Source organism: Vulpes vulpes, chromosome 16, assembly GCF_048418805.1.
Source record: "Vulpes vulpes isolate BD-2025 chromosome 16, VulVul3, whole genome shotgun sequence".
In the NCBI taxonomy this organism is placed as follows: domain Eukaryota; kingdom Metazoa; phylum Chordata; class Mammalia; order Carnivora; family Canidae; genus Vulpes; species Vulpes vulpes.
This window is the reverse complement of record NC_132795.1, coordinates 1,980,912-2,124,438: the sequence shown is the minus strand read 5'-3', so window position 1 is coordinate 2,124,438 and position 143,527 is coordinate 1,980,912. Positions and strand designations below refer to the sequence as shown.

The 143,527-nt window shown below is 45.8% G+C and overlaps 1 protein-coding gene across 3 annotated transcripts; it reads left to right on the top strand.

Annotated features, from left to right (window-relative positions):
- The first annotated feature begins 47,573 nt into the window (after positions 1–47,573).
- ACSL3 (acyl-CoA synthetase long chain family member 3) lies at positions 47,574–114,201 on the top strand. 3 transcript variants are annotated; one of them, XM_072742448.1, is made up of 17 exons: positions 47,636–47,710; positions 48,364–48,418; positions 66,609–66,667; positions 85,224–85,641; positions 93,886–94,063; positions 95,256–95,365; positions 96,132–96,270; positions 98,677–98,827; positions 100,024–100,147; positions 100,380–100,451; positions 102,184–102,323; positions 103,654–103,826; positions 105,608–105,682; positions 106,718–106,909; positions 108,070–108,184; positions 109,645–109,802; positions 113,477–114,201. In XM_072742448.1, the coding sequence occupies exons 4-17, from the start codon at positions 85,264–85,266 to the stop codon at positions 113,632–113,634; spliced, it is 2,163 nt and encodes a 720-aa protein (XP_072598549.1). In that variant the 5' UTR covers positions 47,636–47,710; positions 48,364–48,418; positions 66,609–66,667; positions 85,224–85,263; the 3' UTR covers positions 113,635–114,201. The 3 variants fall into 3 exon arrangements, with proteins under 3 accessions (XP_072598548.1, XP_072598550.1, XP_072598549.1); XM_072742447.1 differs by lacking the exon at positions 48,364–48,418 and having other exon boundaries at positions 47,574–47,710; XM_072742449.1 differs by lacking the exons at positions 48,364–48,418; positions 66,609–66,667 and having other exon boundaries at positions 47,574–47,710.
- Positions 114,202–143,527: the final 29,326 nt, after the last annotated feature.

Genomic DNA, 143,527 nt, shown 5'->3' with positions numbered 1-143,527 from the left:
CAGGTCGTGACCTTGGGGTCCTGGGATCGAGTTACCTATTGGGCTCCCTGTAGGGACCCTGCTTCTCCCTCTGTCTGTGTCTCTTATGAACAAATAAATAAAATCTTAAAAAGAAAAAAAATATATCAGCCCCGGACTGTGAACTTTTATTGGAACACAAGACTCACCGGTCTCTAACCTTCCTGTGGTGTCAGCCTCTGAACCCCACTAATGCTTTCATCTGCTGCTTTGGCTCCTGCTACGGACGGAAGATTCATGTCCCCTCAAAACTTAGATGTTGAAAACTAATCTCCAATGTGATGGCATCTGGAAATGGGTGTTTAGAAGGTGATGAGGACATAAGGGTAGAGCCCTTGTGAATGGGATGACTGCCCTTGTAAAGAGACCTTAGAGCGTTTGCTGAACCCTTGAGCCATATGAGGATGCAAGCAGGAGACACAGCCAACTGCGAATCAGGAAGTGCCCCCCCACCCCGCCGCACTGAATCTTCTCTGATCTTGGACTTCCAGCCTCCAGGGCAGTGAGAAATAAATCTCTGATGTTTATAAGCCACCCAGTGTGTGGCATTCCGCTATGGCAGCCTGAACCGAGGGGGCCAGCCCTCGTCCCCACTCACTGAGCTTCAGCTTATCTTGCCTGAACCCGGCTCTGACCCTCTATGGTTCTTCTGTTGTTAGCGTCAGTGTCGCCAGGGATTGTGGCAGGTCCCCATCTCTGCCACCTTGTAGGTAAATTTTGTCTCTGCCGTGCGCCTCCTTCCTACCGCCCAGTGGATTTTGTCTTTGGCTTCTCTTCGCTCTGTCCCAGCCCATCACTGGGAGATCTGCTCAGTGACTTGTCTTCCCTGCTTCCCGCCACGATCAGCGCTGGTCAACGGGCATTTGGTATTATGAGGTAAGAAAATTCTGGTAATAGCAATTGCAAGATTGGCTGTTCTCATTCTGCAAGTCAGTTTGGGATTTTGTTTTGTTTTGTTTTTTTCTGGCGTTTGGAACCAAAAGCATCTTGACTGACAACACGTTGATTCCCACTCTGCCACCCATTAGGTGTGGAACGAACGCATGGCTTAATCCTTCTCGTCCTCAGTTTCTCACTCTGAAGAGTGAGGGAGTCGTATTCAGTTGTTTCCAAAGTCTTCCTCCATATCAGGGTTTTCCAAGCATATTTTTTTTATTGGAGTTAAGAGGAAGCCCGGCCTCTGGGTGGAGCAGCTGGTTATTAGTGTCTGCTCTTGGTTTTGGCTCAGGTTGTGATCTCACGGTCATAAGATCAAGCCCCACGTTGGGCTCCACGCTCAGCAAGGAGTCTACTTAAGACTTTCTCTCCCTCTGCCCCTCCCCACAGCGCACCTGTGCTCTCTCTCTAAAAAAAAAATAGAATCTTGGGGATCCCTGGGTGGCTCAGCAGTTTAGCGCCTGTCTTTGGCCCAGGGTGTGATCCTGGAGTCCTGGGATTGAGTCCCACATCGGGCTCCCTGCCTGGAGCCTGCTTCTCCCTCCTCCTGTGTCTCTGCCTCTCTCTCTCTCTCTGTCTATCATAAATAAATAAATCTTTAAAAAAATAAAATAAAAAATAAAAATAAATAGAATCTTAAAAAAAATAAAGAAGCAAAGCAACCAAAAAATTTTAAAGATGTTATTTATTATTTGAGTGAGAGAGAGAGAAAAAAAGAGAGAGCACGAGTGGGGCAGGGAGGGAGTGACAGAGGGAGAAGAAAAAGCAGCCCCGACGTGGGGCTCTCTTCCAGGACCCTGAGATCATGACTGGAGCTGAAGGCAGATGCTTCACTGACTGAGCCCCCCAAGTCCCCCAAAGCAACCAGAAGACTAAAAGTCCAGAATCAGAGACCATCAAAAAGATAAAAATCCATGAACGGGCAACGTTTTTTTGCAAATTATATATCTAATAAAGGGCTTATATATCTAGAACACATAAAGAGCTCTTACAACCCAATAATTAAAAGATAAACAGCCCAATTAAAAAAATTGTCAAAGGATCCGAAGAGACATTTCTCCAAACAAGACACACAAATGGTTAAGAAGCAGATGAAAAGATTCTCAACATTATCAGCCATCGAGGAAATTCAAATCAAAACCACAATGAGATACACCACACATCCATTAGGAGGCCAAGCATCAAAAAGGCAGATGCAAAGGACAGCAAGGACGTGGGGGGACTTGGAAGTCTCCTACACTGCTGATGGGAATGCAAAATAGTGCCGCTCTTACGAAAAATAGTCTGTCCAGGGGCACCCGGGGGGCTCAGCAGGTGAGCGTCTGCCTTTGGCTCAGGGCGTGATCCTGGAGTCCTGGGATCGAGTCCCACATCGGGCTCCCTGCATGGAGCCTGCTTCTCCCTCTGTCTGTGTCTCTGCCTCTCTCTGTGTATAAATAAATAAATAACATCTTAAAAAAAAAAAGGAAAAGAAAAGTCATCTGTCTGTTCTTCAGACAGAAAGCTTCAGAAAAGCTTCAGAAAAGCTCCAGAAGAGCTTCAACATAGACTTATCATATGACCCAGCGATTCCACTCCTAAGTATATATACTCAGGGGAAGTGAACACATGTGCCCCCACAGAAACTTGTACACAAAGGTTCATAACAGCTTGGGGGTGGAAATAATCCAAGTGGCCATCGACGGATGAACAAAGTGTAGCATGTCCATGTCATGGAATATTATTCAGCTATGAAAAGGAATGAAGTACTGACAACACGGAGGGATCTGGAAAACATTATGCTAAGTGAAGTAGCAGCCGAGGGCTTGGCTTGACTCAGGTACCTCAGCCCCCGATGTCACATCCTCCTGACACATGTCCTTATTCCGTGCCCACGGGTTTGCATCTTGGTTGTTTAGGATTGGCCTTCACAGCGCTGTCTCCCCTTCCATTCCTTGCTCAGATTACTTCCACAGTTTGCTCGTGTGGTGCCCTCCGTCAGCAGAGACAAGCTTTCCACGAGGAACCAAGATTTCCACCCCGTGGGCTCTGAGAGGACAGCTGGCCATCCTCGGGGCAGATGCTTCAAGGAGCCACCAATCAAGGCTCCATTTCCTGAACTTTCCTAGGAAGTTGAGCCCTGAGTAGCTGTTCTCGGTAATAATAATAACAATAATTCATAGCCCATAGGAATCTGGGCCATACAAGCATTATTCCATGGGGTCTTTACAATGTTGCTCTTGGTATATCGTGGTGCTTAGTCTACAGGTGAGACTGAAGGCCCAGGATGTTGGAGTACCTGCCCGAGATGAGCTGGGCGGAGCGCGGCAGGGCAGCGCCCCAGCACAGAATCCTGCTCCGACCAGGGACGTGCATGCAAACTTCGTAAACACATGCAAGGTGCGTGGTGGTTCAAATCGCGTGTGGGCATCACCTCGCAGCCTACACACCGTATGCCCTTGTTGGCTGAAAAATTCGTTAGCGTGGTTTGTTCCAGGTGACGCTCGTACGCTTAGGCTTCCATTTTCAAAGTCAATCTTACAGAATTCTGTTTTTATTCTCTCTCCTGCTCAGTAAAAAAATGAAAGCTGATCTTTTCCCAGGGGAAAAAAAAAAAAGTCACCTGAAATTCACTCTAGAAATATTTGCCTACGGTTGGTAGTTGAGGGTCTGTCGTTCTCTCGTTCTCTGCGGCCCCCACTTCTATTTTCTTGTGTTGAATTTCCCAGCAGAGACCAGGAGTTTCCTTCTGAATATTTCTGCCCAGGGACATGACTGGGACGGAAATGGGACGAGAGTGGCCGGTCCGTGGGTAGGCCCGCCCTGTCTCTTTGTTCGGGCCCAGGCCATCCCCCTCGTCATTGTAAGTAGGACAGTGGGTGCCTTCGCCTGTCGCCTCATTCATGCTGAATTGGGCAGAACAAAACCGCTGCCTTTGACGGGGACGCGGTGCCTGGACACTGTGTGCTCCCGACTGTGCACATTTCCATTTGTTGTGCGTGGAAGTTCCTGCCAAGTCTTTCACACTTGCGGCCAATTAAACACAAATTCCTAATGTTTGCGGCTTCCACTTGCAATAATCTGATTTATCACAGGCCTCTCCTGACAAGCATTAGAATCAAGTCCAAACTGTGTCTTGCCGTCTGACAAGGGGAATTCCTAAGCCCCTGCTCCTTCTCCACAGACCACGCTGCCCACCTCTCCCTTCTAGAAGGCTGGGCTGTGGCCTCGACCTGGGCTTTCTCTGCTCAGTTACAGTTTCTCCTCCTTTCCTCCATGCAGCTCGTCTGTCGAGGGTGGAGAATGTGTGGATTCAGCACGAGGTTCCCCTGGAGACACGTGATGTAAAAAAAGAATGACTATTTGGATGGAACGAGTTAAGCTGGTGAAGGTGGCTTGAGGATGCTTGAAGGGTTGGCGGAGAGGTGGAGACCCGTGGAGTCTGAGCAGGGGCAGGAAGGCCGGTCGTCCATGGGACAGCCAGCCAGCTGTGTTCCTCTTCTTTTAAAATATGTTGCTTTTCCAAAAAAGATCTCCTAATAAGGGGTAAGAATCCCAAATGTGAAAAATGTGAACCCATAGCAAAAAATGACCTTTCTTAAAATTTCCAAAATAAAGCTTTCCTTCCTCCTCCCCCCTCCTCTCTCTTCTTCTCCCCGTCCTCCTCTTCCTTTTCTTCCTCCTCCTCCCCTTCCCCCCCCTCCTCCTCTTTTTCTTCAATAAAATGTTATTTCTGGATATGGTCAACATTTGCGGTATAAAGATAAATACTATAAAATAGTATGCTAACAAGATGTTAACTAGATTTATCGTCATGATCGCTTTGCAATAAATCAAAATATCAGGTCATTATGTTATACGCATGACACTAATACAACGTTCTATGACAATTAGGCTTTAATATAAAAAAAAAACTCTCACTGAGATTAAAATGCTAAACTACTTCCCTTAAAGCAGAAAGTACAAAAATATCATTTTTTTTTAGAAGACTTCATTTATTCATTCATTAGAGACACACAGAGAGAGGCAGAGACCCAGAGGGAGAAGCTGGCTCCATGCGGTGAGCCCAACACAGGACTCGATCCCGGGTCTCCAGGACCACGCCCTGGGCTGAAGGCTGCGCTAAACCACCAAGCCACCCAGGGATCTCAAGAAATATCATTAAAAAATAATTTCACATTTGTCTTCAACTCCACCTCTGAAGAAAGTTAAGACGAGTGTCTTGTGGGTGCTTCCAGAGCTATCCTACATATGAACGTATTCTGACACGTTGGTTGGAGCCCCACAAAAATCAAACAAGATTTACAACCCAGGAAAAGGCCGTCCTCACCGTGCCCAAGGAGAAAGAAGTGGTGGTTACATAGGTTGTGGGAGATGGTGAGGCTCCTGCCTAGATTTCCTGATCCACCTAGAATTCTCTCCGGAAGGACAGTCCTTATGACCTGTAGATCAAAAGACACAGTCCATCTCTGCTGAGATAGGACACAATAAAATAAAATCTATTCAGAATATTTCCTGTCTTAAATTGTGGGAAACAGACCAGTTGTGGATTTTCCGAGCAGCTCGTACGTGGAGTTCATCTTCGGTCCACAAACCTACGTGGGTCAGTGAGTGTATGAGTCAGCGTCAGTCACCGTAACAAAATAGCACAGGCCCGGTGGCTTGAACATCGGACATTTATTTCCTACTTTTTCTTTAGGGAGTGTTAGGGTTGGTTTCCAGGGAGGCCTCTGTGTCCGGCTTGTAGATATCTGCCTTCTCCTTGTGGCCTTTCCCCAGTGTGCGGGCAGCAGAGAGATAGACGCACGCGCACTCTGACGTCTCTTCCTCTTCTTGTAAGGGCACGGTTCGGTTCGTATCAGGTTTGGGCCCTACCGTTAAGATCTCATTTAATCTTAATTACTTCTTTAAAGGCTCTGTCTCCAAATATAGTCACATTGGAGGTCAGGGCTTCAGCAGATGAGTTTGGGTCCACAACAGTTCGCAGTGGTGATAACTATTTTAATGAGATAACAGCAGCGACTATTTACTTAGGTACCTACTATGTGTTGGCCAATGTACAGCTTGCTCCATGCATATTATCTAGAGTTCTCAAAATAACTCCACCTAGTAGGTATTATTTGTTTTTTAAAGATTTTATTTATTTATTCATGAGAGACACAGACAGAGAAGCAGGTTCCCTGCAGGGAGCCTGATGCAGGACTCGATCCCAGGACCCTGGGCCCAAGGCAGATGCTCAATGGCTGAGCCACCCAGGCGCCCCCCAAGTAGGCATTATTGCTCCCAGTGTGAGCCTCAAAATACTTAATGACTGATACAGTTTGGGTGCTGACCAATCAGAATGAACACGGCCTGCAGACGGGGTGCCGGAGGACCGAGGAGGAGCCCCAGCTATTCCATTGAGCAGGTGAACAGGGGAAGACTTGGAGGGATTAGGCTAGTTGTCTAGACGCTCATGCAGCTGGCAAACGGGGGATCAGGGTGACTCAGCACTACGCTGGCTGTGGCCACTCCTGGGGAGCTCTCCACCGAGGGTGCCCGCATTTCTCCGTGTCCCTGAGCCTTCGAGGGTGCCCCATCATAACCCACCCACCTCCAGGCCTGCCGCGCACGGGGTCCCTGCGCCCCGCTGGCTGCTCTCAAGGCTGCCCCAGACCTTGGTGCAAGGGCCTCCCGCACCGGCCCTTCTGGCTCCCATCCCACAGTATTGCAGAGTTTCTGAATCCGGACCTTGCCCCAGGCCCCGAGCTGTCTTTCCCAAAGGATTTATCTGGATCTCTGGGGTCCTTTGCCGCCATCCACGAATTTGACCTGCCCTGGTTGTCTAGGTCAGGTGTGTGCTCCTTCCTCTATTTGATCTCATCTTGGGTCTTGGACTTGAGCCTGATTATCCATCATGAAGCACGAAATACCAAACAGTGTTTTCTAGGCTCCGCTTCTAGGCCCGGTCCATTCTTGGAATTACTTCCCACTGACCTCCTCCTCCCATTCCAAGCGCACCTCAGTCTCAGGGCGTCCCGCATTCTTTGGCCCCATACCCTGCTGCGCTCACTGGGACTAGAACCAATGTTTGTAGTATAAGCAGAACATTCGTTGCTCTGGGGAAAAATTTGAAGGATAATTAGTGCTCTGTTGACAAACGATAAGCTATTTTTTACGTGTCTTTTGTTTGATATGCACCAAATGTTGCATTTCCGTTTCTGGGTTGTGCTGAGTGTGCACATTTCAGGCCCTCCTTGACCTTGGCATGATGACGTGCGGATGATGACTGCAGCCCCCCCTCCGTGGCTCCAAGGTTTCCAGTCCGAGGGGAGGTCCTGACCGTAAATGAAATGACAGCGAGCACATCAGCTCTGCCCTTTAGAAAAACTGCCTAGGGACACAAAGGTGTCATAGTCACCTGCCAAAACACCCGGGCCGAGCTGTGGGTTCCAGGTCGGCCTGAGGGCTGCTCCGGGGAAGGACGGCTCTCCCACCCGGCGCTGCTCTCCTTGACACCCAGACAGTAAGAAGCATCCGGAAACGGCAGTGTGGGTCCTGAACCGGGTGCTCAGAAGTGGGTCCAGGCTGCCCAACGCCGGACCTGCAGTCCTTGGTCCCTCAGCAAATATTTACGGAGCACAACGTTGGCGATGGGCCTTCGCCTGGACGTGAGAGCCGGCATCGGGGGAACAGGCTTGGCTGCCGGCCGCAGGGACCCCCGGGAGGCAGCCTTCGGCCCCCACCCCTGAGTGTCATCCGGGACCAACAGGCAGTGGCATGAGCTGCCGGCCTGGAAACGTGCAGCCCTGATGCTGACGCGCCCGGGAATCAGACCCAGGGAGCCCCCGGAAACAGCGCAGGGGAACCTCAGCTGCCGGAGCCTGCTCTGCACGTGTCAGAGGCCTTGGTCTCTTCTGGCCGGGAAAATGTTGAGAAAAAGTTATTAAAACAGGAACCAGACCGACACACAGTCCTGTTCTTAACATTAAACCTAGGATCCGGGCGCCCTGGAGGCTCAGTGGTCGGGTGCCTGCCTTCGGCCCAGGCCGTGACCCCGGGGTCCTGGGATCGAGTCCTGCATCCCGCCTGCGTCTCCCTCTGCCTGGGTCTCTGCCTCTCTCCCTGTGTCTCTCAGGAATAAATAAATAAAATATTTAAAAATAAACTAAACCAAAATAAATAAATAAATAAACAAACCCAGGATCTGTGCTTCAGAGACCATTTTCGAGAAGGCTTGATCTCGCTGGGATGGATCCCTGGGACCACCGCTAAGATCTCTGAATGCTCAGCAAGTAAATGCAATGTTTGCTCAAGTTAGTGCTACCTCGGAGTATAAGATGCTCCTCTTTCCCCTACACTCCTTCTTCCCACAAGGTCATCTATTCCAAAGCTTATCTTCTTTGGTTCCAGGAGGCAAAGTTTCCCACTGAACTCTTGCAACCTTTTGAACTTACGGCCGTCTGCCTTCTGCGAAGAATTATCTGAATATTGCTTTTGAAAGGGATTATTTGAACATTCTAAAAGCTAGCTGTCTGGGGCCTTGTTAAAACACACACACACACACCTTTAAATTCTAGTTCTTCCATGAAATGACTGCCTATTTATCACTGTCATTTATTTACTTTAAAATAACTATAATTTCTTGAAGACAAGGAGGCTTATGTTAGAAACAGGATGATTAATGGCTTATTTTAGTTCTGCGGACTGAAACACTGTCAATTCCTGTTTCTGAGGGCCACACGGACAGAGGTGGGAGCCTTCCCTTTCTTTTGCATTCTGCCAATTTCGTAGCCCAGAGTCAAAGAATGGAGGTGGATTGATTTCTATCAGGTCCCATGAAAATCCCAGCCTGTCTACTGTCCAGCCAGTCGTTTTGAGTTCCTGCGCTGGGAGGTGGCTCAACATGTTGCCAGGGGATTTAGTGTTCCATCTGCCTCCCTTTACACCTGGCTCACAAGGAGCTGCGGTATCCACAGCGAGCCTGGAAGCGTAGGTTGGCCCAGGGCGCAGCTCACTGGACCAGAGTCCCCGTCACTGATGTAGCTGCTCCTCCCAGAACTGGTTTACCAGGCGCCCTGGGTGGCTCAGTGGTGGAGCATCTGCCTTCGTTCGGCTCAGGGCATGACCCAGGGGTCTAGGATCGAGTCCCACATCGGGCTCCCTGCAGAGCCCTTGCTTCTCCCTCTGCCTGTGTCTCTGCCTTTCTGTATCTCTCATGAATAAATAAATAAAATATTTTTTAACAATTGTGGAAAAAAAAAAGAACTGGTCTACCACTTGGTGGAAGAACATACTTCAGCAGGAAGGCACTTGGTTCTATAGCGGGAACCTCTCAGAGGCGCACAACTGTGTCCACTCTGAATCCTAAACCCAGGAGCCTCTGGTGTGCGGTGGGATTTGGATGTGGGGCAGTGTGGGCCCAGGGCCTCATGAAGCCTGCTGGCATTCCTTCTAGAGTCAAGGGCTCACAAAAGCCTCACGTTCAACTGTAGCAAGCACCGTAGAGGAAGCCCCGTTCCCATGTTCTAGAAATGAAAGCTATGCACACCCTTTTAAAGTTATTGGCAAATTGCTGTCCATAGAAAAATTATTTTCACCACATAATTCAAGGTTTCCCATTTCTAAACTCAGATCGTCGTCCTGCTGTGCATTCAAGTGATTTAAGGATCAATTTATTAAAATGTGACTTGATTTTATTGCCTGACAATGTGAATGTAGTTTTGGAAATCATATCACTGTATCAGATGATTGCATTCCTAATAGGGAGGACGTTTCTTACAGATCTTACAGGTTGTTACCCATGTGCACTTTTGTGATTACTTTCTCAGGGTCTTCCTTGTATTAACAAAGAGAAACTGGTTATTTTTATCACTTGAGAAAGGCTTAAGAAGTTTATTTAAGGGAGAATAAATATTTTCTCAAATATTTTTATCTTTAAGAGTACAATAAGCTGGTTATAAAGGATCTAACCTGGAAATTTGGCCTGGTACTATTCTCTTCGTCCTGAGAACGGTGTGTGTGTGTGCCCGTATTGGTGGGAGGGGGTGGGGGTGGAGGGTAGTTGTGACAGAGGTGTGCGGAGGAGGGCAAGTACCATTCAGTGCTCAGGCAGTCAACTCCAGTAGGATGAAATGTAAGTCTCTTTAGACTTACCTGCATGACTCTGACCCTTACCTCCCATAGTTGGCTGATCTTGCTTGACGTGTGGCTTTTATCTTTCTGAAAGGAGGCAAATCAAACGTAGACAAACATTTCTTGTACCCTTGCTATGTGAGGAATACAAGGCGCACTCTTTGCCCTCCTAAAGCTTCTGATTCAACTGGAGTGAAGTTAAACACCATTAAAGACAGTAATGAAGATATGGTCTGTAGCATGTTGGTGGGGGTTGGGGGGTGGGGGTGAGGTTTATCCAAAGATAACCTCAAGCCTGTCCCCTCCAAAACTCGTCCCAGGGCTTCCTACATGCCCTTGAATGAATTGGAATCAAATGGCTAGTCAGTTGCAATGGGCGAAGGGCCTCTTCTCAGCAGTGCAAAGCTCTTCCCATAGGCAGTGCTTGGGTTCCAGAAGCCTCTGAGGATTCTCTCACCTGACTCATCACCCTTGACTGCAAGGCTGGACTGGCCAACTCAGGGTTCATGTTCCAGCCAGTTGCAGAAAAAGGAGTTGGATCAGAAAGTCCACCGGGATGGCCTACTTCTAAGACAAGGGATGGGAGGAGTTTGGTTCCCCACTCTACCTCCAAGGCCAGGCATTGAGCAGGTGCTCAGCGGCCAACTGGGTGAGTGAATAATCGAATGGTACATTATGAACTGATAGATTCTTACTCTTTGTCAAACATAGTGTGGTATTGTTCTTTCTTAGGCCCAACATAAATGATTAGACACATATTCTCACTCCATTTAAATCACAGCCACTCAAAAACTAATTTCAACTTTATTTATTTATTTTTTATTTTTTTAAAAATTTCAACTTTAGTAAACATTTTCCCCTTAAGCCATAAAAAATTCTTCCTTTTAAAAATAGATTCTTCTAGGACCCTGGGAGGTTAATGTACCTAATGCACAATCACCAAGGAGATGAAACAAAGGTTATCTTTGGATAAATTCTATTTTCTTTTACCAAAGAAAACAATTAAGTGTTTCCAACGGAGGGCTTGTAGTCTGGAATACAAAGTACTAAGGTTTTAATGCAACTAGGAAATTTAAACCATTAAGAAACTTTGTGGCATTATGCAAATGTTGAGAAAAAAGTCCTGGGAAATGCTTTCAGATATTTTCACTTAATTATTTTTATTCTGAGAATTGGCCAACTGTCAGTTATCTTCTCTGCATATCGGAATGCAAATCAATTGATTTCTTGAAACTGCTCTTTAGAAATAATGACAAGAAGTCAGTCATCAGCATGTCATGCCTAGCTGTTTACTTCACTCATGCATGACTACCCATTTTGATGGAAAGATCTAGAAAGAGAAATTCAGTTTTGTATTAAGACCGTTTGTATTAGAAATCATGACTTTTTCTCAAGGCTGCCCTCTGATTTATGGATGTCTATATTCATCAGTCTACTTTTTAAAACTATTTCTAATCTGTTTTCTAAAATAAAATATGATTTAAGACTATAGAAAGAATTACATACTAACTGCCAAAATGCAAATAAGTGAAATAAAAGTCAAATGATCCTATCCCCAAAGGTAATCATTGTTAAGACTTTGATATGTATGTTCCTTCTAGTCTTTTTTCCAAACATAACAAAAATCATGATTTTTAAAAACAACAGAATGCTTTTTCATTTGATATTTTTCCATGTCGATTTTTTCTGGAATAAATGTATCACTCTAAATTATTCTGCAACACTCAGGTGAGATGATGGGCAATATTTGGAACTTCGGGGGGAACGTAGGCAGGAAAATGTTTTGGACACTGTAACATAAAAAACATAAAGGCAAAATTAATGCTAATTTTTCCCTAGTCTAAAAATGATGTGTTTTTCTCAGACTCTGTGGTATAGTTTGAATAAAACTGAATGAATAAATTAAACCTCACAACAGTGTCTTTGTCCTAGGGCTTCTTTTCTTTCCCCTAATAGAAGTCGGGTACAAGTGAGATTTTATATGAGGGTTGATTTTATATGCTTAGTTTTCTGGCATTATGATGTGTTTTTTAAAATATAAAAGGTGTTATTGGGGCACCTGGCCGGCTTAGTCAGTAGAACCTGTGACTCTTGATCTCAGGGTCATGAGTTCAACCATGTTGGGCATGGAGCCTACCTAAAAAAAAAAAAAGAGAGAGAGAGAGAGAGAGAAAGGAAACAAACAAAAGATGTGATCACTATTAAATTTTTTTTGCGTTTGTTTTTGTCTGATCCCAACCTAGCGGAGTAACTGAACAATTTACTCAGTGTAGCTAAAGAGAAACGACATGTTTTGGCACTTAAAGTCAGTGTTTTGGGGGATCCCTGGGTGGCGCAGTGGTTTGGCCCCTGCCTTTGGCCCGGGGCGCGATCCTGGAGACCCGGGATCGAATCCCACATCAGGCTCCCGGTGCATGGAGCCTGCTTCTCCCTCTGCCTATGTCTCAGCCTCTCTCTCTCTCTCTTTCTCTCTGTGTGACTATCATAAATAAATAAATTAATTAAAAAAAAATAAATAAAGTCAGTGTTTTTGAAAACAGAGAACCCAATGGAACACTTAGCGAGATATCCACCAAAAAATAAATCTCGGGTCATGGTTCCAGAATAACTAGGCCACCTCAACTATGGAAGTGCCCCCTTGCTGGCGTGTCTGAGGCGCTCCCATGCCTCTCACCAGCTAGTGGCTTGTAAGAGTACGCAGTGTCAGGTTCTCGTCACCTCCGTGGTGGTGATGGATTAGCATCAGTCGAAAGAGCTGAGATTGTTTTCATATTTTGAAATCCGTGAATTATAACTCTTTCGGAAGCATGGCAGGAAGCAGAATTCAGAGCTGTTGCTTCTTGGAGGCACTGTCTGCCAGGAGGGCTGTCCCCGCGTCATGGCCCTTGTCTTCTCTCCAGACCACATGAGCAGACACTTGGGTGACAATCTGTGGGGGCTGAGGACCCTCACCGGGCTCTGGTGAGGGGCTCCTTGCACACAGCCCAGGGACCACCGTGGATGCTGAGTGCGACCCTCTTTAGAGGTCCTGAATCCAGGTCATCAGTTAATTCACATCCAGCACATCGCTTATGTTTTTGGGCTGTGACATTCACCACCATCCCAGGGCAAAGCCCAGGGCAAAGTGATTTCCTAATAGAGTAAACAGGCACGCAATCGGGGCAGTTTGATGCAACAAGCTGTCTAGGAAGAATAACGTGTTATATATCTGCATAATTTAAAATACGGTCCCAAGATTATAATGTACTGGTGAATTGGGGCTCCTTGGCTGGCACAGTCGGTAGAGCAAGTGACGCTTGATCTCCGGGTTGTGAGTTCAAGCCCCATGTTGGGTACAGAACTTACATTAAAACAAACACAAAAAGTAAGGGGCTTCTGGGTGGCTCAGGCGGTTAAGCTGCTGCCTTTGGCTTGGGTCACGATCTCAGGGCCGTGGGACTGGGAGAGCCCCGCATTGGGCTCCCTGCTCAGAGGGGAGTCTGCTTCTCCCTTTCCCTGTGTCCCTCCCCCCAGCTCATGTGCTCTCTCTCTCTCCCTCAATAAATACAATCTTTTTAAACAAAGTAGAAAAAAAAAAAAGCAGTGAACGTGCATGTTGGCTAAACAAATTATATCAAGTTAATATCCTCAGCCAAGAAATTCAAAGAACAAACATAGGGACACGTTGGCTCTTCTAGATCCTCAGGACAGCCTCTCTCCACAGTGAGAACTTTTATTAATTTCATACAAAACCTCTCAGCATTTTTATATAGAAGACAAAAGGAGACATTTTTATTTTCCCCCTTTCCTACTCGAAATATTGTATACGTCGAGTGCTCTGCACTTTGCTCTTTTATTTAATACATCCTGAAAACCCTCCTCTATCAGTGTACAGAGGAAATCCTTGTTCTTGTCTTTAAATTCGCTTTTTTGAGATTTGATTCACGTTCCGTATGATTCATATATTTGAAGTGTACAACTCAACGGCTTTTAGTGTATTCACAGAGTTGTGCATCCATCACCACAACCAGTTTTATAACATTTTTATTGCCCACCCACCCCAAGAAATCTTATAGCTCTTAGCTGTCACCCGCCAAACTTCCCACCCCGGCCGTCACCCACGGCAGCCCCTCATCTACCCCCCGTGTGTCTCGATGTGCCTCTTCGAGGCATCTCCTCCACACGGACTCATAGGCTACCTGGTCCTTCGTGACGGGCTTCTTCCACGTAACCTAACATTTTCGAGGTTCACCCATGATGTCGCATTGCTCGTCTTTACAGCTGCACACTAGTCTCCCGTGTGGAGGTGCCACTCTTTGTCCTCCTATCAGAAGCAGGGGTTCCTCCCACTTGGCTTTTTCCAAGAAATGTCACAGCGAGGAAGCTTGTCATTTCCCAGGGGTGCTAGCACATCTGGAAAACGGCTTCCCAGAGGTGGGCATCCTGGAGCAGATGGTGAGCGGCCTGTGGCTTCGTCGGATGCGCGGCCTCTGTCGCAGCCCCCAGCAGGTGCGAGGAGCCCCGCCCGCGGAGCCCGCTGTCCACCTCGGCGTTCGGGCCAACTTGGTGGGTTTTTAAAAAACAGTTAACCTCTGTCTGGTTTCCCTTTGCAGATCCCTTAGCATGGTTAGGGGCACCGTCCACAGACACCGACGACTCTCGGGACTTCCTGGTTTGAACTAGTTCTCTTGGCTTCATCGGAGGGGTGGTTCGAGGGGCTCCCTACAAAGGTTTGATTTTCACGTCTTTTGCATTTTGCCGCAGGGATCTGCGTGTTAGTACTGAGGGTTATCACAAAGATAAATATCTTCACGTGTAAGTAATTATCTTTATGATGCGAGTATCAGGAGGACTATAATTTGTTTATTTCCAAATTAGTTTTTTTTTTTAAGATTAATTGAATAAGAAATCATCTTTCACTAGCCATGGTTATTTTGGCTGACAACATAACCGTCCTTATCATGAAACTGCAACTCACGTGAAATAAAAACAAAACATCTATTTACAACCGATTGAATTACTTCATTATATGTTAGATGCCCATCACCAGTCCCATTTGGAAAAATCTCTGAAAAAAATAGATGCTAGTCTTTCCTGGAGGGAATGAAAAGCTGTTTCTCTGATATTCTTCCCCTTTCATTAGACATTTTATAAAGTGAATTTCTCCATTTGAAATGAGGGTTTCTTTAAAGGAAAGCAAAACATAGATGTTTTAACTTATTTATGTGTGATGTACTGAAGTTCTGAGACTTGTGCATAAGATTTATGTATTTTTTCCTTTCTTAAAATTTAAAGTTAATTTAATTAACATATACTGTATTATTAGTTTCAGGGGTAGAATTTAGTGATTCATCAGTTGCATACAACACCCAGTGCTCATTCCTTCAAGTGCCCTCCTTAATGCCCATCACCCAGTGACCCCACCCCTCCACCCACCTCCCTGGCAGCAACCCTCAGAGTTTGTTTATTTCCTAGAGTTGGGAGTCTCCTATGGTTTGTCTCCCTCTCTGTTTTTGTCTTATTTTATTTTTCTTTCCCTTCCCCTATGTTCAACTGCTTGTTTGCTTATTTGTTTCCTAGAGTTGAGAGTTTCTTATGGTTTCTCTCCCTCTCTGTTTTTTTTTTTATTTTATTTTTCCTTCCCTTCCCCTATAGTTCACCTGTTTTGTTTCTTAAATCCCAGTTGTGAGTGAAATCATATGGTATTTGTCTTTCTCTGACTTAGTTCGCTTAGCCTAATACTCTCTAGTTCCATCTGCGATGTTGGCAATGGGTCATCTGTCCCTCAAAGGACAATGTTGGCCTGAGGTCTAATCTGCATCTCTGCTTAGGGACTCTTGTGTGGGTGACCCTAGGTCTCCTGAGAGGAGCAGTGATGAAAGTAGGATTGATGGCCAGGCCCTCAGTGCTCAGACATCAATGCTCTCAAAGCAAAATCAGAAGCAAGCCTGCCTTGTAAGTGGGCTGTCCTGGTGCTTCTGGAAGGCCGGACATGAGACAGGAGTGCTTCAGTTAACAGGGGTCAGAGTTTGGAACCATGATTAATTGCTAGCAGGCGCCAGAAGTCCTCTTGAGGGTGCTAAGAGTGGGATGGTAGCTCCCCAACACCCATGGCAGGAAGAACTATAAACCGAAGGTCAGACCCTCTTGCGTAAGGCTCAAGGGTAAGCTGGGATTCTCTGAGAGGCCACATCATTTACTATTAGGCAATAACAGCAGTAGCCGCAGTAATAATACAGCTGTTTCTACTTATTCATGGTCGATCTACAAACTACTATAAACTCCAAATTAGTAAATCCTGAACCATCGAGCCTACATACCTGGTTACATTCCTAGAGCTTCTGGTAACATTTTTATCAACCAACCAATACATCACTTGTACTGAACTGATTGATAGTCGGCAGCTCCATCCCTCATGGCTGAAGGAAGCACATCCAACGCAGGAGTCTCCTCTGTGTTGGGAACACTTGGGAGCTTCCTAGCACCACACTTGGTGGCCTTTTTAAGCAGCAAAAGTGGGACGCCTGGGTGGCTCAGCGGGTGGGCATCGGCCTTGGCTCAGGATGTGACCCCAGGCTCCTGGGATCGAGTCCTGCATCGGGCTCCCCGCAGGGAGCCTGCTTCTCCCTCTGCCCGTGTCTCAGCCTCTGTGTGTCTCTCATGAATAAATAAATAAAACCTTAAAGGAGAAGAAGAGCAAAATTAACTGTAAAATCACAAAACTTCAAATGACGTGGCACTAAATAGACCACGAAAAGGGCCCTTGTTTCCCACCCGGGAGCTGAAACGAGAAAGCGGAGTGTGGCCTGGTTTGAGCTCAGCTGAGCACGTGTGCACAGTGACTCGGTCTTTGCTGCCTGTCCAAGCTCGACCCGGGAAGTACTGATTTGGGGGTGAGAGTACATTTTAGCCAGTAGGCGAATCTACAAGTAGGGGACCTGTGAATAATGGGGAGTGAGTGTAATCCTAATCATTGAGGGGGGAGAAACAGTCCTGTCTCCTTTGAGGAAGGCGGTACAGGCCGCAGAAGCAAGGGAGCAGCTAAGGTGCCCTGTGAAGGGCAACAGCCTGAGGCCCTTGGGGGTCCCCTCGGGGCCAGCCTGGGGCCGCCGGCCAGGTCAGGGATTTCCCGGGCCTCAGTTTCCTTATCAGTGACACTGGCGATTCCTCACCTTGTAGGGCCCTTGGAGGGGATGTTTTGGAGTTAAACTGCGGGAAACCCTTACTTAAGTCAGAATCAACAAGAAAGGGGGAAAAACAGATCCGAGGGCCTCCAACGGCTAATTGTGTGTGAGAACAGTGAAGGCAAATCTTTATTTTCTTCTGTGCCCCTCTCTGAATTATTTTACCCTGATTTTTACCGCATCTGTGGGTTTCTGGCCCAACACGGGCAGAAAGGCAGGAAGCGCCCCGGGAACATCGCGGATCCATAGGAACCTGTTTTTGAAGAACCCGGTTGCAGGTAAGAAGGTGATGTTTGCGGTGAAATAAGTCAACCCACAGGATGGATCAGTGACGCCCCAGGGAAGCCCGGCCTGTCGCCCCCGGAGCCACCAGGCTGGGGCAGGTCACCTGCCCCCCTCCCCCACCCCCTGCCCTCCCCCTACCCCCTAGGACCCGGCAGGTGCTCCTTCAGGGCACCTTAGACGGGCCTCAAGGAACACAAACCAAAGGACACACAGACAAACAAAAAAAGAACACCTCGCAGAAATACTAAAAAATGGTTGCACGGCTATTACCTAATAAGAAGAAATATAATTACTGTTTCCCGAAGTGAACATCGTTTTAATGTTAATACTGTTTACATAACTAATGTACCGTGTTAGGCGGATTTAGAACATTAACTACGTGTGTCCTGCGCAGAAATCCCTACAGATTGCACATAAAAGTCTGTAGCTTCGCAATAATCCTTCAAAGGGCCACTGGAAAGGAACCAGAAATGCTGGCCCACTCGGTGAGACAGTAGAGGGCCGCAGGAGTGTGGGATAATTAATAGGCTGGACAGAATCCTATGTACCCCTACAAATTATTTAGAGCAATCTAGATGAGATCTGTTGCTACAACTCTCCACATGCGCTAGATTTTGGTTAAGCCATTCATATATTTTTTTAAAGATTGTATTAATTTATTCATGAGAGACACAGAGAGAGGCACCGAGACCCAGGCAGAGGGAGAAGCAGGCTCCCTGCAGGGGATGTGGGACTCGATCCAGGCACTCCAGGGTCACACCCTGAGCCGAAGGCAGACAAGTCAACTGCTGAGCCACCCTGGTGCCCCAAGCCATTCGTAATTTTATCATGGATTAATGATAAAGATGTTGCTTTTTCTATAATTCTCTTATATATATGTATGTGTATACACACATGTGTATACATGTATACGTATGCCATGATACATATGTATATGTATATATGTGTGTGTATATGTGTATATATATGTATATATGCCATGATTGTGCTGCTATTTGTGAATCACTAGAAAGCACTTAGATGAGGGAGGTGCTTAATCCCAATGTGAGAGAAGGAAATGTGGCTGTGGCACATGTTAGAACACTCTTGGAGGGAAACTGAGTCCAGAACACGACAAAATCGATGATGATAGCCCTGGGGGAGGCCGGTCGATCTTGACCTCCCTATGATTTCACAGAAAAAAAGCCCCATTTGAATATATCTCATATTACATAGGTCCAACACAGGCATCTGAGAAGAGTCTTGATTGTTAGACTCTTAGACTATTGAAATTCCACAATAAGGGGAAGAAAGAGAAAGAGATAAACACGTGAAAATAAAATCATGGGCCATCAGACAAAGTTTTGGTTTCAAGGGAACATTTGAATAAATATACAGGCAAAGTATCTTCGCTGACATGTATAAAACACACGCCATTTATTTATTTATTTATTTATTTATTTATTTATTTCAATTTTATTTATTTATTCATGAGAGAGACACAGAGACACAGGCAGAGGGAGAAGCAGCCGGATGCAGGACTCGATCCCAGGACCCCAGGGTCACACCCTGAGCCGAAGGCAGACGCTCAACCCCTGAGCCCCCCAGGTGCCCTGGCAAGTACTTTTCTTATAAGGTTGCTTAGTACCACACTTTCCAAACTGGGAGGTATATGCATGGGAGGCAGGGAGTACATTTAAATTAAAAATATGTTTTTTAGAAAAATATGGTAAAATCGAAAATATCAGAAAATAAGTATTGTTCTGCGAAACCTTTGTACATATGTGTGTGTACAGATGCGCCGGGTTGCACACGTTTCTTTCTGTGGGTTATGGTTCGATGTTAGCGAGTCGCCACTATGTCCTTGGGGAAGCCCCAGCATACGAAAGAGGTTTATATTATGCAATTATTCCCTTGTTCCCCAAAAGACCATCGGCACAACTCGACCACTGGTGCTGTCTTTTTTTTTTCCTTCTCTTCCTTCTTTTTTTTTTCCCTTCAGTTTTCGTAAGTGTCATTTGCTGATGAGTTAACAGACTTACACCTTCTTTTGTAAGAACATGGGTTTTGTTTCTTTTTTTGGAGATCTCATTTTTATTTATTATTTTATTGTTTTATTTTATTTTTTAAAAGAAAGCTACCAGTTTTATTATTTTATTTTAATTTTTATTTTTTAAAGATTTTATTTATTTATTCATGAGAGACACAGAGAGAGAGAGGCAGAGACACACAGAGAGAGAGGCAGAGACACAGGCAGAGGGAGGAGCAGGCTCCATGCAGGGAGCCTGATGTGGGTGGGACTCGATCCCAGGACTCCAGGACTCCAGGACTCTAGGACTCCAGGACCACGCCCTGGGCCGAAGGCAGGCACTAAACCCCTGAGCCATCCAGGGATCCCCAGAAAGTTACCTTTTTTAAATGAAGGATGTAAACGATGTAAGCAAAAGGTGAAAATGTATTATATCCTGGAAGGCTAACACCACATCGCACTGCAAGTTTATCGCAAATTGGATTTTCATTCCCTCATAGATGTACTTCACTTTCTAGTCCTGTTTATTCTTTTGCTAATACTTCTCTTTTACACTTAAAATTTCCAAGATATGTAGTTTTTCTTTTTCCCCCATGATATCCTCCCAACACTTTCTGAGAATGTTAATCTTTCTAAAATTTTTGCCTGCCGAATTAACAGTATCTCTTGAGGTCTTTATTCTATTTTTATCCAATTTGGTGTCTTTTTGTGGTAGTGTTTCTTCCCAACAAACTTGGTGATCCTTGGTTTCTGTTGATCTCTGTATTGGAATTTTCTGGCCACCTGGCAATCATATCTCATGTTCTGGGGAGACGTGAGAGTGGACAAGAGAAACCACATTGGCAAGAGGATCTACCTGTAGCTTCTCCTCCGAGTACAGACACTTCTAGGGCCCATGGGGATGTAGAAGTTCCCAGATCTTACCTTTCCCGCACTAGTGTCTGCACGCAGGGCTGTGTCCCTGGGCAAATCCCCCAGTTCTCCCAAATCACCACCGCTTCCTGTGGTCTTCCCATTTATCACCCTCTGTGTCTGCTACTCCTTAGATGCCTTGCCTCTGAGCTGGGTGCTCTTCTGGGATTGCTCCCAACAGGAAGCTTTGTTCTTTGTTGATTAACCCATAGTGCTGACCCTTAGGGCTTTCTGTCAGTAATTCTTCAACTTTTCTGGTTCCTTGAGGACACTCTTGTTTTCCAAGATGATGTTAATTTATTGCTGATATTGATCAGGCTTCAAGTTTGCTTTCAAAACACAAAGTATGACTTCAGGTATAGCACCTGATCCAGTCTTTTAACGTCCCTTTGATGTTTGAGATGAACTCCTCTCTTGAATCATTACCTCTCCTAAAGTGGGTAAGTAGTATCTCCATTATGGGAAATACTAATTTTAGCAAAGCAATATAGGTGTTCTTGTACTCTCCTTTTAGCAGTTTAGGTTTTTTGCTTAGAAAAAGTAAGAGGAAGAAGTTCTGAGCATATACAATTGTTTTTTTGTGTGGAATTACTTGTATTATTAAAATAGGCTGGGTCACAGTTAATGCTTAATCTATGTAGCTAATGCTTAATATATGTGTGTGTGTGATCCCTCTGTTCTTCTTCTTCTTTTTTTTTTAAAGATTTTATTTATTTATTCATAAGAGACACAGAGACACAGAGAGAGAAGCAGGCTCCACACAGGGGAGCCCAATGTGGGACTTGATCCTGGAGTCCCAGGGCCGAAGGCAGGCGCTAAACTGCTGAGCCACCCAGGGATCCCCTCCTCTGTTCTTCTTTAAGTAATTTCCATATCACCAAGTGAATTTTGAATCCAGAGCATTGGTTTTATCTACATGGTAGATGGAGACCAGAGAAACCATCTAGAAATCATCGTAGTGACTATATAGGAATCATCACAGGAAGAATTTGGGGACATCTGCCTTCGTGTGGTCTGGCATGGGAGACGCCAGACCTGCTTTTCTCGGCCGCCTTATATAACAGTCTGACCCTTTCAGGTTGTGTGGAGCTCATGGTGGTTCTTAACCTCATTCTCTTCTAGCTAAAATGAGGACTTACCTTAGATATCTAATTGCCTTACTCTGATTTGTCAGTGGAGCTAAGGGGAAAGAGGAAGGAGATGAAGAGGAGAGGGGAAGGCAGGCCCTTAAGGGGAAGCCCGAAAGATTGGATGGAAGATACTAACGCTGGCAAAGAAGCGCAGGCTTCTGCTTGCTTGGGATCCTGGGGCTGGATGCTCCTCTGCTTGGAATGTTGCCTCCTTTCTCTCTTGGCTTGGAAGTCCCCTCCTCTGGGGGGGCTGCCCTGCCCCCACGCCACCCAGGCTAAACCCACTGCTTTCTCTCCTTATCCTTGTGTCTATACTCCTGTGATTATGTCCCCTGCAGACCTTAAGGTCACAAAGATAATGTCTCTGCTTTGCTAATAAGCAGTGCGGCCACGAGATCAGAGAGCCTGTTGGCCAAAGGAGAGAATGGCTTCTTTCCCCACCACCTAAACTGACGTCCTGATTAGGGGTGTGGGCCTCCCTCCCAGGCGAGGGGGAAAGTTAGCCTGGCGCCCAGCAGGACATTCGCCTTTTTCATCCTGTGTTCCTTGAGTTTCCATTTTCTCTCACCTACTCCTCTGCCCAGCTCTGCCTCAAAGTGCTAAAGTAGGACTTTGGGATTTTGCTGAAGGACTTCTGTCTTTTTGCTATTTGTCTAGACAACTCCCTAACCCAACACTGATTTTTCTTGGTAAAATACAATAAGAACTCAGTTATAAAGCCCCTTGGGTAAGTTGGCTATACTTTTTTCTGAATTGGAAATGAAATGTTCATGACGTGTGAGTTCAGACAGTTGTATGCAGGAAGTCATCTCTTCAGAGAACAGATTTGTGACTGAACCATTTCAAGAAAAGTAATATTTTGACTACTAAAAGTAATCAGGAGGAAAAAAGTTTTAAATTATCACAAAAAAAGTCCAATTATTTCAAAGAAGAATTTGTCACCCTGTAAACAAAAATTTTCAGTTTTGTCCCCATGCCAATATTGGATCAAAATATACTTTTGAGGGCAGCCCTGGTGGGTCAGTGGTTTAGCGCCGCCTTTAGCCCAGGGCTTGATCCTGGAGACCTGGGATCGAGTCCCACGTCGGGCTCCCTGCATGGAATGGAGGGAGCTTCTCCTTCTGCCTGTGTCTCTGCCTCTCCTCTCCCTCTCTCTGTGTCCCATGAATAAATAAATAAAATCTTTAAAAAATATATATATATACTTTTGATTTTTCATGGATAAAATTATTTAACTGTGTTCAAAATAAATAAATAAATAGAACTGTGTTCATTTTGTTAGAACAACAAAAAAGAATTTGTCACCTTGATAATCTGATGTTATCAAGTGAGGCATCATTTTCACAAAAGTTTAAAATTGAGGGGAAATAAAAATTGTGTGAAGCAATTTTAGCTGAAGAATTAACTAAATGTACAAATTTAATAAGAAAGAGCATTTAAGGGTACCTGGCTCAGTCGGTGGAGCGTGTGACTCTTAAATCTTGGGGGTGTGAGCTTGAGCCCCATGTTGGTATAGAGATTCCTTAAAAATAAAACCTAAAAAAAAAAAAGAGAGGGCGCCTAAGCATTTTAAAAGTTTACTCCAAATGCTGGAAAATATTAGCAATGTTAACAACTTACAGAATAATAGCAATAGGAGACTATAGGGAAAATTGATTAAAACTATTAAATAAACTAATTTTTGACTCCATAAGGATGCTGCTATATAGTTACATGAATTTGTTCCATTAATATATCACATTAATAAAGTTTAACTTATCTTTTCTTTATACTTTTAACTCGTTATGATTAAAAATACATTAGCAGTACCTTTTAAAAAAATTGAAGGGGCACTTGATGGGATGAGAGCTGAGTGTTGTATTATATGTTGGCAAATTGAATTTAAACAAAAAATCTAAAGAAAGAGAATTGATATATAATTTTATACTGCAGGAACAAAGTTATAGAAGCTTTTATCCAAAAGGGAGATTTCTTATGTAAATGGATAAGAGGTTAAATAAGTCAATTTAAAGAAATAGGACATGAAGTGGTTTTATTTTTAGAATTTGTTTTAGCAGGGGTTCTCTGGGTGGTTCAGCGGTTTAGCACCTGCCTTCGGCCCAGAGCGTGATCCTGGAGCTCTGGATGGAGTCCCACGTTGGGCTCCCGGCATGGAGCCTGCTTCTCCCTCTGCCTACGTCTCTGCCTCTCTCTCTCTCTGTGTCTCTCATGAATAAATAAATAAAATATTTAAAAAAAAAAAGAATTTGTTTTAGCAAAAACTTCAAACTTACTTAGTTGAAATATTAAAACATTAAGTAGAGAGAAGTATTAAGGTATTTAAGTAGTAATATAAAGACAGCACATATGTCTTTATTAGACTTAAAAAGAAACAAATAGAAGTATACTAACTTGGACAAGTCTTTTTTTCTTTTCTTTCTTTCTTTCTTTCTTTCTTTCTTTCTTTCTTTCTTTCGGACAAGTCTATATGCATTTAAAGGTTAGCTGCCATCTATTGTAGTCTGGCCATAAATACAGAGGGGACAGTTGTGTTGCAGCAAACATACACGTTTAGTCATTTATGGATCTAGCAAAATAACAGCTGAACAGTATCCAGCAACTGCTGAGATCGTGGCATTGTATTATTTTAATTCATATGAACTGCTCTATCATGTTCAAGGTTCAAATAAGGTCATATCACCCTTTAATTAATGGGGCCCTACTTATTGGGTTGTACAAAGACAACCGCTTTCTCCCTTGGGGGCCTCTCTTGAAAACACCAACAGGTTACTTAGCCCACCCAGGCCAGTCCTGCTTCCAAACATCTTGCCAACAGAATCTGAAGAATATGATTAGTCCACTGATGGGTGGAGGTTGTTGCTTCTGCAAATGCCCCTGGCTTATGCTCATAAGTTTGGCCACAATTCCCAAAACATGGTTTTCTTGCCATGCATTCTGGTGGAATCAGCTCTCAATAATCTAGGCCCTGATGGTGGGCCTAGGAGTCTAAGGAGGTTTGCTCATTCCTTGGAAGGATTCCCCTTGCATACCATTTCAATCCCTTAGGGAGAAGAAGAACCCCCCCCCCAAAGGGTAGGAACTGTCAGCCATGTTCCCAAAAGCTCCTAGTTCATGCTAATTGCCCACCTTCCCCTCAAAATAGCATGGAGTTTTGGAGGTGCATACTTTGGTAGGCCAGAAACAAAACAACTTCAACCAAAAATAAAAACAAAAATGAAAAGGCAATCCTTCCTTAAGCCAAGAAAACATGCTTCGGATTTATTTTCTACTACCATCTAGGATGAGAGGGAGCCAGCATTATTTGAATGGCAATCTTTCTAGGTAAATTTAAATTCAGCACTAAGCAGTAAAACAATATACAAAGTACACCAGAGCTCAAGACCAGTTTATTATGCTGCCCTTTCTTGTACTACCATTACTTTCTTCCAAGCTTGTGGGTTTATTATCTGTCTCTGCATGAAGGAACTTTTAAATATCACTCATTAACTCATTAACGAAGAGTGGGGCTACCTTTATGGCTTTAAAAAATATATATTTCACGGTACATATCGCCAAGAAATAGCTCTTAACTTTCTACTTCTCATAATTTAACTTCCTGTATTTTTGAAATCTTTATTCAGTTTGAAAGGCTCTCTTCTTGGAAGAAAATTATGAATCAAATCTAAGCTATCTGACTACAATTCTGTAAGAAATAACATGAATTTGTTGCAGATGGGTTACAATTTGATTATTTTCCTTGGTAGTTTGACCATAATCAGATGTAGACTTAATATCTGAATCAAATAAAATCAGATAAACCAAAAAACCCACTATAGTTATCTTCCCACTGAATATGATGTTTTCAGATTCCACATCTTCATGATAGGGGCTTTTAAATATACTTTATTTAAAAAGCATGTCTGGTTTTTATTCTCCTCCTATATTTAGGCTTTCACTCTATAATCATCAGGGCTGGAAGTTATTTCCTCCTGTTACTTTTAACTTAAAATCTTATTTATGGGAACAAAGACGTTCTGTTTCTAGGCACTTATGGAGTCTCCTTTTGGGTTTCAAGAATTTAACAGTTGTTTGCAATGTACATATTGTTTTTATGTACACGTCTCTAGATCTTGATGTAGTATAAAACACTGAGAAATACCACGTGTACAGTTCCAAATACTTTATATGCAATTTCTAGTGATTTATTAAGTAGTATTTATTGAGTAATGAACCCATCAAACTAAAAAAATTCCACAGGATTTTGCAAGAAACCCACTTCGGGTAAAGTGACAGGACCAGTATGTAAACCCAGATCTGTCCAATGCCAAAGCCAGTGCTTATTCCACAGGCTTCTCTCTTCCACAGGCACACTGCACGCTGTTAGTAAAAATCGTCTTATTCTCGTTATTAGATCACACTTAACCATTCATCGTACTAGTGTCTATTCAGTTCACTTAGTAACTACTCTGAAACTGAAATCTGTACCTGGAGTAGGTCTACAAGACTACACGATGGAATCGTGTTTTACTGGGGCCTAGATGTAGAACTTGGGTTTACCTGATTTCCATCCCAGAGTTCTTTTCTGGATCCCACAAAAGAAAGCACTGCATAGACCCTTCCTGAGTTCACATTATAGCCGGGGAACAAGACAACTCTACCCTCGGTCATCAAAGCAAATGGTACAAAATACAGTCGAACATCAAATGGAAGGCTATCAACAGTGAGAACTACAGGAGGGACCCGCGTGTACACTGTTCCAGAGTCTCCTTTTTCTTTCCACAGTCGTTGGAAGAAATCTTTTCTTTGCCTTACCTCACTGTTCCACGTGGGGGAATTCCCATCAGAGTAATGTGCCCGCTTTAGAAGTGGGTTACTGATTGGTGAGTGACAAGGATCCCACAGTAAATGGTGCGCATTCCTTGGTGGGAGGAAACTCATCTGTTTAAAATCTGCAAGGCTGCCCAGCATCGAAGATTCACTCTCTTCCCTCTCTGCCAGACCAGAGCAAGGCAGAGACCGGCGGTGGTGGATCGGCTCAGGTGCATGGTTCCCTAGTTCATACTGTGCTGCGGGCACAGAACATCAGCCAGCCCTGCGCTTTGGGCCACAGGTATAAATCCCTGTTTAGCTGCCACTTTCACCCCCATCCTTTGGTCTCCTGTGTCTCATTTCTCAGATGCCTCAGAGCACCATAGGAGAAGGTGTTATTTATTGACCTCTTAAAACTCCCCAAATACAAACCATCCATTTCCTTCTTTAATTTAAAATTCAGCAACCATCATGGCTTATTACTGAGTCAAAGAAACTCAGCATAAAACATCTTTATTATATTTCAATTTGCATTATAAGTGCTCAGCAATGATTTACCAGGATGTCCTTTTTTAAAACATGTGAGCGCTTTTCCTAGGGCCCTTGGCAGTTTATGGCTGTGGGGGAGAGGTGTGCAGCAGCCTACATCACTGCCCTCCACCCCCTCTGATTTCAGCCACAGCCCAGATGGATAGTTCTCTGTGAGCCCCACTGCACCACCGCCGGCGGGTACCCTGTGGTGGTCATTTTCAGCCCCACAGCTGAGTCCCCAGCCGGGAGGCTGCTCACTCAGCCTGCAAGCAGAGCTTGCCGTTGTGGGGGAGTCAGTGCCCACAGGGGCAACCCTCAGGCCGTGAAGAAGAGCCTGTAAATAAATGCTCTGGATGTCTGTCCTTTGGGTGGGCAATTCTTTTTTTTTCTTTTTTTTTTTTTTTAAGATTTTATTTATTTGAGAGCAAGAGAGTGCAGGAACTGGTGGGGGTAGGGGAGGTAAATGGAGAGGGAGAGGGAGAAGCAGAGTCCCTGCTGAGCTGGGAGCCCAATGGGGCTGGATCCCAGGACCCTGGGATCATGACCTGAGCCAGACAAGATGCTTAACTGACTAGGTTCAGGTGGGTGCCCCTGGGTGGGCAGTTCTGGGAGGCCTTTAGAACACTGCTCAAGAGGTCCAAGGGAACTGAGCCTCTGTATCCCACAGAAGTGATGGCGAGTATACACTTTTACCAGCATCTCCTCCTTTCCTGTCTCTGCCCTTCACTCCTGCTTCTAGGGATCACCTCGCAATCAAACTACCTGCCCGCAAACCCTGCTTCTGCCTTCGGAGAGACCCAAGCAAGGTAATGACACAAGAGGACCTACTCCATCCGGAAGGAGCGGACTACTCCGCCTTGTGGTGGGCGATCCCCTCCCAACCTCGGCCCATACACAGGACATATCACACCCCACACACACGTGTGTGCACAGGCAGAGACGTCGCTGCACAGACACGTATGCACGTGTCACACCCAGGCTTCCGGTCATTGCCTCTGACCAGGTTTCACTGCCACTGCCCAAGGGTGTAAGGAAAGACCACCATTTGGTCGAAGCCATGTCCCTGAAAGCTGGCCTTTTCTCACCACTTGGGCTTATCCAGCTGTGTTCTGGACTCATCTTGTTTACCACACTCCAGCAACCGGTTCAAGCGCAAGACGACATCTAACCCGGTGAGAAAACGTGAAGGTCCTTGTCGAGGTGAATTACACCTCGGGCTCCACGTCCCTCCTTGGTCTATCCCAGCCTTGAGTGGTTAAAACATACTTGGTGACACTTACTGCTTTCCTTTTCCCATTTTAGCCAATAGCTTTATTTTTGCATCCTGACCGGTAAGTGTTTTCTGGATCACCTTTGTCGTCATTCTTTTGTTCAGGACATTGCTATCAAGTTCCTCTTCTGGTTTTTTTTTCTTCTTCTTCTTTAAGATTTTATTTATTTATTCATGAGAGACACAGAGAGAGGCAGAGACCCAGGCAGAGGGAGAAGCAGGCTCCCTGTGGGGAACCTGATGTGGGACTCGATCCCAGGACCCCGGGGTCACGACCTGAACCAAAGGCAGATGCTCAACCACTGAACCACCCAGGTGTCCCTTAATACAAATTGTACATACTCTAGAAACTTCCTTTGTGTGATTTTTATTTTTTTATTTTAAATATTTTATTTATTTATTCATGAGAGACAGAGAGTGAGTGACAGAGAGTCAGGCAGAGGGAGAAGCAGGCTCCCTGCGGGGACCCCGATGCGGGCCCTGGGTCTCCAGGATCACGCCCTGGGCTGAAGGCAGATGCTCAACTGCTGAGCCACCCAGGTGTCCGTCCCCTGGTGGTTTTGGAGGAATTTTTTTTTTCTATTTAGGTTCCAGGACTATTCCTTGCGGTGCTGGCTGAGACAATTCCTTTGGAAGCGGCCTTTCCCACGCAGCCTTTCCTTAGTCTCACTGAAGCCACGGCCTGGAACCCGGCTCGCTTCTCATTCCCACGGTTGCCTCTTTTTCTCTGTCTGGACATCCGGGCCCTGTCGCAGCCTGAGTTCTCCAGAAGCAGACCCCGAGGTTACCACACAGTAGACTTTAGGGAACGTCCTTGAGACCAACGCCTGGGGAGAGGAATGGGAGCAGGCGGAGGGAGGCGGTGGGCTGTCTCCCAGACCAGGTAGGCCGCAGCCCACGGGGAGTCTAGAAGCGGACAAGGCTCTTGGGAGCCTCCTGAGCTGAGCCGACTCAGCCCTGACTACCTCCTCGTGGCCATCCTGGGCCCGCTCTGTCTACCAGCATCTTCCAGGTGGAAAATCAAAGACTCGGCCACCTCTTTAAAAACTAGCAGAAGAACTGATAAAAAAATTGTAGCACGAGGTAGTCCTGTTCTCTCTCCAAACAAAAAGGGAACTGAAAAAAATCTTTTTTGTTTTGGGGTAAATGAAAGAAAAGTCTATGTTTCCAAAATATGTTTCTGAAACCAAAGGCATTCTTTCCTAGATACTTGAGACTTTGTGAATTCCGTAGGAGTTAGAAACTTTTTTCCCCTAAAATCAACCTTGAAGCAATTTGAAAATAAAGAGGCCCTTCCTTTTGAACCGATGCTAAAAGTGAAGCAGGCCCACGGGCACTGTGAACCAAACTTCTTAAGTTCAGAATTTGAAAAGATTGTAACAACAGATGTCCTAGAGTATGGGGCGGGGTTTTTAAGTCACTAAGGGGATACTATGCAGGCTCCCAGCTAGAAACTCATACATTTTTTTTTCTGAACTTAAAATACATTCATTCATTTTATAACTTAAAATACATTAGCATGTCCTGCAGACGTTATAAACTTACGTGAAGACAGGAGTACAAGCTCATTTGGAGATACGACCAACTCAGTATTAAGTCATTGTTAAGGAGGAGTTGTGTAACCCACCCAACTCCTCAAAGAAGATGTACTGAAGTCCTAACCCCCAGGCCCCAGAGTGTGATTGTATTTGGAGACAGAATCTTTCCAGAAGTAATGAAATAAAAATGAGGTCATTAGGGTGGGCCCTAATTCAGTATGTCTGGTGTTTTCATAAAAAGGAGAGTTTGGGTCATAGAGAAAAGCACACATAGAGGAAATCCATGTGAAGACACAAGGAGAACGCCAGCTACAAGCCAAGGGATGCCCAAGACCATGAGAAGCTAGGAGAGAAGAGGCCAAGCAGATTCTCCCTTTATAGCCCTTGAGACAACCAACCAGGCGACACCTTGATTTTGGACTTCGAGCCTCCAGAACTGAGAGGTAGTGAATTTCTATTGTTTTAGCCATGTAATTGGGGGTACCTTATTAGTCAACCCCAGGAAACCAGCACAGCTACTGTGACAGCACCTCCTCCATTCAGCTCATGTTTTCTTCTTCCATGAAGGCAGCTCAGAAGTCAAATGGACTTGATCTTGGTTCAATCACTGGGGCAAGATACTTAATTTCTCCAAGACTAATTTTTCATCATGTAAAATAAGAACATTAATAATACCTACTGTAGAGTTCTTTCGACTATTTAGCTAAAAGAAATAAGATCCTTCCTTTCTAGGTGTTATAAATTCAAGAGCATCACATAAGTCCAATTGACTATCTTCCCGAAAAAAATGCTTGTAAATCTACTGACAGTCAGTCTGATCTGATAATTTTTATACACCTTAGAGGTTCAGGTTCGGCATCACTTCCTCTGTCTGTTATTGTGCATTATTAATATTGCTATTACTTTTCAACTCTCAATGATCGACATTAAGTCTCTTGAAACAAAATAATTATCTTTATGTATTGAAGATGTCAACAGCCTTAGACCAAGCACCCAACCTTTCTTGACATGCCATATTTGATCTGTCCGGGGCCACCATAGATTCATTAGCAGTGTGGGTCACAGCCAGGAACCAACTTCCAGCCTCTTTTAAGCCAGATCCATATATGGGGCTTTATTATTTTAAATGTGTTTTTAAAATCAGATAATTATCCTTGGCTTGTGCGACACAGACCCTTTCAAATAATACCCAAACGCTACAACACTTTATATAGATGATCTTTGGACCATTGGTTCAGTTTGATTACTTGAACTCTTTTCATTCATTGACAGAGATAATTATTTTTTTAAAGACTTTATTTATTTATTCATGAGAGACAGAGACAGAGACAGAGAGAGAGGCAGAGACACAGGCAGAGGGAGAAGCAGGCTCCATGCAGGGAGCCTGATGTGGGACTTGATCCCGGGACTCCAGGATCACACCCCAGGCTGAAGGCAAGTGCTAAACCTCAGAACCATCCAGGGATCCCAGCTAGAGATAATTAAACACTGATTAAACCACAGTGAGATACCACTTCATACCTACTAGGATGGCTATCATTTAAAAAAAAAAAAAAAAAAGGGAAAATAGCCAAGTGTTGGTGAGGATATGGAGAAACTGGAAAACTTGTATATTGTTGTGGAAATGTGAAGGTGCAGTGCTATGAAAAAAGTTTGGTGGTTCCTCAAAAAAGTTGGTGGTTCCTCAAAAAAATTATTACACTACCCAGCAACTCTAGTCCCAAGTATATACCCCAAAGAACTGGAAACAAGGACTCAGAGATACTTGTGCACCAGTGTTCATAGTGGCCTCATTCACAATAGCCATGACATGGAAACAACCCCTGTGTCCATCAAGAGATGAATGGATGGACAAAATGCTCTGTGTGAACACAATGAAATACTACTCAGCCATAAAAGGAACAAAGTTCTGATTCATGTCACAATGTGGATCACCTTGGAAAACACTATACTAGCTGAAATAAGCCAGACACAAAAGGACACATGTGTATGATTCCACTTACATGAAATACATAGAATAGGCAAATTTATAGGCTCACAAAGTCGATTTGAGATTGCCAGGGGCTGGGAGTAGAGGAGAATGAGAGTGAATTGCTTGATGGGTATAGAGTTTCTACTTGGGGTAATGGAAAAGTTCTGGAAACGGACAGTGGGGATAGTTGCACAACACTGTGTGTAATTAACACCACAGAATTGTACACGTAACAGTGGCAAGTCTTACATTATCTATATTTTACTGAAATAAGATAGGAAGAAAGAAAAAGTGATCTTATAATTACTCTATTCTTTTCACATGGACCCTAGGGCCTGAAACAAGGAGCTCTACACATATTGGATGATCTCATGTCATCTTTATCTTCACGTAGCATTATGAGATAAAAAATATTATCTCCGTTTGACAACTAAGGCAACTAAGTCTTAGAGAGGTGCTCATGACCAACAGCTATTAACTGACAGAATTAGGAATAAGATTCAAGTCCTAGTCCTTCCCCAGAGCTAAGCAGACAATGCATAGATTTCTCTATGATCTACCAAGACAACCCAAACATCAATATCCATTCTTTCTTTACAACAACAGATCCAGGTTGGTAGGCAAGAAGGGCCCCGTGGGTCCCATAAAGAAGAATTTCCTGGTTCTGAAGGGAAGCTGAGCAGAGTCCAGTTGATTATTTGTAAAGATAAGTCGTGCCTTGAAAATGCCACTGGAATGTTTTGTGTATTTGCAAACTTAGTTGTCTGGAAAATAGCCAAAAATCCAGAAGTGAGCAAAAATTACCTGTTAACACATGGGAGAACAGAACAGAAACGAGTAAAATGATGTCACAATACCAACCTGGCTATAGTGTTGAGGCTGCAGATTTTCTGCATATGCTTCAAACTCTTTTTTTTTTTTTTTAAGATTTTATTTTGAAGTAATCTCTACGCCCAGTGTGGGGCTTGAACTCTCACAACCCCATGATCAAGAGTTGTCTGTTCACCAACTGAACCAGTCGGGTACCCTAAAGGCTTCTGTTATCCTCAGGACCAATCTATAGCATTAGCAGCAAAGGGGTGAAGTGGGGAGGAGATGTTTCCATGTTTTCCTAAAGAGAATTGCAAATGGCTATGAAGAAGGGAATCTGCCCCTCCTGGTGAGCAGCATCCCTACTGCATCCTCTGTGTCCAGTCCCTTCCCGTTTGTCTTCTTTTTGACTCCTCTTTCCAATTGGACTTTTAAACATTGGTGATACCTGAGGTTTTGTCCTTCCCCCTTCCCCTTTCATAATATCCATACCCTTGACTGACCCATCCACAAACATGGTTTCAGCTACCCCCAGTCCCTGACACATGTCCCATCCTGACAGCTCTTGGTTCCATCATGCATCTCCAACTGGATGTCCCCAGCTGTATCCATCATCTTCTGAACACTTCATTTCTGCAGGAATGACAGCACCAGCCGAATCATCCAAGCCAGAAATCTTGGGAACCCTCCTGGCCTCTCATTGTCTCCTCTCTCTTCTTCTCCCCCCCACCCTCCCTAGTTTTTCTGTCAATTCTATCTCCTAAATGTTGCTAATCATTCCCTTTTCTTTATCCCACTGTGCTTTGTTTACTTTCTCCTTATCAAAACCTACCAGGACCCACTGAAAAAGACTGTACTTGTCTCCCTGCCTCCAGGCTTATTCCTCTGCAATCTGTTCTCCAGAAAGTGGACAAACAAAACCACACTTGGTCATATTTTACTTCTGCCTTAAAGTCTTCAGTGGCTAATGCTTGCTTGCAAGATAACGTTCAAACATCCAGGCTCAACGTGGGGTGACAAGTTCTCTTGTGCTCTTTACATACAGCCTTGTCTCGGGCCACTTTCCTACCCATACCCGGAGTTGCAGTTATCCTGGCCAGCTTATAATTCCAAAAATGCACCATGGCCCGACTTGCCTTCGTGCTTTCACATGTACTATTCTATGCGGAATGTCCACGTATCCCCTCATCCTCCACCTCTCTGCCGAACCTCTATGGGTCCTTAGGGACATAGCTGGAATATCCTCTTTTAGAATCATGTCCTGATGGCCGTGGGCTGATTCTGAAGCTTCTCCTTCATAACCTTCCTCTATCAGCCTTATCAGTAGTGTGCTGAACTCTGCTCCTTATCACGCTGTCTTAATACCGATCTTCTTGGATAGCACCTTCACGAGGCTACTTATTATAGGTAGGAACTGGGTCAAGCAATTTGATATGTAGAAGGAATGAAAGACATGTTGAATGGATGCTCCTTGCCTGGAAAATTATTCTCAGTGCCAGATCATAGGGGGTTGGCAGGCAATCCTTCCCGGTATTCACAGCAATGCCCTAGAGTTCCTTGAGACTCCAGGGTTGGAAAGAAAAGACGAATTGGTTGGGAACCAAAAGTCAGAGCACGTTAGACAGACATTAGAGACGCAAAAAAGAGAGTAATGATAATGAAACTGGATTATTCGGTGTGATTACTTGTCAGGGGAACTGGTAGACATTTCTTGTTTTTGCTTTCTAGCAATGTTTTCCATTTGTACTTTTTGGGCCACCAACCTTTCTCCACCAACTCTATTGCTGTGGTTCCGGAGAGGATGAGCCAAGCTTCCACACCATTGGTAGACACATGCCCTCGGCCTGTCCAATCAGAGCGTTTCATCATTTCCTTTCCCTTGCCAATTGGTTCAGACAAAGGCTCCTGAGCCAAGTCAGATCAATGACACTAAACACCAGAAGCTTCTCTGGAGCTAAACTGAGATTTTTCTGTGTTCACTGAGGTTACTTGGTGGAAATATAAGGCAGAATTATAAACCTACAGTGGCCGGTTGCCAGCTTGGTCTCGGTGTGGGAAAAGACTTGAGAATGCAGCTCATGCAAAAGAAGGAAGAGCTGCAAAGCAGAAAAACAAATTGCTGATGATAACATTTGAGTGCCAAATCCAACTTTGCGAGAAGCCGAGTCTGTGCGGGTTTTGTTTCTCGCGATAAAATAAATTCTCCTTTTTGAATAAGGTAATTCAGTTTGGGTCTCTGGCACTTGCAACCCAAAGAGGCCTTATTAGTACTGAAATCAGGGTGGTCAGCAAATCCAGAGGGGGAACAAATGAGGAGACAGGCCCCTGGTTCCGTGGTTCTGTGACAAGGATGGGTTTCCCTCCACCCGAATCATCATCTTTTCAGCCAATGACCCTCTGGGCATGTAGCAGAGGAAAGAGTACCCTAGAGGGAGGGGCGGGGTCTCAAACCCACTCAGACCCACTCAAGCCCACAGAGATGGTACATCCAGCCCATTCTCATGCACCACAAAGTTTCAAAGCTGACTTTGGTTTATATTATTTTTAATTACTAATACATTGCTCTTGTAGGAATTGAAATATTACAGAAAAGGCAAAAATTCTCCTGACTTCAACTTGACCCTTCCCCTCCAGAGGCTACCCCATAGTCCGCTTGCTTTCTTTAAACACGCATGACTCAGTATGGACACGCAGAGGAACAGAGGTTTGTTTTTCGCGATGGCTCTCTGGTGGGTAGTGGCTGTGATTACAGAGGGTCTGCCCACATCCACGCTAAAGGTCAAGTTCCAGCGGCAGAAACACCTCCCCTATCCCTCGGTCACCCAACCCCAGAGACATCTGAAACTGCCCCTGCCTTCAAATCCCTGCTGTGTGTGTAGTGATCTTCTCGAAAAGGTCACTATTGATGGGGTTCCTGGGTGGCTCAGTCGGTTAAGCATCAGACTCTTGATTTCAGCTCAGGTCATGATCTCAAGGTTGTGGGATCCAGACTCACGTGGAGCCCAGGTCGGGCTCTCCTGCTCAGTGCAGAGGTGCAGAGTCAGCTTGTCCCTCTCCCTCTGCTTCTCTGCTCCACTCACCCCCTCGATCATGTGCACTTTCTCTCAAACAAATAAATATAATCTTAAAAAAAAAAAAAGTTGCTTTGAACAGCACCCTGGGAAAAGAAGCCTGAGCTTCTCTCATTTTTTCCTCACTCATTTTTTTAAAGTTATGTAACTGTTATAGAAATATTTGCTTCATGTAAAAGATTTAAAAAATATGGAAATACACCAACCAAAGGTGAAAATCCGCCCTCATCCTGCCATCTCTGCTCCTCAACCCCTCCCCTTCATTACGTTGTATACATTCCCAGTCCTTTTCTCCTCATTTTCACTATGTATCTTGCAAAACAGCAATATATTTTAGAAACTTCCTTGTCCAGGCCGTAAGATTAGAGGAATAAGTTAAAACAAAAACAAAGAACATGCCTCTAGTTAATGAGATACAGGATAGGCAAGTTTCAAAGGGCGGGCGAGGAGGGGCAGGAAATCTTTGTGTAGGAGCCTGAATAGGGAGGGTGGGGCTGCTTTGTGTGGGGCAAAGCACTCAATGGGGCCACGGAACCAGCACCCCTCACTGACTTCCCGGTTTTTCCATTCCTGCTTCTCCGATTCTGAGGCTGGAGGATGGTGCTGTTAGTGTCACGGGGGTATTTCTTTTAATAATTAAAATAACATGTACACGAAACACCGATTCAGCACATAAATGCTATTTTTCCATCTTAACATTTTGATTTAGAGAATAGTCGGTGGAAATGTCAGCGCACTCCCCCAGCTGGTTAACCAGGCTAGAGGAGGGGGCCGTTCAGGCAGATCTGTCTAGGAGGAAACACGGCTTTACATTTCTTTTTTGCTGTGTTTATGCAGAAAGCTGAGCTGGCCTGACCTAGTGCAGGAAGAAAAGGAAGCCCTGGAAATAGGATCCCTGCTTTACAGAGATGGGGAGATAGAAGGTACCAGACTCCTGGTAAAGGCTAAAAGATGCTGTTGACGCAAGATAGAACCTCATTTCACAACAGTAACAGGCCACCTGCTTGAGCTTCAGTGAAATTCATTTTGATGTCTGTAAACTGGGGTGTGTCAGTTCTGAACGAGCTGAGGCTGACTTAAGCGAACACACACACACACACACACACACACACACACACTCATTTCACCAGTCAAAATAGTGGTGGGTGGGCACTGACTTCAAGAACCGGGAGGCCCGGGGGGGCTCAGCGGTTTAGCGCCGCCTTCAGCCCAGGGCCTGATCCTGGAGACCAGGGATCGAGTCCCATGTCGGGCTCCCTGCATGGAGCCTGCTTCTCCCTCTGCCTGGGTCTCTGCCTCTCTCTCTCTGTCTCTCATGAATAAATAAATAAAATCTTTAAAAAAAAAAAAAAAGAATTACCAGATTTGGGGGTTCTCACCCCCATCTCTTCCCAGAAGCTGTGGTGGCCTGATGGCTTCTGACAGAAGCTTGGCTGGGACATGGTAAACTTTAGACTTAAACCATCCCAGTTCAGCCTCTTTCCTTGGACAAAGATGTAAAGATGCCAGGGATGCACTCTGATTGGGCGTCCCTGGGTCACGTGACTGCCCTTGAACCAACGCCTCTGGCTTGAGGGACAGTTTTTTTTTTTTTTTTAAGATTTATTTATTTATCTGAGAGACAGATAACGAGCACAAGCAGGGGGAGCAGCAGAGGCAGAGGGAGAAGCAGACTCCCCATTTAGCAGGGAGCCCATCTGGGGCTCGATCCCAGGGCCCTGAGATCGTGACCTGACCCGAAGGCAGATAGATGCTCAACCGACTGAGCCCCCCAGGTGCCCCTAGGGACAGGTTGTTCTGATTGGCAGGTTGGTTCCCGAGGCCAGTGAGGAAGGCTTGGTGACAAGCCCTGTGGCCAGAAACACACAGAGCGGGGAGGGGCCCTTTCCCAAAGGGAAGTGGTGGCTTTTCATAGAAAGGAAGAGCTCCTGGGAGGACAACATGATGTGTAGGCGAGAGGTGATCTTTTATAGACAATCTAGCTGGAATTTTACTGTGATCGCGTGGGTTAACCCAGAGCTCTGACGTTTCATGTACAAGGTCTTTATCCCCCGTGAGAGTGTGCTTGTCATATCAGTACCTGTAGTAAACATATCCTAAAGTATTAAGGGAAACTATTATTTTTCAGAGCCACTCGGCTAGTGGCAGTTGGAAGAGCCACACTGGACGCAGCGCCTGGCTGGCTCAGTCACTAGGGCAGGTGGCTCCTGATCTTGCAGTCACGAGTTCAAGCCCCATAACTAGGCATGGAGATTTAAAAAAAGAAAAGAAAAGAAAAGGAAGGGTTATATTAGGAAGGCTCATCAAAAGCCACAATTTCTCGCTAATTGCCCACGTGGTGGTTTACCTCCTTCTGTCCTTGCTAGAAGTAGCTGATTGGAAAGCGAGGAAATGACAATTTGTAACTTTTGTAGTGAAGACACGGTGTGGTAGGTGACTTTGAATCTTCGAGTTAATAACGCTGGTATAAAATGAGGCTGGGAAATAAATAAATAAATAAATAAATAAATAAATAAATAAATAAAATGAGGCTGGGAAAACACTGTGCCATCATGGGTATTCGCTAGCATCACTCAGGCCCTCAAGGACATGGCAATCAGGGAGCCTGTCCAAGAAAACTGTGGGTCACTTTTGGAGAAACGTGGTTCTTTAATACATTTACACACAATTTTTTTTTCTTCTTAGTGCAGCTCGGTGGGGGCGTTGGGAGCTTCTGCTTCTGGATGAATAGCAAACAGTCATGATCAACTTCAGGTCTGTCCTTCCATGACCTTTATCCCAGCTTTCTCCCCATCGGTGGATAGCTCCATTGTGTCCCTGTTTGGTGTACCAAGGCACCAGAAATCAGTTCTCTCTGTTCCCCTGGCCTGCGGTTTCCTTCTCTCGGGGCCTGGCTCTCTTCTCGTGGTGAGCATATCTGCAACTGGTGGTAGATGATCTGACACCAGTGGTGAATCAGTGCTTCTCAAACTGGGGAACCACCGAGGGCTCCTGTTAAAAATGCAGATTCTGATTCAGTAGAGCCGGATGGGCCCGGAGAGTCTGTGCCTCTACTAAAATTCCAGCTGAAGTGGATGCTGCTGGTCCGTGGAAACACATTTTAAGTAGCAAGGTATTAAAGTCACAGGTAGGCGTCCCTAAATAGACGAGGGCTCCTAAATAGACGAGTTGATACTTTTAGTTAACCTTCGAGACTTTCACAAATTATATTAGTTTAAGAAACATGCTTTTAAGCAAGGTATGATGCTATAATCGATACTAGAGTGTTACGGCTTAGAAATAATATGGAAACTATATAAAACAGATAAAATACAAAACACAGAGAATGTTTTCGTATTTGTTCACAGAGCCTAGACGAGTGTAGGTTCTTAGAGATCTGGTATAAGCTGGCATAAAGTAGTAAGATGCAGATAAACAATCTCCATGTGTAGTTTTTTTTTTTTTTTTAAGCCAGATGTGTGGCATAGTCTTACTTCATGGAACATTTCTGGACTAAAACTGTATCATAGTAAGAGAAAAACAAATTAAAAAGGTGGGTTTTTTTGTTTTGTTTTAAAGATGGTATTTATTTATTCATTAGAGACACACAGAGAGAGAGAGGCAGAGACACAGGCAGAGGGGGAAGCAGGCTCCCTATGGGGAGCCTGATGCGGGACTCGGGACTTGATCCCAGGACCCTGGGGTCACGCCCTGAGCTGGATGGAGGCAGACACTCGACCCCTGAGCCGCCCAGGCATCCCTCAAATAAAAAAGGTTTTAAGCCAAGATTTGAAGGAGCAAAAGAAAAACACTAAAATGACGTCTCTGTTTTGATTTTGACCATACTTCTCAGTTCTGCCTGTTGGTGTTTCTACCTTTAGGAGGATAAAAGGCGCCTGGGTGGCTCAGCTGGGTAAGCGCCCGCCTCTTGATCTCAGGGTTGTGATCTCAGGGTCCTGAGATCTGACCCTGTGTGGGGCCCCACGCTGGGCACAGAGTCCCCTGAAAGTCTCTCCTTCTCCCTCTGCCCCTCCCCCTACTGTCCTTCTCTCTCTCAACAAATAAGTAAATAAGTAGAATATTTAGAAAACAGAGAAAGAGAGAATGAAAGAAAAAAGGAAAGAAAGACGGAAAGGAGGGAGAGAAGAGACACTCAGATTGGCTTCCACCTTTTCGAAGGCTGCGTAGTTACCCTAAACACAGGTTCCGGAGCAGGCCCTGCGGTGTCTTGCACATCAGCGGCATCTACGGCGGAGAGCTTGGTTTAGTCCAAACTCTTCCTCACTGCAGGCCTACGTGCTGCCCCCCACCCCGACCCCTGGGGACCCCGCACTGAGTCCTGGGGACGGACCCAGCCTAACTGGACCAGGTTTATGTTATCTCCCTGCACACAGCCGGTTTTGAGGTCACCACAGCAGACTGGCTGTGATCAAGGGCGTGCCACGCAGGAGAGGTTTCCCAGGATTTCTGACAAAGATAGCTCTTCCTTGTTGCGCTTCATGTGGCGATTTGAGGAAGGTGGTTTAGAGCCTGGCGAACCTTGGCTGGTGAAGTCAGCCCACGGAGGAAGACAGCCCTGGAGGGGGCAGGAAAGCTGAGGAGCCCGCTGACAAGTGAGTCTGGATGAAGCTGCACCTGAAGGAAACCCTATCTCCAGGGTTTCAGTTACGGGACTGAATGGATGCCTGTTTTTATTTCAATCAGCTTGAGTTGAGGTTTCCGTTGAGGTCCACTGAAAATGAAAATGGTCTTAATTGGCCGGGGTGTTCTTGGAAGCACATGGATATCATTCTTCTTTATGTTTCTTCCCCCACCAGCCCAACGTGGTGCTTTTGCACACAGTAGGTGCTCACTAATGAATGAATATCACAGAAGCCTTTCTGGGTGGGAAGTTGAGAGCTGTTTGTCTAATCCCAGTTCTTGCAATAAGGAATGTGTGACCATGCATACATCACTTAACCTGTTTGGACTCCGTGTTCTCATTTGAGGTATGAAGGGTTTCGACCAGGTCACATGCTCTTGGCTAATAGTATTTTAGTTCTCACCAGTGTAGCAGTGCTGGCTGCTGACATCTCGTGTCGGCTTTGATTGGCACAGGGACCTATACTTTCGGTCAGTGCTTTTGCTGTGCTGTTAGATATTTTAATTATCTCTCTTGTAAATTTATTTTTATTCTTACATTTTAAAGATTTTATTTATTCGTGAGAGACACACAGAGAGAGGCAGAGACACAGGCAGAGGGAGAATGAGGGTCTCTGCGGGGAGCTCAATATGGAGCTCGATCTCAGGACCTCAGTGTCACGACCTGAGATGAAGGCAAATGCTCAACCGCTGAGCCACCCAGGCATCCCCTCTCTTGTCGATTTATTAAGTCAACAAACATTGAGTGCCTCCTGCCCGTCAGGCACAGGGTTAGGCCCTGGGATATAGTAGAGCGTGAAACACACGTGGTCTGGTCTATTGCTTTCCTGCATCTCACGACCCAGAGCTGTGCTCATCAATATAGCAGGCACTAACCATCCATGGCTGTTGAGCACGTGAAAGGTGGCCAATCCAAACTGAGGTATACTCTCAGTATAAAATAAACATCTGATTTAAAAGAGTAGTCCCCAAAGTATTTCATTAATCATTTTTTATATTGATTATAAATTGAAATGATGACATTGTAGGAACAGTTGAGTTATATAAAATATATTACTATGATTCATTTGGGTGTTTTCTTGGCACTTTTTGAGTGTGGTTGCCAGAAAAATATAAAACTACCTATGTGGCTCCCATGAGATCTCCAGTGGATGGCACTAGATAGAGCAGGAGACCAGTGATTCTCAATTTTTAATGTGTCTATGAATCTCCTGAAAAGTCTTGTTAGAATGCGGATCTGGTTTGAGTAGGTCTGGGCTGGGGCTCAAGATGCTGCATTTCTTACAAGCTCCCAGGTAATGACGCTGCCATTGCATGCAGCAAACCTTGAGCAGATGGGAAGGGCTTAAAAGGCTTATGAAATGGTCAAACGTGGATTGGAATGTATGATTGGTAAAAAAACTGTATAGGTATGACTTCATTATAGAAAGAACGAATATCAAGATAGCTGAAGCAGTCGCAGAGGAAGTCCTGGAAGTAAATGTACTGTAAGGACAGTCAGTCAAACTAAGAAACAGTTCGGTGTCTTGTGAGGAATTTAAATGTCCTGTGACTACTAGCATTCGGGTATGGAGCCCCTTAAACTTATGCACGTGTGCACAGTATTTAACAGTTGATTTCGACAAATATTTAGTGAGCTGACGTGGTGCAAGTAGTATATCTACCAGCACACTGAATAGATTTTTAGGGATGAAAAGCCAAAGATGTGCTTCTTCTCCAATAGCTCATCCTGGAGTGAGAGAAAGAGGAAGACACGACTGACCATCATACAGCACAAGAGGCGTGAAGCTGTGGCGGTTTCTTTCATCTGGACTAGTAACTGAACTGATTTCTCTGTAGAAAATCTGCATCTATCACCCCATCACGTTGCCTCGGTGCTTTTGAGGTGTGGACTCCTGAACTTCACTGAAGGATCCCACGGTGGAGCAAGTCAGGCAGGTCAGGCCAGAGCAGAATGTTCCCGGCACGCAGATTGGGCAGCGAGGGACACGCAGTACCTCAAGAGGAAATGAGATTTTTGAGAAGACACTGAATTTCCAGGGGGATGGGAGTCGGCAAGAACCTCTAGCCATCTCGCGGGTCCCAAGGTCCTCAAACACCGAGGAAGCCGACCTTTGGGAATGGAGCAACTCAAAATTGCTCTGATTTCTTTGGAGCTCCTTATCCAGCTGTCCCTGAGGGCAGATAAACTCCTCTTAATTTTGTGAGCCAATAAATTCCATTTGCTTAAGCAAGGTTAATTTCCATTTCCTATTCTTTGGAACCGAAAGAGGCCTATCCAACCAACCAATTGCACAAACACAGCCCAGAGAATGGGACCAGTAGCTTTGCTTGGGAGCTTCACAGAGCCCTTGACGTTTAAGTTAAATGCCTTAAATGATAAAGCAAGATCTAATGAACCTTTATAGGATAGGACTGTGCTCCCTGTTATGTTGATTGATTCTGCAAACTGGACAGGATTTCTAAAAAGGCCAGGTCAAGTTCACATGACACAAGAATACGTTCCTAGTCTCTGGTCGAAGCACTCTAGAGCGAGAAGATGATTTTCTGGCCAAAGTATCAGCGGATTCCTCATTAGGGCTTAAGGGTCACCTCCCAGGGCCGTCTTCCCTGACCTCTTTATCCAAAAGTGCCTCGCTCTGTTCCTCCTTTCTTCCAGTTATCCCACAAAGATAACTGAAGAAGCACCTTTGACTCTGTGATTATTGTGTTTACTATTTTCACTCATTTGAGATAATGATCTATCTTAGGAGACAAGCTCCTTAAGGGTCAGGACCTTTCCTGTCTTGCTAAGTGCTGTATTTGCAGCATCTGGCACACGACCTGTCACCCAGGTGCATGTACACATCTGTTGAACTAAGGTGCAGTGAATTAGGGCATGGAATCCCAGCCTTACTTCCAGCCAGTTTATAATGGTATAAAGATTCTATAGCAGGTCCAGAGGAGAGAAGCAGAAGGGATGAAAGGAATGAGAAGTAAGTTCAATAAGGAATTGTGAAAAAAATTAAGACAGAAGGGAAGGCCTGGGGATCATTTGTTCACTTCACAACTCAACTCCTTATCAGGAAAAATGTGGAACGATTGCTCTCGATTGTCACAAACTTCTAAATCAGAGGCGGAAACAAACAGGAGCACTTCTGTTGGTCCCAGGAAGAACTTTAGCAACATCAGGTTAAAGGTCTGTAGTTCAGGGCTCAGCATACTGTGCTTTCCGCGGGTTGCTCCACCTTTATCAAGGGGTGGACTGTGGGTGGCTTACCCGATAACTCTTCTTCCCTTCATGGTTAGCAAAAGAATCATGATTTCATTTAAGGTGGTAATGTGTGTGCTTCTGGGAAATTTTCCATCCCAGTCTTTCTGGTTAATGGGATGTAAGGTGAGATGTGTGGGAAAAGCAATACCATAATTTAATCGCCTAAAGAGAATTACTGGGAGTTGCATCCTTTTGTATTCTTCTTTTCTTCTTTCCTGATGCTTGGAAGGTAGATGTGATGCCAGGAGCTGCAGATCCAGCAGTTATTTTGTATTTTCTGGCCTTGAGCACAGAAGTCACACATGAGGAAGAGGAGAGAGAGAGAGAGAAACATCTTGGGTCTCTGATGATTTCATGGAGTTGCCATACTCCTTTTATGTGGAATTAAAGTCCTTGAATGCTTCAGCCATTATTATTTTGCATTTTGATCTTATGTGTAGCCAAACTTAATTCTAACTGCTATTTCTCACTTTTTAATCAAGTATATCAAGTCTCTATTCCAGACTATCTATTCCAGAAAGTCAACAATACTGGACTATAACTGCCTGAATTCAGAGTTCTTTACATTCATAAGATGGAAAGGAGATCCAAGCCAATTGACAAATTACAGAAAACGTTTAATAAAGATAAAAGACGATATATGCAGAATCTGCCACATAGAGTGGCAATCAAACAGGCCCGGCAATGTATTTGAAGAGACTTTTAGGCATATACAAATGGTGGCTAACAAATGTTCATTGCCTTAACTGGAAATTATTGTTAATCAAAATGAACTAGGAATAAGAAAGTAGGTGCTGTTCCTTTAAAAAGATCATTAATTTTAGCCCATTTTCATGGAATTCTGGTGGGTAAGAGCTGGGAATAGAGTCTCTCAATATATTTTACAATCATCAGGCCCTTGTTAAAGTTTAGGTATTATGTTTTGTCCCCTGCGTAATGAAGAATGGAGAACAATAAAAATGATAAAAGGGATAGATGATAGGGCATTTGAAAAAAAAAATAAAAAATATTGTTCAGCCTGGAAAAGAAAAGTAAAAGATGACTTTTAAAGTATCTCATGAATATTAATGGTTATTACAAGGAAAGTGGTAGGTTCTTAATCACTAAAGTGAAACAAAATTAAATCACTTTATACTGAAGAATGTGCTGATAGTATTTATGCAATCTGGTGTCATGAGGACACATTGGAAAGCCTCAGTCCCTGGAGATTTTCCCAGTCTCGAGTGGATATGAGGTATCCAGGTATCCCACTGTGATTTCTCACCCCACTATCGCCACGCATGTTCCTCCTGAACCTGATGTCTGTGTGGCAAAGAAGGGCTTTTCCCAGAAACGCAGGACCACAGGGTTTGGTTTGGACACGCAGGACCTCTTAGAATTGTCCTGATTCTTTCTCTGAAACTCAGTGACTGGAAAATTCCTGGAAATACATTCCATTTTTTTCTTTCTTTTTTTTTTAACCAAAGAATAAATGGCAGACACCATCCATTGCCCACCTCCAGTGGATGCTGTGTCTCATGAATAGATAAAATCTTAAAAAAAAAAAAAAAGTCTGGTGGCTTATTTATTAAAAAAAAAAAAAAAGATCCCTGGGTCCTCTCCTACTCCACTCCCTACAAATAACCGCCTGACAGAGACGACCCCCCTCCCCCCTGCCCCCCACCCCCTGCCCTGTAAGCTTTAGGCCAACCGTGGGGCTTGAGCTGGCGGCCTGAGGTCAAGGTCGCTCCCCCCGGGCCGCTGGGCCGCAGCCCCACAGACTCCCCAGGCCCCTGCAACCCGGAGAAGGACAGAGGCTCTGCAGGGTATCCGGGCTGTTTTCCCTCAGTGGCCGTTACCATTTCGGAGTTGAGTTTTTCTAAAAAGAAGGAAAGTGAAGGCAAACTCCGTAACTTCAAAAGCTCTAAATGAAAATAAAAAATATACTGAAAACCGTTCACAAAGAAAAGCGACTGCGCGCGTATTCTACTTAAAAAGCGAGACTTCTAGAGACTAGAACAACCATATTTCCCTAATATACCGAAAACCTTTCCAAAAGGAAGGCATCTGTGTCCATAGGACATGTAAAAAGTAAGATTTTTTTAGGGGCAGCCCCGGTGGCTCCGCGGTTTAGCGCCGCCTTCGGCCCAGGGCGTGACCCTGGAGACCTCGGATCGAATCCCGCATCGGGCTTTTCCTGCATGAGGCCTGCTTCTCCCTCTGCCTGTGTCTCTCATGAATAAATAAATTCTTAAAAAAAAAAGTAAGACTTTTAAATAAAATAAAAAGTAGAACTTTTTAGAGACTAGAAAAATTAAGTTTCTGTTTAGCCTAAGCTAACGAGATGAGAACCTAGAATTTTAATTCCAAGGAATATTTTCTCATAGAAATAGGTCATGTATGTGCATGTAGATACACACATTTTATAAAATGAAGAGAGATAATGAAGAAAAGGTGTTAAGATGTTGCTGGAATTCCACCAGTCTACTTTGTGCTTATTGATGGAAAAAAGGTTTAATACTGGTCTTCCTAAAATATGTGTATACATGGGATCCCAGGGGGGCCCAGCAGTTGAGCAGCTGCCTTCAGCCCAGGTCGTGACCCCCCCCCCCCAGGTCCCCGATTGAGTCCCGCTTCCGGCTCCCTTGCACGGGGCCTGTTTCTCCCTCTGCCTGTGTCTCTGCCTCTCTCCCTGTGTGTCTCTCATGAAGAAATAAAATCTTAAAAAAAAAAAAAAGTTCATACATATATATATTTTTTATTTTTTTTTATACATATATATTTATATTTGCTTTTCTCGGTTGGAAATCACCTATTTTCCTAGAGACTTTTTCCTGGTTTTGGAACTACCACTTCTCCTCTGCTTCCCTCTGCATGCAGAAGATTGGGGGTGTTTTTAGATGATTCTGCATTCCATTCGCCCTAAGAGTCTATCCTTTGATAGCATTTCTATAGACCAGCAGCCTCTGAACGTCTTTTCTAGTGGAAGAACAGGTTGGCTGAGTCAGGCATCCACTCCTTCAGGTAGATACATTGGCCTGGGGCCCAAGGTAAGGTGAGCTTTCTTTGCTCTGTGCATCATCACTCCACCTAGTTCAAGTTCAGACGCCTTCAGTGATTCTAGAAATTCTCTGGGGAAGTGCGCCCTTGCTTTTAGCCTGAGGCTGGCTCAGAAACGTCACCTTTCACCTACTTAAAAGCCTTGCACGGTAGAGAGAGATCTACTATTCAAGTAGCTATTTCTAGCTCCTTCCCTGCTTAAAAGCAACAACAACAACAACAAAAAAAAGAAAAACCCGAAACCCTCCAAATCAGCTTTATTTCCTGTGGTATCGAATCTGACTTGATGCTATAACTTTGTTCACAGACCAACTAAATAGTTTGTTGGGTTAAAAAAAAAAAAAAAAAAAAGGAAAAGCCCAACTCTCCTACCACCAGGGCAATAAAAGTCATCTTTTCAACCCAGAGCCCTGCAGTTGTTTTAGCCAATTCTGTTTTGGTTTGCATGTGTGTGCTTTGGGGAGGCAGTGACCTGCACGCGTGTCTTTTTTTTTTTTTTTTTCCTTTTGTGGCATTTAAAACGGGTAAACTCCCCAAAAACACACAAACACTTTCAGATTCAGAAGAGGAATGTCCGAAGACGATAGTTTGGAGTAAACTTCGGCCTTTGAAGACCAGCGTGGGCCGTGCACGGCCAGCGCGTGCCTGGGGAGGAGGCGGCTCTTCGCTGGGTTGGGGGGAGCCGGAGCACGAGGGGTCGTGGAGGAGTTTGCTTGGGGTCTTGGAACCTCAGACATTGCCGAAAATCGTTTCGTTTTACAAAATCCGACGACGTGTGCGAGAACAGGGCGCGCATGACGACACCGCGCGTGCTGTTTCACGGTCTCCGCAGCTGACTGCGTTTCTGGTTATTTTTTTGGGGGGGGGGAGGGCGGTCCACACGCCCCGGTCCCGCCCTCCGGGGGGGGCCCGTCGCGGCCGCAGAGCCCCCGCCCCCGCCCGTGGCGGCTGCGTCCAGGCCGCGGCGGCTCCGCGCACGACCCGTAGTAACCCCGCCCCGCCCCCGCCGGCCGCGCTCCGATAGGCCGAGCCCCGCACGCGCCACCGCCCGCGGGCCAATGGGCGGCGGCCTCCCTGCATAGGCAACGAGCGCCGGCCGGGGCAGCGCGTCCCGGGCGGGTCGGCTCAACAGACGCTGGGCGGCCGGCGCCGGGCTCGGCGCTGCGGCTGGGGCGGCGGCTGGGGCGGCGGCGGCGGCGGCGGGGCCCCCCGGGAGGGCGCGGGCGCTCGGGGGCGCGGCCGGGCCTGCGTGGGCCCGACGCCGGAGGACGCGGTGAGTGCGGCGGGGGCGGCGCGGCCTGGGCGCGGGGGCGGCCCGCGGAGGAGGGTGCGCGGCGGCCCCGGGGGCGGGGGCGGGGGCGGGGGATGCCCGGGGCGGGGATGCCCGGGGGCGCCCGCGGGGGCTGTGCGCGGCGGCCTGCGGGGAGGCGGCGGCCCGCGCGCCGGGCGAGCATCCTCGACCCGCGCGTAACTGGCCCATCCACCCGCTGGGAAAATGCGCCCGAGCCGCGCGGTCCACGCGGCCCCGCAGCGTCCCTGGAGCCTGTGTGGACGCCGCCGGAGCAGTGGGCCTTGCGGCAGCGATCACCGCCCCGGACAATGGCAAACGGTCGCCCTGCACCAGGGCTCTGTGGTCCCCCCCGCGCTGCCCGGCGCTGCCCGGCCCGCAGCCCCCCAGGCCGGCGCTCCGGGCGCGCGAACCTGCCCCGGGCCGCAGCCGGCGGGGGAAGCCGGGTCCAGGCCGGCCTGTCTGGGACCCAGACCTCTCCTTGCTGGCGGGCTGGATCGTTGCCGCCGCGAATCGTCGTTTTTTTTCTTTTTTTTATTACCCTTCCCTCGGGTGGGCCGGGAGAGCTGCAGTTTGATGAGCTGCTTTGGTGATGACCTTCTTTGGTGGTTACCCCCACCTTTCTTTTGTTTCCCCAGGTGAGTCCTGGGAGCTGAAGGTTGTGGCAGAGCTGCCCCAGAACTGTGTTGCAAGGTGACGGCGGGGGTCGTTTGCTCAGACTTTAGTCTTTTGTTTTCTGGCATCTTCCTCCGCAGTTCGTACCCTTAGGGATGACTAAGACTCGTGTGGTCGCCGTGGCAGGTTCTTCCCACTTCTCGTGCTCCCATAGGAGAGGGTCAAGGTGACAAGTCACCTGATGTTTTTTGGGTCTCGGATGCTGGATTTGTTCAGACGTTTGGACGGGATTTATTTTATTTTATTTTTTTTAATTTTTATTTATTTATGATAGTCACACACACACACACACAGAGAGAGGCAGAGGGAGAAGCAGGCTCCATGCAGGGAGCCCGATGTGGGATTCGATCCAGGGTCTCCAGGATCGCGCCCTGGGCCAAAGGCAGGCGCCAAACCGCTGCGCCACCCAGGGATCCCCCTTGGATGGGATTTAAAGCTGAAATATTCTTTGAGTCTGAAATGTCCCTTTTTAAAAAAATTTTTATTTATTTATGATAGTCACAGAGAGAGAGAGAGAGAGAGGCAGAGACAGGCAGAGGGAGAAGCAGGCTCCATGCACCGGGAGCCCGATGTGGGATTCGATCCAGGGTCTCCAGGATCGCGCCCTGGGCCAAAGGCAGGCGCCAAACCGCTGCGCCACCCAGGGATCCCCCTTGGATGGGATTTAAAGCTGAAATATTCTTTGAGTCTGAAATGTCCCTTTTTAAAAAAATTTTTATTTATTTATGATAGTCACAGAGAGAGAGAGAGAGAGAGGCAGAGACAGGCAGAGGGAGAAGCAGGCTCCATGCACCGGGAGCCCGATGTGGGATTCGATCCCGGGTCTCCAGGATCGCGCCCCGGGCCGAAGGCAGGCGCCAAACCGCTGCGCCACCCAGGGATCCCTGAAATGTCCTTCTTGAAGGAAAGAAGGAAGGAAAAGGGTTGGAAGAAATGAAGGATGGATGAATTAAGGAGCAAAAATCATGCCGTGTCTGGTTTTTCGGGAAGGGGGGTGGTTCGTGGAGAGTCAGATCTTAAAGCCTCAGGATCTTTCTCATTGCTTATGTGCCTCCCTGCTGTCTGGTTCTGCTTAAATGACTATTTCCATTCCTCATTCAATTAATTGCTCAGCTAGAGCCTTTTAGCTCATGTTGTATTTTAGGTACCATGTAAGGTGCTGGGAGCATAGCGGTGAACGGGATTGGCGTGATCCTTGCCCTCATGGAGGAAGCAGATAGGAAGCAAATCATGATACAGACAAATATATAATTACAAATTATGAGAAATGCAATGAAGGAGAAGTGTATGAGTAAAGATTATAATGAGGGCTGTGGAAAGTAGGGGGTTTTTGAATTGATAATGGTGTGATTTTACAGCCTTGCATTCTGAGTCTGTAATTAAATGTACCTAATGCAAGAGTTTGAGAACTTTTGAGCAGTAACGTTCTGTTCGTTTCATGGTGTCTGCTCCTACCCAGAATATCACTGTAGCTCACATTACGAGATAGAAAAATGAGGTAGAACTTTTGAAGCAGTCATTCCGCCTTACAGCCTAACTGTTCTGTGACACTTAAATTTTCCCTTTGGAACACAAACATTTGGGAACCCAGAATCTTTACGTAAGCTTTGGACTCGGTAGGATTTGGGTGTTTTCGGGAAAGCCAGGCCAAAAAAGGTGATAGGTTTTCCTAACTTAAACAGCATCATAATTATCAAAGGTATCCAGGGTAGTTTACACTTAAAATTCTTGCCTCTTAGGAGACAAAGTGATTATGTGGTTTGGGAAATACAAGCCGTTGAGTATATGAATATTTCAGTTGAACGTGTATTAAGCCAATACAAATAATTCATTGCTGTACTTTCACTGAATGCCATCTGCATGCAAAGCACTGCTAGGTGCACCATGTGGAATAAATAAAAAGGTGAATTTGACAAAGTCCTTGTTTTCAAGGAGATTTAAATGTAATGAGTATTAATATTCAGACTGAAGTCATGCCCCGTCCCCCCTACTTTTTCAGTGTAATACCATGTTAGCCCATTTGATCCTCTTAAGAGCCTTATATCACCAGCAGAAATATTGAGAAGGAAATTTGGAGGTAAAATTGTCAGACATGGTGATGAATGGTTGGGAGAAGACATCCAGTGATTGGAGCCACCAGTATAGAGGTGGTGTAGACCCCTGGGCTTGCTGTGGGATTACCCGGGAATGAGAAGTGGAGGAGGCCTGGAATGGAGCTGGGAAGACGGGGGCTGAGAGGCCTGGGGGAAGTGGGGGCATAGCCCCCTGGGAGCTGTATCCCTGTAGCCAATGAGGAAGCTCCTGTGGGAGGGAAGTTGAGTAACATCCTAAGGATTTAGCTACTCCGGGTCACGGATTCCCTTTCACACCCACATTGCTGGTAGGGATGAGGTGGAGAGCAGAAGCGACTGGAAGGTGAAGGAAATGGAGATGGCAAGATAGGACATTTTCTAAGGGTTTTGATTTTATCATTTAGGTTTAAATGCTGATGGGAATGTGGGTGTTCTTTGAAATGGAGAAGTTGGATACAGATGAGAAAAGTGTTCGCTTATTTGTGCAAAGTTCCTGAAAAGATAGATGGGAGGGGGTGGGATCCCAGTGAGACCTGTGCCTTAGCTGGAAGGTGGGCCCCTCCTCTGTAGTGACCCTAGACAGATCTGTAACTGATCTGATACTAATCAGTACTGTATCCTTGAGCCCTGGCATTTCCAAAAAAATTGCCAAGAAAAACCAAGTCCAGTTTTAGCTCACTGGTACGGTCTTTACAAAACCTCACTATGGAGGCATTGTGTGAAATTGATTTAATATGTGATTTAGTGTTGATTTCATCTACCTTAATAGGGTATGTACTTTCATCTGTCTTGTGATTATTGTTTCTCTCCTGAAAAAGGAGACATTATAAACATTAAATCTTGTGATTTCTTCTACATGCTATTTTTAGTTTCATAAGAAAGTTTTTAGACTACTTCTGTTTCCCTGACATTTTAAATGACTTAGTTCTTTTCATTTGAAAGTTTAGCTTCTGTTTTTACTGGAATATGTTTACTTCTACTAAGGTTTCCCACTCTGAGGGATAAAGAATTGGTGGATGATTCAGTGGGTTCAACTGATCTGCTAATTCTTTTTTATTTATTTTTTATTTTTTTTAAAAGATTTTATTTATTTATTCATGAGACACACACACACACACACAGAGGCAGAGACACAGGCAGAGGGAGAAGCAGGCCCCGTGCAGGGAGCCCGACCTGGGATTCGATCCCCCGTCTTCAGGATCACACCCTGGGCTGAAGGCGGTGCTAAACCGCTGAGCCACCTGGGCTGCCCATGATCTGCTAATTCTTAAATAGCACTGAAGATAACCTGAATAACCTTTTGGATAAACCACCTCCAATTACAGGTTTCCACTTGTTTGTGAAGGTATTTGTTATAAGATATACAGGGACACTGCTTTATTCGTTCATATATTTATTTAGTGCCTATCTTGCAAAACACTGGGAATTTGAAAATGATTGGTAGTCTGTTCTCAGGCTTCCTCATGGTTCATGGAAGGAAAAGTGTACGGACGTTATACGGTGTAGGCAGAGAAGGTCTGAGAGCAGGTGTATTGCAGCGTGGAGTAATCAGTACAGACAGAGCAGAGGAGGGAAAAACGGAGACCCAGTGGCGGGGATAGCCCGGTTTCCCAGGATGCGTTGGGCTGACAGCAACAAGGGAGCCAAGGAATAGAGTGTTTGACTTTGAATTTGGTCTGGGTGTGTATGTCTACAAATATGTACACATTGGTGATGTTATAATAATATCAAAGAATATTAGAAAAATTAAAAACGCTTCTCTTGCTATCCTAATGTTGTTCAAGAGGGGAAAAGCTGTTCATTTTCCTGTCCCCTACGTAGGAAGAAATCACAATTACACTCTTCTGGTATAAAGCCTAGTTTTTCTTCTTCTAATGGTCTTTGGAATAAGGCTGATAGCCAACACCTTTACAGTACTTCCTCTGGTCAGGTGCTGCTGCAATTTTCTTCTCACTTTTAATATATATATATATATGTATTTTTTTCCCAGCCATTCTTATTTCACAGATGAGAAATTGAGGCACGGGAGATCTAAAGCGACTTGCCTAAGCGTGTGCTGGATCTCAGCCCAGGCAGTTTGGTTCCAGAGTCCATGTCCTTAGCGCAGGCCGTGCACCTCCTGTCTGGGGCGACAGTTTGGCTTGAGATCTTACTGAGCGCCGAAGACAGGATTATACCAGGAAAGGAGCAGGGACAACGTTTATCTCTTTTAATTACACGTAGTTTACTGCCCCCCAAAGCCCTCCTTTACAGGAGGACATATAGAGTAACAACCTAAATGGAGGGAGTTTAAACTAGAGTTTTCTTCTTGTACTTGAATGTGAATACTTAAGGTCACATCCTCCTTTAACATTCCTTCAGGGCTCAGTATCATTGCCGTGTTAGAATTTTTTGCATCGGGGATATAAAGCAATTTGGGATGCTATAATCTACTAATATCATTTTCTTCATTTTCTTTCTGTTAAAATAATAGATAGGCTTTCTGTATGTCTTTATGAAAAATATTTTATAATATTTAATCCAGTTAAACCCACTCCCTACCCCCAAATCCTCCAGTTAACGACTACTGTGAATTCGTTGATCTGAATTTTATTTTGTAGGCATTTCTCTACAGTTTTACTGTCCGCAGTTTTACCGTTCACTTTATGTGATTTTAAACTTGCGGATAGATAGTATTGTAGGATTGTGCAACATACAGTTTTTCACTCCTTATCACTTAATCATTGTGGTTTCCTCAATGAGTTTCATCAAAGTGGTTATGTACATGTCTGTTTAGCTCATTTTTTTTCACTGTGACAGGGTATTGCATTTTAGGACTAGACCACATTTTATTTGCCCTTTGCTCTGGTGGTAGGCCTTTAGGCTGTTTACTCTTGTTGTTGGCATTATGAATATTAGCATAAGTGTTCCTGAACACCATTCTTTGTCTAATTCCATTTTTTTTTTTTAAAGATTTTATTTATCTATTCATGAAAGACTGAGAGAGAAGCAGAGACACGGGCAGAGGGAGAAGCAGGCTCCCTGCCAGGGAGCTTGATGCAGGCAGGACTCGATTCCAGGACCCCGGGATCACTCCCTGAGCCCAAGGCAGATGCTCAACCACGGAGCCAGCCCCCCCCCCCCCCCCCCCACGTCCCTCTAATCCCATTTTTTACCCGGGAGTCCTCCCTGTGCTCCTTTTTCTTTGTACATTCCTAGCTCAGGTGTCCTCTAATCTTGTCTTTATTTGACTTAAGGTACTTCTCTGTCCGTCTTAGTTGTACAAACCACAGTGGGTGCTTTTCCTCTAAAGTTCTTTTTAGTAACTTTTAATTAATCTTGTTCGACTTTCTTCATTTTTATTTCTGTTTTTGTTCTCAGGCAATTCTGCAGATATATACCTAATATTATTTCATTTTAAATTCCAATAATGACTGTAGGGATAATTCACACGTGCCCTTCCTCTTGAGAGATTTTTTATCAGTTCTACTTTTGATTTAGCCAGTTCTGTATTTTAGTACTTGTTTCATAATTTTTCTCTAAAATGTACCTGTTGCCACTGTAATTTGGTGACTAGGAAATATGGACTTGGAGTGAAGATGGCTTGAATTTGAGTTCTGGGTTTACTTTTTTTAAATTTTTAAAATTTTTTTTTAAAGATCTTATTTATTCATGAGAGAGAGAGAGAGAGAGAAAGAAAGAAAAGCAGGCCCCGTACAGGGAGCCCGACATAGGACCCGACATGGGACCCGATCCCGGGTCTCCAGGATAAGGCCCTGGACCGAAGGTGGCGCTAAACCGCTGTTCTGGGTTTACTTCTTAATCGCTATTGGCCTTGGCCTGTTCAGCACCTCTGTGATTAAGTCTCTTTTATAAAATAGAAATCGTAATGGAGTATACCTGTAGATCGTTATAAGGGTTTATGTGAGGTAAGTGTCTGCATGTAGTCAATAATCAATAAATATTAACTATTTTATTTATTTCAGAGTATGGGATGTATTCTAAGTCTAGTTTTCTTGTTGCCTTCTGAAGCACCATTACTGTCTTTACAAATACACTTCAAAGAAATGTCTGATGTGTTGTATTGGCTTATTAGGAGATGGGGAAGGGATAGTGTGAATTGTGGAAAATGGAGAGACATTTGCCAGTTTGTTATATTTTAACATCAGTAATTTAGGATTTATCTTGTGCTTTAATTAGCTGGAAATGTATATAAAAGACATTGAAAGTAGTTTGACATGGTATACTTCTCATTCAAGTAACTTCCTCTCATTCAAGAGTTTCCTCTTGTCTTACATACCTTTTGTAATAAGACGTTGATGATGATCCGGGTAGCATTCCTGCACACACTAATTACCCTGTATCATCAGCTCTCTGCTGTTGAGTGGAGAAGGAATCATTGCCAACCATGTGTATAAAGCTTGCTGTGTAAATTTGAGCTGGTTCTTTAACTTCTCTAAGCCTTTCATTTCAGTTTCTTAAACATAAATATTTTAATTCTCTCCTCACGAAGTTATCATGAGCGTTGAGGGAGACAGCAGATGGTAGTTTAGGGTACCCAGGTGACCTTCTGTGTTGGTTGCTTGCCTCATTTCTCTGCCTCCTCTGCCCCTCCCCCATTTTCTTCTTTGTTCTACCTTTCTTCCTCCTTCCTTTCTCTGCTCTTTAATGAAAGAATCTGCACATATTTAATGTAGACAATTGAGTTCGTTCCTGCATACACCTGTGCAGCGTCATCACAACCAAGGTAATTGACATGTTTGTCACTCCCACGGGCTTCCTTGTGTCTCTTTGTGTTTTGTTTTGTTTTTCTCCGTCCTCCAGAAGCCGTTTTTTGCTGAGCAGTAACGAGGTATTCTGAATCTGATGTGTGAGGGAACTCATCCTATAATAAAAGTGTACATTATTTAAGGGGGAGTAGGAAGTCTTACTTTCTTAAGGACAAGAATGCTCAATCTATGGGAAGATACTTAAAAGATGTGGTTAATGTTGAGTGAGCAATACAGAGGACAGAATGGTCATGTTTGGCCCGGGTGACCAGGAGCAAAAGGAGACAGGAGTTGGATTTGAAGACGGAGTTGTGTTTGAGAAATGTACTCAAATGGGATGTCCAGGGCAGTTGCCAAGAGCAGGCCCGACAGATAAAATTGAGGCATTCCCCACAGGAGTTAGGGGGTCTAGGGAAGCAGGGAGGATAAATCACCTCCCAGAGGGCAAGCAAATAACACAGGCCTGGAGAACAGAGACCCTTAAGGACTTGTATAAACTCATTTATTTGATTCCTTCAATTCAGAAGGTAATTTTTGAATGAATGGAAGTTTCTAGGAGTAGAAAGGGACTGAGCAGCCAGCAAGTGGAGAGAACCGTGTGAGTTCTGAGTTGTTAGAGGACGAGTATTTGGGATCCAGCCCAAGTTGTTTCCAGCCTGCCTTGGTGACTTGGGGTGGCCCTGCCCCTGCCGAGCCTGGCGCTGGGGCAGTCTCCACACCATCTAGCCTTTCTGGAGTTGTTTCCTTGTCTAGAATCCTTTCTTGCTCAGTAGTGTTACCATCTGCTGCTCCACCAGTGTTTTTTCTTTTACCTTCCTTTCTGCTTCCTTTTACTTGCCTCAGGATTTTTGCTATCTATGCTATATTTCTTCGGTTCCTTTGAAACTTTATTAGCTTTGTGCATTTCCTTCTGTGTTCATTTTATGTGTTTACTACTTGGAATTCACAATTGGGGTGTTTGCATGAGTTTTATTAGATACTAACTACACTGCTGAAATAGTTCTTAACTTTTTGAATATTATTTTAGTTCTAAATTGATTTTGTAGGTATGTTATAGGTCGCTTTTCTGCATTGATGTTTCTGGGTTGTAAAATTTCAATAACACCCTGGCCAACATTATTAAAAAGTTCTCCTTCAACCACAGAAGTTTCTTCTTTCTTTTTTTTTTTTTTTTTTTTTTTTTTTACTTTTATCAGGATTTGCAGTATTCCTCATTCTGATTCTTGACTTTAGGTTATTTTACTGTAACACCAAAATAACCAGAAATTCCTCTCTTCCCATTTGAGACTGATTTGATCTCTGGGCTTGATACCTCAGTTGACTTCTAAGATGAAATATGGAGTTTTAGTTCCACAGAAGACTAGAATGAACTACAATTAATTAATATTAGAACTGTATATGATATAATTTTAACATAAATAGAATTCACATTAATTGAAATTATACCACATGGACCACATTGGTCATTATTATTATTTTTATATATCTACATATTTTACATACTATTTTTACATATCCTGAGTCATTTTTCTTTTGTATTATAATTTTCCATATTGCTAGTGTGCTAGAGTCTGAGAATTTGTATTCATCGTTTACCTTGAAATAGGCCAGTCTTTGTAGACTGATGCTTATTTTGACAGAACAGCACTCTTCTTAGAAATTCAAAGTGTTTAGTTTGTATATCACTTTTCTAAGGCATAAAAGGCATACCTGTTCTATCCAGTAGCATCTTGAGGTGGGAAGGTGGTGGGAGGTCATAGTTGGGTGGGACTGGGGTGATGTCAAGGAGGGAGCTCATGGGACCCCACGTGTGAGGAAGGAGTAGAGAGGAGCGAGCGATGAAGGACTTGGGCTTTGTGACCACTCTGTTACTCGAATCCCCAAATCTAGTTCCACTGTTTAGTTTTGTGACCAGAGCGAATTCCTTAACCTCTGAGCTTTGGTTTCTTTAGGATAAGGGTGAGGTTGGCCTCGTAGGGTACTTATACTCCCAAGTGTGTATGCAGCCCATCTCTAGGGTACAGGAAGGAATGTTAGAAACTTTATTTCTTTCTAAAATTGCCATATTTTCTGCATGATTCGTAGTGTTTGCAGTGTGCTAGGATCACAGTACATATAGACAATATTAAGGGTAGACATGTTTGGAATACCAGTAGTTTTTACCACAAGGGGCTTGTTATAATTCTTAAAGTTTAGAGACTGGGCTCCTAGATAAAAAGCTAGGCCCTCCTTGGAGGCTTATTAGTTTGGGGGAAACTTTAGAGATGAGTGGAGTATGGAATGAGTTTGAAGAGCTTGGGTTAGTTGGTTCTGGGAAATGGATTCAGGGGTGTTAGATGTAGGGAGCATGTCTACAAGTTCATTTGAAAAATGGGGGACATAGTGAAACTGGCATGTGTGATGACTTGGGTTAGTTTGTAAAAGTCTTAAACCGTGTATTTTTACACTATATCATGTATTAGAAGATTACTGTTAGAAATTTGGTTGATATATAACCCAGAAACCTGAGTCAGTATTAGAGAATTGCTCTTGATGCATGGATAGTTAGCCTCCAGATAACTGAGAGCTGACTGTACGTATGTTTAAGTTACTATTGTTTATTTATATTGTGTGATGCCAGCAGACAGACATGTTAACTATAGGTGATTAATTATAGCTTTGTGTTTCTTACTATTAATTTTAAATTGGCTTTATGAGATAATGTGTTACCTTGTTAGATGTGTTTCTTTTGGGCTCCTCAAGGGGTATGTTTAATGTATTCCTCCCCTGGAAAAGAGCTCTGTGAGGACAAGTATATTTGTATTTTATTTATACCCAGTATATAGAAGATAACTCCTATTTTGTTGAATGAATCGGTCCTTGCATCCCTGCACAGTAAAGGACATGAGATAGTGTTCATTAAATCAAGGGGAAAGATTTGAACATAACACTGAAAAAATTTTGGAAGGCCAACCACCTGACACAAAATGACCAGTGTGTGCTTATTAGTGTGAGCTCAGGAATCCTGAAAGCGTAGACTTCCTGTTGGTAAAATATGCATTTGAATAGCCAGCTGGCTGAGTGATGTATACAGATATAATTTAGAAATTTCCTGATAAAGAAGATAGGAAGGTGTGATAGGTTGTCTCAGGCCAGGCCAGGCTCTTGAACTTTAATATCATAACTACTTGTTGCCTTTTTAAAGCCTTTAACACTCCTGACAGTGTCCTCATCGACCTTCATTATCTGTTGGTTTCTAGGGCACAGTTCTTGGTTTCCTTACCTTTCTAACTGGCTTTTGTAGTGTCTGTCCTTAATCTTTTTTAAGTGAATATACTATTTTTGAAGGATTCCATGGTTTTGACTCTAATAGGAATAGGGTCAGTGATGGTTCTAAAATCTGCATCCACAGCTCTGTTGGGAGGCCCAGTGCTGTATTTCTGACAATATCTTGAGTATCTCTTCTGGTTATTCCCACAAACTTAGTATCCATCCCTATCCGTATACACCCCCCCTCCCCATGTTTCTATTCTTCCTCTTACATTCTTCATATCTATAACAAGACACCCAACTTTCTAGAAATGTTGATACTAATTTTCATAGATTAGTCTTAACATTTGCCTGTGTCCTATTGGTTTTACCTTGAAGTCTCTACAGTTGGTCCTGCTTCTTCTGTAAGTAGTGCCCTAACCTCTGGATCTCTTCATCGTTCATTTGAGTTATTTTAATAACTACATGCCTGGAATCCTTTCTGGTTTCTTTTCTGGGATAACCCAAGTAAACGTTATGAAAAAACAAATTTGGTCAACTGCTTTGCTTAAAAAGCAATCTCATTCTGTCTGCTACATGTTTCTGTTTTTCATATTCACTTCTAACTTCCCTCCTATTTTCCTGTGCTGTATCTGTCAGGCTCCTTGAGATTCCTCATTCTTGGCTTGTTCTTGCCTCTGCCTTAGATGGGAGTGGAAGGAGGAGTCAGCACTGAGGGGTTGATTCAGCTCTGTGACACCAGGCAGGACCTTCCCATAGAGGCTTCAACTGAATCTCCAAGGACCAGTTTGCGTTGGTAGTCTTTGTAGCTTCTTTTAATTCTCCCAGATTCTTCTAATTCAAGCCCAGGTCTAAGTTCGGGAGAGGATATTATTGGATCATCATGTCCATATTTTTGGTACAGGCCTCCTACGTCATAGGCTGCTGGATCCCTGTGGGTGTCGCGTTTGCCTAGTCTCTGGGGGTAGAGGTGGGAGGGAAGCGGCATCACATAGACAGGAGCAGTGCTTCTCTCCCCAGATGTTGCAGGCCGGGCGATGTGGGCTGTGCATGTACCATGATCGTGCTGGAGGTTGTTTTATAACCAGAAAAAGACTTAGGAACAAATCCTCTTTGGGACATGGGAGCTGTGGAAGAGAAGTTATTACCACGCTGATTGTTGGCTTCACTGATGTGCTCCTCGTCCTTCTTGGACTTCAGTCCGGCCTTTGGCTTAGTTCTGAGTTTTCTTTAATGCTGCTTAATGTATTGAATAATCTTTTGACCACTGATCTGAAGTGCTCCTGTTGTCAAATATAAAAATCTCGTGACTATTTTCTGATTTTAAAATTCTGTACCACAACAGTTAGAGATCAGTTAGAGATCAAAAACAGTGTTAGTTTTGATCTCTAATAGGGCAAGTATGTACTAAGTATTCTTGTTCTCAGGTTTCATTAGCAAATCTTAAAAAATATTTTCCTCTAGATAAACTTGGGAATTAGTATCAAGTAATCACAAGAAGGGTGAGTATAGTACAGTGAAATGTTTTGAGAGACTACATTCACGTTTCTAAATCAAGTTTTTAATTTTAGTTCTAGTATAGTTAACATAGGTTTTATTATAGTATATTGTTATAATTGTTCTATTTTATTAGTTATTGCAGTTAAAAAACAAGATTTTACCAGTAAATTTGAAGACCTAATCGGTTTTATTAAACTATTCATGACTCAGGTAGCATCCCATTTAGAAGCAGGGGGAGCGGGGATGGGGGGGTGTAGAAAATGGAAGAGGGTGGGTGAGAAAGTTCTTAACAAAATAAAAGGATTGTTTCAAGATCGTGGGGTGGGAACGGCAGGGGTTCTTAATATGGAAATTAACTCATCTTCTTTTGGGGCTGTGTGGACAAAGCCCATGTGACCTGTTACCTCATTGATGCTGATCAGAAAATTCCTGACTGATCCATTGAGGCTACATTTCTTGGAGAGGTAGAAACTGTAAGATTACGTATTAAGTCCTTAAATGGTGGTTTGGCTTCAGTGATGCTGTTTGGGCCTGTGTTTTTCTTTTTAACCTTGTGACATTTTTAATATCTTACTGTGCCTAGTTTATAAACAAAGCTTTGTCATAGATATGCATGAAGAGGAGAAAACAGTGTGGACGGGGATCAGTACTATCTATGGTATTAGGCCCACTGGGGATAAGGGTGGGGGGACTGCTTGTATCTAAGATATTATTATTTCAACATAAAATCAATATAAAAATTTTTGATTATATGTTTTATACTTTTTTCCATACTAAGTCTTTGTAATTCTATGTATATTTTACATTAGAGCACAATTTGGACAAGCCATACTTAACTACATGTGGCTAGAGCCTTCTCAACAATGTACAGTGATGGTGGTTACAACTGGCCTCCTTGCCTTTAATACTGAAAGTACCTTTTAAAGAAGTTTTCTTTTGTTTCTGAGTAAGGCGTTCCTTTTAAAGTTAATAATTGACATTTATTTTCCTTAAATACTTCTTTTTAAACATATACTGACATGATCACACCTTTCCCTCCCACTTAAACTGCCAATATAGAGAATGGCAATAGGATCCTGTGGTATAATAGTATAATACAAAAATACGTTTGGTCTTGGTCCCCACTACAGACATAGAGCTCCTGAGACCCTTGGAAGTTCCTGAACCATGAGTCTTCTGTTATTTGTAAACGCTTCCGCCTGAGTTGATGCTGATGAAGCAGTTTAGGGTGGGGGTCTCAAGATAGCTTCAGGATGGGACTTGTCACTAGAAAGACCCAGCGATTAGACAGATTAGAGTGGATTAGAGTCTGTAGCCTCACCCCTCAACCTCCTATGTGGAGTGCAGGGGGCCAAGAGTTAGAAACTCCTGGACAGTGTGAAGCTTCCACAATGGTGAACTTTGCAGGTGCTGGGAAGGTGGAGCCCTGGGAGAGGATTTGGAAGTTCTGTTGTCCTTCATCACTTGCCCTGTGTGTCTCTTCCATCCAGCTATTCCTGAGCTGCCCTGTTTATAATAAACCACTAGACAGCAGTAATGTGTGTTCCTGACTCTGTGAGCCATTCTAGCAAATTATCGAACCTGAGGAGGGGATTCTAGGAATCCTTGATTTGTACCCGACTGGTGACTCGAGACTAGCAAGTGAGTGATAGTCTAAGCCCTTAACCTGTGGACTTGTAAAATCTTGTAAAATAGTACAAAACTGTAGGTCAGTTCTAGTTTTAATAAAATTGCCTTTAAAATTACTATCAAAGGAATATGTGCACCTCGTGAAGGATTTTTTATTTTATTTTATTTTTTAAAGATTTTATTTATTCATGAGAGACACAGGCAGAGGGAGAAGCAGGCTCCATGCAGGGAGCCTGATGCGGGACCCCAGGATCACGCCCTGGGCCGAAGATGGCACTAAACCCCTGAGCCACCCCGGCTGCCCGATGGAGGACTTTTTTTTTTTTTTTTTCGATGGAGGACTTTTTAAAGTGATTTCTTAGCAGAGTATGTTTGCAGAATATAAATTCCTGAATCCTTACATCTCTGAAAATTTCTATATTCTACTTGCAGTTGATCAGGAATTTGGCTAGCAGTAGAATTCTAGTTTAAAATTCATTTCCCTCAAAACTTTGAAGGCATTGTTGATGGCCTTCTAGGGTTACAAAGACATCTGAGGCCAGTGTGATTTCTTACTCCTTTATAGGAAGGGCGACTATACGTCCTGGTTTGTCTGGAACACTTTCAAATTATATCTTCTAGCACATGCGTTTACTCTGTAAAGTATCCTTATTTATTGGTCAATTATACAGTTATTTGTAGGTGACCTGGTTTTTGTTTTTTGGAAGCTTTTGGGATATTCTTAAACCTAGTGCTCTGCGAATTCACAAGGCTGTGTGTCTAGAAGCCAGTTATTCTCCGCCCCGCCTTCACCTGTGCCGTGCTCCGTGGGCCCTTGCCCTCTGAAGACTAGCATCCATCAGCTCAAGGATGTTTTATCGTTGGGTTCTTCAATATTTTCCGCCTCTTCATTTTCTTTGTTCTTTCTAGAGCCCCTTTTAGTGGAACTTGGTCTTTGGGTTAATTTGATACCTTGCAAAAGGACCTCGACTACCTCAGTCTTGACCTCAAACTTCCTTATTTTTTTTTCCAGCTCATCTCTTTAACTCAGGCCTAAGACCTTGCACAAAACATCTTGTGATGGGAACCAAAACTTCCCCTTCAAGCAGTACCCTGAGCCAGCAAGGCCCTGCCTGGTTGATCCCAAGGCAGTGACCCAGCGACCTTTACTGCCCACCTGCATGTACCCACCCACCTTTGTCCCACATTTTCCTTGCATAAACCTTCAAGTATTTTCAGCACTTTGGAGGCATGAGTCCGCTGTGTTCCTGGTGTGGGCTTCTCTGAAATACGTTTCCTTTCTTGTTTCCCCACCGCTTCTCTCTGTCTGGTGAGTGGCTGAACCTGGACTGTTGGAACCTTGAGTCCCTTTGCCCCAGTATTCCTATGCCCTGGCTACAACCTTACTTTTAAAAAATCTTTTTGACTTCAGTTTTCTATTTCTTTGATTTTGCTTTCCTTTCTGGGAAAATATTCTCAACTTTTTTTTCCTACTGTATCTGTTTTTTTTGTTTTTTTTTTTTTAAAGATTTTATTTATTTGAGGTGAGGGAAGAGGGAGCATGAGCAGGGGGAGGGGCACAGGGAGAAGCAGACCCCCCCCTCCCCCAGGCAGGGAACCCGATGATGAGATGATGGGAGATGATGGGAGATGATGAGAGATGATGAGAGATGATGAGATCCTGGGACCCTGAGATCATGATGTGAGCCCAAGGCAGACAACTGAGCACCCAGGCGCCCCTATCTGTGACTTAAATTTAATTTCAGGTGCTATTCTTATTTAACAAGAGCTTTTTATTATTATCAGTCCTGTATGGTGCCCTTTTCTTGTTTCATCAATATAATAGCCTCTCAAATCTTTTTGAAAGATTAGTCGCATATATTTAAAGTATTCCCTCTGTTTCCTACATCGTCTGTTCCATTGAGTCATTTTCCCTGCTGCTTCAGTTTTCATCTGTGACTTTCATTGTGAGTTCTTATCAGATATCTGGTGATCTGCAACTTCATATTTATTCTGGATTTTTTATTTTGGTTTTTCTGTTTCTAGTCCTCCCCCCTCCCCCCATACCAATAAATCCCCCACATTGGCACGAGATTTGGCAGTATGAGAGAGCTGATAGACTATTCTCCTGCATACAAATCTGGATGGCTCTTCAGAGATTTGGGTAATAGCTAAGCCATTTGCACTTAGCATGGCATACAGGGCAGTGCCAGGAAGATCCTGCCTGTGTTTCTTAGAGCTGCTGTAACACCTCACATTTGGTGGCTGAGCACAACAAATTTATTATCCGACAGTTCAAAGAGGCCAGAAGTTTACTGAGCTGAAATAAGGGGTTGGCAGAGCGGTGCCTCCCCCCCACCCCGGGAAGAATCTGTTCTTGCCTCTTCAGTTTCTGTGCCTGCTACATTTGGTGGCCTTGCTCCAGCCTTCCAAGGCCAGCGCTTTACATCTCGTCTCAGTCCTCACATTGCCATCTCTGAGTGTCAGATCTCCTTTCTCCTAAGGACGCTTGTGATGGCATTTAGGGCCCAGCTGATCACCCCAGACTGCTCCCTCATTCCCAGATCCTGCAAAGACCCTTTTCCCAAGTAAGGTAACATTTACAGGTTCCAGGGATTAGGGCCCAATACCTCTGGGGTCATCAGTCAGCCTGCTTACAGGTACTTCAGAGTTCTCAAATGCTTCTGTGCTTTTGCAGATGCTATTATTACTGCCTGTGGTTTCCTCTCTTATGTCCTTTGCCAAAAATCTGTGGATCCACTCAGTTCTTAGCCTTCCTTGACCTTCTTTACCCCTCCTAGACAGAAGACTGCGTTTTCTGTCTGTTTTCTAAATACAGCCTGTCTCCTTATGCAGTAGTTTTTGTCATGTCAGGACTATTTGCCTTGTCTCTGCCACTGGAGTGGAGCTTTTTGAGTATCATGGGCCCATTTCCAGAATAGGAAGCATTGGGTATGGAGCCGAGTAGGCATTCACTAACTAGTTGTTGAGGAGATTCAACATTTATTAAGGGCCAATTAAATACTGGGACCTGTCATCATGTTGGACCATTTAATTAACAAAACAAAATACGGTAAAGTAAGTATGCACATGTGCCAAAATTTCTCCAGGGCAAATTTTTTTTAGGAGGCATTTGCTAGGTCATAGGAATTTACATTTTCAGCTTCTGCTAGATGGCTGCCAAATTATTCTCCAAAGTGGCTGCACTTCCCCTAACAAAGCCAAGAGCACTCTTGTTTCCTATATCCTTGCCAATGTTTGATTTTTTTTTAATTAAAAAAATTCGATAGGGGGAAATGATGTTTTTATTTGTGTTCTTTGATAGTGAGGCTGTTTCAGTTAATGGGTATTTAGATTTTTTCCCGTGGACATAATGTAGGCTATTTTTTCTACTGAGTTTTCTTTATAGAAATTGAACAAATATTCTGGATATGAATTGTTTATATATGTTGTTGTCACTATTTATGTATGAGGAAACTAGCATCAGAAATAGGTACATTTATGAGTCCCCCCTCCCGGATGGATGGATGAATAAGTGAATGAATCTGTTTGGAGTAATAGCTCCTGAGAAACACTGTGGGTTTGGGGTCCAGGAATATCTCTGGCTTTAAGGCCTGTTTTTTTTTTTTTTTTTTTTTTTAGTGAATCTGGCTGCTTTACAGGGAATAAGGAACTTAATAATGTGTAGTGATATGCTAGATTTTGTCAAAGTACTTAACTTTTCCACTCATAGGCTCTGTGAGTTTGGGATGATGTTAAATTATTTTTTTTAATGACTATAATGACCGCAAACCTGTCTGCTTCATAAGCGATTGAGAAAATCATTGAGACAATGGATGAAAGTGTTGTATGCACAGTGAAATACTGTTTATAAATCTTATTAATTATTCTTGACCATTACCGTCATGAGAGGATAAACTCAAGCATATGCTTTAACAGTTTGGATGGACCTTTTTTTAAAAATAAACTTTATTATTTAGTGAGTTTCAGGTTGAAAGCAAAATTGAGCGGAAGGTACAGAGTTTTCCCATATACCCTCGACCTCATACATGTCAGCTTCCCCCATTATCAATAATTTCACACCAGAATGGTACATTCATTACAGTCAGTGAACCTACGCTGACATGTCATCATTTAAAGTCCTTATTTTACATTAGGACTCACTCTTGGTGTTGTATGTTCTGTGGGTTTTGAGAAATATGCAGTGATGTCTGTCTACCATTAATAGTATCCGGAGTGGTCTTACCTTCCAGAAAACCCTCTGTGCTTTACCTGTTTATCCCACCTTCCTCCTTAACCCTTGGCAACCTTTTACTGTCTCAGTAGCTTTTCCTTTCCCGGGGTGTCGTAGAGTCAGAATCGTACAGTCTATGTTGGCCTTTTCAGGTTGACTTCATTCCCTTAGTGATGTGCATTTGAGTTTCTTCCTTGTCTTTTCGAGGCGTGATAGCTTGTTTCTTTTTAGTGCTGAATAATATTCCCTTGTCTGGATGCACCACAGTTTATCCTTTCACCTACTGAAGGACAGCTTGGTTCCTTCCAAGTTTTGGCGGTTAAGAATAAAGCTGTTGTAAATATTTGTATGTAGGTTTTTTTTTTTTTTTCCCATTAGTTGTAAGCTTTCTACTCATTTGAGTAAATACCAAGGAGGCTCATTTGCTGAATCATCTTGTAAAGAATATGTTTAGTTTTCTAAGAAACTGCCAAACTTCCAAAGTGGCCATGCATTTTGCATTCCCACCAGCAATGAATAGTTCCTCTTGCGCTGTATTCTTGCTAGCATTTGGTGATGTGGTATTTTGGATTTTGGGCATTCTAATAGGTGTGTAGTGATATGTAATACACTTTTTTGGTGAAATATTACATGATAAAATGTCACTTGTTAGTGTGATAGATGGTGTTTTCAGCAAAAGCAGGTATTTTCCTAAGAGTTTTTGGAAGTAAAAGTGTTTCCAGAAAAAGGCTGATATTTGGTTCTGACTAACTAGACTACAGGTAGTAATATTTGTCTTTTTATGATTGCTTTGACAGGTATTGAAACAAAAGGAGCATATCTTGAAGGCACTAGCACCTCCTCCCATTGTCAACTGGTAAAATGTTTATTTTTTAACAACAAAAGACTTCTGTTAAGCATAAAATGTATTAAGTTAAAATTAAGTGTGTCTAAATTGTCAAGAGATTTTTAAAAATTCTTTCCATTTTGTGATTGTAGAATTATGAAAGTTAGGAGAAGATAGCTTTCCTAGTAATTTTAATTTAGTACAAACCCATTGGAACAGTATCACTGATCTTCCTTTTCTTGAATTGAATTTCATATCTATGTGAGAGTTTGAACTCAGTAACATCTCTATTTTACGGAATTTAGCGCTAATACTACTACCATTTCATTATGTGCTGGTCATTTTAAATTTGTGTTAGTGTTATTTTAAATTCCTAACTGGACATTTTAACAGAAGTCGTAGGTTCTAGGCCAGGAAAACAGCAGTGGGCTTTTTTGGTAACTTGCAGCAAGTTCTGCATGTTACTCATAGTTGTTGTGGGGTGGAGTGTGGTAAGATTTATTCTTCCCTTACTGTGGCTCCTGGGGTGAATTAGTTTCTTGAAATTTTGGGGCAAGAACTTGAGGATCAAGTGAATTGAAACTTTGTAGCATCTGAGAAGTATAAGTAAAATTGGATAGAACTGTTATAAGGAATAGTCCATGTTGGTAAAATGCTTTGGGAATATAAAAGCAGTAAACATTTTTGTCAGAATCATGAATGTTGACATTTATGTTCTGTTTTAGAAGATGATATTTCAAAATCTTTGCACCCCCCCAACAAAAGTCTTTGCCTACATCAAATTTATTATTCTTTGTTTTCTGTGGATTTTAAAAAGAATGCAAATACATATTATATTTATTGTTAAAAACTAAAAAGTATAGAATTCATAAGTAAAAGGGTAACTTCATTGTTTCCATGATTCTACCGGGAGGGAACTATACCTTACCAGTTTGGAATGTGTCCTTTTGACCTTTTTTTTTAATGTGCATTTCCAAGATGACCATCTTGTAATGAAGCAGGTGTGATGGGAAGAGGAATATTCTTTGCCCCTTGATGTGCTTTCACTTTGTTTTAGATATTTCTTTGCCTACATTTTCTTGAGTCACGTACTTGGCCACATGAGGAGTGCTTTGAAATTATTAAGTAAATACATTAGAACACAGTACTTTCTATACAGATTTCTTATGGTGGGTAGTGGGTTTTGGAAACTCCAAACATTGAATTTCTAGCTAAGAATTTAGATTTATAAATAAAAATTGAAATTGCAAAGATAATATACTATGTAGTGGCTAGCTTAGTTGGTAGAGCATGCGACTCTCAATCTCTGGGTTGTGAGTTCAGGCCCCACTCTGGGCATGGAGCCTACTTAAAACAAATAATTTACTATGTATTGAACAATGGGTATTAAATAGTAAGGCGTTTATATACATGACTGCAGCTAGTATTGCCTTTGTAGAGGCTTGGCTGGTTTGGGGTAGACAGGGAAGTGATTTTGGAGTTTTAGTACATCTACTTAGGGGGTAGGGAAGTGGTGCATGGGGAAACAAGGGCTATGGCAAAGTGACTAAAGTAACTTTGTCTTTCATCATTTTGCTTAGAACGGATCAGGTACCCAAAAAGGAAGAGGACATTTGTCACTGTATACAGGTGTAGTATATTGTGAAGTAAAGGGAATCTCAGACCATTTGAGGAACCCAGGGTCTTGTTTTCTAAATTATAAGAACCCTGCCATGTCACATGTAGGAACTGTGCATCTTCACAAAGCCTATGACTTCAGAAATGATGGAAGAATTAAACTGATTTGCATGTGGACATGTCCTTTGTGTGATAGTGTTGTGAACACCTTAAAAAATAATGGAGAAGCAGATTTTGATTAGTTTTATATTAATGCTGATGGTGTTAGTAGTCCGTCGAGAAGGGGCGTGTAGTATTTAAAGGAGAACATTAACAGAATTGTACATGAATACGTGTAGATCCAGTACCATAGGTATTGTCTGGTGTCTTAACTCTTAGAGATGCACAGCTGTCTGTTATTCTTCTGTTTTTCTTGGTGTTCAGTTATATTGATTTTAAAAAGTATGTTCTGTCTGATTCTGATGATTTATATTTAAATGTTTCCTAGAGTGGACAAGTTCTGATGGCCCTCGGGACTTCATCAGTCATCTTGATGATCCAGTGTTCCATATTCAGATGGTAGCAGAAAGGGTTATCTGTGCATATAGCCATGCAGTGAAGAGATTATTCAGGGTATCGCCATTTGTATGTGAACGTGATCTAGAGTTGAAGTTTGGAAGGGATGGGGACAGCAGCGGGTTTGCTGTTTTTTGGAATAACAGGAAAAGATTTCCTAGAGTTCAGCCAAATATTTCTCATAGCTGTTGAAGGTAGATTCCTTTTTCTTGTGCCTTCTATTTTTAAGACACAGTCTAGGTTTTAAACACTTAATGGAAAAGCAGCAGAGGCCAGAAAGCTAGGCATGCTGGAGAATGGAAGAGAGGGAAGATCATATCTTCATAGCTTTATTTTTGAAACCTCTTGTTTCAGAAAAGCTTTATTAGTGGTAAAATAGTTTATTGGAAAGAGAAAATTTATGTAAGGAATTAAAAAAGAAACTAGAATATGATTATATGGATAAAGTGGAATATAGTAAAAGACTTAAGTTTTGACTAAAGGAAGTATTGCATATTTAAACCTTATTCTTAACTATTTAATGTTTAATCAAATAAGTTGATATACTGTTGGTTGTGATGCAGGTTATTTATCTTGTAGTTACATACTTCTACAACATACTTACAAGTTCTTACTATATATTATATTCTGCTTTTCTTAAGGTTTTTTTTTGTTTTTTTTTTTTTTTTTGAGAGAGAGATAGAGATAGGAGAGGGACAAGGGGGAGAGACAGAGTCTTAAGCAGGCTTCATGCCCAGCACAGAGTCTGACCTGGGGCTTGATCTCACAACTCCTGAGATCATGACCTGAGCTGAAATCAAGGGTTGGAAGCTTAACCAGCTGAGCCACCCGGGTGCCCCTTAAGTTTGTTTTTAACTGATATGCAAGATACAGATAAAGGGCTTTTGGGGTGAGGAGGGATATGGAGGAAAAGATAAGGAAATATCTCAGAAATCTTACTAAATGAACAATTTACAAATTCTTTTTTTTTTTTTTTTTTTTTTAAGATTTTATTTATTTATTCATGACAGACACAGAGAGAGAGAGGCAGAGACACAGGCAGAGGGAGAAACAGGCTCCCTGCAGGGTCTCCAGGATCACGCCCTGGGCTGAAGGTGGCGCCAAACTGCTCGGCCATTGGGGTTGCCCACAATTTACAAATTCTTAAAATTGAAAGGTATAGATTTAGATTGGATAGATTTAGATGGTGTAAACTAAAATTATCATAAAAATCTTAATTTTGACACATTAATCTCTTTACATTCTCACTTCTCAAACATGTTTTATTTTGCTCATTTTAATCACGTTACTTTTGCTGACGTGTTTCATATGTTTGCAACTATTTAGCTTCTGGCCTTTGAATTTTCTTTAACTTTATTTTCTATTTTTACTGTAGGGAAGAAAATAGTTAAGTTCAAAAGTGAAACTGTTAGTTGAACCAACATCTGATCCACTCTTACGTTTAGGTTCATGTAATACTAAATAAAGTACTTACCTGGATTGAGTTGAAATTACTAAGACGCTCAAGTATCAGCCAGCCAGGCTGATGTCCTTATGTAATTAAACAGTTCCTGGTCTCCTGAAATATTTATATAGGTGGCTCTCATTAAGCATTTTGGAGATAATTGGAATAAGTAAAGAATTAGTACTGCAGTGGTAAATAGTCCTATTCAGTATTATTATAATACAATCAGGGCATTTAATTCTTGGCTGGTCAGTACACACTGAATTTGTCAAAACCGTGCTATGAAGTAGGGCTCCTAGATTTGGTTTCCCTGCCCTGCCGATTGGATAATATGATGACTAAACATGCCATTCCCGCCATTTCCCTCCAATGGATTAACCTTAAACAAAATTCTAGGATAAGAAGCTGCACTTCTTTATAGAGAATTTCATGTCACTTCTTTTGGATATGATAAGACGAGGGGAGTTCTGTGACTTGGAAGGTGAGTAGAAAGGAGCATAGGAATAGGTTTTCCCTTGGATGAGGAAGTTGACGCAAAATGATTCAGAACCCTGAGCCTGTGTATGTGTGTGTGTGAGTTGTCTGGGGGGGGGGGAGTGTTTGGGGATCTACCACACGATAGGGTTGATGAATGTACAACAGAGCCACCTCTGGGGACTCCCCCTGTGTGTCACTGGGTCTTGGCATGTGGCTGTGAATGATAGACACAAGACTGTAAAAACCCTGAGAGGGAATTTTGTTGAGGATCATCTTTAGTGGTATGGAGGCCAGGTAAAGTTGAGTTGGTTACACAGAGTGGGTCCCAAATTACATTCCATGTGTATTCTTTACCTTTGGGATTGGAGTGGGGTCCACAGAGTGGGATCCGATAGTTCCATGTCATAAAATCCAAGGATATTTAAACTTTAGTATGGAGTACAAGCCGTGAGAAAAAAAAAATCTCCATATATGTATTTTCTTAAAAATAAATTTGTCATCATCTAACGGAAGCTCCTGGAGAGAAATCCCCTAAATTGGCTGGTGAACTAGATAGAGATGCTTATACGAGATGTGTTAAGTATCCTTATTCTCTTTACTTATTTTATAAGGAATTTTATGGATGGAGCTATGATTTCAGCTGCTTCTAACATTTAGAATCTTAAATGTGTGAAACCTGAAATGATAGTAATCCACAGCGGAGGCTGGAGTGCTTCTGGTGAGGCAAACATACCAGCCCTTCACACGTGCTAGCTGCTGAATCCTCCTAGTGGTCTTTGCATTTTACTGGTGAGGACACTGAGGCTTAGGAAAGTAAGTGACATTTTATTAAGTATTGCTAAGTGTCAGACTCCCTCTTTTTGGTTCCAGGGCTTGGGCTCTCAGTAAGCATGCAGGTGACTTCAGCGTCTTCAGTATCAGTGGGGGTATAAATAGGAAATAGTTAGGGTGAAAGTAAAATATTGGTTTACATAGTTTGGCATTAATGAATTTCAAGTGCTACGAAAACATGCATTGTATTTTGTGGTTTATGTAGGGTGTTTTCACCTACTTTCTTCATTCATAAAGGGACTTTTGTGAGGTATTAATTATTATCACTCCAGTTCTACAGTGAACCTGAAGCTCTGGAATGTTACAGGACTTGTCCCCTTTTACACAATGAATAAACGCGAAGGCCAGCATCAGACTGAGTGAGAGCTTATTGCCATAGTTCTAAAAGGAGCAAGTCTATTGAACATTTTTTATATGCAGTCAAACCAGTGTTGCAAGTTAATAGTACCCTCAGTAGATGATGTAAAGTATGTAAATAAAACCAAGTACCCATCTGCTTTGAAACTTTGCATAAACAGTACTTTGTACCCAAACCAACTAGACTGATAACTAGCATTTATAATGCTTTTGCGTTTTTCCAGAATCCTTTATTATTTGCTGCATTCCATTTTATCCTCACTTTAAATTTTGTGCATGAGATAAATGAGGACGGATGGGAAAATAAGATACAGAAAAGTTGTTTCATAAACAAAAGACCAAAATTAAGTAGTGGTAGAATCCAGGCTACAATTTGTGGGCTTATTCCATGAGAGGGTGAATTGTAGGGAGAGCGGCTTACTCAGGTTTGCCTAAAACTTTCCTGCTATTAGAATTGAAAGTCCTGAGTCTGGGGAAACCCCAGAGCGAGGCACCCCAGAGTGGTTGGTCATCCTAATGAATTGTCCTACTTTGTGGCAGACTGGGGATGGGACTAGGGTTGCCATATGAAAGGTAAGGCGCTCCGTTAAATCTGAATTTTGGGTAAAAATTGAGTAATTTTTTTGCTTCATGTTCCAGACATTGCATGGGACATATGTACACTAAAATTTGTTCATTGTTATTCTGAAATTTAAATTTAACTGGGTACCTTCTGTTTTTTATCAAGCCTGGCTGCACCACAGTAAGAGTGAAGGGAAATTCTCATGATAGAAAGATCACGTAGCTGCTTTTTTGTGTAGACTTTAGGCTTTATACATTTATCTGCTTAATATAGCAGTACTTGACTCTTACTGTTTGAGTTATGTAGATTGAGACACAAGAGGTGAGGATGAATATATGAAGCCATATTTTGCTCAGTGCATTAAAACTGGTATGTGTGTGCGTGTGTGTGTGTGTGTGTGTGTGTGTATGTGTTGGTTGGTTTGAAGCAAATTTACTTGGCAGGAAATTTAACCCAGACAGAGGCGAGCCATTTCTATGTTTGTTGGATCAGTCTGCTAAGCACTGGCATATACTCACAGGCCGTCCATATTGTCTTTTGATGATATTTTAAGTATTTTTTGCTGTGAAGATGGTGTATTCACGTGATTGAAAATGAAAAGGAGGGCAGCCCCGGTGGCGCAGCGGTTTAGCGCCGCCTGCAGCCTGGGGTGTGATCCTGGAGACCCGGGATCGAGTCCCGCGTCGGGCTTCTTGCATAGAGCCTGCTTCTCTCTCTGCCTGTGTCTCTGCCTCTCTCTCGCTCTCTCTGAATGGATAAATAAATAAATCTTAAAAAAAAAAAAAAAAAAGAAAATGAAAAGGAAGTAGATTTTCCTTACTCCCTTCTTGTACCTGTTCATTTGACTGCTATGAAGACAGTCTGATCTGATTAGAAAGTGTTAGAATTTTGGAAGAGGACCTTAGAAATCTTCCTGAGTGTGTGTGTGTGTGTGTGTTTAAAGATTTTATTTATTCATGAGAGACACAGAGAGAGAGAGGCACAGACATGGGCAGAGGGAGAAGCAGGCTCCCTGTGGGGGAGCCCAATGCGGGACTTGATCCCAGGACCCAGGATCACGCCCTGAGCCGAAGGCAAATGCTCAAACTGCTGAGCCACCCAGGCGCCCTGCCTCTTGAGTGTTTGTTGCTTGTCTTTTTAAGAAGCATAGGAACTCTTGCTCTACTTCCCAGCCCCAGGCCCCTCTCCCATCAAGGAAGAGTGCCTTGTATAGAAGATAATGGATAGAAAGGGATTCTTTGGTCATTTACTTTTTCAGTGTTTGATACTTGTCCGTTCTCCAAAATTGATTTGGGAGCCGTTGGCATCAGTATAGTTTAGCTCCCCCTTTTAATATTTTATTTATTTATTTGATGGAGAGCACAAGCAGAGGGAGTGGGAGAGGAAGAAGCAGGCTCCCCAATGAGCAGGGAACCGAATGCGAGGTGAGGCTTGATCCCAGGACCCCTAGATCAAGACTGGAGCTGAAGGCAGATGCCCAACCAACTGGGCCACCCAGGCACCTCAGTTTAATCTTAAAATAGATTTACTTGAATTCCATCAACATTAATGAGGAGAAAATACAATTTATGGATTTAGACAGGATCTCATAGTGTCTGTGGGCAAAGCTGAGACTAGTGTAAGTGTATATTTGCACATGTTTATGCGTGTTTAAAACCTTTTCTGAAGGAGAGAGGGAAACAAGCCATAAGTGGCTCTTGAAAATAAAGAACAAACTGAGGGATGGAGGGAGATGGGCGGGGATGGGCCAGATGGGTGCTGGGCATTCAGGAGGGCACTTGTGATGGCACTGGGTGTTGTACGTAAGTGCTGAATCACTGAATTCACCTCCTGAGACCAGTACTACATTGTATTTTAACTCACGACAACAATTTAGGAAACCCCCTCCCACCATCACCAAAACCCCTTGTTCTGTATCAAGCTAAGAAACATATAAATTACCTTTCTTAGTTTTCTGTTTGATTTCCTTCAAGACTCAACCCTTTTGGTCAGCCCCGGTGGCTCAGTGGTTTAGCGCCGCCTTTAGCCCAGGGCCTGATCCTAGAGACCAGGGATTGAGCCCCACGTCGGGCTCCCTGCATGGAGCCTGCTTCTCCCTCTGCCTGTGTCTGCTTTTCTCTCTCTGTCTCTCTCATGAACAAATAAATAAGATAAAAAAAAAAAAAAAGACTCGACCCTTTTTTGGAAAGAACATCTGGTTTGGACACTAGAGAAGGAAAGCAGGATGAAAGAAATTTAAAAGAATGTGTCTCGATCAGCATTAGGGAAGTCAGGGGAGTGTATTTGTGGTTCAAAGAGAATATTCGAGCCCTACTGTTATTTCAACTATTATAATAAAAGGATTGAAAAAGTTTAAAAATTACAGTGAATAACTGAAAGTCATGTAAAGTGAGTTGGCACTGTTCAGCTGCTTTTCAATTTTTAATGTAAATATGATTCTGGCAAAGACTTGCTGAGCTTCCCTCTTCCCTCCCTCCCTCCTTCCTTCCTTCCCTCCCTCTTTCTCCCCTTCCCCCCTTCCTTCCTTCTCTTTCCTTCCTCCCTCCCAGTACGTCTTCAGGGCCAAAATTTCATTTCCTGTGGTTAGAATAAACACAAGCTCAGTCAGTTTTCTTAAAAAGAAAAGGGCATAACTATTATTTCCTCATAAAATTTCTTAGTTGTGAATTTGGAAGTTAATCTAATTCAGATGATAATAATGACTCAAGCCTCTGATAATGCTTTTAGTAGACTTTCCAGTATAGAATTTTATAACCATTTTATTTGTTGTATTAGGGAAGTACTTGTATGGGTAAGTGGCATTGATTTTCAGCCATACAATCTAATAAATTCGTGGAGCTGTAACAACTGTGGGGTCAGAGTTGAAATTTTCAGAGTTGCTAAGCACTGTGTTAATATTAAGAGTTTTAGGAAGGAGAAGTTCTTTGTGTTTCCGTCAGTAAAGAGTGAGAACCACCATACTGTGTAGTGCTGAGGCAACTAAAAAGCTTTATGTTGATATTTGTAAGAAGTAGGAAAAACTCTGATGGTGGAATCTGCCATTAAAAAATTTTTAGTTTAATTTTTTTATTTTTTGGCAGGAAATTTAGTGAATGTTTTAAAACCATTCTCCTGAGCCAGCTATGTATTCATATTATTTCTATTATGGTTTTAGTCGTGGGGAGCGGAGAAGTGAGCATCTTCATCAGAGCCGGGGTCCTGCCTCCAGAGAAACTTTGTCCTGAGAGCCAGTTCTGGTTGCATTTCTCATTACAACTCATTAGGGCCCTGTCTGGGAAGGACATCTTTCTTTCTGCCTTTCTTGACCCAGTTTCAAGTAATTTAGATAATGTTTCAGGGAGTTTTTGATTTCTGTAGAATGTGACTTTTGGAAAGGAGTGTCTCCAAAGTAGTGAAGGACTTTTTTCCCCCCTTTTTGTTTTGTTTTAACGATAAAGTATTAACCCTGGAGTTTAGGGAGTGTGGAGAAATTAAAAATCTTGGGTGGCAGTGACGAAAACGTGAAGGTTAACATCCCACCTCATCTGTTAGCTGTAAGTGTCTTTGAGCACCATCTGTTTGAAATGTTTTTTTTTTTGTAACACATTGATGATATAAAGCTCCCTACGCAGTGCTTGTATTATTGGTACTCCAAATTGCTCCCCATTTACTGCAAGCTTGGTAAAAACTTCCAGGCACATCTCACCTAGCAAATACGGATTCCTTGATGCCCATCCTTCTGCAATCCACTTATTCGTACTTCCTCAGAGATAAGATGCTAAACTGTATTTTTCCCAGATATGAATAGTGTTGATGTGTGTTTGGGTGTTGTAGCTGTAAGGAACACATAGGAAATAAGAATCTGGGGGTAGGGGCACATGGGTGGCTCAGTGGTTGAGCGTCTGTCTTCGGCTCAGGCCGTGACCCCAGGGTCCCAGGATCGTGTCCCACATAGGGCTCCCTGCATGGAGCCTGCTTCTCCCTCTGCCTGTGTCTCTGTGCCTCTCTCTGTGTGTCTCTCATGAATAAATAAATAAAATCTTAAAAAAAAAAAAAAAGATTCCAGGAGTATTGTCTTTCCTCCCAGCAGATTTGCAGAAGAGTTTCCAAGTGATGGGCTCTGCCCTGCTCTGAAAGGAGAGGTTTACAGGTGGCAATTTGGATGGGGTGGGGGTGGGAGGGGCAGCGGGACCCGCTTTTGTAGCCAGATAATGGGATAATGTAGTGTGTCTGCTGGCCTCCCTCCTGTGAGCGCTGCAGAGGTCTCCAGGCCTGAGCCAAACTGGATTTCCATCGTTGAGTCCTCCAGCTCGGGGAAGTGAGTGGATGGAGATACTGCTGTGTTGTATCTCTCCTGAGCCTGTGAGGTTCTTGGAGTTGTTTAGACGGCTGCAACTAGATCTAAGCAGATAAAACCATTTATTAGTATGAACAGGATGCCTGTGGCCACCTGCTGGTCTCCCGCTCCCCTACAATACAGGCATTTATAGTTTTTTTTTTTTTTTTTTAATATAGTTTTTTTTCCCTGTTACTAAAATACATGTCTATGGAAGCTTTTTATATGATTTGTATTGTAGCCTTTTTTTTTTTTTACATTTACATGGGAGTTAATATAGGTAATATTAACTGTAGTTAATATAGTTAAATATTTAAATGAAGCTATAATGGATCAAAGTACATTAATTTTCCACCATGAAGAATATAGTAATTTCCATCTTTACTATACTCTCAGAACTGCTAATTAAAACAAGTTTAAACATTAAAAGAAAATGACCCATCACTATTTACACAATGACCGATGAGCAAATATAATCTCTATGATAATACTCCTTTGTTTTTTCCTTATTTTAATTTTTAAAAAAGATTTTTATTATTTGAGAGAGAAAATGAGCAGTGGGGAGGGGCGGGGGCGGGTGGAGAGAGAAAAGCAGACTCCTGTGGAGCGGGGAGCCCAACCAGGAGCTCGATCCCTGGACCTGGACCCAGAGATCTGACCTGAGCCGAAGGCAGACACTTAACCAACTGAGTCCCCGGGAACCCAATAATACTCCTTTAGTAACCATCAAAAATATAAAATTTTATCTTAACATCAGAATTTCATGTGTCCCCTAAGTGTACTAATTGTAATTGAGGGTGATTTGTAGGTGGGCATTAATCTGAATTACTTTACACAAAGTTAATTTCTTAACCTGAATTCCTGCCTTCAGTTTTCTCATGATTACACAAAATCCTATCTGCCCTTCCTCCTCCTCCTCATACCCCGGTCTCCTGTGTTCTTCCTCTTAAGTAGTAGAGGCCATTCAGGGAAAGATTTTCCTTAAACTTGGTCATTATGGTTTAAAACACCTTATTAAAATGATGCAAAATGTAAATAACGTCTTTTGATGTAACACAATGGACCATTTACATAGAATTTCAAAAACACATTTCAAGTGTTTGAATCTTGCTAGTTAAAATCACACAATTTCACATTTGAGATTATATTTGCTCATCAGTCATTGTGTAAATAGTGATGGGTCATTTTCTTTTAATGTTTAAACTTGTTTTAATTAGCAGTTCTGAGAGTATAGTAAAGATGGAGATTACTGTATTCTTCATGGTGGAAAATTAATGTACTTCAACCCATTATAGCTTCATTTAAATATTTAGAAATAATTGCTTAAAAACCTTGTCTTGTCCATATTGTTGTCAAACATAAAATCACGCAGGCCTGTATCTCTCTCTCTCTCTCTCTCTTTCTCTCTTTCTCTTTTTTTTTTTTGAAAAAGAATTAGCAAGGTACATGGGAGTCTCCCCCAGGTAATTGCATGTAGGTATAACTAGTTTTTAATGGTTGCATTATTGTCCATAATGTGGATGTGTATATTCTTCAGCTGTTCTTTGATTGATTTAGATCGTTTTGTTTTTAGTTGTTAAAAGGATATTTTCCAAGGACAGTTTACTGAGGTAGTAGGTTTATTCAGCGCTTCATTAATCAGGCAGCGTCCAATCTAGTGGATAGAAAGGAACCCCGAAGAGCTCTCAAAGGCGAGGTTTTTATAGATCAGAGTGAGGAGGGATGAGGGAGTTAGACTGGGCATTTGCTTATTGGTAAGAGCAGGGTTCCTTTCCTTAGGTGGAGCAAAGGGCTGACTTGGAGTCCATGCAGGTAACTTCTGCTCAGCGGGCAAGCGCCGATTGGCTGCCCTGGGTCTTCCTTTTCTCTGCGAACCATGGAAATTTCAGTTTTGGTTTGCCCACGGGAGGCTTGGTATGAGTGACTGCACCTTGGACATAATCTGGTTACTTTTAACAGTTTTTTTTTGCCTCTGAAACAGTACTGCCATGTCCTCCAAGCTTTGCCTTTAGATTGTCCTGCTTACTCTCCCTTCCCGGTGCAGTCCTCTGTCTACTGTTCCTGACATGTTTGAACATCAGGCTTCCTGTGACTCTGCTTCTGTCCTGTCAGGATTCCTACTGGCTTCAGTATCTTTCCGATACTGTGGTCTTTGCATTTCTCACCTCCTGTCCTTAGATGATCCCATACCCCAGTCTGCCTTTGCCACCCCTCTCCCCGAGATTACAGCCTGGGCCTTCTGCGGGAGGAGCTCCGAGCATCCTACTGAGACCACCGCCTCCTGCGGTTCATTTTACTCCCTTCGTACCTCAGCTCCAACAGTTCTATCACCAGACCCAGGATCTGATGTCCTGGCCTGTCTTTTTCACAAACCCTTCCCCTCTGTATGGGCCTAAATCTCCCTGATGAGTCATGGAAATAGTCTCCGTTCCCTCGTCTTCCTCCCCTCCCCTGTGTTTTGTTCAGGGACTTGTCAGGTAAAACCCTCTCCTTGGTTAATCCGCTCCCTGCCTGGTTCACCTTTGCGCTCCACCGGTTGAACTTGGCTGGGAACCAGCTGGATGGGTCTCCCGCTACATCCAGGACTCAGGGTTCAGGTGGCCTGGGAGCTGTCGCCTACTCCATTTATCTTCCTGTACTCTTAGGTGACTGATACTTTCTACTTTTAAAGATTTTGAGAGCGAGTGAGCGCAGGCACAAGCGGGGAGGGGAGAGGCACAGGGAGAGGCAGACCTCCCTGAGCCGGAGCCTCCGCTGTGGGGCTCAGTCCCGGGACCCAGGATCATGAGCAGAAGCTTCCCCGAATGAGCCCCCCAGGAGCCCCGGGACAGGCATCTTCTCAGCCCTCTCCACCCCACTGCCCCCCAGTATTGTTTGTTCCCTTTAACTTGCGCATGTGTGTCTAGTTGTTCCTACCTCATGTGTTTAGTTGTTGGTCTGTGGTCTGTTTTTATTTTTTTTATTTTATTTTTTTATTTTTATTTATTTTTCGTGGTCTGTTTTATGTTTTGTTCCTGACTCTGACTCTAATCTGGAAGAGTGAGTGGTATGCATCCTGTCTGTGTTCAGGACGTGTTTGAGAAATAAACAACTGATTGAGTCTTTAATTCATATGCACTTAACACGCGCTCGCTTTTCTGTAGAATAGAGCTCCGGGCGTGGGACTGCCAAGGGTTTGTGTGTGTCTTAAGTACTGCAAGGTTGCTTAGTGGACTCTGGATATTACAGTCTTGAAGTCGTTAGTACTGGAACTATTGGATGAAAATTTGTAAGGCTTCATTTTAATCTTAATTCTAAATTAAGGGAGAACATACTATTTGGATTAATGATTTGTGTTTTCTCATTTGTTTTCCTCTGTGTTGCTTGATTTTTTTATTTTTGGATTTATAAGAGCTCTTTGTATATTTTGTCACGTATTTTTTTTCCCTGAATCTTGTTTTCTTTTGATTTTCAAACTGTTTCACCAGACAAATGTTAACTCTTTAAAATTTATGTTAGAAGAGTAAATCTGTAAGAATTGATAAGAAAATTTTGAAAAACATGTGCATAAGTGGAAGTCTTACTAGATAGTTGAAATAGTTCTCAGTGTACATAAAATTTATATGGTTGTTGTTTAAAAAGGGGACTACATGTCAGAAGACTATTCCATTTCAATACTCTCTAAGGTAATTCTGATAGGATTGGTCCATGGGTCACAGTTGAGAAGCACTGCTGTAAATCGGCTGTGTTCGGAGGTAGGGCGAAGCAGGAGACGGATCCGAGGAACAGACTATCTAGAAACAGATCCAGTTGTGGACGAGGACTTACTATTGAAGATGACATTTTAGTAACTGAGAAAAGGGTGTTTATTTAGTAAGCACTTCAGGTAGTTCATCCAAAAGAAGTAGTTAGTTTTCTCCCTTAAACAATATATGAAAATAAACTCCCTGTTGATTAAAGATCTACATGTAAAAATCATGCAAATACTAGAAAAAATTTAGGAGACCATCGGTTTAACCCTGGTATGGACGAGGCCTTGTTAAGATGGACTGGAAACCTTGAAGTCGTGAGGGAAACGATGAACAGATTTAATTGTTCAGGTTTTCTTTCTGAAAAGTGATAGTCACTGTAAGATGAGGCCACGTACTAGAGCACCGGGACTGCTTTCCTCGTTCTGTAGATTTTCCACCGCGCCTTCAGCAAATAGGATGCAGTTGGCCAGCGGTTTGTACTTGGCCCTGTTTTAGAAAAGGACAGATTCTTTTGGAAGACTTTGAGAGAAATGAAACATCTTAATTGCATGTCGCTGGCACATGGCGGCTGCATTCGATGCCACGGAGCCTCCTCGGCCCTCCCGACCCTGCGGCCCTCTACGGATCTCCAGGTCTTCTGCTTTTATTGGTCTTGCCAGTGGGAGTTTCCTGCTCAGTCTAGGCTTTGGTTCTCTCCAAAGTTTTCTGTCCTTGAACTTGATCTTGGAGATTTCCTACATTCTCATCCTTCATCTGATTATGGCTCCAAAATGTGGGCTTCTAGCTCTGATCCCTCATAACCTTCACAGTTTATGTATTTGGATGACTCACGAACATTGTAAACTCCTCATTTTCGAGCCTTGTGTCCGCCTCCTTCCCACCAGCTGTCCGACTGCTGACCAGCTGCTGCTTCCATGTCTGTCTCAGTCGAAGGCACCCACACCATTTTGCCTTCTTTTCACTCATAACCCCTCTCATTCGTGCGTGGCTTTATTCTCTAGGAGCCGGGTTGGAAAGATTGCAGTCGCTGGGAGGGCTCTAGAACAGCTGCTGCTGCCACCCCCTGGGCGGTCGGGAGCTGGGAATCCTAGCTGCTGGCTTCCCTCGCGCCCCCTAGCCACCTTCCTCCAGGGACTGAAGGGTTATCTCAACTTTCTCGGACCTGGTTGCCTCAGCTCTGGTTTCTGCTGCCCTGAGCTGGTAGTTGTTTTATTCTAAAACACCGGAGTGCAGTGAGCACTGAAATGCAAATGACGTTTCTGCTTGCAGTTTGACTTTAATGCTCTACCCTCCTCTCCTCACCTGCTCCCCTGGTGACTCATTGGTCCCCAGGGAACACCTGCTGCTTTGGCTGCTTGTTCAAAGTACATGATGTCATCCATGGAAAATTTCGTCTCCCCCTCCCCCACCCCCTTTAGGTGGTACTACTCTGTCTCAATTACTATTACTCTGTACTAAGTCTTGGAATGGAGATGTAAGAGCCCTCCAACTTTGTTCTTTTTCAAGATTGTTTGGCTCTTCTGGCTACTTGGAATCTCCATGTACATTTTAGGATCAGCTTATAAAATTCTGTATAAAAGCCAGTAGACGTGGTGAGGATTGTGCTGAATCTGTACATCAGTTTGGAGAATGTTGTCATTCTAACAGTATTAAGTCTTAAGTCCATAAACAAAGATGTTTTCTATTTATTTAGGTCTTGAAATCTTTTAATAATGTTTTATGGTATTCATAGTACAAACTTTACACCTCTTATATCTTATCCTAAGTATTATTTCTGATAGTGTTGTAAATACATTCATTTTAGCTTAATTTTCTGATTATTGCTAGTGTATAGAAATAGTTGATTTTTTTTTTTTTTTTAAATATTTGTCTTCCATCCTGCAACTTTTGCTGAACTGTTAGCTCTGTTTTTTACTAGATTCTTTGGGGTTTTCTATACGGTGACCATCTTATACAATCATCTTCTGCAGATAAATTTTTTTATTACAACGTTTTAAAATCAAAACACAGATACATGAAATTAAATTTCAGGGAGAGCACCTCATGAAGTAACATAATTTCTCCTGGGTTATCCGAATGCATCTATTCTTTGCAGCTCTGATGTCTTGGGAGTAGTAGGATCATTTGTTTTCATGGTGCTGATTTCCTCTATAGAAATCTGTGGTGCCTCCCCATACCCTTAAGGGCACAAATCTAGGTTTCTCAGACTCTTTTTTCCAAATTACTGCACACTATATCACCAAAGAACACACTGTGGAAATGTGAACAGCGCCTGGGGATTAGTTGGGAGTCTTGGCTTCTCACTAGCTGTGGATGGGCAAATTACAAGATAATCCTTAGCTTGTAGAATTGCAGAGTTGGATTAAAAACATTTTTTTAAAAAAATTATTTTAAGTAACCTCTGTACCCAGCGTGGGGCTTGTACCTACAACTCTGAGAATAAGAGTCATACACTCTACTGACTGAGCCAGCCAGGCAACCCTGGACATTTAATTTTTTTTAAAATGTCAATCTTATTTTCTATATTTTTTAAAAAGATTTTGAGAGAATGAGAGAGAGAGAGAGAGAGCGCGCGCGCGTGTGCTGGAGCATGAACAGGAGGGAGGGGCGGGGAAATGGAGGGGCAGAGGGAGAAGCAAATATGTTGAGACCTGGGGCTTGAGACAGGGGGCTCGGTCCCAGGACCTGGGGATCACAACCTGAGCCAAAGGTGGGCGCTCAACCCCTGAGCCCCCCGAGCATCCCCATAGTATTTCTGAATGCCGATTTCCCCTCTTCCCGTTTCTGTGGCTGCTTGTTGTATTGCTGGCTTGTCTGTTTCTTTAGTGACTTTCTAATTTGTTTAGTGACTTTCAGTTTCAGTGCATCCTCCCCCCATCCTTTGATGTCACTCCTCAGTGGGCACAGCCTTGGGAATGAGTTCCATTGAAGTGTCCTCTTTAGGGGATGACAGCAGGGTTTGAGTAGGACTCGTTTTGTTTTGTTTTCTTTTCTTTTTTAAATATATTTTTTATTGGATTTTGATTTGCCAGCATATAGCATAACACCCAGTGCTCATCCCGTCAAGTGCTCCTGCCGCTCGCTGATGCTGCTGTGTTGAACAGCGCCCTGGGCCCTCAAGTGCCCCTCAGTGTCGTTCCCTTACATCAGGTGGCCTTTGTAGGGGTTGTTTGAGGCCAGTCCCCGAGCTCTCCAGGCTCTTCTTACGTTCTTTTCCCCTGATTCTGTTAAACTTCTATGTGGTCTGCTCCTGTTGTTGCTCTCGTGGAACTACCAGCCTCATTGTGATTGCTCATCACCAGTGTCTCCCTGGTTCTGCGCAGAGCCACTGGGCTTGGGCTTCCCTGTTCTGTGTTCCAACTAGAGTCGGGCCGCTTAGGGACTGGGACTGCTCAGGGGCCCTCTGTTCTCACAGCCTGCTTTGGCCTGTGGGCCCGGGGCAGGAACGGCAGCTCACCCTCTGTTGTGGGACTGTGGGCCCGGCCTGTGACTGTCGCCGCTGCTCTTCTTTGTTCTGAGCTCCTCTCTCTGCATTGGCCTTATGAGCAGGCCGAGGCAGGGGCAGACCGGCTTGCTGTAGCCACAGGACAGCTTCCTCACATTTATTTCTTGGCCACGTGTGCCTGGAATCGAATTTCTCCACTGTGGGGTTGGGGTAGAAGATGAGAATAGAAATAGAAATAGAAATAGAAATCATAACCCTGGGTTTGGAGCTGCAAAGAATAACGAGTAACTTGCTTCAGTTTTGTTTCTTCCAAAATGATACTAAACCCACCTGCCCCACAGACACTGTTTCCAGCCCGGAGTGCTCTGTTTCCCCGGGAGGGGCACCTGGCTCATTCCCTCTTCCTCGTAGGCCCTGCCCAGGTGTCTCCAGTGGGGAGCCCTGGTGGATGGCCTGTAAGCCCTGCCCGTTGGCTTTGGGTTCGTGTCCTGGGTTCATCCTCCCTCTGGATGCCCTGACCCCTGGCGTGCACCTGCACATGTGCCGGCCTGCTCTCCCGGGGCTGTTGGTCCCCACGAGAGGAGGCCCTGAAACTGTTTGCTGTTAGAGTTCCTGTGCTTAGACCAGCGTCTGGCGTGCAGTAGGTTGTCAGTAAATCTGATGAATGCAAAGTAGAAATGGGCAGTTTCCTGCCTTCTCACTTCACAGTTTAACTTGCCTAAGGTGAAAAATCTCACGAGGGGAAGTGAATTCTGTGTCGTTTGCCAACTCTGGTTCCTCACTGATGCCCAGAGTGAGATTGGAGCTCACTGGAAAGAATGCTGTGCTTCTGGAACGGAGGCCTCCGGGGCTGTGAGGGAGGAGGGCGGGGTCTGCGCAGAGCCCTTGCCATCCCTCAGGGCTGAACAGGAAATGGGTGCGTTTTTGTCCTCCGTTCTGTTGCAGGCCCTTGGCTGGCTCCCTCTCACCACCGGGAAGGGTTTGTGGATGCTTGGGTTTAGGCTGGAAAAGCCACCTGTTTACAGAATGAGGTGGAAACTTCTCCGTGGTAATTTTTGTTGTGGATAGTTTTAAGAGACTCACTCGTACTGTATGTATCAGGAGTGGACTGGACATTGCTGGAGGCCAGTACTAGCGGCTGCTCCTTGGGGGGGAAAAATCTCTTTATTTGCCTATCTAATATGAAGATATTTTTATGTACAGTTATTTTAAAATGATTTTGAACTAATATCTTTCTTTTTCTTCCTCCTAGATTCTTACGGAAATCTGTTAATTCCACTTTTTGAGCACTTATGAATAACCACGTATCTTCAAAACCATCTACCATGAAGCTAAAGCAGACCATCAACCCCATTCTTTTGTATTTCATACATTTTCTAATATCACTCTATACTGTTTTAACATACATTCCGTATTATTTTTTGTTTGAGACAAGACAAGAAAAATCAAACAAAATTAAAGCAAAGCCTGTAAATTCAAAACCTGAGTCTGCATACAGATCTATTAACAGTTTGGATGGTTTGGCTTCAGTATTATACCCTGGATGTGATACACTAGATAAAGTTTTCATGTATGCAAAAAACAAGTTTAAGGACAAAAAGCTCTTGGGAACACGTGAAATCTTAAGCGAGGACGATGAAGTACAACCAAATGGAAAGATTTTTAAGAAGGTAAGGTGGCCCTTCACTGCCTTTATTTCCGCTGGGGAAAATGCTCGCTGACAACAGCAGCAGGGGCAGGCCCAGCCCGCTTCTGTTGGATGCTGCTGGTGCGGCAGGAGGGGTGGCTGCGCAGGCGGGACGCGCTCTAGTGTCCGTCTCCTCTGCGCACGGATGTGCCTGGATTGGTCGGACAGTCGGGAATGCCCACCACGCCTGAATGTCTACCGTGGCTTGACTATAATGTCCTGAGCACTTTGGGGTCAGAAACCATGTTCCTTGCTGGTTCCACAGGCGCATGTGCGTGCTTGAGATGGTTCTGGATTTTGGCATGGGAGGCCTGCCGTTTCTGATTTTAACGTAGGCTCCAGTAGGTGCTTGATGTTTTCATAACTTGGTAGTGGCAGATGCTCGGTTGTTCTTTTCACAGATACAGACATCTTCACCTGCCATTGGTGATTTGAAACAGGAGTCAAGACATCCTTAGAGGCAATGTGACACAGTGGTTGAGAACCTGGATTCCAGATCCAGACTATGGGTTTGGAGCTCAGTTTTGCTGCCTACTAGCTATGTCATTGGAAAAGTCATGTAACACATTTGCCTCAGTTTATCTGTAATACGAAGACAATGGTAATTGCTGATATTTTATTAGCACTTGTAACGAGCCAGGCTGTTGTAAGTGCTTTACATGTACCAGCTTATTTAAGACTTAAAATAGCCCTAGGGGTTAGTGTTACCATGTTATTTTGCGGGTGACAGCCCAGAGGCACGAGATAGGGTGACTTACCTAAGGACGTTCCAGCTATCAAGTAGTCCAGGACTAGACCAGGTTGTCTTGCTCCGTACTCCTTAACTGCTAGCTCTCGGGGTGTTGCGTGTGTACACCCCCACATGTAGAAGAGCTGTGGCATCCAGTGTAAATGCTCTGCTGTTTATTATGTTCTTTTGCCTTGGGAATTGGGTGGGCAGCGTTACGCGAGTGAATACAAAGGTAAGGGGTAGTGAGTGTAACACCGTGAAGGGGAGAGTAGAAATGGCACGAAAACGCTGTATTTGAGCTTGGTTCCGTGACTCTTGTAAGCTGTCGTCCAAGCTCCAGCCGGTGAAAATTGAAGATAAATTTTTTTTAGAGGCAGTAAGATCATCTGTAACCACCTTCGATGGACTGACAGTTTGGTCCGATTATAGGTTTATTACGCGTGTGGGTAGAGTTGTTTTTCCTCCTGTTTCCTTTTTTCCAGCTGCATCCTGACTCTAGCTGCCTTTTTTCTGTTGGTCATGAAGGAACTCTAGGGCCTAGAGGAAAACTCAAATAATCACACCATAAATGAAATCCCGGGAGCTGCTCCTGTGACTGTAGGGTGGGGGGGTGGGGTGGGGTGGGGTGTTATTTATTTACCTTAATGACCCATTAATTTTGGCACCAACCCACACAAATTCCAGAGTCCTTTTCTTCTAAACATAAAGGAGATGGCCAGCAGGTTAACGGCAGTCAGTCCTAGAGATGAAAAACGTTGTCTGGAGGTGTCCATCCCTTTATTTATCTTGCTTGGCCTGCCGTGTTGACAGTGCCCCTTGCAGTCTCCTAGTTGGTTGGGGAAGCGATAGAGTCACTTGCCTTTTAGGCATGTTCTCAGTTTCTGCTGCTGACTTAGTTTTGCCTCACTTAAGTGAATTTTTTCCTAAGTTAACTTCAGGTCTACCAGGAGAGTTAATAGCATGTTCCTTGAAGTTGAAGTCCTTGTTAAGCATGTTTGCTTACTCTTCTCTAACCTATAGATTAAAACTTGCAAATACATTTTATCATAAGGGTGTCTGATTTTTGGTCATATTTAGTTGCTGCTTTTGAGGGTGTACCATCCTTGATTTGTCTTTGAGAGATCTGGTGGTTATCAAAGGTATGGAAAACACTAGGCTTTTTTAGATGCTAAAGTTTTCCACTCCTCTGCCTACCCTTAAAAACATTCATTTTTATTATTTGATCTAATGCTATTTGAGTTCAAAGATTGGGTTCCCTGGTTTTTAATCTCAGCATGTCTTACAGAAGTCCTGTGTTAGCAGGAGGTTGAATTTTTCTCCAGAATGGCATATTCCAGACATTAATGGGACTGGTGCTGTTTTTTCAGTCTTCATTCAGTACTTAGAGCAGCAGACTCGCTTCCAAGTATGTACAAAGGAGATCGATATGGTAAATATGAAATTCCTTCCTGATTCAGGTTATCAGTGTGATTAGGACACATTCAACCCTAGAGCTATCACAGTTGTTCCTTAAATGTGGCCAGATAACACAGTGGACACAGGGAAAGTGTTTTTCTCTGCTGTGTGTTCGTGTCTTCGGCTTTTCCTCCCTGTCGGGTGGGGAGGGGAGCGCTTTGTCGGCATCGTTTAGCAACAGGGGAGCATTTGAACTCAAAGAAGAAAGTTAGAAGGTGAAAAAAACTGTAATCCATGGCCTTTTCCACATCACTATCAGGCCTGCCTACCACTGACAATTGCCTTCAAATTGGCGTTTGTGACATCAGACTTTTGGGGAGTCTTTATTTATAGAACCCCTGATAGGAGAAAATGTCAGGTCTTTCCTATTTGAAATTCAGCTCACTGGGAAAGTCCGGTTGGTTTCTAGGTTTCGCGGGTAGTAAATGAAGCAGATGCTTTCTGTGAGCCTTCCCCAAGAAGAGCGTGGCCTGCCCGTCATTAGCTAGGACCTGAGTTTCTGTCGGTCGCTGCTGCTACGGTCGCGCTGAACACCCTGGGCGGCGGGCGCCTCCGCCGGGAGCCGGGGGCAGGCTGGGCTCCTCGCGCCCTTGGGGGCCTTGTTCACAGCCGGCGGCTGCCAGAGGCAGCGTGTGCTTCGGCAGCACAGGCAGGACCGCGGCTGCGGGCAGGCGTCGGACGGAGTGGGCTTCCGTGGGCGCGGATGCTCAGGGATTGGGAAAGCCAGCCGGTGCTGCGGCAGTGTCTAGAAGCTTCCTTCCTTCCTGTTTGGGGGGGCCGAGCTTTGGAGATTAACCCCAGAAGCTGTCTGATATGGTTGAAACAGAGATCCCAGGCCTTTATTTCAGTTCAGTGGGTGCCGAAGCCTTGTTTCCATCTTCTCCTGAGTCTGTTTTGAGCTCCCAAGGAAGATAAGCAGAGGCAAAGGCCGGGGGGGGGGGGGGGGGGGGGTGGGGGTGGTGGTGGTTGTGCCGCAGGTGCGCCCACGAGAGCGTGGCGTTCAGCCCACGGACACTTTTCTGGGTGGCGGGGCGGGGAGGCAGGGCTGCTGCGTTCCCCAGGCCTGGCAGGCTTGTTCATAGTTACCTCCGGCCTTAGAAACTACAGCAGCATGTGCGCCAGCAGCGCCCGAAGCCACCGGCCTTCCCAGCCTCCAGTGCACCGTCCTGAGGTCTTTGGAAATGAAAAACAGTGAAGGGTCAGTGTCCAGAGCATCTTAAAAATAGAAATAGAACAGGTTTGCAAAGAATGAAAATACGTTTACAGTGAAACAAAGGAGCACAAGGCCGGCTCTAACATTTAGTCATCTAACTACCAGAACCACTTCAGATTCTTTTTCTTATGTATTTTACACACATCAGAGAGAAGAAAATAGACGGGCTTATGTAATCACGGTGCTTAGAGAAGATTTCACGAGGACCTTCCTCCTAAACGGTTGCTAAATGATAATAGAAATACTCGTTTCTGTTCATAGGAATTGACTTCGCTTTCCTTTCTGCTTCCTTGGTGCCTACTTTTTGTTATTTCTTGCTCCAGAGTCCCCCCCCCCCTTTCTCTCTCCCTCTCTCTTTTTTAATCTACTTGCATATGTGTGATACTTATTTTCTGAATGGTTAAGACATTTACATCGTAATTTACGTGAAAACCAGTGGTCAGTCTGTTGGCCAGGACTTGTGTCTTGTTGATTATAGACCTTCTGTGGCCCAAACTGGTTGCCTGTCTGCTTGTTCTCCTGGTCAGCCCCTGTTTGTGAAAGGCACCACCGTGTACCAAATGGTTTTTTTTTTTTTAACCAGGAGTCTGATGTTTTTCCCTCCCTTTTTAACTGGCCTTCACCGCCACCCACAGACAGCAGTTGAAACGATCCTTCACAAGTGTCAGGCCGCGTCTTCACCTGCCCGCCGGTGCCATCGTCCCGTCTCCTTCCTGCGGCGCAGGTGGAGCGCTGGGATTTAGTACGCAGGTTCCGGAGTGAGTCTGCCCGCGTTCGTATTCTAGTCCTGTCACTTAGGCCGTGTGACTTTTGAGTAAGTTAGGCTCACTCTCTCAGTGCCTCAGTATCCTCATTTGTAAGAGAGATGCTAAGAGTAGCCGTGAGTTACGTGAGTCCCGTAAGCTCTTGCAGCGTGGTTACCGCAGAGGGAACGCTGGCTAGGTTAGCCGCCCTCGTCCTCCACGGGATGCTGCCAGCCCCCCAGACCTGCTGCACATTTTCACCCTCTGGGCTCCCTCACAGTGCATTGTAATAATCTCCATCCCCAGAGAGAAAGCTCCTGTGAAGCCGGGGGTACTTTGTTGCAGGCAGGGAAGTGTGTAATTTGAGGTATTTCTATTCTGAATGGCTACAAAGAAAAGTCCTGTACTTGCACTGGTTAAGCCCCCAGCTCCCTGAAACCTGATCTTTATTCCATTATCTCATTCTTCACGGTCCTGAACGGTTAAGTATTTGTTTGCTTTTATTTTATAGAATATTCTGTATGTGATCTGTTTTATTTTTATAGTTTATCTTGTGAGATGAGGCTCTCATAATTAGCATCATCAGAACCACCTAACTTCATCTGTTTCTGAACAAAGTAAATTATTAAGTTCCCGTGTCCCGGGCAGTCGTGTCTGAGTGATAACAGTGATATGGACCCATGTGTATGTCACACCTGTCCTAGCATGAAAATACAGCCAATGAAATGTGAGCTATGAAAGTGACCGTTGGGCCAGTCTTCACTCTCCCCCTACGTTGACAAATGAGGACGCTGCTTAAAGGGTCCAGGGTCGTCCTTTACAAAGCCACTCGAGTCATTCTTTGTCTGACTCAAGAGTTGGGAAAACCAAACGCACTTGTGTCTCATGGGTCATGGGTGAGAATATTTAAGAGGTGGTGGGCGAGGACGTGTGTAAAGGAATGGTGACCAGAGCAGAAGAAGCTCTAGGGGTTAAATTATTAGATGAATGTGGGTTTGAGTTTGTTTGTTTGTTTGTTTTTTCCAAGTGGTCTTTTACAAAAGGAGGCTTCTGGAAGAGAGGTGTTGAAGACTCCCTAAAGGCCCAAAGTGACTTGAAATCGTGTTTAATGACACTGTTCATTCCACGCATATAGCAAATAATTACTGGGTGCTGACTATGCCAGGCTCCGTCCTAGGCCCTGGGGAGACAGTAATGAACAGGACACACAAGTTACTCCTCTCGGGTCTTACTGTCTCTCTTCCTTCCATACAAATGTAAGTAGTAAGTGAACGGATTAACAACTACTCTGAAGACATGAAGCTATTGGAGATCAGGGATAGCGTCTCTTGTAGGTTATGGCCAAGTGGAGGCCTTAGCAACCGAGGAGCCAGCTTTGCAAAAATCTGGGTAATGAACCTTTTGTGCAGTGGGCAAAAACCAGAGTGAGCCCGGGGGGAGGCATGCGGGGCCCAAAGTTGGAGAAGGCATTCAACCCCGAGAGTGAGCACCTCTCTAAGTTTTGTGCCTGTGGCACCTGTCTTGCCTCATCCTAGTTCCTGCCCTGGCCCAACCTGTTTGAAGGACGGAAAGGACCAAGTTGTACTTAGAGGAAGTAATGAGTTAGGGGAAGTGAGCCTGGGGAAGAAGGTTTGGTGTGAGCACGTGAGCACAGAGACTGGCACGGCTGCGTCCCTCAGGGCTTTGTAGGCCAGTGTAAGGTTTTTGAGCTTGGATGTGCAAGTATAGAGGTGGTTAAGACTGGAGATAGAAATTTGGGGAGTGCTTCGAAGTCCAGTCCTTGTAAATTTGGCTTCTGTTAGGGATGCTTCAACCATTTAATAGCATGGGGACTGCAGTGAGTAGGAGAACATGTGTATGGATTATTAAACTTGGTGGTAGGAAGAGAAGGGTGTTTCCGTTGAATTTCTAATTTCTCAGTGATGTATGAGCCCATGTTGTCCCCTGGAGTTGGAGGAGGGATGAAGGGGGTGAAGGATATTTGAGTAGAGAGGGTTCAAGTAGCCATTTCAGAGGTGAGGAAATGACTATACCAGGGAATCCTGGTAGGATTGCTGGATGGTGAGATGTATGATCCTGGATAGAATGAGGTTGGGTGTTCTTCAGCAGTATGGACAGGGAATAAATAAATGGGTTTAATCTCATGTTTAAGCTAACCTTGGGGACAGAGTTAGAATTGGAATTTTTTTCAAAATTATGGAGTAGGTGGAGGCCTTTAATCTTTACGGGAAAGATCATGACTAGGAGAATTCAGTGGTTTAAAGAATTAGGTGAAATTCAGTTCAGTTACACTTGAATTAAACTCGTGATTTTATTTCCTTGCCACATAGTGGCCCTGTCACATGGGTTTAAATATATGGATTATGTAGATAATATCTTTCGGAGTATGTACATTTTTGAAACATACAGAGCTCATCATTTAGGTTCTAGAATCTAAAGAGGTAGCTCATGCTGATCTGTGGAGTGTAAAATTTTTAATAATTGTATTCAGGTCGTGCACATTTGGGCCAAATTCTCGTCTGTCTTCTCACCCCCACAGAGCTCCTTTCGAAGTCATTGGAGCTCCCTGTGCTGAGCGTTTCATGGGGGCGCAGAGTGAGGTGATGGTTGAGGCCACTGAAGATTACTGAAGTTCCTTATTGAACTATTTTAAATCCGGTTGCTTTAGCCATCGAAGAATTTATTTCCGAAGTCCATTATGGAATAGGACACTAGGGGGCAGCATTTATCCTTTTTTTCCCCCATTTCTATCTTCACCCAATCTCTTATTTCTAGAACACTGAAATGTTGGATGCATTTTTGAAAATGCATGTGGTTAGGTGGTTTTACAGTGTGTGAGACATGAGTGAAACAGTCCTGTTTGGAAACTGCATGTATATATGTGCAATACAAGGAGCTTTTATCCAGTCTGTGTGTAATAGGGGATTTATAGACTAGTCTAAGTTGGAGAAAATCCTTAATAAAAAATGTATTAGCCAGTTTTAAAAGATTATTAGTAATGAGGATGTAATGTTACCTGTACTTCTGGTAAGCACAAATGAAATACCCCTTTTTTTTTTTTTGAAGATTTTATTTATTTATTCATTAGAGACATGCAGAGAGAGGCAGAGACACAGGCAGAGGGAGAAGCAGGCTCCCCGCTGGGAGCCCGATGTGGGACTGGATCCTGGGTCTCCAGGATCATGCCCTGGGCTGAAGGTGGCGCTAAACTGCTGGGCCACTGGGGCTGCCCACAAATGAAATACTTAAAGTCTAATGGTGCCAGTGGGCATTTAAGGCTTCGACAGAAAGACTTTGATGAATAATAAAACCAGTCCTGGTTTTGTAAATAAAGACTTGTTTACTTGGCCTATTCAGAGTTAGGTACAGGAGACAGCAATTAAAATTGAACAGCCACGGGGCAGCCCGGGTGGCTCAGCAAGCGGTTTAGCGCTGCCTGCAGCCCAGGGGCGTGATCCTGGAGACCCGGGATCGAGTCCCACGTCAGGCTCCCTGCATGGGGCCTGCTTCTCCCTCTGCCTGTGTCTCTGCCTCCCCCCCCCCCCCCTCTCTCTCTCTCTCTGTCACTATGAATAAATAAATAAAATCTTTTTAAAAAAATTGAACAGCCATAAATATGTGTTTTCTTGGGTCTGGCCAATTTATTTGTAAATCATATGGTACCATTTGGTATTGAAATCTGGGAATTCGTTAAGTAGAGGGAAAGTAAATTTTTGATATCATTAGTACTGGATACTAGGCTAAATTTTAAGCTAATTTTAAGTGACTGATGTGTAAACGAATTATCAATATATGATCTTGTGACAAAAAAAGGTGACCTTTAAAATCCTGTGAAATTCTGAAGATTTTTGAAAATAACCTCCCATTACAATTAAGGATTTAGCATATAATTTGTCATAGAAAATATCACAAAATAGCTAATTTTCAAAATAGATTTTTTTAAGCTCGAAATTTACTTTCTAGCTTTTTGTTAGGAAAAAATATTAAATTACATGGAAACCTGACTACTTTGTCAAATTGGGACAAATGTTGGCTTCTTTCTAGAGAATAATATTAAAAGGTATTTGTATGTTTTTTGTTTATCAGGTTATTCTTGGAAACTATAATTGGCTCTCCTATGAAGATGTCTTCGTTAGAGCTTTTAATTTTGGAAATGGCTTACAGATGTTGGGTCAGAAACCAAAGACCAACATCGCCATCTTCTGTGAAACCAGGGCCGAATGGATGATTGCTGCGCAGGCGTGCTTTATGTATAATTTTCAGCGTACGTAGGCTTTCTGGTCTTCGGTGTGGGAGAGAGGATGCTGTTTATCATGAATATTTCACTCTTTAGAAATTAAATTCTGAAGTTGAATGTCACCTTGCATCTAATCAGGAGATAATTCTGTTACAACTTAGAGTTCTACAAGTTGTGCGGTTGGTATCAGAGGGGGCCTGGAACCTCTTAGTGTAGGGGCCTTGAGGCCTTGCTAACTAGGCCTGCACCTGTGAGTCCTTGTTGCCCTGCTGGTCGCTCAGGAATCCTCTTGTGACGTTAGTGTCACTTTGCCACTCCCATCAGTGGCAGCAGTTGAGCTCTAAAACTGCAATACTCGGAGCCACAAGCCGGGTTGTGGCAGTCCTGATGCCCCAGTCTGTGAGGGAGTTCTGGAAGCTTAGTTCACAGATCTTGGTGCCAAAATGTGACATTAGGTACGGAGGTTGTCTGAGCCTTTCAGATGGAACAGAAGAGATGCTTTTACCAGATTTCTTACTGTAAATGCCTCCTGGTTTTAAACTGCCCCCCCCCCCCCCCCCCCCCCCCCCCCCCGTAGATTTGGGCTTATACTGCTTTGGGGAAGCTTTAAAAGAATTGCCATCTCTTAAAGTCACTTTAAGTCTAACTTCTGTGGGTTAGGCAGCAAGCAAGTAAAAGAGTAAAAGTCCACAATTATTATTAAATTTCAACATTGCTAAGAATTTTTCCTTTAGGTTTCTACTTTGGAATAAGCTGTAGTGTCACTTGTTATTTTTTTAACATAAAACACGTTAAGCCTGATATTCAATGTGATAATCAGTGCATTATCTTACTGTTATGTATTTTTCATATTTTAGTACCAAATATTTAATAACTATGGCTTTGACACTGTAGGAATCAGAAATAATTCCTTGCCTTGTGACATCCCAGAGTAGTAACATCTGCCAGGGAAACAAAACTTAAAAAAGAAAAAAAAAATATTTTTTGAGTATTGGCAATCTTGGGGGACATTAAGGAAAGGGTTGAGTGAGTGGGCGTATTTATTAGCATATAGAAATAATTTAGAAAATCAAGAAGAGGTACATAATAAACTATGGGTCTGACAGTTTAGAGTACAGTATTACCCCCTTAGAATTCATGACTGCTTTCAGAGACTTGATTTGCATTTAGCGCATCCTGAAATGTTCAGATATTTGACTTGCCCTCCTTTTCCCTTTAGTTGTTACGTTGTACGCTACTCTAGGAGGTCCAGCTATTGTTCATGGATTAAATGAAACAGAAGTGACCAACATCATTACCAGTAAAGAACTCTTGCAAACAAAGTTGAAGGTGAGGACTATGGTTATTTTATAACTGTCCTGTACTCTAGAATACTCTAGACTTTTCAGTGTCATGAGCTCTAATATTGATTCTTTTATGATCTTTAAAATCCTGAATATCTTTGTAAACTTTTAGGAATATCCTATTTTCTTCCTTTCCTTTAGAAAAGAAAAAGATTTGGTATATATTTGTGTATTAGCGCAGAGAGTTACAGATTATTAACGTGGTATGCCCGCGTCTAAGGTGAAGGAATTCCCTTTTCTTGTGCTCATTTGTTTTCTAGTCTATTTTCACTAAATTTATAATTTTGAAGGGTTGTTTCTAAAGTAGTGATTCATTTATTTTGTTTCTGAAGCAGAGTCATTATGAGTTTTTAGAATTTTTTACAGGGAAAAAAAGACTTTATGAAACTGTAGGAGAAGGAGGTTTTGAAAGTCTCTAGACGACTTCCCGTAAAAACAGTAATATCTGCTGGATTTTTTATACCCACATTTATAAGTGAATTCCTTCCACTTCACCTCATGTCTTTAGGAGCCTCTTAAAAACCTGCAGAACTTGTGGCTAATCTGTAGTTCAGGCACCCTGTTTATATGCCTGTTGTGTAAGGAAGGGACTCTGTGGATTGGGATTGTACCAAATAACAGTGCACAGACAGTGAATCTAATGCTATAAAATAGCTATTTAAATTTCAGAGTGGTATTTCTCCTTCTGAAAGACGTGTTCTTCATACCAGTGCACCTCCTCATGAACATAACGAGTGCTCGTGTTTTTCCAGGATATCGTTTCTTTAGTCCCACGCCTGCGGCACATCATCACCGTGGATGGTAAGCCACCAACGTGGTCCGAGTTCCCCAAGGGCGTCATTGTGCACACGATGGCTGCGGTGCAGGCTCTGGGAGCCAAGGCGAGCACAGGTACGCCGTATGGCCGTTCTGCAGCGACCGTGTTCTCTAGACGTGTTGCAGATCCTGAACTTAGACCAGGGACAGACCCATTTTCTAGACCATTGCTTTGGCAAGTAAGGTCACTCCAGGTATACTTTCATACATGCCCTTTTAAGAAGGGTTTAAGGAAGAACACAAATACTAATTTGTTACTGTTCTAAAAGTAGCAGTTACGTGAAACGAATTTCAAATACCTTTTACTCTATACAGGTTTCCTGTTTCTCTTTTGTGACAGCTTTTGGTGGTTTAAAGTTAGTTGTATAAATAATACCATTAAACTAGTGCTCCGTGAATTCTCTGTGAGTAGGAACAGATAGCCGGAGCGGCTGAACCTAGATCCCCTCCTTCACTCCCTGCTCCAACGCTGCCTTTTCCAGAGGGAGCATCATCTTGTTCTCCAACTGAAGGGTTTTTGCCTAAGTAGGCATGGTGACCCCAAAGCTCCTCCTCTCAAAGAAGTGTCAGAAAATGTTAGAAACTGTGCTGATATTTAGGAATATCCCAAGAGCGTTAGGATGCTAGGACTGTATTTCCTTTGTAGCTGGAAACTCAGTGATTAGATGTAAGCACTCAGCTTAGGAATGGGAGTGGGGTTCTGCTGAATAAAATGCTGGGCATATGGAATTTTAAGTGCTGGGGAGACCCTCACATGTGGATATTTAGAGGGGCGTAGCACATACTGTGGAGTTAAGTGTGCAGTTTCGAGATTTAGAAGCCAGAAGTTAGGTTTTAAGTATAACCGTGGAAGGAGGTGAAGTCACCCACAGAGTGTGGTGCCTCCAAGAGCAACGGAGGGTGGGTCAGAGAGGAAGGAGGGAGGCCCCTCAGCGAGGCAGGAGTCGAGGCAGGAGTCGGCAGCAAGAGCAGGTGCCCTGGAGGAGTCGATGAGGCAGGGATTGCAGGAGGCCCACCTTAGAGCCGCTTCTAGGGGGCGGTGGAGAGTGGTGCCTTGGGACGAGGGACTGAATGCCAGGCTAGGAGGACAGGACGGGAGTGGAGACCATTGTCATGAAATACATCTGCGCATATAGGAAGGGAAGCTCAGCACGTTTAAGATGGTTTCCCCCCACTTCTTTAGGAAGTCCACACTTTGGAGAAGTCCCAGATTAATTTGGGCGGTGCCCTCCATGACCACACTTCTCTTTGCCTTCCTGCTGTGTCACCTGTAGGACGTTGGGTGCCACTCTTAGGCTTGTGCAAACGGAGGACATTGTCCTCTAATCCAGCGTTCAGATGGTAGCCGAGTCAGCTTCACTACTGGGAGGCAGAGAACTTTTTTTTTTTAGCAAGTGTCTTAGGTACCTGGCCCAACCACGCTTACTTCATAGTTGGATCGCTAGGATAGCCTTTTGTCTCCCCACCGCCTTTCTGCCCTTTCTCAAGTCGGGCAGCCACCTACCTAGCAGCCAGAGTGACCCTTGTCGCTGGTGACGACAAGCCCCTGTTCCAAACAACATTGTGTCTGGGGGGCTCAGGCGGCGAAACGTCTGCCTTCTGCTCAGGCCATGATCTCAGGGTCCTGGGATCGAGCCCCACATCAGGCTCTCTGCTCCACGGGGAGCCTGCTTCTCCCTCTCCCTCTGCTGCTTCCCCTGCTCATGCTCTTGCTCTCTCTCAAATAAATAAAATCTTAAAACAAAACACGTTGCTTTCTACCCCAGAGTGAAATCCAAAGTCCTTAGCATGGCCTTGAAGACTTAGCATGGTATGGTCCTGGCTGCTACTTTCCCTTTTGCTCATTGGTCTTAACTTGCCAGTCATGTGGCTACGTCAGGGCCTTTGCTCTTGCTTATTTTCTACTACTTGAAACAGTCTCCTAAATCCAGGGTTTCCATGGCTCTCTTCCTCACAGTGTCCATGTTTTTATAAAATACCAACATGCCAGGAAAGTGTTTCTTGACCCTTTCCATCTAAATGGCTCCTATAATCATCTCACCTTGTGTTGCTTGATTTTTCACCCTAGTTCTTTTTTTTTTTTTTAAATGCTGTAATTTTTTTTTTTTAAAGATTTTATTTATTCATAGAGACAGAGAGAGAGGGGCAGAGACACAGGCAGAGGGAGAAGCAGTATCATACAGAGAGCCTGATGTGGGACTCGATCCGGGGTCTCCAAGATCACACCTTGGGCTGCAGGCGGCGCTAAACCGCTGCGCCACCAGGGCTGCCCCACCCTAGTTCATGTTACATTATAGGTTTATGGTTTATCTCAGTAGAACATATGTCCCATAAGTGCAAGGACTTGGTCTGTTTTGTTGACCTCTGAATGAATACAACTAGTACTTGTTGAATTATCAAATATGATTATTAAAAAAAATTTATGATATGACTAAATTTCTCAGAAGTATGTGTGTGTGTGTTTTTTTTTCTCCAATGCAGAAAACAAACCTCAGAGCAAACCAATGCCCTTAGATATTGCAGTTATCATGTATACGAGTGGGTCCACAGGACTTCCAAAGGGAGTCATGATCTCCCACAGTAACATCATTGCTGGTATAACCGGGATGGCAGAAAGGATTCCAGGACTGGGGTATGTCACCTGGCAAATGCCTGTGAACTAGTCCCTTAGATGCTGGTTGTTACATTGACGTTTGTGCCACTTAGTAGTGTGTGGCTAAATTGTCTTTCTGCCTGTTTACAGTAGGCCTGTCCTTAAAAAAAGGGGGGGGGTACTTTAAAATACAAAACAGTTGCAAGGTTTAAAACAGTTTTATGTAGCGTTGTCAATATTTCTGTTTTACTCTAAAAGTATAAATTTTAACTGACCTAAATCCCTTAAACTATTTAGTCCCTTAAACTACAAACTACTGGTAGTATTGCTGCTGCAGTCATTCTTATACCTAAACATGGTATAATTCAGGTGAACAGATAGCTTCATATGGTCCAGTATTCATTGACCTTTATTCAGTCTCTAATTTTCTTTAAAGACCAGCAGTAACAGGGCAGGGTGGGCGTACTGTGGGAAAGGGACTAACAGAGGAAACCTAATGAGAACGTGAGGGGGCGTAGAGGGGTCGCTACCTCAGTGGATGGTCTGGTGCGGTGGTACTGGTTGGGTATTCTTGATTCCCTTATGCACAGAAATTACACTCCCAGGTGACTGTGGCATTGAATTTAGGGATGGAGAGAAATTTCTCTTAGGAATGGATAACTTCCGGAAAAAGTTAAAAGCAGTAGTTTCCTGGGTCAGTCTCTTAGTTTGCCTTTCCTATGGGGGCGGGGGGCAGTTCTTAAAGTACACACACACACACACACACACACACACTTTCCTGCATACAGAATAGTTTATTTCTAAGTGACTTTCAAAACTGGAATCTCTTGTAAAATTCCTGCCCAGCAGTTGTGGATTCTATTCTAAGTTGTGGAACTTTCTGTTTGGGAGCCCACCAGCTTTAAGGATCATTTCCCCTTTGGATGATTTCTCTGTCCTTCAAAAGAAGTCCTCTTGTTTGGCCCTTCAGCCCCCATCCCTCTGCTTTAGCACGTTGCTCCTGCGGCGCTCAGCCGCTTCCTCCGTGGCCGCCCTCCGGGTTTGAGGTTGAGCTGTCGTTCTTCTCACCTCCCCCACATAACCCCCTGCCCCCAACACACACACACGCCTCCAGTGTCTGCCTGCCTCCCGTACCTGCACACACGGGTGCTCTCACATGGGCGGGCTCGCTTTGCAGTCCCTCCCAACAGAGATGACGTCTGACGGTTACTCTTTTATATCTCCTTTTCTTTTAGGGAGGGAGATGTCTACATTGGCTATCTGCCTCTGGCCCATGTTTTAGAATTAAGTGCTGAGCTTGTCTGTCTTTCTCACGGATGCCGCATTGGCTACTCTTCACCACAGACTTTAGCAGATCAGGTAAGTTCAACGTTTGTGACTTCAGATACTAAAAAAAAAATTATAATTTTTAAACACATTTACATCCATAAGACACAGTATCATTAAGGATGACAATTACTCATTTTAAAGTTAATTGCTTGCCTTTTAATACATAAATTGATGAATTTATAATATATATTTTTGGCCTAAGAATTCCACCAAATTTCTAAAATAAGGATCATTTTATATAGATCACTTTTTCTCTCTCTAGTCTTCAAAAATAAAAAAAGGAAGCAAAGGGGATACAACTATGTTGAAACCAACACTGATGGCAGCTGTTCCGGTAAGAATTGACCATTAGTTAATGTTGAGTACTAAAGAAGTGTCGTCTGCTACAGAATATAAATGCTAGTTGATAAGGCAGTTTACGTAGGTTTTATTCCTTATTGATTATCTATATTATGCTCTATGAGATTTATTGTCTTTTTTTTCCAAGCTTTATTTTTTTAATTTAACTAAATATTTAAGTTAGTTTCAGTGTCCCTATGATATTATCAGCTCCTTTCCCTAAATGGCTTCTTATTCAGATCACTTTTTATTTTATTTTATTTTTTAAGATTTATTTATTAATTCAGAGAGAGCGAAGAGAGAGGCAGAGACACAAGCAGGCTCCCTGCAGGAAACCTGATGTGGGACTCGATCCCGGGTCTCCAGGATCACACCCCAGGCTGCAGGCGGCGCTAAACCGCTGCGCCACCGGGGCTGCCCCTATTCAGATCATTTTTATGATACGTTTGCTGTTAGTAGAAACTTGAAGCCCAGCAGGAGATGGGGGGAGGTTTGATATCACTTCCTCCTCGTCTAAGCAAATTGTGTAATTACCTCCCAAGTCCCCAGGAACGTCTGGCCTCGTCCAAAAGAAGTGACAGAGAAGTTGGTGCAACTTGAAATGACCTGAACAGCACCATGCACCTAACATACCAGGCATTGGGGGATGGGGGTGGGGGTACTGGGAATTAGATGAGTAGAAACAGGACAGTAATGGTTTTCTGTCTCCTTAATATAAGTTTTATTTGGCTTCTGATATTGTTTGAAAGTGTTGGGAATTGCTACCAGATACCTGGGTACTCCTATCCAAGCAAAGTTATAAAGTTATTTAGTTACTCCAAATATATAAATGACCAGTAGTTTGATAGTTTCTATAGGTGTATGGTTTCCTTAGTGTAGTATTTTTTATTCTTTAGTTCTGTAAACTTTTAGTTCGTGTAAAATGAAATACAGTTTAAAATTGGAAGGGATCCCTGGGTGGCTCAGCGGTTTGGTGCCTGCCTCCGGCCCAGGGTGTGATCCTGGAGTCTTGGAATTGAGTCCCGCATTGGGCTTCTTGCATGGAGCCTGCTTCTCCCTCTGCCTGTGTCCCTGCCTCTCTCTTGATCTGTGTGTGTGTGTGTGTGTGTGTGTGTGTGTGTGTGTGTGCGCGCGCACGCGCACTTGTCTCTCATGAATAAAGGAATAAAATCTTTAAAATCGGAGAGGAAAAACTAATTGTAAGCCATTAAAGTAGACTTTATAGTAATAGGCCTAGCAAGCAAAATGCAGTGCAAACAAGGAAAACTTCGTGCGTGCTGCAGCATTAAAAGACAACCAACCAAACAGAATAACCCTGTGTCCTTTTGTAACAAAGAATGTGGTTCTCTCTATTTTTATAAGGTTAGAATTTTACAAACCATTTCATATAGTCATTCGTCTGTAGTGAGCTTACTTTTTCCAAAATAAATAAACAAGCAAAAGCAATATAAAGAATCAATGATATTACTACTGTCCAAAGGTTTTTATCCCCCTCCCCTCCCGCAACTCATAGGCATTTAGGTACATTTGTGCTGTGAAAAGTTATTTTTGCAGAAAACTCATTTTTAAACTAGCTGTGGCTCTATTTTAAAAGTTTGTTCCTGATAAAAACTATATATTTTAAAATGTGTCTATACTGATAGAAGTATTTATCTGGTGTTAAGGTAAAATATGTAAGGCAGCTGATAGCATTATTGGCTGTTATTAACTCATTTTTATATATCTAGGAAATCATGGATCGGATCTACAAAAATGTCATGAATAAAGTGAATGAAATGAGTAGTTTCCAACGCAATCTGTTTGTTCTGGCCTATAATTACAAAATGGAACAGATTTCAAGAGGGCATGGTACTCCACTGTGTGACAGGTAAGTTCCCTTCTCTTTGGTGACTTAAATCATTGGTTCATATTATTATCCCAGTTAATTGAGATAGTTAGAAGAAATAAAATGGTTTGAAAAAGTCAAAGGGATTCTAAAAATCCATCTTGCATAAGAATATATGAACAATTAAAAAGATTGCAGTGTTATTTGAAAAAATGTTTCACTTATAATTTTACTGTATTTAATAGTGCGTGTTTATTTTCTATGGACACGTGTGTGATTTTAGTTATTTTGACAAATAGTTTCTCTTTACTTTTAAATTTATTTCAATATGAATATAAAATGGCAGGCAAATATGAGTAAATGTTTTGTGTTTAAAGTGTTAAATGATGGATTTTACCACAGACCTGTTTTTTGTTTTTGTAGTGCTAATAGAGTAAGTAGATTTAATTATAAAATAGTTTAGAAGTTAGAAAACAAAGTATGACATTTAATTTGTTTTTTGGGAAATATTAATAAGGCTTTCAGATGCTCCACATTATTTGAAACTTTTTTATATTTTTTTTCTGCCTCATTTTAATTAAATTCTTAGTGAGATATGAACTACTTTGTAAAGCCTGTTAACATTTTTTTTAATAAAACATTTTAATTAGATGTTTGAATTGTTTTTTTTTTTTTTTTTTTAATTTAGCAGACATTTTAAAGCACTTCAGAACCCAGGGAAATTTTAAAAAGAGATTGCACAAATATGTACACATTTCTTTAAAAAAAAATTTGTTTGAGAGAGCCAGTGCACAAGCAGTGTACAAGAGAATGAGAATCTCAAGCAAACTCTACCCCGAGCACAGAGCCAGACGCGGGGCCGATCCATGGTCCCATGACTCTGAGATCATGACCTGAGCCCATGACCTGAACTGAAACCAAGAGTCAGACACTTACCTGCCTCAGCCCCCAGGTGCTGCAATTATGTACACATTTCTAATGAAATAAGCTAAAGAAAAAAATAATTTGCTTTTAGTGCTAAATTTTATAAAGATGCGGCAGGATTATTCAATATTAATATGTATATTATATAATATAAAACTAATTACTCTGCCTATAAACATGGTTTGCCATTATTATACTAAATTAAACCTGACAATTTTGAATTCAAATATTACTTGAATTTGTTCTTGAAAATCATACGTCCTTTACTTGGTCAAACTTAACAAAAATTAAGATTTAAGTAGGTCAGAGAATCTCTTGATTTGGTGTGTGGCCTAACTCAAAATCTCTCATATCACAATTGGGAGATTAGTCTGAATGATTTGGAAAATCCCATTTAGCTTTAAAAATGTGTGATTCTGATTCCTTTTTTTTTTTTTTTTTTTTTAAGGTTTATTTTCCGAAAAGTTCGAGGCTTGTTAGGTGGAAACATTCGGCTTTTGTTGTGTGGAGGTGCTCCACTTTCTGCAACCACACAGCGATTCATGAACATCTGTTTTTGTTGTCCTGTTGGTCAGGGATATGGACTCACCGAGTCCTGTGGTGCGGGCACAATTACAGAAGGTTGGTGTTACCCACAAAGTGGTGTGTGCACCGGAGGCTGCGGTGCAACTCGGGCAGTGTTTGGTGTGGGTTGTTTTCTGCAGTAGGGAGGGCAAGAGTGGTTAAGGTGTTTGTGTAGTAGAATAATGATAAATTCTAAGTACTGTGATTATTGATAAAGTATTTAGAATGTATTGGGTACATCGAATAGTCAATAAGTAAAGGAGTCTTTCATGTCAGATTACGATATGTCATAGTAAAAGCTACTTAGCATCCGAAAAGGAGTTTTAGTAACAAGCATTGGCTGTGTTGTATACATTTATTTTCTTACATCAGTTATTTCCCTTTGTGAAGAAAATTAGTATGTTTTGTACCGTTGTTTAGGTAGGTGTATTAAAGCTCAAACTCTGAAGTGGTTGTGGGGGTGGTCAGTGTAAGTGAGAGAGAACCCAGATTCAATATTAGAGAATATAATTTTAGGGTCCACTACCCAGGTGGTTTCCAGCTGAATCCCAAAGTGCCTCGTGCTCCCTTTATGGAGAAAAGTTCAATTTTGCTTATCAGTACTAGGAAAAGTACTGTATTTTCTAGATCCTGATAAATACTAAACCTCTTAACTGATTACTTTCCCCTATTTACCTTGAGCGTTTCTGTGTGTCATTCTTCTGTCAGGTTTATCTTGAATTCTCTATTTTCCTGTTTTCAGTATTTTGGAAGCTACTTGTGAGTCTTGTCTTGCAGGAAATAAGCAATCTTTTTTTTTTTTTTTTTAAAGATTTTGTTTATTAGGGGGATAGAGAGAGAGAGAGGGAGAGAGAGAGAGAATGAGTAGGGGGAGGGGCAGAGGAGAAGCAGGCTCCCCTCCGGAGCAGGGATCCCAGTGTGGGGCTCCATCCCAGGATCATGACCTGAGCTGAACACGGACACTTAACGGATTGAGCCACCCAGTGCCCATAAGCAAGCAATCTGAAGTATGTGCATCTGTGTGGTGGTTCTTTTCTTCTGAGGATCCTTATAGTTTCTGTTCTTATGATTCATATTGAATGTGATTAATCACTTAAAGTTTATGTTGGAAATAAAACAACCTATAAATCATTAAATATCAGCCTTTTATTTCTGATCTTTGAAGAGGAAACGTATGCAGTTGTAATTCACAGTAGAGGTGTATGCTTTTCCGAGATCCTCGAAAGTTAATCTTCGTCTCCAGCCTGGTCTTCTGAACTCTTGCGCAGGAGTTTAAATAGCGCGATAGCATAAGCTGGTGTCAGGGAGGCTTTTGAGGCCTCACTTAGAAAAACCGATATATGGGAGAAGATGGGCAAGGTTATTTGTACTGCAAAACCCTCAGGCCTAACAAGAGAGAGGAGTAGGTGTAACCCATTGTGATCCATCGTCCTTTAAGATAGGGGCTCCAGACTCAGGAACCAGGCAGCTCCTTGGGTGAGTGAAGGGGGCCCTGAGGTGAGGAGGTAGATGATGGGCGTGAGGAGGGGGCCTGGGGAACCGGAGGGGCAAGGCCCATCCTGCGGGGCCTGCGTTGTGGCTGTGCTGGAAATGCAGGCCCCGTGGTTCCTGGAGAGTCCACACTGCTCTGTGAACTGTCACTAACTGATTCAGAATAAAAAAACCAGAACTCCGTGTGGGCCACACAGCTCTTGGTTCACCAGTTTGTGACTCCTGCCTTTAAAGATTCTCTGGGGATGTCAGAGCTTTGGGATAAATAATCATTTTTGGTAATTTAGAAAAATGAAGCTGTTGATTCACCGCTGTAATCAAATACTTTTTTTCCATTTGCATCTTAGTATGGGACTACAATACTGGCAGAGTGGGAGCACCATTAGTTTGCTGTGAAATCAAATTGAAGAACTGGGAAGAAGGTAATAACCTATTTTAACCACAGAGCGTTAATCTGTACAACATTAAACCCTGAAATTACAATTGTGTTTCATTTTCTTCCTTATTTTAGAATATAGAATCACCTGCAAGTGCTTGTTTTTGTTTATAATAGAACTGTTTTGTCTAGAACAATATGAATCTGTTTATTTCACTTGTTTAAAGGATGATTCTGAAGAATTATAGTTGTTTTTATTTTGCTTATTTTATTACATGAATGCAAGTAAGAATTATGGCAAAAACTTGAGAAATCTGCTAAATGAATAAAGTGAGTAAATTAGGAATGATCATAAGTTTATTTTGTAGAAGCAGAAATCATAAAATGTAACCTGTGAGACTGGAGATTTTTACATATTTTTTCTTTTTTCTTTCCCTGGTGGCTTCAATCTAGATTGGTCAAAAGGAAATTTTTACTATAATTTCATAAAAATCTGTTCTGCCATTTAAATACTAGTCATTTTTAAAAAAATTTAATTTGATACTACCAGTGTATATACATTATCAATGATTGGTTGGATGCACTTTTCTTTTACACAGTGAAGATTCTGTGGGTTCGACGCCGTTTTTCAGTTCTCTTTTAGCAGAATTAGTGAAAATGTTCAACAGATTTAAACTTGAAATCATTGTGAAATTATCTGTAAGACATAAATCTTAAAGATGTTTTATTGAATACGTGATTTAATACTTTTATCACTCACGTAAGAATCTCCACAGAATCCCTAAGGAATTTACCTGTGTAATATATGTGATTATTTTATACCACAGATGTCGCATTTTTTAGTGTAATTTGTACTAGGAATTCTATTTTAAAAGCATAAGTGCTTATGGTTAAGCAACTGAAATTGTGTGCCTAGTTTTATGTTAGTGAGTTTTGTTCATTCCTGTCTGCCTCATTTCCTTTGGGAAACTCTGATTGGATTAAAATCAGGTGTTGTCCCTATTTAGAAACTCGGTTTCAAATTTCACATATATAGAGATAAAAATATTGACTTAACTCTAAATTATTTGGTGTTTGTTAGGTGGATACTTTAATACCGATAAACCACACCCTAGGGGTGAAATTCTTATTGGTGGCCAAAACGTGACAATAGGATACTACAAAAATGAAGCAAAAACAAAAGCTGATTTCTTTGAAGATGAAAATGGACAGAGGTGGCTCTGTACCGGAGATATTGGGGAGTTTGACCCTGATGGTTGTTTAAAGATTATCGGTGAGCCATCTAATGTTTTATTTTTCCTGACAGTAGATGTTTGTGAGAGAGTTTTACAAAGGAGGTAACTGTATGTTTAGAGAAGTTGTTTAGTAATATAAGAACTTACGTTTCTGCAGTGTTGACATGGTCCGTTATAGCATCCCTGGAATATAGTATCTCATAATCGAGACTGCAGAAGTTTTACAGCTTGACATTTGAGGGGGGTCCCAAAATCTGTTGAATAGCAGTGATATCTTTAAATTACTAGATAACCGTCAAAGAGTCAAATTTTTAGGAAGGAATATTTATTTTTGCGTGCCCTTTGCTATCTAGAGGTCCTTGGACAGGGCTCCCTCCTGGGAGGATGAGGCGGCCCTGGCAGGCTGAGGACTGCGACCCACCGGGCAAAAAATAGCTCCCTGCCTCCCCTGCTACATTCCATTTCTCAGCGATCAGGGTTCTGTCCTGGAAACCTGGGAGGGGGGGAGACCTTCAGCGGCTCCCCGAATCCTAGCGGTGCTCCTGATTGAGCGGGTGACACATGCCCCGAGGCCGTTCTGTTCTTTCTGTCGCCCTCTGACCGGGCTCATCGGTCAGGCCCGCACCTCCTGTCACCCTGATGCAGGCATTGCTCTCTGTCGACGTGCCCGTCCCCTGGGCTGCTGAAGGTCCCGGGGGCTCAGTGCGGTCCCGTCCGTCCCCCGTCACCCCCCTCCCCACGCTCCTGACCTCTGGATCAGGCCACATGTCCGTCCTCCACCCTCGCCCAGAGCGAGGCTACTGCCCACCTTCCCTCAACCCTCCCCGGGCCTCTCCCCAAATCCGCAGCCGGCAGGCGCGGCCGCTCACGTCCCCAGAGGAGCGACTGTCCCCGTCGCCGATCATTCGCCGCCTTCCTGGTGTTCTGTGCGGCAGGAACCGGCGTTCGGCGGGACGTACCTGAAGCCCTTACAACCACCCCTCTTGGTCGGGGCCCCTCTACCAGAGGCTAATTTTCTTTTCTGAAGGAATCGATGTAATTGTACAAGAAATCGGGCCTGATTTTACGGTATTTAAATTTTGGCCTAACTATTAGAGAAAGCGTCCCCGCCAGCGCAGTCCGTCGGGGGTGGCCAGTGTTCGCACGCGTGGCCGTGGCGCTGAGCTCGCGTGTCCCCTCCCTGCCTCTGTTCTGACAGATCGGAAGAAGGACCTCGTGAAGCTCCAGGCCGGGGAGTACGTTTCTCTGGGGAAGGTCGAGGCGGCCCTGAAGAACCTGTCCCTCGTGGATAACATCTGTGCTTACGCGAACAGGTCGGTGCGGTCCTGCCTTCACTGCGCCGTGGGGCGTTCGGCCCTCCTGCCTGGGGGTCTCCCCGCCAGGTCCCACCAGGCCCTGCTCCTCCTTACCTGTCGTCCCTGGGACCGGCGCCTTCTGAGGAGCGCTGGTGACAGTCCCGGGTGCTGTCCTCGCCCCCTCCTCAGTGTCCTGTGTGTGTGCGGGGGTGGCGGGGGGTCGAGCCGTCCTCCTGCTGCCTCGGTACCCCCAGCCGCCTGCCCCTCTGCGCGGGAAGCGCCCCAGAAGCAGTCGGAGCACTGGGGAGGGGAGAGGACGTTGGGGGGCTCAGCACTCCGCCCTGCTCTAGGCTGGGCCAGGCCTGAGGCTCCGCCCTGAGTCTCCACGCACAGCGTCCCTAGTCCGCAGTGATACGGAGGCAGCTGGGACGGTGGCTTTAAAGTTAAAAATCCCAGAAATGTGCCCTTGGACGTGTGTTTGGAATTTACACGGACACTGACGGCACGTGCACAGCTGTGTGATCCGTAGGACTCTTCTCCGGGGCAGTGGTCAGATGCTTCGTGGCCAGCCGAGGATCCTCACCGCACCAGTTGGCGTGGCAGTTATTAGGAAAAGATAAAATCTGGTACCAAAAGAGCCAATTTAGAAACAGACTCTAAAGATTGACTCTGTTGAATTATAAATTATTCTGTCCTTTAAGGAACGATGAGATCTTTTCTTCAGGGATGCTACAGTTCTGGATTTTGCTCGCGTGATGTTAACCAGACGGCCCTTCTTCTCTGCTGCCGCTTGCTATTACTGCCATCCGCAGGCAGACCTAAAGTTACTCTAGCAACAGTTTTCATGATAACCAAAAAAATTAAATATAGCCACATTACTTTGCTGCCAAATATATATACATATAATTTCTTGTTTTTAATTTTGATGTTTAAGTATATTTTTAAAAATATTTAAGAGCAAGAGAGCGCATGAGCCGGCGGGGGGGGGGGGGGGGGCAGAGGGAGGGGGAGAGAGAATCCCAGGTCCACTCTGCGCGGAGTGTGGAGCCTGATTTGGGGCTCGAGCTCACAACCTGAGCTGAAATCGGGAGTCCGGTGCTTCTCCGATGAGCCCCCCAGGCACCCCGGATAGAATTTCTGATTTACGTTAGTTTTTATTTTTGTGTAACTTGACGTGAATTACTGATTTTCTTAAAGGTTGAATTTTCTAATTGTGATTTTTTTAAAAGAAATGTGTATATGGACCTATTTCTAACAGTTACACATAGTTGAGACTTGTCACCAAATATCAGATTAAGGCTTATTTAGCGGGGAACGTGCTACGAATTGGACTGAGAAGCGGCTGTCGGGTGAGCTAACTGCTGGTGCCAAATGTGTGTCACGCGTGTGGTTAAGGGAGTCGAGTATTGATTACGACGCCGTCCAGGTGCCGCTGTGCCCTTTAGCTCCTTAGCCGAGTGGTCCTTTATGTATTTCAGTTATCATTCTTACGTCATCGGGTTCATTGTGCCAAATCAAAAGGAACTAACGGAACTCGCTCGAAAGAAAGGACTTCAGGGGACCTGGGAGGAGTTGTGTAACAGCTGTGAAATGGAGAACGAGGTGCTCAAAGTGCTTTCTGAAGCTGCTATTTCAGGTGAGTGTGACCCAGATCTGAAGGCTGAGGCAGGAGGGATGCCCATGTTCACTCCCGTTGCTGTTGCAAGGCTTAGGTGACATCATTCCCTGCTCAGGAACCAACTGTATTTTCGTACCATTAGATAGAAAGAGCAGGCTTCTGGGCGCGTCCAGGCTCCTCCCCAGACTCGCCCACCTTGTGCTCCCGAGACAGATGTGCACCAGTCAGAGTGTCCTTGACCCTGCAGCTCCGCTCCTGGCTTCGGGGTTGGCCCTTTCTCTCCTGTCCTCAGCTGGAGCTTGGCCGCCCCAGCCCACCCTGCACTGTCTGTTCTGCATTTTCTATACTGTCCGCGTCCTGGTAGTTGCTTGTACGGATGTGTCCTGTACCCCCCTTTTTGCGTGTGTGTTGGGGGCTGCAGTGAGACCAGGACCTTTGGGGACTTAGTGGATCGTGCTGCCGTGAGCACGGATATGCAAGGGTTTGTGTGGACATACTCGTTTATCCCGGTCGGTGCTGATGCGGGGATTGTTAGGCCTGGGTCAACTTTGTGTTAAACCTTTTGAGAAAGTACCAGACTATTTTCCAGAATTTTTTTTCCAAATATTTTCCAAACTATTTTCTAAAACGGTGGCATCATTTTACCATTTCCACTGTGTTGATTCCCGTTTCCCCATGTCCTTGCAACACTTGTTACTGTGCATCCTTTTCAGTCTTTGGAGTCTAGCATCTTAGTGGGTATAAAGTTTGGTATCTCTTGGTTTTGATTTATATTTTAAAATAGCCTGGTGGCTGCTGATGTTGAGCATCCTTTCTTGTATTTATTAGCCACATCTTCTCTAGAGAAATGTCTGTACAGATATTTTGCTCATTTTTTTTTTTTAAGATTGTATTTATTTATTCATGAGACACACAGAGAGAGAGAGAAAGAGGCAGAGACACAGGCAGAGGGAGAAGCAGGCTTCCTGCGGGAGCCCAGTGCAGGACTTGACCCAGGACCGGTCAGGACTTGAGCAGAAGACAGACCCTCAACCACTGAGCCACCCAGGCGTCCCTTTGCTCATTTTTAAACGGGATTGCCTTTGTATTACTGAGTTACACAAGTTTCTTAGATATTCTAGACACAAGGGTCTTCCCAGATTTGTATTTGTAAATATTTTCTCCCATTCTGTGGGTTGCATTATTTTATTTTCGCATTTTTATTTATTTATTTATTTATTTATTTATTTATTTATTTATTTTGATGGTATCCTTCAAAGTACAATAGTTTTAATTTTGAAAAGAATATTTTTTTTCCTTTGTTGCTCATGCTTTTGGTGTCACATCTGAGAAATTACTGCCTAATCTCTCACAAAGACACACCCTGTATTTTATTCTAAGAGTTTTGTAGTTTCAGGCATTACATTCAGGTCCTTGACCCATTTGAGTTCATTTTTATGTGATGTGAAGAAGGGATCCAACTTCATTCTGACACAACATCTACTTTAGGTCTACACCTGAGAAACAGCATTACTAGGTTATATATAGGGAGACTTACCGGGAAGAATTGGCTTACGTGATCTTTGGGGCCGACGAGGCTAAGCTGGGAATCGATAGGGCAGCCTGTGGAGGGGGTGGACTGGACTCTAAGGCGGCAGCTGCAGGTCCCACCACAGGCAAGATCATTTCTTGTGGGGACACGTCAGCTCCTGCCTTTCCGTTGACCAAACCAGGCCCATAAGGTGATCTAGGACAGTCTTCCTCACGTCAAGTAAACTGGTTACAGACTTAGTCATACGTACAGAATATCCCCAGAGCTGCACCTTGGGTTAGTGTGTCGCTGAGCAACTGGGAACTCCAGCCCACCCGGTTGGTGCATAGAACTGACCTTCCCAGCGCACCGTGCGTCCCTTCGGCGCCCGTGTACGGCTCCCTAAAGCAAGCCTGATTTCTAGGTCAAGACGGTAACAAACCTCCTGCCTGCGGCGACACAACTGCCCTGCACGCAGCTGGAAATACCTTCATGTTCTCTGCAGAACGGCGTGCAGGCCCTTGAGGGGTTTTTACTCTTACTCTGGGATATGAAGTTAGCTTATTAATACCCATTAGGATAGATAAGAGAATAAAAGGGAAGAAAATAAAAATACTTGCTTTAACCTCTATACAAACACAACCAAATGAAAAAGCTCCTCCGATAGAGCCCTCGTTCCCCCCGCTGGTCGAGTGGCTGTGCGTGCGGCTGTGCGTGCGTATGTTCTGAGTTCCGGGGGGCTCAACCCACCTGCCGCGCTCTTGAGTCCGGTCCTGGAGGGCGGTGCCGAGCAGGCTGAGGTTCAGAGCCTCCAGCGAGGTCTGCAGGGCGCTGCGTAGTCCCCAGGCTCCTGCGCCCGCTGAGTGTGGGGTCAGGCCCCGCCACCTTTGCTCACAGTGAATTTCCCGCTCAGGGAGCGCCCCTGAAGGAAGGTTAGTCCTCGAAGAAGAAGGCCTTGCTGTGTCTGTGTTTACAAGTTGGGGTTAACAGATGTGTTGGCGCCCAGGGTGCCAGGGCCTTCACTGCAGTGAGCAAGTGTGTAATCGTGGCTGGGTGCGCACCCCTTATCCTCGTTAGACTGCCCACCGCTTGAGAACAGAGACTGTTCCTGTGTTTTTTAGAGTGTTTAGTAAAGCACTTGACACAGTAATCTTTTTCAATAAATATTTGTCGAGTGGATGCTGGAGAAACCACACCTCCTTCCCCTCCCTGGGTCCACCCCGCACCCCGTCTCCAGCCCTGTGCTGGGACAGTCTGCTGGTGCCCACAGGGGATTAGGAACAGTGGTGAGCGCACAGGCTTTCCTTTAACTTACACGGAATATTCTGGTTCGATGACAAGATTCTATTTACTTACTTATTTATTTATTCACTTACTTATTTATGATTCTCTTTAAACTTGATTATTTCTTAGTTTCTCAAGTAATCTCCTTGTACTAAACTCAAAACATAGGTGTGTGACATTTCCTTTCCTTAATCGTGGCTCTTAGGCCCTAGGGGTATACACTTTATAGTTCTGTGTATATGCGGCACCTCCTACGCCTACATACATATAGTTTATCTGTTTTTTTAAAAAAAGAACTTTTTTTTAAAGCCCAACAATATATTGCAAATATCTTTACACCCTGTACGTACCACATAGTTGGAACTCATTTTTAATGGCGGAATTATTTCATCTTCTGCCTGTATCATAACCGCTCATTGATGGCCATGTTGATTTTTTAAACAAGTATTTTGCTATTATAATTCTCACACATCTCTCTCTCTTTCCCTTTTTTTACTTCTAACTTTTGAGGGGTGGGTTATTTAATTTTTTTTGTAAATTTATTTTTTATTGGTGTTCAATTTGCCAACATACAGAATAACACCCAGTGCTCATCCAGCCAAGTGCCCCCCTCAGTGCCCGTCACCCAGTCACCCCCACCCCCCGCCCTCCTCCCCTCCCCCCACCCCTAGTTCATTTCCCAGACTTAGGAGTCTCTCATGTTCTGTCTCCCTTTCTGATATTTCCGACTCATTTTTTTTCCTCCTTTCGAGGGGTGGGTTATTTAGAAGTGAGATTCACAAGATGTGCATTTTGCTGGGTGCTCAAAGAGTGGAGAAGTTATACAATTTATACGAAGAATCATACATTTCTCCTGCCTTTGCAGTTACATTTTTTTTTTCCTTTTCTACCATCCCAGCGAGTCTAGAAAAATTCGAAATTCCAGTAAAAATTCGTTTGAGCCCGGAACCGTGGACCCCCGAAACTGGTCTGGTGACAGATGCCTTCAAGCTGAAACGCAAAGAGCTTAAAACACATTACCAGGCGGACATTGAGCGAATGTATGGAAGAAAATAGTTGTTCTCTTTCAGCCTCGCTTGCAGCAGGGAGCTCAGATCAAATAGGAAAATACTTGAAGTGCATGTCTCCACCTGTGAGGCAAACCCCGTTCCTCGTAGTAAACCTAAACTGTTACTTCTCATGACGTCGCCGTTTTTACTGACAGGATTAGTAAAACATTACGACAGCAAACCGGTGTCTGGCTCTTCTTTCGTCCCCCTTCCAACTGACCTTACCACCTAGGACTGCACTCGTCAGCATGAGGACTTTCTGAATCATTTTGGGGAACAGTGATTTTAAAACCTCAAGTTTTTAAACATGATTTATATGTTCTGTATAATGTTCAGTTTGTAACTTTTTAAAGTTTGGATGTATAGAGGGATAAATAGGAAAATATAAGAATTGGTTATTTGGGGGGCTTTTTTACTTACAGTATTTAAAAATGCAAAGGTATGGATGTGAAATTATGTAAATTCAGATGCTTATGAATCAAATCATTGTTGAACAAAAGATTTGTTGCTGTGTAATTATTGTCTTGTATGCATTTGAGAGAAATAAATATACCCATACTTATGTTTTAAGAGATTGAGACCTTGTGAATATATGCCTGACAGCGTCTTCTCTATATATTTATTTTTTGTTGGGGAAAAAAATGGAAGTTCGGTTGGGGCTGCATGAGCCAAGATAGCACTAGAGGTTATGTTCAATAGTAAAGAAGGAAACCCAGCCAGTGTAGCACCGTGGACAGCCAGTGTCCAGTAGCCTGCCCTCAGAGCGTTCAGGGTCCTCTGGTTAGCTCTGAAACTAGGAGGATGGCCTTTTTTTTTTTTTTTTTTTTTTTTTTTAAGTTGGAAGCAATTCTAAAAGTTAGGGTAGGCTTTAAGCAGCAACGGCTAGAAGGGTATTCGTCAACTGTATGAACATTGAGTTGCCGATATTTACGATCCACCCGTTGATGGGCAGATCTGTCCACCCCTATACGATATTCTAGATGTGTAATCCTGTATCTCATTTCAAAATGAGGATTCTTTGCCTTGATAGTCCGCACGGGGGTGTGTGTGTCAGTGTCTGTTGGCAGCTTATTACAAAAGCCCCTGACCCCTTCTATGGAACAGCCTTTACACTAGAACGTGGGAACGTGGCGAATGCTTCTGACCCTGGCATTCTTACTAAGATACGGGAGAATTTAACTTCGTACCGCGCGGTGAGTTAAGATTTAATCTGTAGATTTTTATGTTACTGTGGAAACCATGTATGATCGTGAAAGCACTGTGATACCTACATGGAAAGGCTCTTCATCTGTGTTGCTTGTCTTACTTGAGCATGATCAAGAGTATTGATTCCTGCACCAACGAAGATGTGTTCAAATCAAACTTAAAAGTCATAGGTACCATGTTTTTTATGTCCTATTGGTTATTGATTGTCAGTCGGCACTGAGAGGCACCGGCAACAAGTGAAGAATGTCCATCGGTGCAGGATGGGAGTGCTGAGACCCAGGGCCCTGGAGCTTTTGGCCATGCCACGCTCACATCGTATTTGGAGATACTGCGGTGTAGTGTCTGTCTTGAACTTTTCCCGTGTTTGTGTATATTTGTAATATGTTTTGAGTGTGTTCCTCCTTGTCATCGTTTAAATTTTCATCAAGTTTGGGAAGGCTGCCAAGAAGCAAAACCACGAAAGATGAAACGGAGCTTCTCTGTCGGGATGTTGGGATTCTAAAGTCAGGGCGGGTGGAAAATTTCTTTCATGCTTTATCTTTAGAATAATAATTGTTTGCTTTCAGATGACTTTTGAGGAGCTCCCTTTAGAAAAAGAAGGTACAGGGCTTCAAAGGAGAAAGAACACAGTCGTGACTTGAGACAGCATCAGAGGAACACCCAGCTTACCACTGATTGTGGATAGTTTCTTTTCAGAAGCATCTACTAAGTCTGGTTTAATCTGCATCCAGTCCCATTTTTCAGGATTCTTTTCAGTCCTAAAATCTCAGATGCCAGGTGTCCGATGTCACAGCAGAGTGTGAGGGCACATAAAGTCTGCTCCCCTTTCTCCCACAGATCACTCTCTGACCCAAGCCGTCTTGAGTGACTTGAAACACGCTGTCTTAATGTTACCCTTTCCAAAAGAAACCGTTTAAAAACCCAAACCCAAAACACCACCCAGCAACGATAATTTTATTAAAATACTGTTCTGGCAAGAAGATGCTTGGGGAGGAGAAATGTCAAAGTGAGTTGCTAAATGTAATACATCTGAATGTAGCCCATAGATCCTAAACAGAACGAGTCCCAGGAACTTGTTTTCTGGAAACAAGTCACATAAAGGTCTCGGCCTTCCCCTGGGCAGTGAGCAGGTTGGCAGCTGCCTCTGCTCCTCCTCGCCAGGCTTCCCCCACCACTCCTGCTGGGATTTTTTCCCAAGTTTTTACTGACAGCAGAACAAAACAAAGTGGTCTCTACTTTATTAGTACTACTTTGTTCCCAAGTAACACCTAATACTATGGTGTTCTCTGAAGCTTGCAATTTTTTTCAGCAATGTTTAAAGCTAGACTATCCTGGAATAACTTTTTTTTTTGCTGCTAAAATAACACCGTTTTATAGTTTTTAAAGCAATTACTCCCTGTGATACGACTTTAAGTCTCTGATGCGTGAGTTCTTTTCTAGGAGAATGACGTGTGTGTGATGTGAAGGGGACCCATTTGTCACAGGTGTGCACCCTGCACCGCGCTGAGATGTGCGTCCTTGACACTGTACAGCTGCTTATTCACTGCAAGTTCCCCTTTGATGTGTTCTTGGTTATCGCGGTTTTCTACCCGAGGAAGTGTACGTCATCAAGGAGCAAGGTAGCCACGTGGTATGGACTATTTATTTGCAATTTGACATCGAGTCTGAATAATAAAGAGTATGTAAAAAGTCTCTGATCTTAAAATTCAATATTTTGTTTTTTTTTTTTTTCAAATAAAACCTCTATGATAAAATCAAACTTTAACTGGCATTCTTGAAATATTTTTAAAAATGAGTTTGGGGAATTTCCTGGGCCTGGCCAATCCATTTGAAGGAAAACTTATTTTAGAAATTCTGTTCTTAATCCGTTTAGCTGTAGCATTCTTCTGTTCTCCCTTTCTCAACCCTTTCTGATACCTTCTTTCCATTTTTTTTTTGAAGATTTTTTTAAAGGACTTTATTTATTCACTAGAAACAGGAGAGACTCAGAGGGAGAAGCAGGCTCCCTGCGGGATCAAGCCCTGAGCCTGAGCCGAAGGCAGCTGCCCTCATCTAACCGGCTGAGCACCCCCCGCCCCGCGGCGCCCCCTCCACCACGATTCTGACTATACTGATGCTCTGCTGTCAGCATTTAAAATCAAGTGCTGACAAAATATTTTCTGCGCTTAAAATACTCCTGTAGCCTGAATTAGAGGCGATAAAAAATTTGTGGCAGAAACAAAAAGCGCGGCAGTCCCAAATCTAGGCGTCACGCGTACGTTTAACCCTGCGCTTGTGGGAGTTGTAGCCTGCCCCGATCGCTCACAAACCCAGGCCCCTTTTTGTTTTCCTTTTGGCTGATTTTCTGACTCTGGTTCTTGCCTTCGGGTGCTGTCCTGTCTTCCCTCCTCCCCGCCACGGCCAACCCTGTGGGAGGATTGTACCAATGTCCTGTGGTTCCATCCCCATCGCGATATGCTTTCAAAACAAAACAAAAACCCTTCTATTTGAGGTTAATTGCAGTCATAAAATTTGGCATCATAGTTCTAACTGCTTATGTAACGTAACGGGAATGTACGCTCATGATCGAATTTCTAGCGCTTTATTTTTTTATTTTTAAATTATTTATTTTTTTTATTTATGATAATCACAGAGAGAGAGAGAGAGGCAGAGACATAGGCAGAGGGAGAAGCAGGCTCCATGCACCGGGAGCCCGACATGGGATTAGATCCCGGGTCTCCAAGATCGCGCCCTGGGCCAAAGGCAGGCGCCAAACCGCTGCGCCACCCAGGGATCCCCTTTCTAGCACTTTAGAAATACAGACTAAAACTGAACATCCTTCACATACCCAGTGTTGAGAGCGAGTTGCGGGCCGGACGATCCCTCGCCACAGTTCACGCCTCGAAGCCCTGACCCCAGGGCCTCAGGATGTGACTGTGTTTGAAAATAGGATGAAAGAGGAGATTAAATGAGAGTGAGGTCATTAGAGTGGGCCCCGATCCAGTGGAGCTGGCATCTTCACAAGAAGGGGATGGAGACAGGCCGGGGTCGGTGAGAAGACCAGCGGAGGGGAAGCCCAACCTGCCCTGGGTTGCTCCCAGCCTCCGCGCCTCCAGAATAGTGAGAAAATAGGCTTCCGTGGTGTAGGCCCCCCGTGTGCGCGCGTGACAGCGGCCCCAGCGCACTAGCGCAGCCTGGCCTGCCCCTTTCCACGCGGAGAGCACCTGCCCGGGGTCTTGCTTCGCCTGCGCGCAGAAATTGCCCTAGTTAATAAATCGGTCTTCTTGTGGCCACGTAGCTTCCCGCAGCATCGTGGTATCACCATGTCTTTCATCACTTTCACTACTGGGCATTGAGGTCAGTCCCCGGGCCCCTACAATCCGTGACAACCAGGAGCCCTTACCTTGCTCACATTCTTGGGCTAAGGAGAAGCTCCCGCTCGGCCAGGCCCCGGGGCGCGGGCGGGCATCAACCCTACAAGTTCCGCAAGCTGGCCCGTTGCTATTTTGCTTGGAACGTTTACAGCCTGACTCCTGGGGTAAATTTAAGTCCCCGAGGACCTGGGGGCTTTGGGGATTCTTTTTATTCCCCAAGTGGAGCGTAATGTGTCGGGAGCACGGGGAAAGCCGTGGGCAGTGGGGCCTGCCGGGTCTCCCGCCCCGGTGTCCTTTCCTGCCTCCCCCTCCTCCTCCCTGATGACTCGGCAATAATTTCATACGCTTTTTGAGTCCCTTGTGAATTTGTTAGCCTGCCCCTTCCCAGGAATACAGTAATAAGGGGTGAAATAAAATGTCTGCAGTACCGTCAACCCAAAAAAGACAAGGCAGGCTTTGGGGTGGGGGGTGTGAGGGCAGCTTCCCCTTGGGCCCCTTGTCTCCGTCCTCTGTGGGCTGCGGCCCCAGGACGCCACCTGGCCTTCCCTGCAATGCTGCTGCCACCTGGCCTCAGTTCCCGCCCCAGCTCCCGCCCCAGCTCCCGCCCCAGCTCCCGGCCCAGCTCCAGCCCCAGCTCCCGCCCCAGCTCCAGGCCCAGCTCCTGGCCCCAGCTCCCAGCCCAGCTCCAGCCCCAGCTCCCGCCCCAGCTCCAGGCCCAGCTCCTGGCCCCAGCTCCTGGCCCAGCTCCTGGCCCCAGCTCCCGGCCCAGCTCCAGCCCCAGCTCCCGCCCCAGCTCCTGGCCCAGCTCCTGGCCCCAGCTCCCGGCCCAGCTCCAGCCCCAGCTCCCGCCCCAGCTCCTGCCCCAGCTCCTGCCCCAGCTCCTGCCCCAGCTCTGGGCCCAGCTCCAGCCCCAGCTCCCGCCCCAGCTCCTGCCCCAGCTCCTGCCCCAGCTCCTGCCCCAGCTCTGGGCCCAGCTCCAGCCCCAGCTCCTGGCCCAGCTCCCGCCCCAGCTCCAGCCCCAGCTCCTGGCCCAGCTCCTGCCCCAGCTCCTGCCCCAGCTCCTGCCCCAGCTCCTGCCCCAGCTCCCGGCCCAGCTCCAGCCCCAGCTCCCGCCCCAGCTCCAGCCCCAGCTCCCGCCCCAGCTCCTGGCCCAGCTCCTGGCCCCAGCTCCCGGCCCAGCTCCAGCCCCAGCTCCCGCCCCAGCTCCTGCCCCAGCTCCTGCCCCAGCTCCTGCCCCAGCTCTGGGCCCAGCTCCAGCCCCAGCTCCTGGCCCAGCTCCCGCCCCAGCTCCAGCCCCAGCTCCTGGCCCAGCTCCTGCCCCAGCTCCTGCCCCAGCTCCTGCCCCAGCTCCAGCCCCAGCTCCAGCCCCAGCTCCCGCCCCAGCTCCAGCCCCAGCTCCTGGCCCAGCTCCTGGCCCAGCTCCTGCCCCAGCTCCTGCCCCAGCTCCTGCCCCAGCTCCTGGCCCAGCTCCCGCCCCAGCTCCAGCCCCAGCTCCTGCCCCAGCTCCTGCCCCAGCTCCTGCCCCAGCTCCTGCCCCAGCTCCAGCCCCAGCTCCCGCCCCAGCTCCTGCCCCAGCTCCTGCCCCAGCTCCTGCCCCAGCTCTGGGCCCAGCTCCAGCCCCAGCTCCTGGCCCAGCTCCCGCCCCAGCTCCAGCCCCAGCTCCTGGCCCAGCTCCTGCCCCAGCTCCTGCCCCAGCTCCTGCCCCAGCTCCTGGCCCCAGCTCTGGGCCCAGCTCCAGCCCCAGCTCCTGGCCCAGCTCCCGCCCCAGCTCCAGCCCCAGCTCCTGCCCCAGCTCCTGCCCCAGCTCCTGCCCCAGCTCCAGCCCCAGCTCCAGCCCCAGCTCCCGCCCCAGCTCCCGCCCCAGCTCCTGCCCCAGCTCCCGGCCCAGCTCCTGCCCCAGCTCCCGGGCCAGCTCCTGCCCCAGCTCCTGCCCCAGCTCCCGGCCCAGCTCCTGCCCCAGCTCCAGCCCCAGCTCCGGGCCCAGCTTACGCGGATGGCAAGGTGGACCGTGGCTGCCGGCAAGGCAACGGGTTTTGGAATGGGGCGTTAGGACAGGGATCATGCTCTGAATTGGATGCCGGGTCTCCCCGCTTCTCCCCAAAGCTACCCTGTTCTTTCTCTTGCTTTAAAGATACCGAACAATGATATCAGTTTCATTAGGAAAACCTCGAGAGAGACCGTTCTCCCCACCGGTGCACTGTCTGCACTGGCCCTACTCCTGAGCTTCACGGAGCTCCGCCAGCCCCGTGACACAGCCGCCCCGTGGCCCGCTCACCCCACCTTCCAGGGCGTCGGGCAGAGGGGCCAGCTGGCTGGGTGCCTTCCGAGCCGGGCTGCGGGCCCCTGGGCGCCCACCGGCCTGCGGTCCCAGCGGCCCCGGTCCCTGCCTTGGCTCCCGCGTGCCCCACTTGGTACTGGCCATGGCCACGGCCCTAGTCACGGCCCCGGTCACGGCCCCAGTCACGGCCACGGCCACGGCCATGGCCCCAGCCACGGTCATGGTTATGGCCCAGGGCATGGTCACCGCCACGGCCACCACCTGGGGCTCCAGGAGCGCGGCTGCCGGCCGCAGCAGGAGCTCCGCAGGCCGAGGCCCAGGCTGCTACCGTCCCCCCAGGGCACCTCGCCCACTCGAGGGGCAACCCCGCGACCCGCCATCTGCCCTCCGCCGCCGGACCCACGGACGGGGATTCTGTGGCGGGGCTGCTCGGGGACCTCGGGGACCTCGGGACCTCAGGCCTGCGGCCACCGCCTCCAACGCGGGGACCCCGATGGCAGTGTGTCCCACGGGCTGCCCTCTGCCCCCCCGTCGCCTCCGCGGGAGCTGAGGGGGCGCGTGCCCCGCTGCCCTGGGACCCCCCCCTCCTGTACCCCCGATGCCCCAGACCCCGAGGCCGCACCCCCCTTCCGGCTTCTCCCAGAGGCCTCGGGGACCCTCGGGCGTTTGCTGCAAGCAGAGCAAGGAGCTGGCGGGAGTCAGAGCCGGAGCAGCGCCAGCAGCGCCCTTGCTCCGTGCCAGCCGCTCCCCTCCACCCGCCCGGGGTGACCCGGCGATGCCCTCGGCCCCGGGCCGCTGGCCACACGTGGGGCCGTCCCAGGCTTGCGTCCCTCTGTCCCAGGCACAGGCCCCTCTGTCATGGGCTCTCATCCCTCTGTCCCAGGCTCGCGTCCCTCTGTCCTAGAATCGCGTCCCTCTGTCCTAGGCTTGAGTCCCTCTGTCCCAGGTGCGTGTCCCTCTGCCCCAGGCTTGCATCCCTCTGTCCCAGGCTCGCATCCCTCTGTCCCAGACTCAAGTCCCTCTGTCCCAGGCTCGTGTCCCTCTGTCCCATGCTCAGGCCCCTCTCTCCCAGGCTCGTGTTCATCTGTCCCAGGCTCAGGCCCCTCTGTCCCAGGCTCGTGTCCCTCTGTCCCAGGCTCGCGTCCCTCTGTCCCATGCTCAGGCCCCTCTCTCCCAGGCTCGTGTTCATCTGTCCCAGGCTCAGGCCCCTCTGTCCCACGCTCGCCTCCCTCTGTCCCAGGCTCCCGTCCCTCTGCCCCAGGCTCAGGGCCTGCGCATCTGTAGATCTGCGGGCTGTTTCCTCACAACCGGATTCCATCTGGTTTCCCTTCAGGGGCTTCGCGTCTGGAGACCAGGTGCTGGGGAAGCGGCTGTCGCCCCCGGCCACACCTCGGCCCTGGATTACTCAGCACTGACATCTGGCTTCTCACCGGTCAGAGTCCTGCATATTGGGGCACCGGGGGCCCAGGGCGTGACCCCGGGGTCCCAGGATCGAGACCCACATTGGGTCCCCCCAGGGGCCTGCTTCTGCCTGCGTCTCCGTCTCTCTGTGTCTCTCGTGGATGAATACATAAGAAAATCTTAAAAAAGAAAAAAACAAAACAAAAAGAACGCTACATGTCTTCCAAGGCTGAGCATGCCACAAGGCTGTGACATCTTTCCTCACGACCTGACCCCTCATTCCCACCTCTAACTTCTAACTGTCTTGTATCATTTCTTTGACAATTTCTTCTCTTCCCGGTCTCTTTTCCTGGAGCTCCTATTAGCTGATACTGGGTCCATGGATTAGTCTACAGGTCTCTTATTTTCACTCTCACCTTGTTTTTATAATCTCTTGAGAGTTTGGGACCTGATGTTCGGGAAGTCATAGAGATCTTATTTTCCCAACCCTTGTAATGAATTTTCTTTTTTTTTTTTTTTTTTAATTTTTATTTATTTATGATAGTCACAGAGAGAGAGAGAGAGAGAGAGAGGCAGAGACACAGGCAGAGGGAGAAGCAGGCTCCATGCACCGGGAGCCTGATGTGGGATTCGATCCTGGGTCTCCAGGACCGCGCCCTGGGCCAAAGGCAGGCGCCAAACCGCTGCGCCACCCAGGGATCCCTGTAATGAATTTTCTGTTGCGATAATTCAAATTTTTTTCAGTAGCTCTTATTCTGGTCTATGACTCTCTTCTTTCTGTATATAATAGCATCCTATTTTTGTTTTTCTGAGTACAATTGCTAATCAGAGTTTTCATTTTTTGAGTTCTTGTGCACAATCCAGCTTTTCTTTATATTGGTGGGAGTCATTCAGAAAGTGACTATTACAAACCATCTCTATCCCAAAACGTCATCCTTGGGTCCATTCAGGATGTGAGGCAGTAAAGAGATTCTGTACGTGGGCAAGCCCGTCCGTTGGAGGAGTTTGCCTCTGCAGGGTGGAGGGGCCGCAGGGCCGCCGTGCGGAGGTGCTCCCAGCGGCGCCCTTTGGTCTGCGATCTATTGGGGGGGCCGCGGACAGAGCAGATGCAGCGGGCAGGGCGGCTGTTTCTCAGACCCCGTCCAGTTCACTATCTGGACGTGCCTGCTGCGTCTGAGTTCTGAACCTCATCAGAGGGTTTGGCTCATTTTCCGGAATGTCCTTCCTCCCATGCAGACGCTAGGTTGTCATTTCCCTTCATCTTCATTTTAACATCCCCCCGCCCAGCCTCTGTCTTTCCAGGTGTTTGTTGACTTCACCTCAGCAACGGCTCTTCTTTTCCTGTCTTTACTGTCGTGGGCTCAAGCCCTTTAACATTTCCTTGCTTCCATTTTAGCGGGGACCCAGGAAGGGGGGGAGGTGGTGCATTAAATCATGCCTTCAACCCTCCATCGAGGCTGGAATTCCTGTTTTCTCTACTAGTTCTTTATTCAAATCAGGGCAGTTTTCTGTTTATGGGACTAAATGTCTAAGAAACGTAAAGTAGATGAGAATCTAGCACCGGGAAGGGGCCGTGTTTGAGTCGTCGTCTCCGGGAGCCTGGCCCACTGTCCTTCGGGGGTGTGTGCTCGCTACGTGGTTATCGGCAGAGCCACAGCACCGCTTTCTGTCCTGTGGGGCCAGTGGGACTTCTCACACATCTGGAGGGCCAATTGCATCTCCGTTTCGTGACCTTTTATATTTTTAGTCTTGACCATGCTCTTTCGCTGGATTGGAACGTGGCAAGACCGTAGAGTAAGTGCCCTGCATGGGGAGATTCATATTCTCTAACTTGTTTCCAAAGCTAGAGTCCCCTTGGCTCACTCTTCTTCCAGGTGGAAGTGTAACATGGGCCTCTAACTATCCCTTTCCCTTTCTCTCTTGCTCTTTTTTGTCGTCGTTGTTGTTCACTAGGAAGACTAGGTTATTTCCTCTGTGAGTTCCCGAGTTCTCTGAGTGAGGGGCCACCTCTCCCTCCTTCTGCCTGGCTCTGGGCATGTGAGTGTGTGTCCACTTGCATGTGCACAGCCCCCTCTACACACCCTGGTTTTCTCGGAACATTTTTCCCCCTCAAAAGGAAACTAAATCGGTGGTTTAATCTCATCCAAATAAAAACCGTCCGAGCAGAGCAGCGTGACATGGTCCTTAAATCCCATAGGTCACATTTTTGGCAAATAGCTGTGTCCTGCAACTGTCATTCCCATGATGTCCAGCTTACTCATCATCTAAAGCATGACATTTTCTCGGTCTTGGAATGTTCCATCTCAATTTGCATTGGAGGAAAAAGTTATCCTTTTACATGGTAAATAGGAAAAAAAAAGTACATTGTGGAGACTTTTCTCATCAAAACTAGGAAGAAGAGAAATTGCTTGCCTTGCCCTCCCACCTCCACCCGCCGCCCACCCCCCGCCCCGGGGAGACAGCTGGTCTGGGGTGGGATCAGCTCCGGAGGAAAGCCAGAAGTAATATTGCATATTTGGAAAAAATCCATTGCACTATTTTTCCTTTTCGCGCTTCAGGGACCAAGAAAACTACCCAGTTAATTGGCATCTCTTCACGCTTTTTGCAGATTGATCCTCAACAGAACCACCGTTCAGCACGTTTGGAATGAGAGGACATGGCGGAAAGGACACGGATTGATGCAGAGCTAGGAAAGCCTTGGCTTGGGGCAGCAACTCAGCCCCATTGCTCCTGTTGTGGTGAAATACGTTTAACAGCTAAGTTACCATCTGCACCACTTTCGAGTGGACTGGGCTGCGGCACCAGGCGCGTCCGTGTGAGCCGCCGTGGCCACTGTGCGTTGATGGAATTCTTGCATCTTCCCCAACCAAATCTGCCCCCCGCTGCACTAACTCCCCGTTTCCCTCCCCAGCTCCTAGTAACTAACCTCTATTCTACTTTTTGTCCCTACGAGCTGAACTTGCCCATTCTCGCTGCTCCTAGAGGTGCCATCGCACATGTTCGAGTCGGCCTCATCTCACTTCACGTCATGTCAGGATTCCCCCCACTTGTCGCCCGCATCAGAATTCCATTCCCTTTAAGGCTGAATAATGATTCTCTGTGTGTTGATACCGCATTTTGGGCACTGAGTCCTCTCTTGACGCATGTTTGGGTTGTTTCCCCCTTTGGGTCATGGGGAGAAATGCTGCTTTGTGCTTTGGTGTACAGATGACCGTCTGAGTACCCGCGTTCATTCTTCTGGGTGCATCCCAGCGGTGGACCTGCTGAGTCCTACGATAATTCTGTATTTAGCTTTTTGAGGAACCGTCAGACTGTTCTTCACAGCATCAGCATCATTTTATGGATGAGAAGGCCTAGGCTCAGAGAGGTTAAGTGAGCGGCCCGCGGTCACAGAGCCTCTGAAGAGAGTTATTAATTTAGATGGAAAGGTACGGAGGGGGCCCTGGGTGGCTCCGCCAGTTAAGCATCTGCCTTCTGCTCAGGTCATGATCCCGGGGTCCTGGGATCGAGCCCCACATCGGGCTCCCTGCTCAGTGGGCGTCTGCTTCCCCCCACCCCTGTACTTGCGCCCTTGCAAGCACACACTCTCTCTCCCCCTCTCGAATAAATACATAAAATCTTAAAAAAAATAGAGAAAAGGTATGTAATACCTCTCCATAAATAGGTTCTTAATAATGGTTATTCTCTTCCCTTTTCCTTTTGATGGGAATTCAGTTATTGTGGCCTAAAGTCTCACTGGTCTGAAAACTCCACACGCTTTCTTTCATTGCTTTATTGATGTCACAAACACAAGCCATCCCCCACCCTTGGCCAATGTGGTTCAGGAAACCTTCTCAGACGTCAGAGGTGCAGGCCCTAACAGACAATTCACGGGCTAATTTCAAATCACAGCTCTTCTTCTGCAGCCTTTCCCGGGGCCAACTTGGGGTGGCGGTGGCCAGTACTGTCTGGGGTTCCTGGGAGTAACGGGACCGCCTCAAGGTTATGTTCACGTAGAATTCTCACTGGTGAAGATCCACCTGCGACCTCCCCTGCCCCCTAATCCCTAATCCCAGATGGATGCTCCAGGGAGGGAGCCCTGAGACCCTGCTGAGCAGAGGCCACTGGAGGGGGACACAACATGAGGGGTGTGGGGCCGAATTTAGAGGCTCTGCTGGCTCCTTGTCACAGGCCTTGCTCCTCGGTGTCCACCTTCAGACCTTTCCCCTCCGCCTCACCTTCCACACCAGTCTGTAGGTGGGTATGATCGGAAATTTTAAGTTGTTACCTCTCCTGGGAGTATTTATACCTAAACCCTGAGTTCTGGGGGTACCTGGGTGTCTGAGTGGTGGAGCATCTCCCCTCGGCTCAAGGCATGACCCCAGGGTCCCGGGCTCGAGTCCCGTGTCGGGCTCCCCGCAGGGAGCCTCCTCTCCCTCTGCCTGGGTCTGCCTCTCTCTCTGTCTCCTGTGAATAAATATATAAAATCTAAAAAAAAAAAAGTCTGAGTTCTGATTGTGGAATGAAAGGCACCTGTCGGAACTCCCCGCAGATGAGCTCGGGGAGCTGCCCGTGACGTCACACGTCACAGGACACGGATCTTAGAGACCGAGGCTACCCTCGGTGCCTCCCAACCCAGGGCCGAGCGTGCGGTGAAGGGCCATGTGGGAAGACTCCAAGCCACAGGGGCCTGCTGGTGTCTCTTTGGGCCACCAGGACATTCCTTTTTTTTTTTTTCCTGAAAAAGAATAAGAATCACCGACCCAAAGCGCTCCGGACGACGTCGGGGAATGGGGAGAAGAGAAGTGGCCTTGCTCTGGGGCCCGGAGCTGGGAGCAGACGGGACAGAGCCCGCAGCAGTGTCGCTCCCCCGTTGGCCACAAGATGGTGCGGGAAGCCCGCGCTCTGCCTGTCGCCGGCCGTTGGTGGCCTCGGCCGGTGGGAGTCGGTGGCTGGTGCGCCGGAGAGGGAGGCGGGGGGAGCCTTGGCCCAGCAAAGATGCTCTTTGACATTTTAAGCATTCAGACTGAAAATCTGATCAAAAATACATCGAGTTCCCAATAAATTAAATGAAATTAGCAATTGCATTTATTTTGTATGAAAGCTCCTCATCTCGCACCTGCTCTATGCAGGGACCAGGGTCCGGGAGAAGAGAAAGCACAGGGAGAGCACGACACCGAGCAGGGGACGCGAGGGACCCCTGGCCCTGCAGGATCTCGACGCCCCGCCGGGGCTCGGCTGTCCTTCAGCCTGGGCCTTTGTGGGGACAGCGCTGGCTGCGAGTTGTGGGCGCAGCGAGGGGAGGAACGAGCCCAGGGCTGGGCTTGCGTCCCGTTGGAGGGTCAGACAACCAGGCAGGTAAGAAGAACAAGAGCTCGCCGGGCGGTGCTGCCCGCTGCGGGGAAGGAGGCCAGCAGGCGGCTCTACGGGTGTGGCCACCCACGACCTCTCTGAGAAGGTGACATTTCAGTAAGGCCTGAAGGGTTGATGGGGCAAGTTGTGGGGATTGCAGGGGAAGAACCTTCTAGACAGAGGCACCGCAAAGGCAAAGGCCCTGAGGTGGACTGTGTCCGGCAGACTCAAGGAAGAGCCAGGAGGCCCGTGTGTGGATGCGGACACAAGGGGCCGAGGGGTAGGGCACGAGTCGTAGACGCACTGTTGGCGTAGACGGGGGAGGGGGTGACTTGGAAGCAGGTGGATCATGTAAAAGCTGGTGAAGATGCTGTGAGAACTCTGGCTCTCCCCCTGGGATTTTTTTTTTTTTAATTTTTATTTATTTATGATAGTCACACAGAGAGATAGAGAGAGGCAGAGACACAGGCAGAGGGAGAAGCAGGCTCCATGCACCAGGAGCCCGACGTGGGATTCGATCCCGGGTCTCCAGGATCGCGCCCTGGGCCAAAGGCAGGCGCCAAACCGCTGCGCCACCCAGGGATCCCTATCCCCCTGGGATTGATAGGGCCTTTGGGGGAGTCCCCACGGAGAGGTGGTGTGGCCTGGCCGCCGTTTTGAGAGGGGTTGGAGGTGGAAGTGGGGAGACCAGGGTGGAGGCCAGGGAAGGTTCCAGGAGAGAGACCAGGTAGCCAGGCCGTCAGTGGTGACAGCAGGGAAGTGGGGAGAAGTGGTCCCATCTGGGTGTATTTTGGGTCCGCAGGCTTTGGTGGTGGATCAGGGATGAGTGTCTGAGCGGAGGAGATGCGTCAGGGCAAAGGCAAGGTTGTTCCCCCGGGCAGCTGGGCACAGGGGTTGCCGTGAGCACAGGTGCCCTGCCCTGCCCTCCCTGGGCGTGCCCCCTTGGGCCTACCTAGCTCGGCACCGCCGACACCCCTCACCCGTGTCGCCCGCTCGGGCCCACCGAAACGTCTCCGGGAAGCCCTGCCTCCGGGCCGAGCCTGCTGCTCGGGGTCCCAGGGGCCCCCGTTCAGGGGAAAAGGGGAGAAAAAGCTTCTGGAGAACGTGACTCTCAGGCTTGGGTAGAGTAACGGGAGCCACTGAGGCTGGGTGGGCCCGGGGCCGGGGTCAGGCTCCGGATTCTTGATGAAAGGCCTCTGCGTGGACACCAGATCTGGAGCCAAGGAGACGGTTTTAGGCACAGGCGTGGTTTCCATGACATCTTTCCTCCCCACAAAGGAAGACTAGAGATTACAGCATTTTTTTTTTTCCTTTGAAAGATGATTTCAGGAGGTTGAGGCCCCACAATACACAGCATATACCATTTTAAAAACTGGGATTAAAAAGTGAAACTACTCCTCTGCCCTCCTCACCTCTCCGGCCTCCCCACCCCTGGCATCGCTCCAAAAAGTTAAAAGAGAAGCTTGTCTTCCCCCCTGCTGGCCCCGCTTCCAGATGCAAGGTCAGATTGTTTTCCCCTGTTGGAATAAAAGATTAATTTATTGCTTTGCTTAAATCTGACTCAAGATCTCTCTCCCCTACAACACACACACACACACACACACACACACACACACACACACACGCAGCTGAAATACAGCTCTCTCCCGCTCTCTCTCCCGCTCTCTCTCCCGCTCTCTCTCCCGCTCTCTCTCCCGCTCTCTCTCCCGCTCTCTCTCTCTCACTTTGAAGCAGTAGCCACTCCATGGGCTCATTAGGAATTTCACTGAGCACCTATGGGAGCGATTCTTTTCCTGGACATTCAGCCACTACGGTCAGAGGACAAACTCACGTTGCATTTACAAGACTCTCAACAGGAAACGTGTTCAGCACGAGAAGGGGTCGTTGGATTCCACTTCAGAGGGGAGATGTCCGGATACAGTTCAAGGGAAAGGCCAGGTTAAGTGGAAGGCCTTAGGACTTTGGAAGGGACTTTTTTTTTTAAGTTTTTAGTAAAATTCCGGTTAGTTGACAATACAATGTAATATCAATTTCAGGTGTACAGGATAGTGATTCAACACTCCCACACGTCCCCTGGGGTGCATCACAAGCGGCCCTCCTGAAGCCCCATCACCCATTCCACACATGGCCCCAGCCCCTCTGGTGACCATCGCTTTGTTCTCTATTGTCAAGAGTCCGTGTCTTGCTTTGCCTCTTTCTTCTCTCTCCCTTTGCTTGTCTGTCTTGTTTCTTAAACTCCACACACGAGTGAAATGATAGGGTGTTTGTCTTTCTCTGCCTGACTTGCTCTGCTTAGCATCATGCTCTCTACCTCCATCTATGTCTTTGCAAATGGCAAGATTTCATTCTTTTTTTTTTAAAATGGCTGAGTAATACTGCATTACACACACACACACACACACACACACACTACATCTCCTTAATTAATTCATCAATTGATGGACACTTGGGCGGTTTCCATAGTTTGGCTTTTGTAGATAATGCTGCTGTAAACATCGGGGGGCATGTATCCCTCCAAATTAGTATTTTTGTATTTTTTGGGTAAACACCCTAGTGCTGCAATTGCTGGATGGTAGGGTAGTTCTATTTTTAATTTTTGAGGACCCTCCACACCGTTTTCCAGAGTGGCTGCACCAGTTTGTATTCCACCCACAGAGCAGGAGGATTTCTTCTTCTCCACGTCCTCTCCAACACCTGTTGCTTCTTGTGTTGTTGATTTTAGCCATTCTGACAGGTGTGAGGGGGTGTCTCATTGTGGTTTTGATCTGCATTTCTCTGGTGATGAGTGATGTGGAGCATCTTTTCATGTGTCTGTTGGCCATCTGTGGGTTTTCTTTGGGAAAATGTCTATTCATGTTTTCTGCCCATTTTTAATTAGGTTATTTGTGTTTCGGGTGTTGAGCTTGATAAGCTCTTTTGATATCTTGCACCCCAACCCTTTGTGGGATGCATCATTTGGAGATATCCTCTTCCATTCTGTAGGTTGCCTTTTAGCTCTGTCGATTGTTGGAAGGGACTTTTTACAGCAAAGGAGCAGGAAAACCCCTGGATAAGTAGAAGGGACTGGCTTTTGGTGTCACATTTTCTTCTTGGAACTTATGAGGCAAGCTCCCCATTGGTGAATTATAAGAAAGACTGTTAATGAGGAGTTGGTGTTAGGTGCAAATTCTGTAAAGCTGGGTGTGGAAATGGCCTATTCCAGGGGTTCTCAAAGTTGGTCACTCATCACAATCGCCGGGGTGCTTAAGTAAAGGGTCCACCCCTACACTTCTAGCTCGGTCCATGTGGGGAAACCTCATGGCACCTGTAATTTGTAAGTGTTCCCCACGTGATTCTGACCAGCCCCGGACTCCACATTGGCATCTGGCAGTTATTTGCCCAATTTTAATAGACATGAAGAAGTTCTAGGTCTTAGACAAGGATGAGGTTCTGTAACTTGATGACCATGACTTTCCATTTTTAAAATCAACAAATTGGTGTCTAAATGAAGATGGTAAGATGAAAGCAGAGGGACAGCTGAGAAGGATATCTTGGCTTTTTGTTTTAGGATGACTTCTGCTGAGCACGTGGCAAATTTTTGCCTTCCTCTCTTTTATTCTTCCCCTTTGTCTTGGCCGTGAACACAGGCATTCAGCACCCTTGGTGCTTGGGTCCATGATTCTGGGTCAGATGACCTGGTCAGCCTAGGTCAGAACCAGTGACTGGGACTCTGCTTACCCAAGTGGTTTCTGTGTATCGATGTGCACCTGTCGTTCACCTGAAGTGACGCGACTTCAGGCCTTCTCTCTTCTGAGGTCTGTCAGCCTCAAAGAAATGCCCATCTCTCATACCGTACCCTTCAGAGTGTGGTAAGCAAGGCCGGATAACTCTATTCGTCAGGGATGGGCAAAGCCGAGAGTTTCCCAGGAATGGCTCTGCCGCTGCAGCCATTTTTCATTAATGATGATGCAAACTTGGTGAATCCCACCCGGCTTGGAGGGTATCCCTTGATGGCCTTGTGCCTGCCCTGTCTATTCTTGTGGCAACATGCTGGCACCGACCTCAGAGATCCTTCTCCATTAGCAGTAGAAAGAACAAGACTGATGGGGGAACCACTCTTCAACGATCTTGGTTTACTTTGGAACTATCACCATATAATGATGCGCGACAGGGAATGTGTCCCATGTGGGCCTAAGGGCTCCCTGTGAGATCCAGACCAGCCTCCATCAAAAAGCTGCCTTCTAAGCTGGAAGGTAGAAATCTGTACATATGACCATCTGATTTGTGGTTTCCTCCAGAAGCAGAGACCCCTTCTTTCTCCCCTGGGTGGTACAATGACTGCAAAGTGGTTTATACTCTGTAAAGAAAGAGGGTTGACTAGAAAGATGTTTTCAGAGACTAATAAAGGCATTTCCATTAGCCCTTAGGAGGAACGAGACACAGCACTAAACCTTCCACGTGCTTTATCTCGTTTAATTCTCCAAGCACCCACGAGTTGGTACTGTCATTGCTACCATTTTACAGATGAGTAAAAGGGAGGCTCAGAGGGGTTAAGAAGCTTACTTGAGGCTGGTGTGGGGCTAAGCGAGCTGTCAAACCCGATCTGCCGGACTTGAAATTTAGATTTTCTTAACACCTTTGGTCCACCGCCCTTTCTGAGCTTTTAACGTGATCGTGGCGATGGAGGCAGCGGGCGCAGCGCAGCCTGGCCCTGCGAATCTCGCACGTCTTACCAGTCAGCACCCAACTGCGGGCGAGGACGGCTGAGCTGCTGGGGGCTGGTGGGCCAGGGTCCGGGGATGCGGGAGGGTCCAAGCCTTCATTCCGGGGGCTCAGCTGCGCCTTCCGTGCGCCCGCGGAGAGGCTCCGGGGAAGAATAACACGATCCGAGCTCATCCCCGCAGGAAACCCAGTTCCAGATCAACCCCAGAACACGCCAGTGCTCTCGGCCACCGCCACCGAGGCTTCAGCCCATCGGGTAACATCAAGCCCCTGACCCGCAGCTGGTTTCTTAATTAGCAGCTAAGGACGCGAGGAAACCTCCTGAGCCCACGGGGGCCGAATCGCCAACCCGGATGCTCTCGGGCAGCCGCCGTATGTTCTGAAAACCTCGCCTGCCCGCCAGCACTTTTATGATCACCCAGGAAGCCTCCAAACATCTTGGAAGGACGTCACCTTCCTGTAAGTTGTATTTCCACTAATGGGACCCCAGGGCAGCGCGACCTTGCGTCTCTTGTCCTGGGCTCCGGCCGCATCCTCTGCTGCCTGCTGTCTACGCCGCGGGGCTCAGACGGCTGCTTGAATTTTATTTTATTTATTTTTTATTTTTATTTATTTATTTATTTATTTTTTGGCTGCTTGAATTTTAAACGCTTGATCTTTACTTGTCTCAGAGATCTTTACAGGCCTCAGGCTCCCGACGGTGGGACTTGGTGGGACTGGAGTCCTCTCCGGCTGCGGGGACACCTGCTCCCCCGCGGCTGCAGAGGTCCGGGTGGCCGCAGACTCCGGCTGGGCCAGAAACCAGGTGAAGCGGCCTGGTGCCTCAGGGAGCCCCCACCCACCGTGGGGAGAAGCCTAGCAGGAGACGCCCAGCAGGGAAGAATGGGTGGGTGTCTTGAGAAAGCTGTTCGCTGACCTGCTAGAGAAATCAAGAGGGGGGCACCCATGGGTTGGGGGAGCTCAGTGGTTGAGCACCTGCCTCCTCCCAGGGCGTGACCCCGGGGTCCCAGGATCAAGACCAGCATCAGGCTCCCCGCAGGGAACCTGCTTCTCTCTCTGCCTGTGTCCCTGCCTCTCTCCGTGTCTCTCTTGAGTTAATAAATAGAAAATCTTAAAAAAAAAAAAAAAAAGAAAGAAATCAAGAGGAGGCACAGTGCTCGCACAGGAGCCCGTCCCCGTGCCGCATCGCAGAAACCTGTCCTGGGCGCCGGGCTCAGCGCCACCGGCCTGCAGGCCTGATCGGGAGTGGTTTGCTCTGCGTGATCGTTTGTTGAAGAGCCAGTCGTGTCCCTTAGCTTCGGGCACCTGCCAGCATCTTTTTCTGCCTTTGGTCCTTTCTTCTCTGCGTTTGCCCTGGTGCCCCGATGGTCACCCCGTTGTCTGGGCCAGGCGGGAACGGGCCCGTGGGGGGCTCATCCTGGGGGGCCTGGAGAAGAGTCCCCCGCTCTCCCTGGATGCTGCGCATGCTGGCACTTCGCTCGGAGGGACCTTAGGGCTTCTCCAGCCAGTTGTAGGTCGCCCACCTCCCTTGTAAACCCGGGAAGAAGGTGGGACTTTGCTGTGTAGGTTCCGTCTGCTTGTGGGGCTAGACTGTCCTCCCCACTCACTGTCCTCGTCCTTTTTTTTATCTAAAGTCATTAAGAACCGCTCTCAACTGGCCTCCACATCCCTCCCTGTATTGCTTGCTTCCCCCTCTGTGTTTAACATTTTTTTAAAAGATAGTATTTATTTATTTGAGGTAGAGAGAGAGCGAGAGATCACGGCAGAGGGAGAAGCAGGCTCCCCTCTGAGCAGGGAGCCCAATGCGGGACTCGATCCCAGGACCCCGGGGTCATGCCTTGAGTCAAAGGCAGACGCTCAACCCCTGAGCCCTCCGGGGCCCCGACTAAGTTGAACGGTTCAACTTTCTGTTTTAACATTTCTGTTGAGTGTTCTTATCCCCCCTGCACACCTTCATTCGACGTAGGGCGAGTTTCAACAATTGTTTGTAAGAGCCTTTGGTGCACCTGGCTCCTCAGTGCCTCCAGGAGCTTCCAGAGCGTTAGGACAGACTCTGTTTTGCTCCCTGTCGAGTCCTCCCCACTCGAAACAGGGCCTGGTTATAGAAGTTGCTCAACAAATACTTTGGAAGCCACGCAAGCTCGATAGGACGACGAGCAAGGCGGTGTTGGTGCTCAGCTCTGTCTGCTTCCGCCCTTTGGGTTATTCCTGCGGATCGGAAGCCGCCTGCACGGCTGCGGGGACTGCACGGGGCGAAGCACCTGCAGACCTGTGTTTGCATCAGGGGCCTCCCTCATCCTGAACGTGATCAGGGGCCCGGGAGAAGTCAGGTGGGGGTGAGAGGAGGACGAGGATACTGTGGTTGGAGTGGGACCGGGAGGGCAGGTGGGAAGGAGGAACACTGTTCGGGGACTGAATATACCTAACCTGGGGCACCTGGGGCTCAGCGGTGGAGCGTCTGCCTCCGGCTCAGGGTGTGACCCCGGGGTCCTGGGACCGAGTCCCCCATCAGGCTTCCTTGTGAGGAGCCTGCTTCTCCCTCTGCCTGTGTCTCTGCCTCTCTCTGTGTCTTTCATGAATAAATACATAAGATCTTTAATAAAAAAAAAGAGAAATATACATAACACTGAATTTGCTGACCATTACGGCGTGGGAATTCCAAGGTATTTTAAGGACTTTAAGGTCATCTTGGGTAGTGACGAGTCTTTGGGAGCTACAGTATGGTCCGGACTGCCTCCAGCCTGATGGCCCTACGGGTCTCACTGTACTTTAAAACCCGGCAGAGTGTTTCCTGGGGGGGGGGGGGGGGGGGGTGTGTGTGCCGATGCCCCCATCGCGGTGTCCTGCGCCCTGGTGCTCTGGGATAATGTGGTTGGGCGGTTGGGCGCCTAGGCTGGCACGGTAGGTTTTAAGCCGGATTGAACTGTATGGTCCTGCGAATTTCCAGGCCGGTGGATCAGTCTGCACACTCCAGGCCCTAGACTTGCGAATCCTGCATCTGGAAGATGCGTTTAGCGCTGCTTCTCTGGTCTGTGTAGATGCTCTTCTAATTAGCAAATATATGTCCTAGGAGGACCATCGAGTCCACCGCTCTCTTCCATTTAGATAGTTTTAAAAATGAAGTGATGGGAAATGTGCTGTGACATTCCGGCGGAAGGGCTTGGAAACTTTTCGGGTGCTCAGATATGGTCTTTCCCACCTGACAGTTTGGAAGCGACCTCAGCTTATTACACCTTGACGATGGCCAGGGCTCCACAGGTGCCTTTGGAAGTTGGACAGGTGGCGAGATGGTGCTCCCAGGAGAGGCAGTGCCTGCACCAGTGTCTGGTTGCAGCTGGAAAAACGGCCCAGGACATCTGGTCTCATGATGGCATCCCCACCACTCAGTGTGGAGAGTGGCTCCTGGGGAGCACCCTGGGCCATTAGATGTCTGGGTCTTTGTCCTTAGGCTTCCCCCCACCCCCGATGCCTGGACACCACGTTCTCCACGAAGCCACCGACGATTTTAGACTTTAAATGGAAAACAAGATGACACCATTTTGTCATCGTGCAGAAGTCAGGCTTCAGGAGTGCATGCTAGGTTTTAAACAGGGTGGAGTGGGGATCCCTGGGTGGCGCAGCGGTTTGGCGCCTTCCGTTGGCCCAGGGCACTATCCTGGAGACCCGGGATCGAATCCCACGTCAGGCTCCCGGTGCATGGAGCCTGCTTCTCCTCCCTCTGCCTGTGTCTCTGCCTCTCTCTCTCTCTGTGACTATCATAAATAAAAAAATAAAATAAAATTCAAAAAAAAAAAAAATAAACAGGGTGGAGTGGAGTGGCTGCTTGTTAGTGATCTGAGTTGACACACGTGGAGGGTTATTCGTGCACAGGCAGCTCAGCTGTAACCGTCGGGGCAGCCTGGCGTCCATCTGGTTCGCTCTGGGGGCTCGCTGGCCCTCCCCGTGGGCAGGGGAGCCGCTGTGCAGCCACTGTGGGTGCGGCTGGGCCCCTGCGGGAGCCGCTCTGCTCCCTGCCCGGGGGCGCCTGCCCTCCCGAGACCCTGCGCTCACAGGTGTGGCTTCTGCACCGGGTCAAAGGGCGCCCAAGGCCTGGTTTCAGCTCCTCCGCCTGCCTCCGCCCCCACATGAGCACACTGGGCGCCACCCAGGGCGGGGAGCGGGTCCCACGAGGCGTCCCGCGCTCAGACCCTCTGTCCCCGTCCTCCCCAGGTGCCCCAGGATGTCGCGAGCTGGCCTGAGACTCCTCGCCCCACTCTTTTTTTCCCCGTCCTCACTCTCATTCTCTAATAGCTTTACCCATAAACAAAAGCCTGCACAGACTCCAAGCGGGCCGTGTGAAGAGTGTGGACATACGCACCCAACAAATGTACGGCTCACGCTGTGAAAGGTAAACGTAAAGGCAGAGGTGGAATATCGTCCGGTGTAACGGTTGTCCGTTAATCACTCTTAATTTCAGGGTGACAGTGAAAAGACAGAAGAGTCGAGACTATCTCTGACTTCAAACCTGGCTAATGGAGAGACGATAAAACGGTGTGAATGGGGACAGCAGTTCCCCGTCCTGCAGGTCTGCTAAGCCTGTGCTCACGGAGGGAGGCCGCCTCGCACTGGGGGGAAAGAGCCTTCCCTCAGTTTCATCTGCGAAAGTGGGCTGCTCTCATCTTTACTGAACAGGTCGCAGATAAAAGTTGCAGGGAAAGAGGTTCAGAAGGGAGGACAAAAAAAAAAAAAAAAAAAAAAGCAAAAAACAAAAAACGCCCCCAAAAAACCCCAAACAACTGAAAAGAAAACAAGACAAGATAATACAGGACGAATCCAGGATCATTTCCTGAGCCTAGCATGTTTCTATTTCTGGTCCGATGGCTCAAATATTAATTTAAGGGATTTTCAAAAGATTAAAAATAAGTCTCCATGTTGTAAGATTAAAGAGAAGTTCCCATATAAGGTAAAATAAAAAAAACTCGGATTAAAGAAAGTGACATTGCCAACTAGCTTTTCTCCCACTGGCTCCAACCTCGACCCCGGGGTCGAACACGGAACAACTTTAGAAGACTCTCGTCCTTTCCAGTCCTGCTTCTGCCTTGAGCCGAGGGCGACGGGGACCCCAGAGGCCACCTGCCTGGAGGGGTAGGCCCCGCCAGCCTCTCGCACCCGGGGTAATCGTGATTGTCACACGCGATCGGAGAGCGAGAACCGCCCCCGCCTTACACGAACAACTTCCATTGGCAACGCACCAAGCCTGCTTTTCACGTCTTTCTGCTCTTGCTTTTGCTTCCAGCCTTCGAAAGTGGCCCGGCCTGTTTGGGGAGCCGACGTCCGTGCGGCGAGGCCCGGGAGGGCGAGGGAGCCTCGAGGCCACGACAGAATGGGCCTCCAGGGGACCCGGCTGTATTTTGGACTAACATGAAGACTTTTAAGATGTGGAAGGCTGGTTGATCCACTGGGGCTCCAATGTGACACCCGCCGGAGTCCGTAGACGTCTTCTGATCCCAAGGAGCACATACTGGGAGTTCTGGGTCACTCACCTTCCCACGGCGCCGTCGTGTTCCCAGAACCCTTGTTACTCGTGATGAGCTTGGACAAAACCACTTCCTCTGGACGCCTGCCCTCCGCCGCGGCCTTCCCGCCGGCCTTTCCATGCGCTCCCGTCGGGCGCTGCCCCGCTGCCCGCCTCTCCCTCCACCTGCGCCCCTAGTCGCTGGGCCTCGTCACTGGGCCTCGTCACCGGGCCTCGCCCGCGTCCTCCGGAGCAGGAGCAGAGGTGGAGAGAGGCTCGTCTCAGGGATGATTCTTGTGGGGTTTCCAGTAGCTCTGATGCCTCATTCGAGGAGCTTTGGTTTTCCCCCTCACTCAGCAAAGTGTTTTTTTAAAAAAATTTTTTTAGAACATTTCATTTATTTATTTGGCAGAGAGCACACAACAGGGGGAGGGGACGGCAGAGGGAGAGGGGGAAGCAGACTCTCCACTGAGCAGGGAGCCCGACGTGGGGCCTCGATCCCAGGACCCAAGGCTCATGACCTGAGCCCCAGGCAGACGCTTCACTAACTGAGCCCCCTTAGACGCCCCAGCAAAGTGCTTTAAATAGCAGACTTTTCGCAGCATTTCAGTTTGCAGCGTGGGAGCCACTTCTGCTTGGCCCTGGGAAGACCCCCTCCCGTCCCCACGTTGCAACAGCCTCTTGGAAGGTAACGTGCGCCTCTGACTTTCTGCAACCTCGGAATTTCACCGTTGTTCACCCGGCTGGCCCTTCTCCAGCGTTGCCACCTGGATAGGGACGTGTATAAAGGTCTTGCTCCTACTTCTGTCCCTCGTATGAGTGGTGGTGAGGAAAAGGGTCAAGGGTCTGCTGGGGTCAACAGGCCTGCAGGGAATCCCGGATTACTCGCTGTGTGACCTTGAGCGAGTCATGCGGTGGCTCTGGGGCTCAGCTTCTGCTTCTGCAAAGTGGGGTCATAAGAAAACCTACCCGTGGATCATTAGAAAACATTACAGGAGATGGTGCATGTGAAGAGCTTAGAATAGCTTGTGACCTATTGTAAATGGTCAAAAAATGTTAGCTGGTAGCCAGAACAGAATTGGAGGGAGATTCAATTCCATTTATAAAAATCAGGCAAGTCTGCACACGCCCAGGCCGTCGGAGGATGGTATCCAGTTATCTCGTTCCTGCTGTACCCCGTACACATCGGGCCCACGGCTCCATCCCGTCCTTCTCCCCTCACCTGGGGGGCATCCTAGTTGAGGGCAAGAGTAGCCTCAACCAAAAATGGTCACTTTATCCCTGAAGATATAACCTCAAAGAGAATAATTGGTGCACAATCTTCACCCACTATAATTTGAAGTTTCATCTCATATTGTACATGGACGTCACTGTCACCGTCACCACCATCTCACCAAGGATGATGAACTTTCGGGACGCCTGGGTGGCTCAGCAGTGGAGCGTCTGCCTTCGGCTCAGGGCGTGATCCTGGGGTCCTGGGATCGAGTCCCACACCGGGCTCCCTGCATGGAGCCTGCTTCTCCCTCTGCCTCTGGCTCCGTGCCTCTCATGCATAAATAAATAAAATCTTAAAAAAAAAAAACAGTGATGAACTACCACCACCACCACCACCACCACCACCACCACCACCACTCACTTGGTGTGGAAGGGGCTAGTTCAGGCTCAGGACAAGATAATTTTTAATAAAGATGAGCAAAAAAATACACACAGCCATTGCCTCAGGATGAAGCTATTCTCTTGTCCGACTCCACATCGTAGTATCAGGGAAAAAAAATGACCTCGAGCACCAAGCCACAAAGAAGATGAAGCTGCCTCCTCCGAACTCATGCCACTGCCTCGCAGAGCCTCACCCTTGCGGGCTGGACCTCTCGGCGTGTCCTCCCTGGTGGTCCTATCTCTGCTCTGGCCCCAGCCCCATCATCCCACCGTGGCCAGACAGATGGATCCTTTTTATTTATTTATTTATTTATTTATTTATTTATTTATTTATTTATTTATTTATTTTTGTTTTGTTCTTAAATTTTATTTTTTTCCTTTTTCATATATATATATATATATTGGAGTTTGATTTGTCAACATACAGCATAACCCCCAGTGCTCATCCCGCCAAGTGCCCCCCTCAGTGCCCGTCACCCAGTCACCCCATCTCCCAGGCCACCTGCCCTTCCACTACCCCTTGTTCATTTCCCAGAGTTAGGGGTCTCTCATGGTTTGTCTCCCTCTCTGATTTTTCCCACTCAGGTCCCCTCCTTTCCCCTATAATCCCTTCCGCTCTTTCTTATATTCTCCGTATGAGTGAAACCATATGATGATTGTCGTTTTCCGACTGACTTACTTCACTCAGCGTCATACCCTCCAGGTTCATCCACGTCGAAGCAAATGGTGGGTATTCGTCCTTCCTGATGGCCGAGTAATATTCCATCGTATACACAGGCCACAGCTTCTTTATCCATCATCTGTCGAGGGATCCTTTTTATTTTATTTATTTATTTTTTAAATATATTTTAAAAATATTTTATTTATTTATTCATGAGAGACAGAGAGAGAGAGAGAGAGAGAGAGGCAGAGACACAGGCAGGCAGAGGAGGAAGCAGGAACCCTGCAGGGAGCCTGATGTGGGACTCAATCCGGGGACTCCAGGGTCACGCCCTGGGCCAAAGGCAGGTGCTCAACCGCTGAGCCACCCAGGCGTCCCGGGATCCCTTTTATTTTATTTTATTTTATTTTATTTTATTTTATTTTATTTTATTTTATTATTATTTTTATTTTTTTCCAGGATCCCTTTTAATATGCAGATTTGATCAGGCTGCTTTCTAACTTGAAACTCTTCCATTTCCCCGTTTCCTTGAGACACTGTCCGGGGCTCTAGCTAGAGAGCTTAGGGCCCTCCTGGCCCCGGCTTCTCCCTCTGGGGGGCTGCTGGATGCAGCTTCCTAAGTACGCAAGTGACTCCCCATTTTCTCTTATTTTAAGAAATCTTTCTTTAGCCTCCTAAGTGCTTTCCTTTTTGTTGTTGTTGTCGACTGCATAGACAATTACTATTCGTCACTTCAGAGCCGGCTCAAACGTCACCGCTTCCAAGGAGATTTCCTCGGTACCTCCGGGGACAATGAGGGCTTCATTCCACTGCGCGCACAACGCCTTGCTCCGGTCTGGAGGAAACGCCAAGGTGCACATGACCAGGTTCCTATAAACGCGCGTCCCAGGCTCGCAGGACCTGTGCTCTGCCCACTTGATCTCGAGCGCCGAGGGCTGGGTACAAAGTGGGTATTTAACAGTCACCGAAGGCGTAAAAACACGTCATGTCATTTAACATCAAGCCTAAAGACACACACCAGAAGTTTACTTTTGTGATGAGGAAATGATATTTTTTTCCCTCCGGGGGATTCCTCCCCCGTCTTCGGTGTGAACGGGGCAGAGGGCCAAGCAGAGTGTGGCCCACTCGGCCGGGGGCGGGGGACTCGGAGGACGTCCGGGTGTGGCCCCGAACAGTGGGGGCCCAGAGGCAGGGAAACGAGTCTCTCCGTCTTTATGCTCGTGTGGGGTTCGGGGCCAGAGGGAGCAGCTCCCACGATTTCCGAAGGGCGGTGGGGCTCGCGGCCCGTTGGTGGCCCGGAGCCAGGGAAGGGCGGGGGCGGCCCGCGTGCTGGGGCCTCGGCCCATGTGGCCCGCCGCTGCCTGGGCAGCGTCCCCGCGTGCAGGTGCCGCCCCGGGGCGTGGGGCCGGGCGGGCCACGGTGTCCCCAGCCTGGCTCCGCTCGGGAGGGGGCTTGGCCAGCGGGCGCTTGTCCGTCCGCAATAACTGCACACGCTGCGCTCCCTCCAGGGCCAGACACCCAAAGGTCCTGGGGCTCCTGGAACTGGAATTTGGGCAAAATACGGCTCCATGTCAGCGGTGGCCAGGCGCTGCCGGCGTCCCGCCCTCCAGGTGCCCGGCCCGGCCCCCCGTGATGCGTCTCCTGCCCGGGGCCCACCTTCCACCGCCCACCCAAGGTGAGGATTAAATAGTAAAGTATGCACGTGTGCAGCCTGCCGCGGAGTCGATGGACTCAGAAGCTTCCCGTTAGCAGAACATTTTCCCCAGGCCCCGCGCTGCATCTACGGCCCAACTGGTGACACATGGACAGAGATCGGCCCGCGGCGGGCGGCCACACGCCGGGCCCAGCAAGCGCACAGCCCACCGCGGGCAGCTCGTTGGGGGGAAACGTCAGCCACGTCCTCTGCAGTTGTTTGTTCCTTCGTGTGAAATGTTTTGAGCACTTTGATGCGCCAGCGTCTCTCTTAGGAACTGGACCATAGAAGAGGGTGACGCAGGGGGTCTTTACCGCAGGAGGCTCAGAACTAATGCAATATATTTTTTTAAAGATTTTATGTATTTATTCATGAGAGACGCACAGAGAGGCAGAGACCCGGCCAGAGGGACAAGCAGGATCCCTGCGGGGAGCCCGACGCGGCCTCGATCCCAGGACCCCGGGGTCACGCCCTGGGCTCAAGGCAGATGCTCAGCCGCTGAGCCCCCCAGGCGCCCCTTAACTAATGTAATATTGGAGGATAACTGAGATCTCTGTATGTCTGCAGCACAGTGTTTCCATTTTCTGTTTGCCTCTCTCCTGGGTCGTGGCGGTTCTGCGGGTCCCGGCGGCTCTGTGATCCCAGAGCAGACGCTTCCACGCGGCCTCGTGTCCTCCAGGCACGTGGGGCTCGGTCCACACCACATGATGAAGAGGCCAGTGCCCCGCCGCCACCAGGGCCTTTCTGTGGACCTGGGCGTCGCAGCAGCTGTTCTGAAAGCCTCCGCGGGGCTCTTGCCCTTAGCGTGTCGCGCGGTGCGTCCGTCGGTGTCGGGGCCGAGGCTGGGGACCGCGAGCTCGGAGGTGCTGAGCCCGGCCCGGGAGGGATGCCGGCTTCCTCGGCGTCTTGTCGGCCCTGCCTCAGGCGACGCAAGAGCCCCGGCGCCCTCCGCTCTGCAGGGACCTCGGGTGACCCGCGGGTGACAGGGGGCTGCCCGCCGGCCTCAGCCGCGACCCCTCTGCTGCCCCTTCCTCTGTCAGCGGGTGCAGTTAGGGCTTTTCATTCCCTTCCCCTTATCCTCCCTGACACAGAACCACCGGGGAAAAGAGGCTAGAAACTTCCAGGTTATCCCAGGCAACTGAGGAATATTGACAGAAACAAAAATACTGGACTCGCTGAATCCTGGGACCCGAATGTCAGCGCCACACTAAGGCCTATGGACCCACCGTGCACACGTAGATGTGTGCGTCAGCTTGCAAATGTGCACTTTTCTTCCCCAAAGTTTGTACCAAGATAGGAAAGAATAATAGTTCCCTTGCATCACCTTTGTTGTTTTTCTGGATAAAAGGCAAAGACGCCATTCAGCTTGGCCGAAAAGAGTGTTTCTGTTGTACTTTTTGGGGCAAGGTTTTGTGGGGGAATCTAGGCTTTCCATCATTTTTCTTTTTTTAATATTTCCATATTCTAATTTTTACAGAGACCCTTTCTCTTGGGAAATGTGATGGGATTAGGGTAACACTCCAACCTCCTCGTCCATTTCGCTGCCTTCTAGTATGTTCTACCAAAGAAAGCGTGTGGTGCTTCCTCTTCACAACACAGTCTAGTCCTATATAGGGAGAGTATTACTTCTATCCTTAAGACTTTAACTCCTTCTCTCCAGGCTGTATAGTAAAGTTGACATCCTTTCTCTGAAGGGATTTGATCCTTATGCCTATTTACCTCATAAAAAGCCTCCGAGGAGCTGAGGATGGCCTGTGAGCCACTGAAACTAGCTGGGCCGACCATGCATAGGTCATTTCTGGCTCAGTTTTCTCCTTCAGTGTGGAAGGGAGCATCGGGGCTCGGTAAACTTTACCAACAATCTTTAATTTGTAGACACATTTATACGTAGAAATGGTTTCAACAAATTCATCTATTTGTTTTCATTTGTTTAAGTTGCTGAAATATACATATATACATATATTCTTAGGTGGGAAAATACACACTTCGATTCCCCGTGTGATTGTTTTGGAATCTGACCATCTAAGGGGAAAGATGAACGTGGTTCGTGCTATCGTACAGATAGGACAAGTCGCTATAAACCTGGCTCTAAAGGGATTCGAGGAGTCAATTATCGTGACATTCCA

Bases quoted from the DNA above. Each gene is read 5' to 3' on its own strand.
- ACSL3 (XM_072742449.1), top strand. From the start codon at position 85,264: ATGAATAACCACGTATCTTCAAAACCATCTACCATGAAGCTAAAGCAG. The intron at 94,064-95,255 runs GTACGTAGGCTT...TTTTCCCTTTAG, and splicing joins CTTTATGTATAATTTTCAGC to TTGTTACGTTGTACGCTACT. The intron at 103,827-105,607 runs GTTGGTGTTACC...TTTGCATCTTAG, and splicing joins TGCGGGCACAATTACAGAAG to TATGGGACTACAATACTGGC.